The sequence below is a fragment of the Lampetra planeri genome, chromosome 31 (assembly GCF_965212315.1).
Source record: "Lampetra planeri chromosome 31, kcLamPlan1.2.h2, whole genome shotgun sequence".
Lineage (NCBI taxonomy): Eukaryota > Metazoa > Chordata > Hyperoartia > Petromyzontiformes > Petromyzontidae > Lampetra > Lampetra planeri.
Window position 1 is genome coordinate 12,540,909 of NC_136137.1, and position 144,179 is coordinate 12,685,087.

Genomic DNA, 144,179 nt, shown 5'->3' on the forward strand with positions numbered 1-144,179 from the left:
AATTTGTTGAAAGGGTGTGTGCAGTGCGCGCGGCGGAAACCGCTGTCGAAACCCTGTTGAGGTCTCCCGCAGAAAATGAACTGGTTGCTCTGGACATCCTTGGTCCATTTCCCACTACTCCTCGTGGGAATAAGCATTTGCGAGTGGGAGTCGAGTATTTTTCATGATGGCCTGGCTGCTCCCCAACCAGTCGACGGCGATGATCACTGAGGCATTCCTCAATGGCTATGTAATGGACAAGGGTGCTCCCGAGCGTCTTTTGACCGATAAGGGCAAAAAAATTTCTTCTAAATTGCTGCGAGAGGTGTGCGATTTGTTGGGAACAAAGAAAGTACGCATGTCACCATACCACCTGCAGACGGATGGCATGGTGGAGCGGCTGCACAGGACTCTGACCTCCATGCTGAGCCATCAGGTCAGCAAGTCCCAACTTGACTGGGATTTGCATGTTCCCGGAGTCCTGGCTGCACACATCCACCGACTACTCACCGTTTCTTTTAATGTACGGGAGAGAACACAACTCCCCGATTGATCTCCAGTTCCGAGGCGCGCCAAACACGGCTTAATCAAAAATTTCTGACTCCGTGCGCTTTATTCTTCAGAAGCTTTCTGAAGCGTGGGACGTTTACAAGGTAAATTTCAATTCGCGCCAATTAGCAAATGAGCGGATGAGGGGTTCCCATACTTCCACACATGAGTGGGTGCCAGGGAACAGAGCCTGGTTGTATTGTCCACAGGTACCAGTGGGTACGTCGCCCAAATTTTTAAACCCTGGAGGGGGCTGGTTGATGTGATTTGGGTCGTTAAAAAACAGTGTGTTCAGATTCGCTTGGGTCGGCGGAGTAGGTTTGTACATCCCTCACGCCTCAAGCCTTTCATCGCTCTGCCTGAATTCATTCCATCTCCATACCGCAGGGGCGGAGTATCAGATGTGTCCGGCAAGCTGAGGTGTGTACCCACTGAGGTTGGTCCTCAGCGGAGTCACGTGATTCCGTACTTAGGTGCCGCGCTTCTAACGTCCCCTCGAGCTGCCACCTGCGTCGTCCTCCCGACCGACTGCTTTTCATGAGGAGCCAGGTTCGATGGGACATTTGCATATTCCCCCCGGGACCTCCAGGGAGATTCACCTCCTCTGGGGGCCCGGCCACAAATACTCGATCAAAGACTCTTCGGTTTCCGTGATCCCCATACACACACGCTCCCACACCGTCAGTTGGTTGTGGCACTCGGCAGGCCGTATCGGTTATTGGCTGAACCTAGCCTTCATTGTGCTTGCGGGTGTTGTTACACAGTGAGGGTGGGAGATGTTGGTGATGGAGGGGGACCCGAGCATTCACGTTTTACTGCATTTTTTTCCTCTCTCTATCTCTCCTTGCTTTGTTGTTTTGTACTTCCACTCCCTTTTCCCCGTCTGTTACTGTACATGTGTAGATAGTGTATCTATTGTATATGTGGGTTGGGGTATTTATTTGTTAATTGTTATTGTTGAGGCACACATTGGGGTTTTTATTCACTCTATTAATTTTGTTCGTTGTTAAAGGGGGAGTTGACAGCTGGGGTGGCTGAGTGCTACAAAGGGGGGGGGGGGGGTGATGTAGTGACATCGCGGAATGTCACTGTGTAATGCTAGAGAGGCACGGCGTGCCATATATTGACATCGCAGTCACCACTTGGATGTGGGTGCAGCACCGGCCCTAGAGGGGCTCGGTGGGCGCTGACTGAAAGTGCTGGATGGCACCATGCTCTGCGTGCCGGCCATGGAAATGGGGGTTACTAAGGGCCATGGCACTCTGGTTGACCCCAGAGGACACATGACCGATTAAGTCTACACAGGGCCCCCAAGTGGGGGCTAGGGGTGGTTATGTGTCAGGGTCGAGATCCTGCTCGAGGATTATATAAGGTGGTCGTGGCTAAGGGCAGAGCCAGCCACGCTACAGAGGATATAAGCCAGGTCCAGCAGAGGGACCGGCTACTGTTGTTCATCCTGAAGAAATCTACATTCTTCGTCCTACAGAGTCTCCAACACGTGGACCTGGACCCAAGCTATGGTCCGGTCCGTTGTAACTAGTTACGGTTGTTTTCCTGTTAAGAGGCAGTTACCATGTGTGTTGGTGTTAATAAATGTGTTGCCTCCAAAGAGTATGTCTGCGACTCAGTTGAACTCACTACACATACATAGTTAATTATGATTATAATTCTGCACCCCAGATGTGACAGCATGATTTCCACTTATGTCGGATTTGTGCATCTGTAGTGATTCAAAGACAGAGTTTATAGGAGGCACTTTTTTATTAACAACTTCCACGGTCTCGTCCACACACTCTCCACAGTAGCTTAGTAGACTACACAACACTAGCCATCTAACACTGATAACACTGACTGAGATAGCCAACTACTATCCTTCGTAACGCAATATCTAGCGGAGACGGTAGCGACGATGGTGATGAGATGAGTACACTCATCTCATCACCACAACGAGACGAGTACACTCCCAGAACTGACAGCCTCGAGCTCCCGCTCTCGGCTCCTTTTATGCTACCAGCGTGGCCTGGCTCTGCCCTGACTGCGCCTCTCTTCTCAAACCCACTAGCAGGTTCCAGGGACCTCCAGATGGGGTCCTCCATGACCCTTTCCCTAGTTCCTCCTCTCTGCCAACACATCGTGCACACCCTCACCGGCATGTGTACTGTCTGTCCACCACAGATGCCACCACTGTCCACCAGCCGGCGCTATTACACTACAATAGTAATAACGTTTAGAAGAAGAAGAAAAACAACCAATGTCTTCAATAGAAATATATCCATTCCATGACCAATCAGATATGAGATTGTTGTGCCTCACAAATCACTGGCTTTATCTTGGATATGTTTGATATATGCCCCTTTTTCCAAATTCATATTAAGAATAATTCTGCAAAATATTTTTCTTCATACTGTAATAAATGACTGTCAGGCGATGCTGGTCTCCATTCGACTATTATTTAGGTTCTTCTCCGCACCCCCCACTGGCCTCTTTCTCTGACCAGTGCTGTCTCGCGTGCGCCCCGCGCACGCTCTCTCTCTCTCCCAGACCAGTCCTGTCTCACGTGCGCCACGCGTATGCTCTCTCTCCCTCTCCTGGACCAGTCCTGTCTCGCGTGCGCCCCGCGTATGCTCTCTATCTCTCTCTCGTGCCCCCCACACTCCCCCGTTAACTCCCCTATTCCCGCACTCCGCTGGACGACGGCGTGCAGAGGTCATTCGGCCACGTGGCCGATAGCGCGGATCCCTCTCACCACCCAACGTGGCTCAGCCTCTTAGATTCCCCGACTGCCCCGATCTCTTCCGGGCTCCCACTTATATACATTCCCCCCACGTGACCCTGACTCCTCCCCTTCCGGATCCTCAGATCCGGCCTTCCCATACTATCTCTCTCTCCCCCGCTGGCTCCGCCCCCATTCACCTCGCCCCCCATTGGAGCCGAGGTGAACGGTGGCCCCTCCCACACGCCCCGCAGACCACCCCCCAATACCCCAGGCCGCGTGATTGGACCCGAGCCCAGCAACAACCCCATTTACGCTCGCATTACATGACCCACCCCCCCCCCCCCCGATGAAAAAGCCAGCCTTTCCTGCTGCAATAGGACAAAAAATGCGAGCGACAGCATCGTAATCAGGAATCACCAGACACAACGGAGAGTATAACAACAACACAATTAACGAAAGGGAAGGGATTTGGAACGAGTGCGGGTCGCCGGCCCGTCCTTCACGAGAGGCGGCGCCCTCAAAGGTCGCAGTCCTGACAGGGTTTTAGGAGCGGCGGAACCGGAACCATCCGCCGCTGGTGGAGGCCTGTCCGTCCCAGCACCCCGTTCCCCAGAGAGGTCCGTAGTTGGGGCCCCCTGCAACTGCAACCGCGACGGGGTTGGAGGGGCAGCGGGGCCAAATGTCCCCGTCACCGTGGTAGGCCCACCCGGTGCAGGAATCCCTGTGTCCGGCAGGATCACAGCCGGCCCGTCTACAGGAGGCATGACAGGCGCGCTTGCAGGTTGAACAGGCAAAGTCAGTGGCGCATCGGACGTGACAGACACCGGCAAGGCAACGTTAGGAGATGACGCATCCACTCGCAGGGCCACGTAGGGTTTCAATCGGGACGTGTGAACGTACCAACGCCGCGATCCGACCCTAACACGCGCGGACTGCGGGTTAGGGACCTCAATAAGCACAACCGGCCCCTGCCAGGGTTTGTGCAACTTAGGGGATGTGGGCAGTGGAGCCAGGCCATGTCCCCCACTCGCCAGGGGAACCCACAATGAGAGCGCCGGGCGCAACGTTCGTTCCGGGCCTGGGTCCTGGCCGTAGCCAATCGGGCCGCCTCCCGCGCCTCTGCCACGCATCGAGCGGCATCACAAATATACTCGGGGAGGGGCTTAACAGGACCCCTCGCCCGCGTGCCAAGTTGCACTTCCGCCGGCGGCACATTCTCGTGGCCGTACATTAAAAAGAAGGGTGAGTACCCTGTTGACGCATGTGGCACCATCCGGTAAGCGGAGAGCACCCCAGGGATATTCAAATCCCAATCGGCCTGCTTCTCGCTAACCGTATGACAGAGGATGGCCGACAGGGTCCGGTTCAACCGTTCAACCATCCCATCAGTTTGTGGATGGTAGGGAGACGTCCGAACCTTCTTAGTCCCCAGTGCGTCGCACACATCCCGCAATAGGTTGGAAGAACAATTTTGCCCTTGGTCTGTAAGCAACCTTTCAGGTGCCCCTTTGTCCATTACATATCCGAACAGAAATGCCTCCGTGATAGACGCCGCCGACTGGTCGGGCAAGGGCCAGGCCATCGGCCAGCGGGAAAGATATTCAACCCCGACCAACAAAAATTTGTTCCCCCGAGCGGACGGGGGAAAGGGCCCCAGAATATCCAACGCCACCAACTCGTTAACCCGCGACACTTGTATCGACTGCACTGGGGGAACATACGGTTGCTTAGGCGGCTTCCGCCGGGCACAGTCGGAGCACGCCCGAATATGCCCGACGACATCAGTCATCATGCCGTGCCAAAAATAATCCCGCTGTAACGTCAACAAGGTTTTCTGCACCCCGAGATGTAACAACTTCTCAGCGTGCAGAATCCGAATCAACTCATATCGCAAAGACGACGGCACAACAAGACGCCAGCGATCGTGCAAGCCTTCCCTCCACATCAACAAGCCGTCACGGAGAGCCGCCATTGGACAACGGATATCCCCTCTCCTTTGCAGCCCAACTCCGTAAGGCCCCCAGCGAATCATCGAGCAATTGCTCTCGAATCCACACAGAACGCGGCAAATTCAAAACCCCGTCGGCCGGTTCCGGACACGTGGAAGCCCCGGGCATCTCCACAGCGGACACGACAGGACGCGGGGGCTGTGGAACCCGCGTGCACCTATTCGTGCCAGAGGCACAGGCGCAGGGGATCCCTGCGGCAATCGGGAGAGCGCGTCCACGTTTGCGTGACGCGACCCCTTACGATATTGAATCAGTCATCATGCCGTGCCAAAAATAATCCCGCTGTAACGTCAACAAGGTTTTCTGCACCCCGAGATGTAACAACTTCTCAGCGTGCAGAATCCGAATCAACTCATATCGCAAAGACGACGGCATAACAAGACGCCAGCGATCGTGCAAGCCTTCCCTCCACATCAACAAGCCGTCACGGAGAGCCGCCATTGGACGACGGATATCCCCTCTCCTTTGCAACCCAACTCCGTAAGGCCCCCAGCGAATCATCGAGCAATTGCTCTCGAATCCACACGGAACGCGGCAAATTCAAAACCCCGTCGGCCGGTTCCGGACACGTGGAAGCCCCGGGCATCTCCACAGTGGACACGACAGGACGCGGGGGCTGTGGAACCCGCGTGCACCTATTCGTGCCAGAGGCACAGGCGCAGGGGATCCCTGCGGCAATCGGGAGAGCGCGTCCACGTTTGCGTGACGCGACCCCTTACGATATTGAATCTCAAACGAAAATTCCTGCAAAGTTTCCAACCATCGCGCCAATTGGCCAGACGGTTGGTCAACTTTCAGGGAATATTGTAGAGCCGCGTGGTCCGTGCGCACAATAAATTTGTGGCCATACAAATACGGCCAGTATTGACGGACAAAATCCACTATAGCCAAGAGTTCCCGGTGGGTAACGCAGTAGCGGGTCTCCGCCGGAGATAAAACGCGGCTCCCGTAAGCCACCACGCGCTCGACGCCACCCTTAAACTGTGATAGGACGGCCCCAATCCCCGTGTCACTAGCGTCGGTATCCAGAATAAAAGGCAGAGTGAAATCAGGGTAGTCCAGCGTCGGCGCTGACACCAAGCGATCGCGTAGGCCCTGAAACGCCGCCTCCTCCGCCGGCCCCCAGCTGAACCTCCGGTTCTTTGCCATAAGGAGGTGCAACGGCCTAGCGATCGTGGCAAAATTTTGAACGAACCTGCGATAATAGGAAGCGAACCCAACAAAACGACGCATGTCACCCACCACCCAACGTGGCTCAGCCTCTTAACTTCCCCGACTGCCGCGATCTCTTCCGGGCTCCCACTTATATCCATTCCCCCCACGTGACCCTGACTCCTGCCTCCCGGATCGTCAGATCCGGCCTTCCCATACTACCTCGCTGGCTCCGCCACCATTCAACTCGCCTCCCATTGGAGCTGAGGTGAACGGTGGCCCCTCCCACACGCCCCGCAGACCAGGCTCTGCCCCCTAATGCCCCAGGCAGCGTGATTGGACCAGAGGCCAGCAACAACCCCATTAACGCTCGCATTACATATGTACCACCACAGCAGTATGCACTGCTGCAATCATAGCATGTACCACCACAGTAAGAATGCACTGCTGTAATCATAGAAGCTACCACCACAGTCAGTATGCACTGCTGTAATCATAGCAGGTATCATCACAACAGTATGCACTGCTGTAATCATAGCAGGTACCACCAGTCACTATGCACTGCTGTAATCATAGCAGGTACCACCAGTCACTATGCACTGCTGTAGTCATAGCAGGTACCACCAGTCAGTATGCACTGATGTAGTGATAGCAGGTGCCACCTCAGTCGGTATACACTGCTGTAGTGATAGTAGATACTGCTATCAAGTTGGTAGATACTGCTATATAGAGTTAGTAGATACTAAAACAGTCAGTATATACCACTACAGTCAGTCAATACTGCTACAGTCAGTATATACTACTATACAGTCAGTACATACTCCCACGGTGAGTAGCTACTAGAGTCAGTAGATACTATTATAGAGTGAGTAGATACTGCTATAGAGTTAGTAGTTACTACTATAGTCAGTGGATACCACTACAGAGTCAGCAGATACTATACAGTTAGTCGCTACTACTATATAGGCGGTAGATACTACTGTAGGCCCAGTAAATACTATTATGGTCAGTAGTTACTACAGTCACTAAATACTACTACACAGTCAGTAGCTACTACTGGCTCAATAGATACTACTGTACAGTCAGTAGATACTACTACAGAGTCAATAGATACTACTTCCTCTGTTGTATGTAAGGTGTGTAGGAATATATACCTACGAGGGGTAAAGATATTTTTTGAGGGGGGTCCACAATTTTCGGAAACCTTTTACATCAACTATTTACCCCACACTTTCTACAGCTTTTTGGACTTGTGCAAGCCTCTTATATATTTGTTGGTGGAGAAATGTACAAACGGCTCACCGGGCTTTGACAATACCTTAGTATCTGTGTATATATATGTAAGAGTTTTAAGAAATATATTTTTCACCCGGGCAACGCCGGGTACTTCCGCTAGTTTTACCTATAAACGTCACTTTTTGTCGTGTCTGTCTGTCTGCGTACGCTCACTTACGGGGGATTTGGCTATCGGACCGTGGGTTTCGCCGAGGTTGTAGACTCCTTTAGAATAGGCCGATTCCCGTTTACTTTAAGTTGGTTATAGAGTCAATATAAACTGCTACGAACGGGAAATATCCGGCGTTGCCTGGGGAAAAAATATATTTTAAAACTTCTGAAAACTTTAAAACATAACATAGCAATGAAAATAAAACGCTGTAATTCAAATTGTAACCCAAGCGCCAAGAAGTGATTCTTTTGAATCGTTGCGAAGGAATCGAGGGTTGTAGATTCCTGTAGAATCGGCCGATTCCCTTTCTAACAAACTGCGTGTCGCCAAGTTTGCTTAACATTTCCAACAGATACACACACATTCACACATTTAGCTTTAACATTTAACATACAAGACGTCAGCATGTACTGCTGTCATCATAGGCAAAAATATATACACCCTCACCACTCTCCCTCACCACTCTCCCTCACTCACCCTCACCACTCACCATCACCAATATCCCTCACCACTCTCTCACCACTTACCCTCACCCCTCACCCCTCTCCCTCAACACTCATGCTCACCACTCACCCTCACCAATCATCCTCACCCTCACCACCACCACCACCACTCACCCTCATCACTCAACACTCACCCTCAACACTCACCTTCACCACCACCACTCACCCTCACCACTCACCCTCACCACCACCACTCACCACTCACCCTCACCACTCACTCTCACTACTCACCCTCACCACCACTACTCACCCTCACCACTCAACCTCACCACCACCACTTACCCTCACCATTCACTCTCAACACTCACCCTCACCACTCACCCTCACCACTCACCTCTCACCACTCACCACTGACCCTCACGACTCACTCTCACTACTCACTCTCACCACTCACCCTCACCATTCACTCTCACCACTCACGCTCACCACTTACCCTCACCACTCACACTCACCACTCACACTCACCACCTCACCACTCATCGCTCACCACCTCACCACTCACACTCACCACAGACCCTCACCACTCACCACAGACCCCTCACCACTTACACTCACCCTCACCACTCACTCTCACCACTCACCCCTCTCCCTCACCACTCACCCTCACTAGTCACCACTCACCACTCACCACTCACCCCTCTCCCTCACCACTCACCCTCACCACTCACCCCTCTCCCTCACCACTCACGCTCACCACTCACGCTTACCAATCACCCTCACCACTCACCCTCACCACTCACCCCTCTCCCTCACCACTCACGCTCACCACTCACCCTTACCAATCATCCTCACTACTCACCACTCACCACTCACCCCTCTCCCTCACCACTCACCCTCATCACTCAACACTCACCCTCAACACTCACGTTCACCACCACCACTCACCCTCACCACTCACCCTCACCACCACCACTCACCACTCACCCTCACCACTCACTCTCACTACTCACCCTCACCACCACCACTCACCCTCACCACTCAACCTCACCACCACCACTCACCCTCACCATTGACTCTCAACACTCACCCTCACCACTCACCCTCACCACTCACCTCTCACCACTCACCACTGACCCTCACGACTCACTCTCACTACTCACTCTCACCACTCACCCTCACCATTCACTCTCACCACTCACGCTCACCACTTACCCTCACCACTCACACTCACCACTCACACTCACCACTTCACCACTCATCGCTCACCACCTCACCACTCACACTCACCACAGACCCTCACCACTCACACTCACCACAGACCCCTCACCACTTACACTCACCCTCACCACTCACTCTCACCACTCACCCTTACCAATCATCCTCACTACTCACCACTCACCCTCACCACTCACTCTCACCACTCACGCTCACCACTCACCCTCACCATTCACCCTCACCACTCACCCCTCTCCCTCACCACTCACCATCACCACTCACCACTCACTCTCACCACTCACGCTCACCAATCACCCTCACCACTCACCCTCACTACTCACCACTCACCACTCACCCCTCTCCCTCACCCTCACCCCTCTCAATCACCACTCACGCTCACCACTCACCCTCACCAATCATCCTCACTACTCACCACTCACCCTCACCACTCACCCTCACCACTCACTCTCACCACTCACGCTCACCCTCACAACTCACCCTCACCACTCACCCCTCTCCCTCACCAATCACCATCAGCACTCACCACTCACCCTCACCACTCATACTCACCACTCACCCTCAACACTCACCCTCACTACTCATTCTCACTACTTACCCTCACTACTCACCCTCACCACTATCCCTCACCAATCACCCTCACCACTCTCCCTCACCACTCTCCCTCACCCACGCTCACCACTCACCCTCACAATCATCCTCACTAATCACCACTCACCCTCACCATTCACCCTCACCACTCACTCTCACCACTCACGCTCACCACTCACCCTCACCCCTCTCTCTCACCACTCTCCCTCACCACTCACCACTCACGCTCACCACTCACCCTCACCACTCACGCTCACCACTCACCCTCACCACTGACCCCTCACCCTCACCACTCACCATCACCACTCACGCTCAATACTCACCCTCACCACTCACCCTTACTACTCACCCTCACCACTCACCTTCACCACTCACCCCTCTCCCTCACCACTCACGCTCACCACTCACCCTTACTAATCATCCTCACTACTCACCACTCACCCTCACCACTCACTCTCACCACTCACGCTCACCACTCACCCTCACCATTCACCCTCACCACTCACCCCTCTCCCTCACCACTCACCATCACCACTCACAACTCACTCTCACCACTCACGCTCACCAATCACCCTCACCACTCACCCTTACTACTCAGAACTCACCACTCACCCCTCTCCCTCACCACTCACCCTCACCACTCACCCCTCTCAATCACCACTCACGCTCACCACTCACCCTCACCAATCATCCTCACTACTCACCACTCACCCTCACCACTCACCCTCACCACTCACTCTCACCACTCACGCTCACCCTCACAACTCACCCTCACCACTCACCCCTCTCCCTCACCAATCACCATCAGCACTCACCACTCACCCTCACCACTCACACTCACCACTCACCCTCAACACTCACCCTCACTACTCATTCTCACTACTCACCCTCACTACTCACCCTCACCACTCTCCCTCACCAATCACCCTCACCACTCTCCCTCACCACTCTCCCTCACCCACGCTCACCACTCACCCTCACCAATCATCCTCACTACTCACCACTCACCCTCACCATTCACCCTCACCACTCACTCTCACCACTCAGGCTCACCACTCACCCTCACCACTCACCCCTCTCTCTCACCACTCTCCCTCACCACTCACCACTCACGCTCACCACTCACCCTCACCACTCACGCTCACCACTCACCCTCACCACTGACCCCTCACCACTCACCCTCACCACTCACCATCACCACTCACGCTCAATACTCACCCTCCCCACTCACCCTTACTACTCACCCTCACCACTCACCTTCACCACTCACCCCTCTCCCTCACCACTCACCACTCACCCTCACCAATCATCCTCACGACTCACCACTCACCCTCACCACTCACCACTCACGCTCACCACTCACCCTCACCACTCACGCTCACCACTCACCCTCACCACTGACCCCTCACCACTCACCCTCACCAATCACACTCACCATCACCACTTACGCTCAATACTCACCCTCACCCTTACTACTCACCCTCACCCCTCACTACTCACCACTCACCCTCACCACTCACCCTCACCACTCACACTCACCCTCAACACTCACCACTCACCCCTCACTACTCACTACTCACCCTCACCATTCACCACTATTCCTCACCCCTCACCACTAACCACTCACGCTCACCACTCACGCTCACCACTCACGCTAACCCCTCACCACTCTCCCTCACCACTCACCCTCACCACTCTTCCTCACCACTCGTCCTCACCACTCACGCTCATCACTCACGCTGACCACTCACCCTCACTACTCATTCTCACAACTCACCCTCACCACTCACGCTTACCCTCACCACTCACGCTTACCCTCACCACTCACCACTCTCGCTCACCACTCACCCTCACCACTCTTCCTCACCACTCTTCCTCACCACTCACGCTCACCACTCACCCTCACCACTCACCCTCACTACTCATTCTCACTAATCACCCTCACTACTCACCCTCACAACTCACCCTCACCACTCACGCTCACCCTCACCACTCACCACTCTCGCTCACCACTCACCCTCACCACTCACCCTCACCACTCACCCTCACCACTCTTTCTCACCACTCATTCTCACCACTCACCCTCACTACTCATTCTCACTACTCACCCTCACTACTCACCCTCACCACTCTCCCTCATCAGTCACCCTCACCACTCTCCCTCACCACTCACGCTCACCACTCACGCTGACCACTCACCCTCACTACTCATTCTCACTAATCACCCTCACAACTCACCCTCACCACTCACGCTTACCCTCACCACTCTCGTTCACCACCACTCACCCTCACCACTCACCCTCACCACTCTTCCTCACCACTCTTCCTCACCACCCACGCTCACCACTCACCCTCACCACTCACCCTCACTACTCATTCTCACTAATCACCCTCACTACTCACCCTCACAACTCACCCTCACCACTCACGCTCACCCTCACCACTCAACACTCTCGCTCACCACTCACCCTCACCACTCACCCTCACCACTCACCCTCACCACTCTTTCTCACCACTCATCCTCACCACTCACCCTCACTACTCATTCTCACTACTCACCCTCACTACTCACCCTCACCACTCTCCCTCACCAATCACCCTCACAACTCTCCCTCACCACTCACGCTCACCACTCACCCTCACCAATCATTCTCACTACTCACCACTTACCTTCACCACTCACCCACACCACTCACTCTCACCACTCACGCTCACCACTCACCCTCACCACTCACCCCTCTCTCTCACCACTCACCACTCACCCTCACCACTCACCCCTCTCCCTCACCACTCACCCTAACCACTCACCCTCACCAATCATCCTCACTACTCACCACTCACCCTCACCACTCACGCTCACCACTCACCCTCACCACTCACGCTCACCACTCACCCTCACCACTGACCCCTCACCACTCACCCTCACCACTCACACTCACCATCACCACTTACGCTCAATACTCACCCTCACCACTCACCCTTACTACTCGCCCTCACCACTCACCCTCACCACTCACCCTCACGCCTCACCCCTCACTACTCACCACTCACCCTCACCACTCACCCTCACCACACACACTCACCCTCAACACTCACCACTCTTCCTCACCACTATTCCTCACCATTCACCACTCACCCTCACAACTCACCACTATTCCTCACCACTATTCCTCACCATTCACCACTCACCCTCACAACTCACCACTCTTCCTCACCACTCTTCCTCACCCCTCACCACTAACCACTCACGCTCACCACTCATGCTCACCACTCACGCTCACCAATCATCCTCACCACTCATCCTCACCACTCACCCTCACCACTCACTCTCACCACTCACGCTCACGACTCACCCTCACCACTCACCCTCACCACTCACTCTCACCACTCACGCTCACCACTCACCCACACCACTCACCCCTCTCCCTCACCACTCACGCTCACCACTCACCCTCACCACTCACCCTCACCACTCACCACTCAACCACACCACTCACTCTCACCACTCACCCTCACCACTCACCTTCACCACTCACCCTCACCAATCATCCTCACTTGTCACCACTCTTCTTCACCTCACCCCTCTCCCTCACCACTCACCCTCACCACTCACCCCTCTCCCTAACCACTCACGCTCACCACTCACTCTCACCCTCACCACTCACCCTCACCACTCACCCTCACCACTCACCCTCACCGCTCACCACTCACCCTCACCACTCACCATCACTGTGGTGGTGGTATCTGCTATGATGACAGTAGCACAAGCTGACGTTTTGTATGTTAAATGTCAAAAGCTAAATTAGTGAATGTGTGTCTGTTCGAAATATTAAGCATACTTGGCGACACGTAAGTTTTGAAAACGGGAATAAGGTGAGTGGTGGTGGTGAGTATTGAGGGTGAGTGGTGAGCGTGAGTGGTGAGTGGTGAGCGTGACTGGTGAGTGGTGAGGGTGAGTGGTGAGGGTGAGTGGTGAGGGTGAGTTGTGAGTGGTGAGGGTGAGTACAATCAGTATGCACTGCTGTAATCATAGCAGGTACCACCACCACAGTATGTACTGCTCTCATCAGAGCAGGTACCACCACAGTATGTACTGCTCTCATCATAGCAGGTACCACCAACACAATATGTACTCCTCTCATCATAGCAGATACCACCACAATATGCACTGCTGTTATCATAGCAGGTACCACCAGTCAGTATGCACTGCTGTAATCATAGAAGCTACCACCACAGTCAATATGCACTGCTGTAATCATAGCAGGTACCACCACAGCAGTATGCACTGCTGCAATCATAGCAGGTACCACCACAGTCAGTATGCACTGCTGTAATCATAGAAGCTACCACCACAGTCAGTATGCACTGCTGTAATCATAGCAGGTACCACCACAGCAGTATGCACTGCTGTCATCATAACAGGTACCAACACAGCAGTATGCACTGCTATAATCATAACAGGTACCAACACAGCAGTATGCACTGCTGTAATCATAGCAGATACCACCAGTCAGTATGCACTGCTGTAATCATAGCAGGTACCACCAGTCAGTATGCACTGCTGTAATCATAGCAGGTACCACCAGTCATTATGCACTGCTGTAATCATAGCAGGTACCACCAGTCACTATGCACTGCTGTAATTTTAGCAGGTACCACCAGTCAGTATGCACTGCTGTAGTGATAGCAGGTACCACCTCAGTCGGTATACACTGCTGTAGTGATAGTAGATACTGTTATCGAGTTGGTAGATACTGCTATATAGAGTTAGTAGATACTAAAACAGTCAGTATATACAACTACAGTCAGTCAATACTGCTACAGTCAGTATATACTACTTTACAGTCAGTACATACTACCACGGCGAGTAGCTACTTGAGTCAGTAGATACTATTATAGAGTGAGTAGATACTGCTATAGAGTTAGTAGTTACTACTATAGTCAGTGGATACTACTATAGAGTCAGCAGATACTATACAGTTAGTCGTTACTACTATATAGTCGGTAGATACTACTGTAGGCCCAGCAAATACTACTATGGTCAGTAGTTACTACAGTCACTAAATACTACTACACAGTCAGTAGCTACTACTGGCTCAATAGATACTACGGTACAGTCAGGAGATACTACTACAGAGTCAATAGATACTACTTCCTCTGTTGTATGTAAGGTGTGTAGGAATATATACCTACGAGGGGTGAAGATATTTTTTGAGGAGGGGGGGTCCACAATTTTCGGAAACCTTTTACATCAACTATTTACCACACACTTTCTACAACTTTTTTGACTTGTGCAAGCCTCTTATATATTTGTTGGTGGAGAAATGTATTTTCACCCGGGCAACGCCGGGTACTTCCGCTAGTATTTAATAAACAAATGTGTGTGATTTAAAATTATGTAGATTGATATGACGGGAATAATAGTACTTACGTTTTTAAAATTCTTATTTAAAACTATCAAGCGTTTTTAATGTAACGACTGCATAAAAAAAATTGCACTTCTTCCTGACGAAGTATTATTCTCTATAAAAATGTGACGTAGTTTGACTTCCGGTTCTTATGTTTAACATTATAATTTCATCTATACTATACCTTAATAAATTTCAATAATCAAAAAGTTCATAATGAAAATGTATAAATAATTTGTGTTGTTATAACAATTCTATTTAATTAAGTAGAACGTGTTTATATATTTTTAAATTTGCTCATTTTTACGTGACGTCACATTTCTCAATCCCCCCCTCTCCCCCTCGTCACAAATGTCTGACCCCCCTCCTCCCCCTTAGGTGCGTGACGCCATTTATGGACGGCCCCAAACGTCCAGCAACCAGCGCTATGCCACTGCACAAGTAACGAATTGGCATGTTCTGTTTACGTGACAAACCTTACTAATTGGCAGAGGTGTGGACTCGAGTCATGTGACTTGGACTCGAGTCATACTCGAGTCATGAATTTGATGACTTGCGACTCGACTTGGACTTGCATAACAATGACTTTGTCCCACCTATGAGATGTGGACTCGAGTCATGTGACTTGGACTCGAGTCAGACTCGAGTCATGAATTTGATGACTTGCGACTCGACTTGGACTTGCATAACAATGACTTTGTCCCACCTCTGCTAATTGGCGGTCGGGCGTTGGTGGGTTTATCGACACATTTATGAACTTGATTTGAACCTTTTGTGACTGGAGGAATTACTCTTTGGTTCTTTCGGTAAAGTCACGTAGAAAGAAAAAGAAAATAAATAGAATACGAGGTTTCGATTGCAACACAAGCAACCGTCATCAGGTATGAATGAATGCAAGCTCGGAGGGAGACATATACAGAGAGAGAGAGACACATACACAGAGAGACAAAGACACAGAGAGATACATGGGGGAGAGACACAGAGACACACGCAGAGAGAACGTAATCAACCAAGAAGAACGTAATCAACCAGGTAAAGTGTTAACTGTTGTGTTAGCCGATTCTCTGTTGCATTGCATTCCAGTTCAAAATTTTACTTGGCTTGTTTTCTTATTTCTTTCTCTTTTATTATTTCTCTCTCAAACTTCCAATCTCTCTCCCCCTACCGCTCCCATTGACATGCTAATTTCCCTGCTCCCCCCCTCTTTATATAATGTCTCGTCACAGATGCGTTGTTTCTGTGTGTCTCTCTGTATATGTCTCCCTCCGAGTTTACATTCATTCATACCTGATGACGGTTGGTTGTGTTGCAATCGAAACGTCGTATTATATTATTTCATTTCTATGTGACTTTACCGACAGAACCAAAGAGACACCTTTATATTTACGCGATCTAACACAAACCTTTATTCATAATAAACCTTTATTCATAATAGTTTTGGGGTTAGATGGCGCAAGCATAAATGTGTCGTAATCCTCCACCACCCAACACAGCCAGTAAGGTTTGTCATGCAAACAGAACATACCAATTCGTTACTAGTACAGAACACCGATGTGTTGGAGAGCAAATCCACAACATTTACAATCCGAGTACAAAAAAACGGCGCAGCCCAAGGCTGCCATCTTGCTCAGGGGCCATCGCAGTGCACAAGCGGTGGGCGTCGCCCGTCGATGACGTCACGCGGTCTTGTGTCGTCCCCGGCCCGCGCCAACGCCATGGAGGCGCCGCGCGCGATACACGGCGGGGAAGGCGAGGTGGAGGAGGATGATGCGGAGGAGGCACGGGAGGTTTTACTGCAGCAGGTGTTCGCAGGTGACCATCCGCCTCCCAACGCTCATGGAGATATGTAACTCTGCTTGTCCCTTCCTCGCTGTCCGTGAGTTGGTATATTCATGTGTACGGGGAGCGGAGGCGCAGTGGTTAGCGCGCTGTGTTACAAACCTCGCCATCCGAGTTCGATTCCCGCTCATTGCCAACGTCAGTGATGATTATCTGAACCGGTCCTGGGCCTCCCCTCGGTCGACTCAGCCTCAAATGACTACCGGTGCGGTGTGTAAACATCGCAACACTGGGGAGACAAAGGCAGCGGGCGTGGTGCTGGCCACCCACCCCCTCGTGTGCCGTTCGGGCCTTCATAGGCGCTATCTAGCAGCACTCGCCCAAAGTCTGGTTAAGGCGATACGTGGCATCGATCTGTGTCATGTGTGTGGGGAGCGGTGGCGCAGTGGTTAACGCGCTGCGCTCCGAATCGAGCCCACGACCAACACCAGTGATGATTAATTATCTGAACCTCTTCGAGGGGTAAACAAAGACGGCCGGGTGTAGTGCTGGCCACCCACTCACAGCACTTTCTCTATAGGAGTCTTATTAAAGCTCTGAGGGGGGGGGGGGTTGTTCAACTCTTAACACCAGCGAACCATATACAGTTAACGTCGCACTCAATAGGGCACCTAGCCTGGCACATGCACCGTCTTGACGTCATCGTGGCAAATGGCTGTTATTGATAGTAGGGAACGGTAGTTTAGTGGTTAGGGCATTTCGCCACGAACCCGGCTAACATCTATGATGAATAGCTTGGCCCGTGGGCCTCCCGTGGGTTGACTTAACCTTAAATGGTCCGGTGCGTAAACATTAGCAGGCGGCTACGCGTGGTCCTACCCACACCGGCCCGTTGTGTTCCGTGTTGGTATTCCTTACCCTACAGCCTTTGGATTTAGGATGACTTGTGCGTGTTAGATGCTGATTACCCAAGCTAAACAAACAGTCCACTCCCTCAACTCTCCGTGATGAGCGCCATCAGACAATATCACTCCACAGTTCATCACAATCACAGTGAACACTGTGAACTAGGTTACGGACCCACAGGGATTGGCACACGACAGGTGGTGGTGCCTCTTCCAATCGACTACTTGTACATGTTCCTTGCCTACTATGAAATCACAATGTCACGTGATGTTATATTACACCTAGCATGACACAGGCACAGTCGTGAAATCGTTCCCTTTTTCTCAATGGCTGCAGTTGCAGGCGAGTGAATTAGAATATCCTAGCAGGAAGTATCCTGCTTTGCCCGGGGGAAAAATATATATTTCAAAACTTGTCTTCTCTTAAAAACATAACATATACACAAATACAGTACTAAGCTATTATAAAAGCCCAGCGTTCCGTTTGTCTATTTGTCCGTCAACAAATTAAGAAGAGCCTTACAGACGGCCTGAATAAAAAAACGTTATAGAAAGTGGGGGGTAAATAGTTGATCGAAAATGTTTCCAAAATTATCAACCCCCCCTCCACCCAGTTAGATTTATTTTGTCGACATATATACCTACACACCCTACATACAATAGAATCAGTATATACTGACTCTACAGTAGTATCTACTAACTACAGTAGTATACGGACAACCATAGTATCTACTGACGACAGTAGTATCTACTGACGACAGTAGTATCTACTGACTATAGCAAGGCGTAATCTCCATATATAAAAGGCTAAATTGTGATTATGTGTCTCTGTTCAAAATGTTTAGCATACTTCCCGACATGCAACAAACTTGAAATTTGCCATGTGGGTACTTTCCAGACTGTACACCATGGAAAAATTATAAAAAATACACTTTTTTTTTGGGGGGGGGGGGGGGTGCACAATAATGCATCTCTTTTTTGCGCGGCAAGTGAGCTGTGACGTCAAATCTGTCATGTGACCCACGCATGTGGAAGCGTAACGCATTGTAGTGTCGTGGTTAGCGCGCTGCGCTCCGAACCCGGCGACCCGAGTTCAATTCCTGCTCACGGCCACCACCGGTGACGATTATTTTAACCGCTCCTGGGCCTCCTCTAGCCTCATACGAGTAACTGGTGTGGTGTGTGAACATCACCACTGGGGAGACAAAGGCAGCCTGGTATGGTGAATCCAAGTCCTGGGCGAAGCCGGGTAGTAAAGCTAGTTATAATATATATTGGGGGACACACACGTATATTCAAATATGCTCAAAATGTCCCCCCCAATATATTGCTATATAAAAAAAAATTACTATGTAAATAAAAACAACAATTTGCTAAACCTTGGCCACAATATCTGGACTTGTCTTCATATAAATCAATGCATAGATTTCTGTTTATATGATTGTGGTTATGGTTGTACTTTATGAATCCCTAATCTGTCATTACATACAATGAAACAAGAAATGGTAAAAAAAAGTAAAAACAGAGCAATGTAATACAATACACTTAGACATTGTAAAAAATATATTTTTTAAAGTCCATCCCATGTGTTAGTGAATTTTTAAATATTTTAGACAGGAAATTAGTTTTCTAATTTAGATATTTTTCTGGGTTGGGACCCCCAGAGACACCCTGGAAGATTTGGTCCCCCCCAATGTTGACTCCATGGCTACGGCCTTGGACTATAATATTTACTGACTCTACAGCAGTATCTACTGACTATAGTCGTAACTGTACACATTGGGGTGGGGGTGGGGAAAGAGGACATCACGTTCAGGATTTTCCTCAGTCTGTGCTTCTGCAGTAAATGTGCATTCACTGGCTTGTCTTGATGCTCGCTGTTCAAGATTTTCCTCAGCCTGTGCTGCTGCAGTAACTGTGCAGCCTCTGGCTTGTCTCCATGCTCGCTGCTCTGCAGTTTCCTCAGCCTGTGCTGCTGATGTGCCTTCGCTGTTTGTTTGCTGTTGAGACAGCCGCTGCTCCTCCACTGTTTGTTTTGAGTGCCACAGACCAGCACTCTCTTTGGGTTTGTCTTGGACAAGCTTGTTTTTTTTTCTTTTTGGCATTTTTTACTTGTAAACAAAATGACCACAAAGTATTTAAGGAGAGAACCTCCAGTCATAATCCCTAAGCAACCGTGTTTGTGTTGCTAGGAGCCACCACGAGTCTGCCTTCCGTGCATGCTTGGATGCATGCTTTGGCGCAGTTCAAAGTTATCATTATGATCAGCGAACATTGTACAAAGTTTGTTTTTCTTAGATTATATTGAGCCAAGGGTAAAAACAAATAGCAAGTGTTCATCTGGGAGCTTAGTTTGTTGTATTTGTGTACTTTGTTGAAACATAAACCCAATAAATTTCGATTTAAAGCTTTCGTGACTGCAGGGATTAATCTTCTTGGTTCTTTTGGTAAAGTCACGTAGAAGGGAAATAATAAAAGAATAAAAATAAAATATCAAATAATTCTCACGACGTTTTGGCCACAACGCAAGCAGCCGTCCTCAGGTGAAGACCAGGTCTGTCGGGGAGACCCAATAGTTTGTCAGTTAAAATATTACAAGGATAGGCGTACACAGACAACAAATGACGTTTATAGGTAAGATGCATGCACGTATTTGCCTTCTTGATTACAGTGTCTATAGTATGGGTTTGATTCCTGTCCATGGCTATTGGTGACCAGCAGGAGCCATGTCATGATTTCCAGGGTGTATTATGAGCTCAGTTTTCTGCCGAGTTCCAGGATCCATCTTGAGCCCAGATGCTTTTCCTTTCCCCAGACATAGGGGCCATGTATCCAGCTGCTGCTGAAGCTGAGAGTGAGGCCCCAGGAACACCTGGTGCTGCCCACACAGGGACCCCTGCATACACAGAACCCAGCAAGGCCAAGTGCAATGGTAGGGTCAGTTGATGGATCTTCCTTAATGGCACCTCCTGCTGAAGCCCTCTACCCATGCTAAATTCCATGTGTCCCTGGACCCACATCCCTTTTCCTCTGTCCCCCCATCACCACTCTGCTCCATGTCACCACCCACACTCCACTTCCCGTGTCCCTCCACCCACACTCCACTCCCTTTGTCCCTCCACCCCGTCCCATTCCCTGTGTCCCTCCCACAAAAAATACCCTGTCTCACTCCACCCACATGCTGTTCTTGTCTCCCTCCACCTACTTTTTGTTCCCTGTGTCCTGCCACCCACACTCCATTTTGAGGTGGTGCCTCTGCCAGTCATCCACTCTGGTAATCCATGGTTCTGCCCCTTACCGGCTATGAAATCACATTGTAATGTGATGCTACGTTGCTGTTAGCCTGGCACAGCCACAGTAGTGACATCATTGTGGGGGATTTATATTTTTTATTTGCCTGTATGTGTGTGCGGAGAGCAGAAACGTTTGCATGCTTGACCGGGGAGTCAATAATATTGTATTGATTTTGTCCATGGCTATTGGTGACTTGCAGGAGACCTGTGTCATGATTGCGAGGGTGTGTTCTTCCCTCAGATATGTGCCGAGTTCCAGGATCCGTTGTGAGCTCAGGCGCTGTTTGTCTCCACAGATCTAGGGGCCACGTATACAGTTGCTTCTGACGCTGACAGCGAGGCCACCGAGAGCGAGGCGCTAGGAACACCTGGTCCTGCCCACACAGAGTCCCCTCAAGACACAAAACCCAGTAAGAGCAAGCACAAAGGTAGAGTCAGCCTTAAAATCTTCCCAAGATGGAACACTCCACTCATTGTGTCCCTCCACTCACACTTAATTCCCAGGTGGTGCCTCTGTCAGTCACCCACTCTTTTAATCCATGGTTTTATTCCTTACTGGCTATGAAAGCATTACCATGTCACATGATGTCGCATTGCACCTAGCCTGGTCAAGGAAGAGTAGTCACATCATTGTCACTTCCAGCTACTGCAGTTGTAGGGGAGTGAATGTTTAGAATGTCTTCACATGTGTGTAGAGATCAGAGTAAAAATGTTGGCACACTTGACCACAGTATCTGTAAGGCTGGGCTTGATTCATGTACAGTAAGTTCTTGGGTTGCGGAACACCCGACTTGAGGAAATCTAACTTTATGGAAATGCTCCCATAAATGATGTAATAAACATTTAATATGCGGAAATGTTTGCGTTAGTTACATGAGCGCAAATAGTGCAGCGCGGTGAGGTTGTGGATGAATATCGCGGAGTGAGGCGTAAGCCCTGCGTTACGTGAGGGGTAATCCCCAACTTACGCCTCGCTCTACCAAAATGCCGCCTTCACTGAGCTCGAGCTTCACCGTGGTTCAGGTAAATGGAATTTTTTTGTAGCTTTACATAATTATTTTCTTTTCATTCGGAATTGACTGATTTCTTTTAATATTAAAATGTTTCGTGTTATTCATGAACAATTTCATACAGTATATGTTCTATTAGTTTAATTATGGGTAGTGTTAGGGTAGATATTCTATGAAATTGGAGAATCATAGGAAGTGCAGAGCGTATACATGCACAGCGATACGATACAGGTGTAATGCGGGCGTAAACGGCTTCGCGGATATGACGTCATGGGGGGGAGGAGTTAGGTCACGTGTGAGAGAGGGGTGAGGTCTTAAGGGAGAGATACCGGAAGAGACAGGGGAGTGTGGGAGACAGAGTTAGAGTGAGGCCACGCAGGGCGGAGGTCGAGGAGTGGCGAGATCGCCACACACACGGGGGAGTAAGACTTGGCACCGTCGGCCAGCGGTGACCAAGCGCGGAGGAACGACGGGCAGCGGTGGAACTGCAGTGAGGGCAGCGGTGGAGCTGCGGTGAGGGCAGCCGGAGGACTGCACAGGGGATCTGCAGCGGAGCTGCAGAGGTGTGGAGGCTACGGGAGCGAGAGCAGCTATGGAGCTGCCAAGGGGGAGAGCTCTGAGCGAGGGCCGTGTGGGAAAAGTGTAAGAACCCGAATAAAGGACAACGGAGACAGACCCAGGATCGAGTCCTTTATTACACAGGTAGCGATAGAAAACAGACAATAGTGTGATACAATACTGAAAGAAAGCTAATTAGTGATCGGGTAGGGGATGCACAACTATTTGCGGCTATCTGATTTCATCTGGATTTTGGGGGGTAATTGTTCAGTTTCCGGCATACAAGAAATTCGGGTTACAGATCGTTCTCGGGAACCTAACCCTTCCGTAACCCGGGGACTGCATGTACATGGCCTTTGGTGAACTGGAGGAGGCCTGGGTCATGATTGCGAGGGTGTGTGCTGAGTTCCAGGTTTTGTTGTGAGCCTAGGTGCTAGATTTGAAGTTTCCATGACTGCAAGGATTCATATACTCTTTGGTTTTTTTGGTAAAGTCACGTAGATAAAAAAAACAATAAAATAAATAAAAAAACTCAATTAAATCACGACGTTTGGGAGGCAACACAAGCTTCCTTCATCAGGTGTAAAAAAGGCACAGCAAAATAACTGTAGCGAGAGTTATTTGTGATGAGACATTGTTATATAGGGTAAGAGTAGGCCTCGGCAAGGTAAGGTAAAAGTTAAAAGATAAAAACGAGCCTACCTTTACCCTACCTTTTACCTTACCACAATACAATCACTCTACCCTACCTTTTCCCCTTTAGCAGGTAAGGTAAAAGGTAAAATGCAACGAGCCTACCTTTACCCTACCTTTTACCCTTACCCCATACAAATTACCCGATTACAGGGTAATTACTAGGGAACTACTACACATGAACAAGGTTTATAACGGTACATACTAGGTAGAGCGCTTTATTCATATAGAATACTCTCAATTATTCCAATTTTACACGCTTTCTTTTAACGCACTCTGTTGTTGTCGTTATTGTTGTTGTATTCTCAAATCTTGAAACTCTATTTTTACCCACTTCCTAATGTGATATCGACTGCAAACTTGGTATACTTAGGTCATACTGATGACAATACTATATTCTATCATAAAAAATATATTTTTAAACATTATTTTGTAAATGTTATGTTTCGGCTTGGGTCTAATTGTCCACGCTCAACTGACGTTGGCTGTAAATTACCACAGTTCCTTACGTTATGGCAAGCTTCGGGGCCACTTCCTAGAGTCGTGGAGTTCTGCCATTACTCGTACATTTCATAAAAGCGTGTTTTTAATAAAGTTTGTTTTAATATTACTTATTAAATGTAGGCCACGGACTGCGCCACGGAGCTTTTAGCGGTAAACAATGTACCGTATTTACGGGGTAATACTTCGCGCTACCTTTACCTTACTGGGTAATTCTTCCGAGCTACCTTTACCCAACCCTGTACCTTACCCCTTGGCATGTCGACACCTTTACCCTTTACCTTTATTCTTTTACCCGGTAAAAAGGGTAAATTACCTTACCTTGCTGAGGCCTTGGTAAGAGGGTAAGAGGAGGAGCCAAGGAGGACGGGCGCAGGATGGGGGGGGGGATTTGGGTGTGGGTGGAGCCAGGAAGATGAAGGAGGTACTACACGACGGAGCCACGGATGGGGGAGGGAGGACGCAGAGCGGGGGAGAGTCGCGGTTGAGGTTTAACATGGTTAATCACATCTTTCCAATGATTGCTCAATTTGAATCCATCTTCTCGGTTAAACTTATGTCTATGTTTGTATATCTGTATGGCTTCATGGACAAATATTTTGGGGTATCCAGACGGCTTGCAGAGTACCTTGGTATCGGAGAAAACAATATCATGATCACCCACGGCGTTGTAACAATGATCAACAAAGGCCGAAGAATTTGTTTTGCCGTTTTTCAAGTCTGATTTTTGCTTGTGAATTCGGTCCGAAATATGTTGTTTCGTCTCCCCGATAAAGCAGTCACCACAGGTACAACTCAATTTGTAAACACCGGGGTACTGTAAGTCCGGAATGACATCCTTTACGGATGGGATCAGATCACGGATTTTGTGTACTGTATTGAACCGGACCTGGATCTTGTGTTTGTTTAGAATTTTGGAAATCTTTTTGGTAACGCCTGCTATATATGGCAGCGTGATGATTTTGATCGGAGTTTCAGGTGGTTGTATGGTTGTATGGTGGGAGAAACAACTTGGCGGATAGTACGGTCTGAGTATCCGTTCATCTTGAGGGCCAGATGTACATGTTTTAATTCATTGGCCAGGTGGTGTTGGTCACAGATGCAATGAGCCCTATGGTATAGAGTTTTGATGAGGGAATTATTTTGAGCTGGGTGGTGGTGGGAATCAGGCTTCAATTAGCAATCTGTGTGCGTGACCTTCCTATAAACAGAATGTCCCAAAGAACCATCAGGCCTCTCAAACAGAACATCCAAGAATGGCAGCTTGCCATCTTTCTCCACTTCCATGGTGAATTTAATGGATGGGTGTCTAGAATTGATGTGGTCTAGGATATGGTTCAATGCTGGGAGGCCATGTGGCCAAATGACTAAAGTATCATTCACATATCTCTTCCACAGGGAAGGACGAAGGGTAGATGTCTGGATGGCATCTGATTCAAACTTCTCCATGAAAACATTGGCTATCACTGGTGATAAGGGGGAACCCATAGGGGTACCCTCATTTTGTTTGTAGAAGGTACCATTCCAGGTAAAGTAAGTGTTGGTGAGGCAGTGCCTAACCAGTGCAGGTACATCAGGGTTCAGTCAATGTTGGACCAAGTCTTCAATTATTGATATGGTGTCAGGCACTGGGACCTTGGTGAACAGAGAGACCACATCAAAGCTGACGAGGATATCGTCAGGAGACAGTACAATGTCCTTGACCATAGAAACCAATTGGGTTGAGTCAAGTACTGCTAAGGTGGTCTTGCCAGTGAAGGGAAGCAGAGTATCCGATAAAAAACGGGCTAGCTTGTAGGTAGGAGAGTTGATCGTGGACACGATAGGCCGTAGTGGGGTACCTTCTTTATGGATCTTTGGAAGACCTCCCAGATTCTAAGCCTAGGTGCTGTTTGTTTCTCCAGATCGAGGGGCCACATGTCCAGCTGCTGCTGATGGCGAGGCATCAGGGATACCTGGTGCTGCGCATGCAGGGACCCCTCCAGACACAAAACTCAGCAAGGGCATGTGCAATGGTAGGGTCAGCCACAAGATCTTCCCACGATGGAACACTTCGCTCCCTGTGTCCCACCACCAAAACTCCACTCCCTGTGTCCCTCCATTCACAGTTCATTCCCCATGTCCCTCCACTCACATTCATTTCCCTGGGGTCCTTCCACTCACACTCCATTACCTGTGTCCCTCCACCCACACTGTTCTTTGTGTCCCTCCACCCAAACCTTGTTCCCGGTGTTTCTCCACCCACACTCGATTCTCACTGTCCCTTGCACTCAGTTCTGTGCTGAGTTGCAGGTTCCATCATGACCCCAGACGCTGTTTGTTTCTCCAAATTTAGGGGCCACTTCTGCAGCTGCTGTTGACGCTGACAGCGAGGCCTCGGGGAGCGAGGCACTAGGGACACATGGTGCAGCCCACGCGGGGACCCCCCTTGATACAAAACCCAGCAAGAGCACGAGCTACGGTAGTGAGCCTAAGCATCTTCCTAAGATGAACCACTCCACTGCCTCCGTCCCTCTTCACACACACTCTGCTCCTTGTGTGCTTCCACTCACACTCCGTTCCTTGTGTCCCTCCACCCATACTCAATTCACAGGTGGTGCCTCTGTCAGTCGCCCACTCTTTTAATCCATGATTCTGTACCTTATCGACTATGAAAGTATCACCATGTCATATGATGTCACATTGCATTTCGCCTGGTCAAAGCAGAGTGGTAACATCATTGTCACTTTCACCTACTGCAGTTGTGGGGGCGTGAATGTTTAGAATATGTCTTGACATGTAAATGGAAATCAGAGGAGAGACGTTTGCACGATTGGTCACAGTGTCTGTAAAGCTGTGTATGATTACTGTCCATGGCCCTTGGTGACCTGGGGAGGCCTGTGTCATGATTGCGAGGGTGTGTACTGCTCTCAATTCTCTGCTGGAGTTCCAGGTTCCATCATGAGCCCAGGCATTGTTTGTTTACACAGGTCTACCGGCCACTTTTGCAGCTGGTGTTGATGTTGACAGCGAGGCGTCGGGGAGCGAGGCGCTAGGGACACCTGGTGCTGCCCACGCAGAGACCCCTCCAGAAACAGAACCCATCAAAAGCACACATGAAGGTAATCAGCCTTAAGACCTTCCCAAGATGGAACACTTGGCTCCCTGTGTCCTTCCACCCACACTCCATTCCCTGTGTCTCTCCACCCACACTGTTCTCTGTGTCCCTCCACCCACACTCGATTCCCACTGTCCCTTATGCTCAGTTCTGTACTGAGTTTCAGATTCCATCATGAGCCCAAACACTCTTTGTTTTCCCAGATCTAGGGGCCACTTCTGCAGCTGCTGTTGACGCTGACCAGCGAGGTCTCGGCGCGAGGCGCTAGGGACACCTGGTGCTGCCTACACAGAGACCCCTCCAGCCACAAAACCCAGCAAGAGCACGAGCTACGATAGTCAGCCTAAACACCTTCCCAAGAAGGACCACTCTGATGCCTCTGTCCCTCTTCCCACACTCTGCTCCCTCTTCCCACACTCTGCTGCTTGTCCCTCCACTCACACTCTGTTCCCTGTGGCCCCTCCAGCCACACTCAGTTCCCAGGTGGTGCCTCTGTCAGTCGCCCACTCTTTTAATCCATGGTTCTACTTCTTATCGACTATGAAATTGTCACTATGTTAAATGATGTCACATTGCACCTAGCCTGGCACAGGCGGAGGAGTGACATCATTGTCACTTTCGGCTACTGCAGTTGTGGGGGAGTGAATGTTTAGAATGTCTTTACATGTGTTTGGACAAGACACTCTACAAATCACACTTATCTTTGACTGCAACAATGTCCACATCGGATTGGGAACATGTAGACAAAATGGCTGCCTCTTCAGCTGCCGCTATGTCGACCAAATGTAAGGACAACTTGATTTACAAATTCAACCGCCTTTCAAACAAGAGACCGGACCCACACACTGAAAAGCTAGACGTTAACAAAGTTGTAATTAATCGCAGTAACAGTTCTATTTCTGATGGTCTGTAATCCGTTTTAGCTAAAGGACTAAACTTTGCAGTCACACCTAGACACATACCAGTTAATGATATCATTGCCCGAGTAGATGTGGTTCTCAAGGGCCTGAGTCACATTGCTGCAGACGTAGCAAGATCTTAAATCTCTGCAACCCTCAAAAACGCTAAGATGCCAGCTAGCAACATCAGCAAAGATGAGCGTTTTGAGTTAGCTCAATTAAAAAAGAGGGATGACATTGTCATCCTCTCAGCCGACAAAGGCAAAGCCACTGTCATCATGGACAAAATAGAATACAACAACAAAATTCAAGAACTACTCAACGATGACAGTTATACAAAAATAAAAAGAGACCCCACCAACAGCCTCGTCATTAAAACCAACAAAATAATTTCTGATTCAACCGCATTCATTGATCCAACCAAACAGTTCTCGTTGAAACCTTCTGCAGCCAGGCCACCAAGATTATATGGCTTGCCAAAGATACATAAAGAAGATAAACCTCTTCGTCCCATTGTCTCTACTATCAACTCCCCCACCTACAAACTGGCTCGTTTTTTGTCTGAAATCCTGCGGCCTTTCACTGGAAAAACTACCTCTGCGGTACTAAACTCTACTGACTTGGTATCGACAATCAAGGGGATTTCCCTGTCCCCAGACAACCTGCTTGTCAGTTTTGATGTGGTTTCCTTATTCACCAAAGTGCCTGTACCTGACACTATCGCAATCATTGAAGACTTGGTTCATCAAGGACTGAATACTGGGGTACCCCCCCTGGTGAGACACTGCTTAACCAATACATACTTCACCTGGAATAGAACTTTCTACAAACAAACTGAGGGCACCCCAATGGGCTCCCCCTATCTCCTGTTGTAGCCAACGTTTTCATGGAGAAATTTGAGACTAACGCCATCCAGACTGCCACTCTACGCCCGACCTTATGGAAGAGGTACGTACATGACACTTTTGTCATCTGGCCACATGGCCGGCCTGCTCTAGACCAATTCCTCGACCACATCAATTCCATACACCCAGCCATCAGATTCACCATGGAAGTCGAAAAAGATGGCAAGCTACCCTTTTTGGATGTCCTAATTAAAAGGAGACCTGATGGTTCAATGAGCCATTCTGTCTACAGGAAAGCCACTCATATGGATGCTTACCTAAAACCGGATTCCCACCACCATCCATCCCAGAAGAATTACCTCATCAAGACTCTGTACCATAGAGCCCAATGCATCTCTGACCAGGAACACATTGCCAGTGAACTCAAACACGTACGCCAAGCTCTTAAGGCTAATGGTTACTCCGACTACACAATCCGCAAAGCCATCACTCCAACCATCAAGAAGGATCCTGTTGAGGAGCCTTTCAAAACCATCACATTACCCTACATTGCTGGGGTCACAAAAAATATCTCCAAAATCTTGATAAAACACAAGATCCAGGTCCGATTCAAAACAGTACGTAAAATCCGTGATCTGGTCCCGTCTGTAAAAGATGTGGTTCCAGACATACAGTACCCTGGCGTCTACAAACTAAGTTGCCTCTGTGGTAGCAGTTACATTGGAGAAACCAAACGACATGTCTCAGACCGAATCCGTGAACATAAAGCAGACTTGAAACACGGTAGGACAAACACCTCAGCCGTGGCAGATCACTGTTACAATTCATTGGGCTCACATGACATTGACTTCTCCAAGACAGAGGTTCTCTGCAAGCCATCTGGCTACCATGAGAGATTCGTTCATGAGGCAATCCACATATACAAACACAGAGACAATTTCAACCGAGAAGATGGATTCTGGCTCAGTAATCATTGGAAGGACGTAATAAACCATTTCGGATCTTAACTGATTGTGTTCACGTTTACAGTGACTTTCAGACCACATTCCACTCACTTGCATTGACTATATATCTTGTATTCTCCGCAGGGAATGGATTCTTTGCTCCGCTGCAAGTCTCCAATCACCACTCTCCCATTGACATATTTCGCTGCTTCCTCTTAGTATCTTTCACGCGACGGTCAATGGTATAGTGTATAGCGGATTGTATAATAGTAAATAGTATAAAATTGCAATGTTTAATACAATGTACAAGGTAATACATGGTGTCGTAGTTGTATGGTGAATATGCAGCAGTGTGGTGTGCAGTAGGGTGGGTAGAATAATACATAGTGTAATATTACATAAATATGCAAAAATTCCTCTTGATATGCAAATTATTTTGTCAAGGCGCTCTTCCTCCTCCCTCCCAGCTTAAATAGATGCTCCAAGCCCAGGACGTGTCATTCAGACTCTGTCTTATCGACAGACCTGTTCTTCACCTGAGGACGGCTACTTGCGTTGTGGCCGAAACGGCGTGAGAATTATTTTATTATGTTTTATTTTTATTATTTTATTATTTCCATTCTACGTGACTTTACCGAAAGAACCAAGAAGATGTGTTTGGAGATTAGAGCAGAGACGTTTGCATGCTTCACCACAGTGTCTGTAATGCTCGGTTTGACTCTGTCCATGGCCATTGGTGACCTGGATGAGGCCTGTGTCATGATTGCAAGGGTTGGTTTGTGCTGCCCTCAGTTCTGTGCTGAGTTATAGGTTCCCTCATGAGCCCTGGTACTATTTATTTCCACAGATCAACAGGCCATGTTTGCACCTGTTGCTGAGAGCGAGGTCACAGGAACACATGGTACTGCCCAGTGACCCCTCCAGAAACAGAACCCAGCCTAAAGTTCTTCCCAAGATGGAACACTCCGTTTCCTGTCTGTCGACCCACATTCTACTCCCGTGTCTCTCCACCCACATTCTGTTCATTTTATCCTTCCACTCAAACTCTGTTCCCTATGCCGCATCACCTACACTCCGTTCCCTGTCTCTCCACCCACACTCCATTCCCATGTGGTGCCTTTGTCAGTCGCCCACTCGTTTAATCTACGGTTTTGTCCCTTATTCTTAATATATTAAAATCCAGAACGCTGATGTCACGCTAACTCCTAAACACTATCATTAATAATTATGAGCAGGTGACGTCACTCCACATGGAGCACCCCCAGCTTAATAATCACGAGCAGGTGACGTCACTCCATATAGAGCACCCCACCTCCCCTATTAATAAGAATTAGTGGAACATTATTTTGGATTTAATATTTCAGATTTACTGCAATACACCCATCCTTGGATGGGCTATAGGTTAGTCGACTATGAAATCATCACCATGTCACATGATGTCACATTGCACCTAGCCTGGCACAGGCAGAGTAGTGACATTGTCACTTTCAGCTACTGCAGTTGTGGGGGGGGTGAATGTTTAGAATATAACTTCACATATGTATGGAGATTAGAGCAGAAACGTGTGCATGCTTTCACCACAGTGTCTGTAAAGCTGGGTTTGATTCCTGTTCATGGCCATTGGTGACCTGGAGGAGGCCTGTATGTTGATTGCGAGGGTGTGTGCTGCTCTCAATTCTCTGCTGAGTTCCAAGTTCACTCGTGAGCCCTGGTGCTATTTGCTTCCACAGATCCACATGCCACGTTTGCAGCTGTTGCTGATGCTGAGAGCGAGGTCACAGGAACACATGATACTGCCCTCACAGGGACCCCTCAAGACACAGAACCCATAAAAAGCATGTGCAATGGTAGGGTCAGCCGACGGATTTTCCATAAACAGAACCTCCTGCTGTACCTCTTATCTCCCGCCACCCACACTTTGCTACCTGTGTCCCTCCACCCACACTCTCTTCTATGTGTCCTCCCTCTCCAGCTGCTGAGGTAGCAGTTGCTGATTTGGCCAGGATGGCGTTTCCGCACCCCCCCTCCCCTGACCCCCCCGGCGAGCGGCATCGCAGTGGTGAGTGCGCACGCACACCGAGTAGACGTAGGCGCTGAGTAGTATTTGTCGAAGGCAGTTGGCCTGTGCCTTTGGGTTGTGGTCCCTGTACCACAGCTGCGGTCAGTGCTGACAACATTTACGAGAGATGTTGCTTCAGGTTTCCACAATGGCCGTGTGACAGTAATGAGCCAGCACCGCTGTAATTCCGGCTGTGAATGCAGGTGTAATGGGCTCAATTAGGCGCACACACGACTTCTTGGGAGGCAACACTTTATTATTTTCTTAACACTGTTAACATAGGGTGCTGTCCACCGACCTACTCTATCTAACATACACCGTCTCTCTAACACGGACTCTCGGATGCAACTGGCGTGACCCAGCCAGGTGGGCTCCTGGCTGGTCACGCTGACTGGAGGCTTGACTCTTCTCTTGGGACGTCTTCACGATGCATCTTCATTCTTGACACGAGCAGCCTCGAACCCCGTAAGGAGGCTGCTTATATGGGCCTCGGCGTGCCCGGGCCCCACCCCGGATACGCCTCTCTACGAGAACCCTCTCGAAGCTTCCCTGCTGTCCACATGCCCCCCCCAAGGTGCCGCCCGGGCCCCCAGCCCCCACTGGGATCCGGTCACGTGTCCAGCCGGAGGCACATAGAGTGCCATGTTCTCACACCACACCCGTGGCCCCTCCGAGCCCTGAACCGGCCCTAACGTCATTCCCGCCTCCGGACGGGATGACGTCATGTGTGTGTGTGTGTGCAGGCCTGTGTGTGAGTGTGTGTGTGCATCCAGTAGTGATGCCGACAGTCACTACACAGGCATACTTGCGTAGTTCTAACCCGCTCATCAGGAGTGAAATTTAAGTGTCAATTTAATGATTGATTTCATTAATGCTGCCTCGTTCAGCTGTAAAGGTATGTTTAGTAAAAAAAAACATACTTTTTGCAGGATCGAACTGTATTTCATGTTTTCATTAGTTATTAGTCATGAAATATATACATAGTGCAGTATTTCCATTGTTTAAGTTGTATTGTATAATATGCTGTATATAATATTTGACACTCAAAACAAGCATAAATACTTTTTTGTCACACACATGGTGCTGATCGCCAGACTGGTACAGCCTTTGGAGCAGTTTTCTGGTGATCGCCGGATTACATGCCGGATTACATGCCGGATTACATGCCGGTTTTGCCGGATTACATGCCGGTTTTGCCGGATTACATGCCGGACAATGTTGGAAGACGGATAATTTTGCGCTGCATATACCGTTTGTACTGTGTGTTCAATTGTCTCCCTATCTGTGCTTTTGACGGCAATTCCAGGGATGGCAGAGCGTACATTCATGTGTGATGAATGCGGGAAGGGATTCTTCTACACATCGCACCTGAAGACTCACATGCGCACGCACTCTGGAGAGAGGCCATTCGTCTGCCAAGACTGTGGGAAGGCGTTTTCCACAAACTCGAACCTGAAACACCATCAGAAGACACACACAGGTGAAAAGCCACACGTGTGCCAGAACTGTGGGAAGAGCTTTTCCACCAATTGTTTACTCAAGACCCACCAAAGGAAGCACACAGGCGAACGGCCCTTTCTCTGCAAGTTGTGTGGGACAGCGTTTGCGCACAAGTCGAGCCTGAAGAACCACCAGAACACGCATACCACCGAAAAGTCTCTAACCTGTGACAAGTGTGGCAAGTCATTTGTGAATCGCGCTAACCTCAATGCACACATTAAGAGACATGCCGCAGAGAAGGAGCATGCTTGCGAGCAGTGTGGGAAGAAGTTTATGATGATTTCCTACCTGAAAATCCACCAGAAGACGCACACACATGACGGGAAGCATGTGTGCGACGAGTGCGGAAAGAAGTTTATTTATTTGTCGTACCTCAAGACCCACCAGAGGTGGCACAGCGGGGAACGGCCATATGTGTGCGAAGTGTGCCACAAGGGCTTTGTGCAGAGCTCAGCCCTCAAGTCCCACCTCGTGATGCACTCCAACGAGCGGCCCTATGCTTGCTCCGAGTGCGGCAAAACATTCGCTCATCGCAAGCACCTGCAGGACCACGGGCGGACGCACACCGGTGAGAAGCCCTTCACCTGCCACGAGTGCGGAAAGTGCTTCTCTCTCAAGTCCAACCTTAAAGTTCACCAGAAGGGCCACAGCGGTGAGCGGGCGTACGTGTGCACGGAGTGCGCCAAGGCGTTTATATGCATGTCTCATCTGAAGGAACACCAACAAATGCATGCTGGACAGAGGGCATATGTATGTGACCAGTGTGGGAGCAGCTTTTTGAGCAACAGTCACTTGAAAAAGCATCAGAAAAAGCATAAAATATAGGCTACACTAGCCACAAATGCATGAATATAGGATGAATTGTAGTAAATATAAACATCTATATATTATTTCCCACCTGATATATGGTATATAATATGGTACCATGCTTTGTAATGTACAGTTCATCTAAAGTATACCTGATTCAACTGGTGAAGTTTTCATTGTATTTTTTATGTGTTGTATATATTAGGTCTTGAAAAATAAAAAAAATGAAATGAAAATTGAAAATGTGTAATTTTCTGAAAGTATACTAATTAATGTAATTATGCAAATTATGGACTTGTGCTAATTAGACTCGGCTTAGTTGTCTCGGAGTGTATTATCAATCATGATAATACAATGATTATTGCTTTAACTTTTACTTATTATATTTTAGTGTGTTTTACGTCAGTTCTCAGAATTCAGATCTTACTGCAGGATACAGTTCTTATAATTAAGATTATGCATAAACTTGGTAAGGGACATTTAGAATCTGTGTTAAGCAACTTTAATATCTAAAAACACTCTAATATGCAAAATCTTATGCTCGGAATTGTTAACAGTACTCCTGGAGATGTCCGACTCCTTGATCCATACAATTAACCCTCAATGGTTATGTTTGTTAAACTGGGTATCAGAACAATTGGCTAATTCCTCCGAGTAAAGCGACCATACACGGCAATAGGAAAAAGTCCTTAAAAATTAATGTGAAAATATTCATACGAACAGCAGTAAAGGAACATGTGCACAAGGCAAAAGTAGTTTTCAATGAATTCATTGGTAAGATTATGCAATTAACAAAATGGCTAATGGACTTGAATTGATTCGCGGGCAAGATTCCGTGATCAAAACAAAGAAATCTGAACACAATAGTATTCATACTCTTTGGTTCTTGCGGACGTTTCGATCGCAACACAAGCGGCCGTCATCAGGTGGAACCGATACAGCAGGACAACTTAATGTCGTGATTTATTTTATTTTATTGCTACCTACGTGACTTTACCAAAAGAACCAAAGAGTATGGATTCCTGCAGTCACGAAAGCTTCAAATCACAATAGTATTCCTGTGAGCGTGTAGATTCATAACATCGATGCTTATAAAGGTTTAGTGATGCTTATAAAGGTTTAGCGTCAATTAATTTTGAAAGCTATGCAATTAACGAACCGAATGACTAAAATACTTCTAAACGGTCATTCATGGAGCTTAATAGAGGCCGACCCAAACTGAATTTCTGATTTCGGCCCGAAAGCGAAACCAGACCAAAAGTAAAAAAGTAAAAAATGTACTTTTGGCCGAAGCCGAAACTGAAAGTTTAACGACACTTTCGGCCGAAACCGAAGCCGAAACCGAAAGTTTAACTACACTTTCGACCAAGGCTGAAACAGAAAGGTATATAACCGAAGTTACCGAACACAAGATTTATGAAATATGGCATGATGCAATGCTACTTTAATTAAAAATAAATCTAGAATTAATCATTCAGAGCCTGCAGTAAGAGTCGCTAAATATCAAATCTTTAGGTGTTACTTAGTAATTATATAGTTATGAAACAACAGTTTTTCCGCATTCAGCCAGACAGGCTGCCGTCTGTTGACCGGTCGTATATACATTAGCAGACCATGGTTGCGGCTGTAACCTCGCTCCCACGCTGCTGCTGCTGACGTGTGTGTGTTTGCAGCCTATCGCATAGGATTGCCTAGCGCCGACTGACCGGCCGATAGGCAGAGTGATAGATGTAGCACTAGTGTTATATTCTAAAAATAGATAATCGGTTGACATCTTTCGGCACCGAAACCGAATTTCGGTTGGCCTCTACAGCTCAATGGACCGAACAATGTTTTCCACGATCAGCTAATAGTTAACGAACCACCTTAAGATGGTCCTTTTCGAAACACAGATAACTTTTGGAGCAATCCTATTAGTCCTGCTATGTGTGTTATGTGTGTGTGGGTGTATTGTCTTCGTGCTCAACTCTTTGAATTAAGCGGGCGCCGAGGTGGGGCTTTCCTTTTACCGAGAATATCTCGGTTCCCTGCTGGGCGGTGTGTGTGGGCGTGTCATACACATGGCACTCTCTCGGTGGCAGATCCAGGCTTCACTGCTGGATGATTGTTGAGTCGGCACGATGATCGCCTTCGGCGGTGCCCGATAGCGCTCGCAGCTCGTCCGCTGGTCGCCAGCGCCGACACTCTTTCTCGAATACGCTGGTCACGCTCTTTTCTCCACTGCTAGGTGATTGAGTTGGCACGATGCTCGCCTTCGGCGGTGCCCGATAGTGCTCCCAGCTCGTCCGCTGGTCGCTAGCGCCGACACTCTCGGTTGTGTTGCGTCGATGTGTGTGTCGAACACCTGACACCTTCGCCAGCGCCGACACTCTTTCTTGGTTGCGCCGGTCACGCTCTCTCCCTTGCACCAGGCACGGTTGTAGATTCGACCTTTGCAGGAGTGTGCTCGGCTTTCGAGTCCGCACGCTCGTGGTTAATCGATAGCCGCTTCTGCTGGTCCTGTTCGATGCTCGCTTAGTCGATGCTTGGCGCTTTCCACCCTTTCTCCAGGTTGATTGCTTGTCGTTGCTCGTCACTCTTTCTCTCTTGCTGCAGCTGCTGGTGGGAGCTGGCACTCAATGTAGAATACAACTTTCAGCAATACTTCGTCTGTCAGCGCCGACACATCTCTGCAAGCCTTGTCATCCATGGTCGATTGCGGGGCCCACCCCTCGGAGCTTGCCGTAGCAAGACTAAATTGCGTGTTCGGTGTTGTTGCTTATATCTGAAATTCTCCCCCCTCTGCGCGTCTCTCGCAAAAACGGAATCCCTTTGATGTCGTTCTCCTGTGGTTGCAGCTGCTTGGTTGCCTCCCCTCTTCCCTCGTGGTTGGAATTTCTTCATGGTGTTTGCTATCTCAAGGGGATTTTAGGATTTCGGAAATTGGGCTGTTACTCTGATTGATAACAATCTTGTTAACATATAGCTTTTTAATGTGTGTATCTACCATTAACTCACCCACCTACAAACTGGCCCGATTTCTGTCTGAGACCCTGCTCCCATTCACGGGCAAGACCACCTCAGCTGTACTTAACTCAGCTCACCTTGTTTCTCTAATCAAGGACATCTCGATATCTCCAGATGATTTGCTTGTCAATTTCGATGTAGTCTCTCTGTTCACCAAGGTACCTGTGCCTGACACCATTGCAATCATTGAAGACTTGGTCCAACAGGGACTGAATCCTGATGTACCAACTTTGGTGAGGCACTGCCTAACCAACACTTCACCTGTAATGGTACATTCTACAAACAAAATGAAGGTACCCCTATGGGTTCTCCATTATCACCAGTGGTAGCAAATGTTTTCATGGAGAAATTTGAGACGGATGCCATCCAGACATCCACCCTACGTCCTTGTGGAAGAGATGCATAGATGACACGTTCGTCACCTGGCCACATGGCCATCCAGCACTGAACCAATTTTTCAACCACATCAATTCCATACACCCATCCATCAAATTCACCATGGAAGTGGAAAATGATGGCAAACTACCATTCCTGGATGTTTTGATTGAGAAGAGACCTGATGGCTCGTTGGGACAGTCTGTCTACAGGAAAGCCACCCACACTGATTCCTATCTAAAGCCTGATTCCCATCACCATCCAGCCCAGAAGAATTCCCTCATCAAACACTACACAATAGGGCCTGTTGCATCTAGGACCAGCACCACCTAGCCAGTGAGCTGGAGCATGTACACCAAGCCCTCAAGAGGAATGGATATTCAGACCACACAATCCGCAAAGCTGTATCCCCAACCATGGGGAGAGAACCATCTGAGGACCAAATCAAAACCATCACCTTGCCATACATAGCAGGGGTTACCAAGAAGATTTCAAAAATCTTGAGCAGGCACAAGAATCCGGGTTCGGTTCATCACAGTACACAAAATTCATGATTTGATCCCATCTGTGAAGGATGTGATTCCTGACATGCAATATCCTGGTGTCTACAATCTAAGTTGTGTCTGCGGCAGCAGTTACATTGGGGAAACGAAACGACATGTCTCGGGCCATGTTCGCGAACATAAGGCAGATTTGAAACGCGGCAGAACCAATACCTCTGCCGTAGCTGATCACTGTTTTAACGCGGTAGGCTCACACGATATTGTTTTCTCCGAGAGCAAGGTACTCTGCAAACCTTTGGGTTACCATCAAAGATTTGTCCTTGAAGCCACCCAGATATATAAACACAGACACAATTTCAACCGACAAAACGGGTACAGACTGAGCAATCATTGGAAGGACGTTATTAACCAGGTAAAGTCTTAACTGGCTGTAATGTTTCCTTTCCACCTGCTGAGTTTTAGCAGTTATTTCCGACTCTGAGTTGCATTGCCAGGTTGGATGTCTTTGCATTGGCAGGCTGGATGTCTCACCGGCACGGCCACCGCTGCTCCTTTCCCTCGATGTGGCGGTGACGCTCGTGTTGTAGCGGACTGTGACTTGCGGTGTTTCTCTGTGTCTCTCACGATCATTTGAATTGCGGCCGGTGCACTTCTCTCTCTTCCGTTCGTTTGTACGGGTTTCTGGCCCTGCCCTCTTGCCAATCAGGCAGCCCTCCCTTCCACCCGGGTCTATATTTCGTGCCGTGTCTCGCAGCCGACTTTCTCGCCTGAAGACGGTCGCTTGCGTTGCAATCGAAATGTCGTGATCTATTATTTTATCTACGTGACTTTACCGAAAGAACCAAAGGGTATGGATTCATGAGTCGCGAAAGCTTCAAATCAAGATCCACCATAATGTATCACATGAATCACAACATATATCGCACGCAAATATCTCGCACAAACGCTGATGATCATGCCCTGCCAAGCACAACACAATGCAGCCCTTATTTGTTGTATCTGCATATGTCGCAGGTATCTGTCGCTCTGGATCTCAAATATTGTGGGAGAAAAACAGGCATAAAACAAACACAATTTTTTTGCAGAGGACGTTTTAATATATTTAACATGTCCATAACATTGATATATTGAATTCACCTTCTAAAACGGGCAAATAACGTGCGTCTATTAGCCATTGCTTGTGTCCACCTCCCATTGCTCGGAAGTTTAGTTGGTATGGTCCAAATTTGGCCGGGACACATCCCATCGTGCCAGCTTCTATCGCACGTGCCGTGGTTATGGTTGCGATTATAATGTGCATATGGTTGTGGTTGGAATGTGTTTATGGTTACGCGTTAATAATGGTTGTTATATTATAGTTACGTGATTATGGTTGCAGTTAGAATGTGCTTATGGTTATGGTCATAATATAGTTATAATTATGTTTGGGTTGTGGTTATATTGCAGATGTTGCGCTTATATAGTGGTTGTAATGTGGTAGTTATGGTTCTATTTGGTGGTTATTGTTTCGGCTATCATGTGGTTATAGTTATGTGGTTGTTGTGCTTTATATGGTTCTGGTTATGTGCTTGTAGTGGTTGTACTCCTAAAGGATGCTTCTGGGAAGTTGGAGGCAGTCGCCCTCCATCAACATAGGAACGACGCTCACAACAACGAGCGGAGTGCCATGCTGCGAAAATACAGCTAGTTCGCCTCTGGTCTGTCTCATGACCTCTCAGCGAGCCTGTGGTTATTAAGGTTGTGATGTGCTTATATTGTAGCTCATTTGTGGTTGTAAAAAAGTTCACCAGATGTTGCTAATATTGTTTACACGTACTGTTTATATGAGCATTAACATTGCTGTTTTATGTCATTGTTTATTTGAACACGAATCGTATTGTTAATGTTGCGATGTTATTATTTTTAATGTTCTTTCAAATCGTTGATGTAGGCATAGTGTTAATGTTGATATTTCATATTATTGGAGTTGTAGACCAGCGAGTGTAATTAAGACATGAATAGCAAGACATAAAAAAAAACAATTCATTTAACCAATGCATATGGGCTGGCAGTGGTCGTGGGAGTAAATACGACGCGATATTCTGGTAAGGGAACGCTATCCCGTTCTCCACACGCACACTCGTAGGAAGCCGTGTCATACGAGCCCCGTGTGCACGTCACCCCTCCCCCTCTTGTTATCATCTGTTTCATCCCTAACCTCTTGTTCTCAAAAGTTTTCACTAATCCTGTTCTTTGGCCGCCCCTAACCGTTCACCAATTGATTTACCGTTGAATCACTTGGCCAATCCCGTGCTCCTCCATTAAGATCTGACCTACCACAGCATTAATTAAGTTGACCTTTGTTGACCCTTACACTACAATACATAGGCAAACATTACATCTTCGCATATATGGCCCTCCACATGTTTTCCAACACATTCCATCAGCCACACGACCTTTTGTGAGTGCATGATCAGTTTTAGAATGAGCATATTTATATTGGAGGAATCCGATGAGCTATAAAGCTTTTTTCAACGATGTCCAGTATGTAAAGATATGCTGCTGAAATTACGCCCTCCCAGAAGGCCGTGTTGTTGATGAGATGGCAGATATGTGGAGGCGAATTGTCTCGTTATTTGTGTTGCTTGTACACGCTATAACGACACGAATGAATATGTATACAGTATGTCTCTGTATTGATGCAGTAGTAATGCTCATAACGTTATTCATTTTTAATCAATCCCTGCTCATCAACACGACCGCCGGCAGTGGTGTCGTTGATAGGTGACGTCACCTTAGCAACGCGTCGTCTCCATGGCAACACTTAGCGCAGCAGCAGGTAAGGCCAATGTTCAACTTTGCTGCGTGTAAAGTTTTAAAGAGAATTGCTATATATACATATATAACGAAAATGTTCGTATTTCTTAAGATGCTACGTTACAGTATGCTGACCAGTTTAACGAACGTTTGGTATGGAAATACGGTAGCTACAGTGCAGAGCGGGAAGTTTCACAGCCCGAGTACTGTATGTACAGTGTACGGGTACACTGTGCAGTTTGTAAATTAGTACATGTTCTATCCACTGATGGATGAAGACGTATATACAATCCCACGCCATTTATCAGCCCTGCGATGCCGTGGATATAGCTCGGAGACACGAAGCCGGCACCATCGTGAGATTCCGGGTTGGCATGGGGTCATAACGCAGCCCAACCCTGGTCGGCCGAGGCCTATCACAACTGCAGCAGTTCAGTAACAGCTGCTCCGGCGTGAATTCGACCTGTTTACAATGACGAGTCGTATTTTCAGTGCAGAGCAGTTTTTTTGCGAGCTCGTTAAATATCGGAATCATTCACGCAGGCAGTGTCTTGGACTGTATAGTTTCCTAAACGTCGTAGCCCTGTTAAGAAGTGTCAGTGTGCACTGTCCATGCGTTTGTGTAGCGTAGCGGTAAGAGCGCCGTACTACGAACCCGGCGAACCAGCGTTTCATTCTCGCTAACGGCCAAGACCGGTGATGATTATCTGAATCGCCCCTGAGCCTCCCCTAAGGGGAAACAAAGGCAGCCGGGCGTGGTGGCCATCCCCTCGTGTTTTGTGTTGCTCTTCATAGGTGCTCGTTAAAATAAATATCTATGAGTGCTCAACCAGTCTCAATTGAGTACCTGGTGCGGTGTTTAAACATCGCCAGTGGGGAGACAAAGGCGACCGGGCATAATGCTGGCCTTATAAAGGTGCTCACTAACAGCATTTTCCCTAGCAATCCGTTAAGGCCAGATGGAGATCTTTAGTGGCTTTGTACATAAAGTTAAGGATGGGGAGTCGATTACAGAATAATTAATTCCCGATGCCGTTTGTTAAGTTTTGGAATCAATTACTGTCCTGGCATTTTTGGTATGAAATGGAGTTGACTCCAACCCTACGATCGATTCCAAATACAGGATTGGAATGGAGATTACACAATTGTGCTTTTTATGAATAAAAAAAACATGATTAACAGTCATTAGGTCAACGTGACGTCCTGTACTAGTATATGTAGAAGGATACATTATTGGTGAGGTGGTAAATATGAAAATCGTCATTGTGTGAATTATGATAATTAGTTACATTTTAAAGTTATAGGCGTGAATTACTATTTATTACTCTTTGGGTGTGTGTGGATTGCGTTTATTTATTGGTTAGTGTTTAAATGTGTGTGTGGATTGCGTTTATTTATTGGTTAGTATTCAAGTAGTTGTGTGTGGATTGCGTTTATTTATTGGTTATGATTTTCATAATATACTTTGTATTATTTTGTTCAATATATGTAGATATCCTAAAGTTTTGATTAACATTTAGGTAACAGCCCATTCAGAACCTTAAGTTCATTCTGTTTCTATTTATATCACTTATATCTTGAATTGTTCATGCAGTATTAATCCAGAAATAGCACATTCTAAAACAAAATAAAGGGGGGGGGGGGGGAATTGGAAATCAAAATGGATTCTGGAATTCCTAAATAACTAGTTTTTTTTTATCCTGCATTTCAACGTACAGGTAGTCCCCGATTAACACGCTCGACTTAACACGTTTTCACGCAATTTTTGGAGAATTTTCCAGAAGCGGAAAATCGCCAAGTTCCTGCGTACAATACAGTACCCTAGCGCGAGGCGTGTAAACGCGTGTAAACGGGCAGCAGCAGCGAGCCACCCCATCAGTCTTTGTTCCGCCTTGTTCGAGCTCAGACGTATGTGCGTTGTTTCTAGAAATTCTATAACTCTGCATTTACTTTAACATTTAAAATAGTGTATTCATAATGCATGGTTAGGCTGAGAAGTGTGGTGATGCTTCTAGTTGTAGTACAAGTGTAGTGAGTCCAACGGAGTCGCAGATTTCTTAGGAGCAACACATTCGCCACTAAGTGGTGGTGACGTCACCACAATGCTTGTGCCAGGCTATGTGCACCTTGAGGCCATGTGAAGTGTCGAACGCCCGCTGGCAGGAGGTCACGGGGCAAACCCAGATGGCGCAGGTCGACTGACTGAGACGACTGGGTGATGCACCACCTGTGGCCCCGACTGTGGCAACTTGCTGTGCTTTAGCCACCCGGCGCTCCGCTCGTTGTTGTGAGCGTCGCTCCTCCGCCCTCCGTTGTTGTTGGAGAGCGATTGCCTCCAACTGCCCAGTAGCGTCCTTCAGGAGCCTCCTCCACAGAGGCCGATCTTGACACCACTGGTATCAGTCATCAGCAAGTCCACTCAGCTCCACACCCTCCTGTACCACATCACTCCATATCTTCTCTAGCCTGTGCCGCGCCCGTTTAGCCCCCTCGATCCGGCCGAACAAAATCTGTTTAGGCATGCGGTGGCTGGGGATGCGGGCTTCATGACTCAGACAACGCAGCCTTGCCTGCTGGAGGAGCTCACCGATGGGACTTTGTCCACATCTTTCAAGGATTTGTGAGCTCACACAATGCAGCCTGGTTAAACCCAGGATGGATCCTAGGCAGGCCATCCTAAATGTTTATAACCGGCGAAGATCTTCCATTAGGTTCCACAATATAACCGGCGAAGATCTTCCATTAGGTTCCACAAGTTTTAGAAGCATAGAGAAGGGAGGGAATGACCGTGGCCGAGAAGACCTGAAGCTTCGTGCGGAGTGATAGAGCAGGTAGCTTCCACACAGCGTTACGCAACCGATGAAAAGATAATGCGGCTCGACTGATTAGGAGTGAGACCTCTGCTGTTAAACCGGAGCTGGTCATTAGCACACTGGCAAGGTATGGGAAACTCTCCACTATCTCCACAACCGTCCCTGACCAATTGGGAGTTGTGGGGGTGGAGTGTCCGATGGTAGAAAATACCCAGGCAGGTGCTTAGTTTTGGTGGGCCTGATGGTAAGGCTCCACCTCTTGGTGGCAAGCTCCAGGTTCAGCAGCAGCACCTCGAACTCCTCCGAGTGAGCAGCAATTAGCAGATCATTGGCATACATAACGTGGTTGAGCAATAGGGAGCCATCCCTTGACCGCACCCGGACATCGATCAGCCTCCCATTGTATCTGTACGAGATGGAAATTCTTCCGGTACAGCCATTGAAGGCTTCACTAACTACGTGGTCCAAATATATGTAAAATAAAGTGGGAGCCAGAGGACATCCCTGTTGCACCCCAAGGTGTACAGGGAATGGCTCTGACTCACGGCCACGTAGTTTGATGCGGGGCCGCTCACCATCATGAAGGTCCTTAAGGATGGTGAGCAGTGGGTCAGGAACTCGGAAAACACGAAGAACAACCCAGAGGCCAGGCCTACTGATGGTATCATAGGCCTTGAGCAGGTCAATACAGCACACACATGGACTAAGATGCACACATGGACCTACAGACACGCAAAGAAATGGACTTACAATGACTAAGATGGAAGCATGCACACACAGCGACTAACTCACACGCACATGGACTGAGACACACACAAATCGACTCACACACACACAAACACATCGACTTACACACACATATAGACTCACACACACAGACATCCACTTGAGATACAAACACATGGAGTAACACACACATATCGACGTACACACATACAACGACTCACACACAGACATACGTGGACTCACACACACATTGACGTAAACACACATGTACTTACACACACACATATGGACGAAGACACACACACACATGGACTTACACACATACATAGACTGACACACACATAGCCCTACACACATACACGTATGGACTGTGACACTCAGACATCTACTTTAGATACACAGACATAGATGAACACACACATCGACTCACACACATATGGACTGACACACATACACATGGACGTACATGCACACATCGACTGACACACATAGACACACAAACACACATTGACTTACACACTCAGATGGAGCCATGCACACACATCGACTAACACACACACATGGACTAACACACACACAGCGACTGATACGCACACAAATGGACTGACACACACACTTGGACTGACACACACACATAAACACTTTGACATACACACACAAAAAGGTGGCGTTGTCTGTTTGAAAAAGACAGACACACACATGGACTTAAAGACACGCATGGCTCTACACGCACACACATATGGACTCAAAGACACACATCGATGGGCACAGAAATCCCCGATGATGGCACAGCTATCAGTATCGCAGTACTACGTATGAGTAAATAGCGCAACGAGAGCGATGGAAACAATATAAATACATTGAAGAAATAATCAGAAATAAGTGTAAATTAAAGAGCAGCGGTACGCGCAGTTAAGTTGAGAAGCAAGCAACAGTCGAGATTATAGACTGGCAGTATGCCGACTCAATAACATAAGCATTGCTACAGTCGACATGAAAGGCTGGCAGTATATTGAGTGAGGTCAGGAAGCAGGCAACATATTATAGACTGGCATACACTGTAAATGGTGAAAAGGAAAATTAGCAGTGTAGATGATAGGTTGGCAGTGCACTGACGTTAATGAATCAGCAGGCAGCAGGCCACATCATAGACTGGCAGTAGACCGTCGCAGCATCATAAAAGCGCAGCAAAGAAAGTGAAAATTTAGCAACCAAAAATAAAAAAAGAGTTTTGTGCACACAAACATTATTATTGTAACATCTATCAACTTGTTTCATAATAGTAAGCAATGAAGCTGAGTTGTTATCTGCACGCAAACATAATAATTGTAATATGGGAAAACTTATTTGTTTAATAATAGTAAGCAATGAACGTGAGTAATTATCTGCACACAAACATTATTATAGTATGATTTGGCAACTGATTAGTTTAATAATAGTAAACAATTAAGCAGAGTTGGTATGTGCACACAAAGATAAATATTGTAATATCTGGCAATATTTGTTTCATAATAGTAAGCAATAAAGCACATTTTTTATCAGCACACAAACATTATTATAATGTTTGTCAACTAACGTGTTTAACAATAGTAAACAATGGACGTGAGTTGTTAGCATAAGAAGCAAGGAAATTTATACTTACCATAGCCGTGTCGAGGCCTTGTGCCATGCGTAGCTACCTTCCTAGCCTACATTGGCGAGGTGGCGGAGTTGGCACGTTGCCAGGCTAGGGACTGGGCCGCTACCCCCACACCCCCCCAGCATCCTCTGCCCGTGCAAGAATAATGCTATGTAAGCACTAAAAGATTATTATCTACGGAGTCTGTAGTATAAACTGGACGCATGGTGTTGGGGGCGGCAAAGAGGACATCACACTGTGAAGAAATATCCGCAGCGTTATGTGTGTATGTATTGGCTGTAAAAGACGTGAAAGGAAATGTCCCCTGTGAGGTCTAGCGAACGCGCATGACTTGGCAGGGTCTGCCCCCCACGCAATTCTCAGTTGGTACGGTCGATGTCGCGCAATAAGTAAATAATTAATAATAGAAACGGCACAAATGTGTTAATTAAACTACTTGAAAGTTTACGGATGGGAAAACGGAATAGCCTATTCCCACCGCGGGGCTTAGGGCGTGTTGCCTGGCAAAAAATGTTGTACGTGAAGGCCACCGTTCGAAAGCCAAATCCCCCGCAAGCGCGAGCGCGCGGATACTTTTATAGATAAGAAGAAAAAAGAAGACTAGCGGGAAGTACCCGGGGTCCCCCGACGGAAAAATATATTTCAAAACTTCTCAACTTACAAACATAACATATACATACACAAATACTAAGCTATTGTGAAATCTCGGCATGCGGTTTGTCTTTCTATTTGTCTGTCAACAAAATTATAAGTAAAAAAGTTATAGAAAGTGGGGGGGTAAATAGTTAATCTAAAAGGTTTCCGAAAATTGTCGACCCCCCTGCCACCCTCAAAAAATATTTTTACCCCCGCGTAGGCATATATACCTAAATACCCTACATACAATATAGTGAGTAGGATCTAGTTACTCTATAGTAGTATCTGACTCTACAGTAGTATCTGGCTCTACAGTAATAACTGTCATAGGCCTTTGTGTCTCGAGAGACAATTTCTTTTGCACTTATGAGGTCAGCTGTAGGTTTTGCAGCGCCTAGAATGACTTAGTAGGCCAATCCTTAAGTGGCAATCCTTGCCACAACAATTGCAAGTGAATGCGGTGGCAGCTCCAGAGGTGTTTGTTGCTTGTTCTTTACGTCGCTCCCTCTTGGTCTGCCAAGCAGTGTGTCTTTTCTCCTCGCCTCTCCTGAGGTCTGTTTTCACAGCTTGCTGCCAGCTGAGTCGGTCACCGGCAGTTTTCTCCCAGTCATTTGGGTTGATGTCGCAGCTCTTCATGTCCCGTTTACAGTCATCTTTAAAGCGCAGGACCGGGCGACCAGTGACCCGTGTGCCTGATGCCAGCTCGCCATACAAGATATCCTTGGGTATTCTGCCACCCTGCATGCGGCGCACATGTCCAAGCCATCTCAGGCGCATATGACTGAGTAGAGAGTACATGCTGGGAATGTTGGCCAAGTTGAGGACTGAGGTGTTTGGAATGCGATCTTGCCATCTGATACCGAGGATGCACCTGAGACATCGGAGGTGAAATGTGTTTAGTCCATGTTCTTGATGGGCGTATGTTGTCCGGGACTCTGATCCATAGAGGAGGGTGCTAAGGACGCAGGCCCGATACACCTGTACTTTGGTGTTGAGCGTTAGAGATTTGTTCTCCCACACTCTTTTGGTCAACCTGAACATAGCTGTAGACGCCTTCCCAATGCGCTTGTCAATCTCTGTAACAAGGGACAAATTGCAGGTGATGGTAGAACCCAAGTAGGTGAAGTCCTGAACGACTTCCAGGGTGTAGCTGCCAATATTTATGGAAGGGGTGTCTCTGACATCCTGGCCCATGACATTGGTCTTTTTCAGACTGATTGTCAGGCCAAAGTTGTTGCAGGCATTGGCAAGGTGGTCGATGAGTGTCTGCAGACCTTGTTCTGTGTGAGCTATCAGCGCGGCATCATCAGCAAATAGGAGTTCTCTGAAGAGGACTTTGCAGACATTGGTTTTGGATCTGAGACGGCCAAGATTGAAGAGTTTACCATCAGATCTTGTATGGACAAAGACTCCCTCTTCTGCTGTCCCAAAGGCATGAGTGAGCATAAGTGAGAAAAAGATGCCAAACAGTGTTGGGGCAAGCACGCACCCCTGCTTTACACCGCTGAGTATGGGAAATTCCTCTGAGGTGGTGCCGCTGTGTTGTATTGTTCCTTTCATGTTGTCATGGAAAGAAGAGATGACTGCCAGCAGCTTTGGTGGGAAGCCGATCACTTTGAGGAGTTTGAAAAGGCCTCCCCTACTGATGAGGTCAAAGGCTTTTGTAAGATCAATGAATGCCAAGTACAGGGGCATTCTCTGTTCTCGACATTTCTCCTGTAGCTGATGCAAGGAGAAGAGCATGTCAATTGTGGACCTTCCTGCTCTGAAGCCACACTGAGCCTCAGGATACGTCCTCTCAGCTAGTATCTGTAACCTGCTGAGGAACACACGGGCAAAGGTTTTCCCCACGATGCTCAGCAGGGAGATGCCATGGTAGTTATTGCAGTATCTAAACCAAAAAGATGGTTTTAATGTACTCGAGGCAAGTGCTCTTGTTTAAAAGTTTTCCATGTACAGATTTGCTATAGCAGGAGATAAAGGAGAGCCCATTGCTGCCCCTTCCTTTTGTTTAAAGAAATCATCACGCATTAATTCACTCATCATACACTCACTCATCATACGCTAACTCACTCATCATATGCTGACTTACACATCATACACTCACTCACACAACCACTGACCCAATCACTCATCATACACTAATTCACTCATCATACACTCACTCATCATACGCTGACTCACTGATCATACGCTGTGTCACACAACCACTGACCCATTCACTCATCATAGACTAATTCACTCATCATACACTCACTCATCATACGCTGACTCACTCACACATCATACACTCACTCACACACCCACTGACCCATTCACTCATCATACACTAATTCACTCATCATACACTTACTCATCATACTCTGACTCACTCATACGCTGACTCACACAACCACTGACCCATTCACTCATACACTAATTCGCTCATCATACACTCATTCATCATACGCTGACTCACTCATCATATGCTGACTCACACAACCACTAACCCATTCACTCATCATAGACTAATTCACTCATCATACACTCACTCATCATATGATTACTCACTCATCATACGCTGACTCACTCACACATCATACACTCACTCGCACAACCACTGACCCATTCACTCATCATAGACTAATTCACTCATCATACACTCACTCATCATACGATGACTCACAGATCATACACTCACTCACACTACCACTGACTCGCTCACACTGGGAGTGTCATGCTTCCAGCTATGGCTGCAAGTTTGGTCGTACATGTTATGTATATCGTTTATTGTTAAATGATAATCACAGTTCCTATGATTACTGTTGTTACATTGTTTTTATAGCTTCATTTTTGTGATTTAGAAAACATGGTTAATCTATGTTATGATTGTTGTTGTTTGACTTGCATCACCTTGGGATTTGAGCACACAGCGTTGTAATACGTTTTCTTTAATGATTTGCTGGTTTATCCAGGATGTTTCTGTTGCGCGACGTCACTTCAAGACGATTTTAAGATAATCTACAACCTGTGATTCCTTTGCGCGATTTAAAGCATCGATTCTTGGCATGCTTGGGTTTTATTTTAAATGAGTTTTATTTTCATTTGTATGTTATGTTTTTAAGTTTTCAGAAGTTTTAAAATCTATTTTTGCCCCGGGCAACGCTGGGTATTTCCCGCTAGTAGCAGTATATATCGACTCTAGCACAACGTCCTCACCTGACAGTGCCGTGGCGACGCCTAGTCCCGTGCAGAGCCCCCGGTCTCGCCTAGATTGCCCAGCCGGCTGAGGCTGGGGGCTGGACCGCGATGTCAACCCCACCGTCCGAGAGCCAAATTCCCCGCGAGCGAGTGTACGCAGACAGATAGACGGACAGACAGATAAAGAATGCTTTTTATAGGTTAGATTTGCACAACATACTCCAGGGCTATTAACACAACATAACCTCGAGTGGTGACCACCCAACTAACCACGCTACGGCAGAACTAGACGTGGTTCCACTATCCCGGTCCGGACCACAAGCTGGGTCCCGGACCGCGTGGCTGGAGGCTTCTTCAAGCTTGACGTGGATCTTCTGCCTCTCCAACAGTAAGAACCCCGAGCCCCTCACAGGGCCCCCCCTTATATCGCGCCGGTGTGGGGCTGGCTCTGCCACTCACCTAGCCCACCTACTCGATCTCTCTCGTTCTTGCCTGAAGGCTCTCGAGAGTTCTTCCCGGACCATGTGACCACCGAATGGCCCCCTCCACCGGTGGCCCCCCTCCAGTATCATCTGGTCACATGTGTAGTACCGTTGAGGACGCGTGCACACCCGAGTAGAGGCACACGTATTTATTTCACAACAGTCACTGGGGACATACAGTACTGGAGGGGGTATCGGCCCCCTCACCCGGATAGCTGGGAACACACGGCTAGCTACCCCTAGCCTGCCTCCTAATCCTCCAAATACTGGGCTCGGGGAGGCTGTCTGGCCCGACACTGGTCAGTCGGGCTACGGTACCCGGAGTCCCAGAGTCCTGGCTCTGGTTCACGGGACCACGCCGCTGGCTCGGTCCTGCGCGGCCCTGACAAGGGCGGCGTCCCAGGGGAGTCCAGGGCTCTAGCTAGGCAGTCTTCGGTCTTCAAGAGTTTTCTTAAACATTCTGCCCCGAGCCCTCTGACACATCCCCCTTTATACTCCACCCCCGCTGAGGGGTGGGGCCCCGGGCTGCCTGGTGCGGACGTCGTTGAGAGCACCCCCCCCGTGCACTCACGTAGCCCCGCCCACTGTGTTTGTTTCCCATAAGCTGCCATGCATAACGGCTCTCTCTCTAACACCCCTACACATACAGCTCCTCCGTAACACCCCTACATCACCCCCCCCTGTACAGCTCGCAGCCGTCCTGGCTGCAACCTTGACAATAAAAGTTTATTCACCCCTCGATCCCCCAGCGTGTGCCTCATTTTTACAACAATAACGCAACGAGAAGAACAACAGGAAGGGAAAATAACTCGACGCACCCCACCCCCGAATAAATACGAAATCCGTACAACCAACGTATATACATTTTTTTCAGGAAACCCCCCAGCACACACACAACACACAGCGAACACAACATTCGTACAATGCAATGTGCCAGGAGCACACCACCGACGCCGCACACAGTGAGCATAACATGTGAACGTACACAGGAAAAAAATATTTCAAAAAAAAAATTTCTTTTTTTCCTTTTTTTCCCATTTTCACTCCGTGCGTCACAAGAGTCTGCGCATTTTTGCGCGCGTCCTCGCCGCAGGCCCGTCACACGGGATAACCCCGGCCGGCAGGCCGTCGGGTGGCAAGTGTCCATCTCCGAGTGAGTCTGTTGTTGACGTCGCAAGACCCTCGGCATCCCCCGTGGGGGTCATCGGGCGTGAGCCCGTCACTCCCGGTGCACCTGGGGGCGGGACAGCCGGCAACGTGTCAGGCGAGAGCAGCGGAGACGAACTCTTTGAGTCGGTCGCCCCCCCACATGTTTGGCCACGCGCGTGTGTAGTGGGACCTCGCACCGCAACGAAGGGTTTGAGCCTGGAGGGGTGTACAAACCACCGGCGCTTCCCCCATTTAATGCGTACGCACTGAGGTCTCAGGACCTCAACCACCTCGACGGGGCCCCGCCACGGCCGCACCAGTTTTGAGGAGGTCGCGAGTGGTACCTGGGGACAGTGCAGCCATGCCCTGTCCCCCGGCTTCCACTGTAGCACATGCGCGCGACCCAGTCTGAGGCGCTCATTAGCCCTCTGCCGCATGTCAGAATTCTGCATGGCAGCATCCCGCGCCTCTGTCAATTTTTCCAGGTTAAATTTAACATGTTCGGCCAATTGAGTTTTTCCCTGTGGCGCTGGGATCTGCAGCTGGGCCCGAACAGGTGGGTCATGTTCGCGGCCATACATAAGGAAGAAGGGGGAAAATCCCGTCGCCGCATGGGGGGCCAATCTGTACGCTGCCAGGACCCCCTGAATTTTCAAGTCCCAATCTGTCTGTGAGTCCGAAACCTGCTGTGACAACATCGACGTGATGGTACGATGCAACCGCTCGACCATCCCGTCGGTTTGTGGGTGATATGGAGAGGTACGAATCTTTTTTGTGCCCAGGATCTCACAGACCTGTTGGAGCAATTTGCCAGAAAAATTTTTACCCTGGTCGGTCAGCAGCCACTCGGGAGCACCTTTGTCAAGGACATATCCCTGGACAAAGGCCTCCACGATGGCTGCTGCCGACTGGTTGGCCAGGGGCCAGGCCATAGGCCAGCGCGTGAAGTACTCCACCCCGGTTAACAAATATCTATTTCCCCTGGGGGTGGCGGGGAACGGTCCCAGAATATCCAGCGCGACAAGTTCGTTCACCCGGGAGACCCTGATAGACTGCAGGGGCGGGTTCGACTCCCTCGCTGGTGGTTTCCGCTGCGCACACCTAGGCCACGACCCTAACAGATCCCCGACATCCCTTGTCATGCCCGGCCAAAAAAAATCAAGTTGGAGCAAGGCCAGGGTCTTTTGGGTTCCCAGGTGGAGGAGGCGCTCGTGAGCGGCCCACATCACCCTACCCCGTAACCCCGAAGGGACCACCAGCCGGTGTCGATGGGATTTCCCGTCCCAATGCATTAACAACCCACCGAGCATTTCCCATGCGTCGGCATCACCCCTCCCCCGCCCCCGGTCCCCGACGCAGCGGCGCAACGCAAGGAGGGAGGTATCTTCCATCTGCAAACGCCCCCATTCCGTGGCAGGCAACCCCAACAGGGAATCAGATCCCTGTTGTGCGATGGAATTCGTCATTGACGCTGCGTCGTCAGCAGCCGCCAAGACCGGAACAGGCATTTCACCAGGATGCCTGCACCGACCCGACCCCAGGAGGCATGCGCATTCGGGGGTGGTTGGCATGCGCGACAGAGCGTCCGCGTTGGTGTGGCGAATGCCCTTACGGTACGTGGTCTCAAAATCAAAATCCTGGAGAACCTCCAGCCATCGAGACAATTGTCCCGATGGTTGTTGGACTCGCAGGGCGTACTGTAGCGCCGCATGGTCTGTACGGACGGTGAAACGCTGCCCGTACAGATATGGCCGGTACTGCTGGATGAAATAGACAATTGCCAGCAGTTCCCGACGGGTGACACAATATCTTTGCTCCGCTGGAGACAACACTCGACTACCGTACGCGACCACCCGTTCCACGCCCTCAACCACCTGGGAAAGCACGCCCCCAATACCTGTGTTGCTCGCGTCGGTATCGAGCACAAAGGGTTTTGAAAAATCGGGATAAACCAGGGGAGGGGCATTAACCAGAGCGTCCCGAAGGGAGCGGAACGCAGCCTCCTCCTCCTGTCCCCAATGGAAGCGGACCCCCTTTGACGTCAAAGCGTGCAGGGGCTTAGCAATGGTGGCAAAGTCCGCGACAAAGCGTTGGTAATATGACGCGAAACCAACGAAGCTCCTGACCTCTCCCACCGAGGTGGGAGTCAGCCAGGAGCTGACGCACTGCGTTTTGGCGGGATCGGTAGCAATACCCGAGCGTCCAACGATGTGCCCCAAATAACGTACCGATTCGCGCAATAAATGACACTTTTGGGGTCTAAGTTTCAAATTAGCAGCCCGCATTTTGAGGAAAATGGCCCGCAACCTCTGGAGATGCTCGTCAAATGTTCTGCTAAAGACGATAACGTCATCCAAATAGATTAAACACGAATCCCACTGCAATCCAGCCAAAACCAATTCCATCAATCGCTGGAAAGTCGCCGGCGCCGAGTGTAATCCCATCGGCAACCGGTTAAATTGGAAGAGACCATGTGGTGTACGGAATGCAGTTTTAGGCTTAGATTCATCGTCCAGAGGAAGCTGCCAGAATCCCGAAAGCAAATCCAATGTGGAGAAGAATCGCGCCCCCGCCAAGGCGTCCAGCGATTCGTCAATACGGGGAAGCGGGTATGCGTCAGCAACGGAAATTTTGTTGAGGCGGCGAAAATCGACGCAAAACCGCAACGATCCATCCTGTTTCTTAACCAGAACGATCGGCGCTCCCCACGGGCTGGTAGAGGGAGAAATGATGTCGGCGGCTAACATGTCATCAACAGCCGATTTGACATGGTCCTTCTCGGCGGGACTCAGCCGGAAGGGATTTTGGCGTATGGGCGCGCTGTCACCCGTATCAATATGGTGACGCAGCAAATGGGTACAGCCTAAATCGAATTTGTTCTGACTGAACACGTCGGCAAATTCGCGCAGGAGTGTCCTAAGTTTTTGACGCTCTACATCCGACAGGTCCGTCGATCCCGCACAAAGCGCCTCAAGCCACCCTTCATCGGTGTCCGAATGTGGAAGCGGCAGAGTGGCAGTGCCAACGTGATTGGCGACAGGTTCCTCGCAGGGCACCGGCATTGCATGAGCAAGCACGGTCCCTTGAGGAATTACCACGGCCTGCGACCCCACATTGAGGACCGCGATGAAAGGGTCCCCGTCCCCCCTTACGATGGTCTGGGCGGGAATTAAAAGCGGCCCGCTAACCCCGGCCCTAGATGGCCCCAGCAGGACACCCTGGTCCCCAACACCCTTAGCGAAGGGCCTACGAAGTTTTAGGGGCACCAACATTTGTGCCCCCGGCGGCACGCGAACCGTTTGAACGACAAACGCCGGTACCGTCGCGAATGCCGACCGAGCCGCAGTAGGGGAAGGCAAAAACGCCATCCGTCGTCCCGACGGGAGCTCAATGCAACCTTGATCAATCAAAATCCGAATTGGCATTTTGCCCAAGAAGTCCGTCCCCAGCAGGCACGGAACCGCCAGCGAGGAGGAAACAAAAATGGGGCCGGACAATTTAATATCACCGATCGAAATTTTGTGCGCGAATCTGACCCATGATACCCAATGAGCCCCCGTTAGCAGCGTAGAATGGGACATTAACCGGTAGCAAAGGACGACTCTGGATGGGGAGAATGTTGTATATGAGTTCCGAAATGATAGTCGCCGACGCTCCTGTATCGACGAGGATACGCACTTCGACCCCGTCAATGTGCCCTACTACGGCCGACGACCCCGACGACGCCGCCACAACGCGGTGGGCCAACACGGACCACTGCCTGGGTTCGATTTGGGTCCCCATAGTGGTGCGTGTTGGCCCGACGGTGCGCAATGTTGGCCCCCCGTTCGTTGCGGTGTGCTTGTGTGTAACGGGTGTGTGCTTTGGCCAAACATGTGGGGTGCCGCGACACGCCGGGTCATGTTGATGGAGCTTGGAAGGAGGAGGAGGGCCGGCGTCCCGGCGAGGCGTCGTCCCCCGCTGTCGAGGAGAGCGGCACCCCGAGGCGACGTGGCCCCGGATGCCACAGTTATAGCAGCGCGGGAGCGCAGGCGGTGATGACGGACGGTCGGAGCGGCCCGACCCATCCCGGCCCGCCCGTACTCCCACCCTCTGCTGCTGTCGGAAGTCGGCGGCGTAGACCTCCTCCGTCGGGGTGGTGACGGCAGCCACCGTACGCCCGGCCGCTGCCCTGCTGGCCTTCCGTCGCTGTGACAGGAGGTTAGCGTGGAGGAGCCGCGCCGCCTGGAGGGAACCCATTTCCGTGTCCTCCTGTGCGACGATGGCAATGTCCAGGTCGTCCGCCAGCAGAAGAATTTTCTCAGTGACCATCGCGTCCACGCCTTGGTCATCCATACGAGGGAAGGCCGTCTTTGCCAACGCCAGAAGGCTCGTACGGTAGGCGAGGGGCGACTCCTTTGCACCCCGCTGGCGATCGTAAAATCGCTGTCTGCATTCCGCCGAAGGTCCGTAGACCCCAGCCAGCAACTGCAGCGCCATCTGAAGAGTGGAGTGCTTGTCCCTCGGTGCCGACGTAAGAGCGGCGAGGGCGTCACCGTCGAGGAGCGCCGGCAGCGCGCAGAGGGCTTCGGCGTCCGACCACCCCGCCATTTCTTGGTGCGCGAGGAAGCGCCGCTGGAACCCCCCCCAGTCGCCCTCCTCAGCTACAAACTCTTTCAGCGGGGGCAGCCTTTGGTGTAGCGCAGCGATCGCCGTGGAGGCCCGCGCTTTGCTGTCCCCGCAACTCGGCTGAGCGTCGGCACGAACGACAGATGGAATCGCCTGTCGCGCTGATGGTGACGCTCCGTCTGTTGGTGGTGACGCGGCAGCCCCTGCGAGGCCGATGTCGGACCCCAGGTTGAGGCTGGCCACGCCCTCGGCAGCTGCTGCGGCGATGGCGGGAGATTCAAAGTTGTAGTCAGTAGAAATGGCGGGAAGGCGCAACGGTCGTCGGCCGTCCTCGCCCCGCGGCGGTCCAGCAGCCCCCAGCCGAGTGATGCTCTCGAGTGTGGCGGCAGCAGCATACAGCAGCTCCGCCAGCCTCGCGTGCGCCAGCCGAAGTCCGTCGGATGGCGACTCCCCTTCCTCCCGATGCCCCGGTAAGGATGCATTCGGCCCCGGCTGCTCGTTGCCTCCATCAGCCGTCTCTGGCACCGCACTTCCCGCGGTGTCCTCCGCCTCCTGCACCCCGGCCCGAGCTGTTCGGCGCGTGTCCATGTTCGTTGTTGTTCACTTCTGTCACCAGATGTAGTACCGTTGAGGACGCGTGCACACCCGAGTAGAGGCACACGTATTTATTTCACAACAGTCACTGGGGACATACAGTACTGGAGGGGGTATCGGCCCCCTCACCCGGATAGCTGGGAACACACGGCTAGCTACCCCTAGCCTGCCTCCTAATCCTCCAAATACTGGGCTCGGGGAGGCTGTCTGGCCCGACACTGGTCAGTCGGGCTACGGTACCCGGAGTCCCAGAGTCCTGGCTCTGGTTCACGGGACCACGCCGCTGGCTCGGTCCTGCGCGGCCCTGACAAGGGCGGCGTCCCAGGGGAGTCCAGGGCTCTAGCTAGGCAGTCTTCGGTCTTCAAGAGTTTTCTTAAACATTCTGCCCCGAGCCCTCTGACACATCACCCTTTATACTCCACCCCCGCTGAGGGGTGGGGCCCCGGGCTGCCTGGTGCGGACGTCGTTGAGAGCACCCCCCCCGTGCACTCACGTAGCCCCGCCCACTGTGTTTGTTTCCCATAAGCTGCCATGCATAACGGCTCTCTCTCTAACACCCCTACACATACAGCTCCTCCGTAACACCCCTACACATGTCCCCAGGTCAGCCAGAGTATAATGCCCCCAACGTAACCCTAGCTGGCTGACACTCTCTCGCTCTCTCAACAGGAGCCCGCACCGTATGCTATGCGTGGTGCCACCGCGCTTAACCAGCGCTCACCCAAGGCCCCACTAGGACTGGTACTACACCCCGTGTCCGGGGTGTACACACAACAGTATACATCCCACCGTGGCCTCACAGGCCCGGCACCACACAGTGATATTCCCAGTCACTACACCAGTACAAGGAAGAAAGTGGTAATGGCATTGGTGCACTACACCCCTGCTGCACTTATCCGTTTTCTATTCTTACGTTTTGTCTTTATCTTCCACCCAAGTCAGCTCACATACATAGACTACGGTATTCTTTACATTAGGTTACCTTCATCATTGTTTCTTTTCTTTTTTAATGTTATGCATGAAAATATACATAAAAATGCAACAATAAAAAGCATTAACCAAAATATAGTCATAATAAATCGGTAATAATGATGAATTTGTCGATCAAGTTGGGGGCTTTGAATGCAACACCCCCTATTTACATTATTTCTTATGGGAAATCAGTGATCGATTTACACGATTTCTCCTTCCACAAAGAATTTCAAGAACGCATTGTGGTTATCGGGGACTACCTGTACTGTAATTAAACTTCCAAAGACTTTGCCCAACAAGTTCGTTACAGGATGATGCTAAATTCTATAATGAATTGTGAAACTCGTGGCATGACACCTATATCACAATTGGGATACAATTAATGAAAAAAAACAAGCAGCCATAAAAAATGACTTCAATAGAATTATTGACAATGCATAGGATAAACAACGCAAGGTGCTGCTGCACTCCAACCACCCATCAACTAGTTAACCAGGTCTGTGCAGAGTACTTGCAACATTTTTCGCCAATAAGATTTGCCCGAAGATGCTGAAGAGTGAATCCACAACATTTACAATTTGAGTACGACGTTTTGCTGGTAATGGTAGGTTTATTTGAACAGTGAGATACAGAATAACAACAACAAAATCCAGAAAAACGCATGTCAAAAATGTTCTAAATTGATTTGCATTTTAATGAGGGAAATAAGTATTTGAACCCCTCTCAATCAGAAAGATTTCTGGCTCCCAGGTGTCTTTTATACAGGTAACGAGCTGAGATTAGGAGTACGCTCTTAAAGGGAGTGCTCCTAATCTCAGCTTGTTACCTGTATAAAAGACACCTGTTCACAGAAGCAATCAATCAATCAGATTCCAAATTCTCCACCATGGCCAAGACCAAAGAGCTCTCCAAGGATGTCAGGAACAAGATTGTAGACCTATAACACAAGGCTGGAATGGGCTACAAGACCATCGCCAAGCAGCTTGGTGAGAAGGTGACAACAGTTGGTGGGATTATTCGCAAATGGAAGAAACACAAAAGAACTGTCAATCTCCCTCGGCCTGGGGCTCCATGCAAGATCTCACCTCGTGGAGTTGCAATGATCATGAGAACGGTGAGGAATTAGCCCAGAACTACACGGGAGGATCTTGTCAATGATCTGAAGGCAGTTGGGACCATAGTCACCAAGAAAACAGTTGGTAACACACTACACCGTGAAGTACTGAAATCCTGCAGCGCCCGCAAGGTCCCCCTGCTCAAGAAAGCACATATACATACCCGTCTGAAGTTTGCCAATGAATATCTGAATGATTCAGAGGACAACTGGGTGAACGTGTTGTGGTCAGATGAGACCAAAATGGAGCTCTTTGGCATCAACTCAACTTGCCGTGTTTGGAGGAGGAGGAATGCTGCCTATGACCCCAAGAACACCATCCCCACCGTCAAACATGGAGGTGGAAACATTATGCTTTGGGGTTGTTTTTCTGCTAAGGGGACAGGACAACTTCACCGCATCAAAGGGACGATGGACGGGGCCATGTACCGTCAAATCTTGGGTGAGAACCTCCTTCCTTCAGCCAGGGCATTGAAAATGGGTCGTGGATGGGTATTGCAGCATGACAATGACCCAAAACACACGGCCAGGGCAACAAAGGAGTGGCTCAAGAAGAAGCACATTAAGGTCCTGGAGTAGCCTAGCCAGTCTCCAGACCTTAATCCCATAGAAAATCTGTGGAGGGAGCTGAAGGTTCGAGTTGCCAAACGTCAGCCTCGAAACCTTAATGACTTGGAGAAGATCTGCAAAGAGGAGTAGGACAAAATCCCTCCTGAGATGTGTGCAAACCTGGTGGCCAACTACAAGAAACGTCTGACCTCTGTGATTGCCAACAAGGGTTTTGTCACCAAGTACTAAGTCATGTTTTGCAGAGGGGTCAAATACTTATTTCCCCCATTAAAATGCAAATCAACTTATAACATTTTTGTAATGCGTTTTTATGGATTTTGTTGTTGTTATTCTGTCTCTCACTGTTCAAATAAACCTACGATTAAAATTATAGACTGATCATTTCTTTGTCAGTGGGCAAACGTACAAAATCAGCAGGGGATCAAATACTTTTTTCCAAATTATAAATTACATTCTGCAATTTCGATTTAAAGCTTTCGTGACTGCAGGGATTCATCTTCTTGGTTCTTTCGGTAAAGTCACGTAGAATGGAAATAATAAAATAATAAAAATAAAATAATTCTCACGACGTTTCGGCCACAACGCAAGCAGCCGTCCTCAGGTGAAGACCAGGTCTGTCGGGGAGACAGCGTCTGAATGAACAACACCACGCTTGGAGCGTATATTTAAGCTGGGTTGGAAGGGGGCGCCTTGACAAAAGAATTTGCATATCAAGAGGAATTTAGCATATTTATGGGAAATGCAGGTATGTGATTAGTACTACTTGTGAAATGCGTAGGAGGTGGGCGGGGGGGTTTCAAAGTCATATTATGCCCGTGCATTATGCAGGATTAGCAGCATCAAAGGGAGTGGGTAGGGATAGCATTAATAAAGGGAAGGAATGTAATAGTATGTAGTTGCAGTAACTAAACAACCACGTAAAAAACTACAGTATAAACTACATAGTATCATCAGTATACTAAATATACTCTCCAATAAGCTGAGCTACTAACAGTAAGTAATACATTACAATTTTATGTCGCAAAAAATATAATATGCTTCCAGCTATACTTTTTTCCCTTACATCACACGGGTCTACCCCGTACTATATGCTGCCATAGACAAACCCAACATTAAATTACATACTGTATTACTATACACCACCTTAGAATAATACATAGTGTAATATTACACTATGTATTATTCTATCTTTTTTGCGACATAAAATTGTAATGTATTACTTACTGTTAGTAGCTCAGCTTATTGGAGAGTATATTTAGTATACTGATCATACTATGTAGTTTATACTGTAGTTTTTTACGTGGTTGTTTAGTTACTGCAGCTACATACTATTACATTCCTTCCCTTTATTAATGCTACCCCTACCCACTCCCTTTGATGCTGCTAATCCTGCATAATGCACGGGCATAATATGACTTTGAAACCCCCCCGCCCACCTCCTACGCATTTCACAAGTAGTACTAATCACATACCTGCATTTCCCATAAATATGCTAAATTCCTCTTGATATGCAAATTCTTTTGTCAAGGCGCCCCCTTCCAACCCAGCTTAAATATACGCTCCAAGCGTGGTGTTGTTTCATTCAGACGCTGTCTCCCCGACAGACCTGGTCTTCACCTGAGGACGGCTGCTTGCGTTGTGGCCGAAACGTCGTGAGAATAATTTTATTATGTTTTTATTATTTTATTATTTCCATTCTAAGTGACTTTACCGAAAGAACCAAGAAGATACATTCTGCAATGTTGAGGCTTTTACTCTCTCCTTGTTCCAACCCCACCCCAGCCACCAACGGCCATGACTGACATGGACAGCACAGAGCTGCGCTGCGTTACTCTGCGTCGTGATCTCACAGAGCTGCAGGGCCTCCTCATCTCTGTCGCGTCAAGAACCGGTGTCCACGCCTGCCCGTCTTGGCGCTACCCTGACCGCCCGGCTTGGCACCTCGACCTCCCCGTGCTGCTGCAGCAGGAGTTGGAGGAACAAAATCAGGATGGCACCCGTGAGGTCACATTGCTACTGGAGCTCATTGTGGACAGGTGTGGACATTGGGTGGAGGCTGTTGTGTTAGGGTAATGGTCGCCGCTCCAGATAACATTTTCTTCTAAGAGTAATACACCCTCCAGATTTGACACTGTTAGTCAAATCTATTTTCTGGTGTTAAATGCAACTTCACAGAGAGAGTGATCCCACCAGTGTTAGACCAGAGACCACCAAAAGGTGAACAATACAAAGGTAGCGCAAGTATAAGTGCATTTATAGCTCGGGTTGAGCATTTATATCTATTAGACCTTTCTTGCCAGTATCAAAATAAGAGTAAACAAGACCGTAAAGAAGGCTATCCTTGGTGTAGCCCAATCAGTTTCAAAGACAATGCATATATTCTAATCGGAGCATGTTTGGAAGTTTTACCACAGGTATGTGTGGTTAATGCAGACCTGATGCCTTGCAAAAAGTTATTCTATTTGGTGTTTGAACATCCTAACACCTATCTTATTGCCAGAAAGGGCAAAACCTATTATTATCAGTGGATGAGTGATAACTGAACTGGAAATGAGAACCCTCATCTCCAGACCACGCTGGTTCTGGCTTAGCATCTTTGGTCAATAGTCGACTTGGCCACCTGCATATCCTCAGCAATGTCAAGTAGAAAGCAAAACATCCGGTTCAGTGTCTAGGAGCTGGAGCTGAAAGGATAGGACACAAGGCAGCTTCGTTTAACGCTTGATGGTGGTGGTGTTACATGATCTTCAGGCTGGTGCTGCTGCTACTGACAGTGGAGAGGTTTGTGTCGGGAGCATCTGAATGGTGGAGGGGCGGGGTCGCTCCCCCAGACAGAGACGTCAAGGGCTCCTCTGTGTCCGTTAGCCTGGCTGCTCGCTGGCTGTGGGAGCGTCTGATCACAAGCTACGGCCGTCAGGAAGCTCCCGAGCAGGTAACGGTGGATTACATAGGTCAGGGTCATCAAATCAACCCTAACCCCATGCCTACCATACCGCTGCCATTCTCTCGTTCACAGAGCATTCTACCCCAATTCCATTCATAACTGGTTCCTGCCCTATATTCTTAGACAACTTCTTACCAAATGATCAAATAACCATATAGAATAACTTCTTGTTATCCCTATTATTATTAGCATCTTCCATCTGCTCTGCTGGCTTCTACCAATAAGTAGTTTCGTCATGCGATAGTTTCTCTCTGATTTCCTTCCTGTGCTCCTTTAATACAGCAAAGCTAAATGTCTCTGAGGTGTGACAGAGCTAGAAGCAGAGATACTCCAGGAATGCTTTAATACAGTTGTAGTTGAGGCAGCAGCAGAATTCGAGTAAATGAAGGATATGTAGATAAGTGCTAAAACTGAAGATGCCATAGACAGGCTAGGAATTTGAAGCAGAAGTTGTTTGGTAAGGCATGGTAAGGAAGGCCAGGGGAGGATGCAGGCTAAGTTAAGGAGCACTTGGCTGGCACTGCCAACATTATTCTTTACCACCAGCAATGGATAGACAAAAGGATGTACAATTTTATATTGATTCTATCACGTTTATGATCTGTTGTTAACTCTTCTTGTAAAATGACCATCTGTAAATGCAGGATCTGCAGAAGGGTATAAAGAAAGACATGGGAGCTCAGGATGCGACAACACAGACCGGATCCTGGACTGGATCCCTCTGTTCTAGGTGTATGTCTACGCAGACCGGCATGAGAGTGGTGAGTGCGTATGTATGTTTGGTTGATTTATTCATTGGTTATATTTGTTGATGGACGTTCAGCCATAAGCTCTTTTACACAAATGACCCAAGTATGTAGTAAGTATGTGTAGTTAGTTTGCAAATACTGCATGTATGTTGTATACTTGTAGCCTTATTTAAGCAGGAGATGACTAAAGCCATTGAGACACATGAAGCTTTGCCTCGTTTGCAATGGCAACCTTGATTGCCCTGAAAAAAATCAGAACAATTTTTTTTTTTACATTTGATAAAAAATGTACAATACATTTTTAAACCTGTAAAATGTGAATAGGCTAAGTAAAAAGGTAAATTCCACTTAAATTTCAAATATACTAACACTCATTTGCAGGGGGTATGAGCTAAGTTAATTGAAAGCAATATGGATTTGTTGCTTTTCCTTTCCCAATGAGATTTGCAGGCCTACTTTCAATCAACATCAACAACAATATAATCATTCCATTGTTTAGGGCTTTTCATCAAGGATCTCAAAGCACTGTATAGGACACAGCAGCCGCAGACACTCAGCATGAAAATAATTATATTATAATCCATTTACTAAATAGACTAAAAGTTCAATAAGCGGAAGCATATAAATAGGTTTTAAGACGCATTTAAAAAATGTCCACATACTCAGAGATCCTGATATCTCGTGGAAGAGCATTCCATAGCCTGGGGACGACACAGGAAAAAGCTTATTCACCCATAGACCGAAACCTCAACCTGGGAATGCAGACAAGATCTACATCCCCAGCTATTAGGAATCTTGAGGGGACATGGGTGCAGTATGTCAATGATATAGGCTGGGGCAAGATGATTTGAAGCTTTCGTGACTGCAGGAATCCATACTCTTTGGTTCTTTCGGTAAAATCACGTAGTTAGAAATAAAATAAAACAAATCACGACGTTTCGATTGCAACAGAAGCAATCACCATCAGTGACTTTACCGAAAGAACCAAAGAGTATGGGGCAAGATGGTTCACTGCTTTGTCAGTTAACAATAGGATTTTAAACTGAATTGTATATGAAACTGGAAGCCAGTGCAGGGAGGCCAACACTGGTGTAATATGATGTGAAGTAGGTGTTCAGGTTAACACCCAAGCAGCCACATTTTGAACATGCTGCAAATTGATCAGCATCCTGATAATAGGTTTTTCCCCTATTTTCTGGCAACAAAACAGGTGTAAAGATGTTAAAACACCAAACTGAAACCTTTTACAAGGAATCATGTCTGCATTAACCACAATGCTTGTGGTCAGAATGCAAACAAAAAACATACTCTGATAATATATGCATTGTCCTTGAAACTGATCGGCACACACCAGAGACAGCTTTTTTTGAGCATCATGTCAAACGGTGTTAGACCAGAGGATGCCAAAAGGCGTACAGCCCAAAGACAATCAGAGGAATGAGAGCTTGGGGTGTGCATCCTCTGGTCTAACACCGTTTGGAACGAGGCTTAAAAGAAAGATGTCTCTGGTGTGGACCAATCAGTTTCAAGGACAATGCATATGTTATCAGAGTATGTTTTTTGTTTGCAATTTGACCACAAGTATTGTGGTTAATGCAGACATGATTTCTTGTAAAAGGTCTCAGTTTGGTGTTTGAACAGCTTAACACCTGTTTTGTTGCCAGAAAAAAGGGAAAAAACCTATTATCATATTTTGGTACTGGCAAATGAGGTCCAATGATGATCAGCATTTTCTTATCCATGCCAGGGAGTAAGACATTGCAATAGTCTATGCGTGATGAGATGAAGGCATGGACCAGCTTTTCTTCATCTGAGGCAGAGAGAAGGGATCAAATACAATAGATATTCCGAAGATGGAAAAATGAAGTCTTTTCGATCTTTTTAATATGAGCCTTGAAGAACAATGTGGGATGACAGATGACCCCTGGATTTGTGACTCTCATTGCCGAACTGATTAGATAACCGTCAATCGTAATGTTGATTGATGCAGCTTTGTGAAGTTGGTGGGGTGACCCAATGAGCATCACCTCCGTTTTAACACCGTTCAATTGGAGGAAGTTTCGTTGTAACCAACTTTTGAAGGAAGTAATCGCCAAAGTGAGCATGGAGGCAGATGAAGGGATATCGGACTCATTATGCTAAATTTAATGTCGTCCTCATAGCAATGACACTTTATGACAAGATTTCGGAGCATATGACTCAGTGGCACCATATAAATACAAAAGAGAAGAGGTCCAAGAACTGAACCCTGAGGAACCCCAAATGAAACCGGGCTGGGAGCAGATTTAAAATCTCCCATGGATATAAACTATTCCCGATTAGCTAGATACGATCTGAACTAACAGAGAGCAGTTCCTCGAACCCCCATGATGATTTCCAAGCGATCAATCAAAATATATGATCGATGGTGTCAAAGGGTGAACTCAGATCCAGCAAAGTGAGAATACTAGGTGAGCTAGAATCAGCAGCGATCAAAAGGTCGCTCACCACTTTAACCAGAGCTGTCTGAGTGCTGTGTGTACCGTGTCTGCTGTGTCTACCCCTGAACCCAGACTGGATCCTTATGGCGGTACCCCAGGGTACCAAATAATACAAAATGGTCGAGGCAATTAAATATTTTATTTCTGGGATACTATTTTTTTCAGGGGTGTACTTAACTCCGCGACTGGGGTACCAATCAATCCGAAATTAGTGCTACTCCGCGATGTCGAAACACCAAACATTAGTGGAGTGTGGTGTTTATTCACGCGGACAACTTCGTCTTTTTCTCCTGTGTCACTTTATTGACAGTATCCCACACAGATGCTGCTCTTGTTCAACACCACCTACTCCTTTCGCGAACTCTTCCTCTCTTCCTCTGCTAGCCTGCTACTTCAAGCTTACTCTCGCTCCGCTAGCCTGTTGCTCTCCGCTGTCTAGCCTGTCACGGACTCTCTCTCTTTATACTCTGCTAGCTTCTCACCCCGCTAGCCTATCACACTCAGACTAAAGAGTCCGCTCGCCTCTCCACTGCTAGCCTGTCCACACCCGCACCTCCAACCTCGCCCGTTCTTCCAGCGGGGGTTCAGCCAACACCCCTGGAGAGGACGAGGTGTGGAGGGCGTGGTCCCGGATTTCTCTTGAATCTTTTCACTGCTTCATCTCCAACCAACGCCACCCAACTGCCTCACACGTTCCCCTTATATCCCCCTCCTCATTAAGTGCCCTCAGATGACCCTCATTAAGCCGGCGTCCTTCCGGCGTCTCTTGCACGTGTTCTCCCTCTTATCACCTCTAGCCTCTATCTCTCGCCTCCGTGGCGCCTACCCCGCATTTGCATTTGCAGTCAGCCAATCACTGCCTCTTTCCCTAATTGCTGGCATCTCTCTGTCTGCTGTCACCCAGGCCACCCGCCTTCACCTACTTATCCTGAGCTGACCTCACTGTTTGCAACCCCGTACATGAATGCAACTGCTGTTTGTAAACCCTGCGCGCGTTACGGCACTATATTAGCATAAAAAATCCGTCATCGAAAAATTCAACTTTGAATAGTGCATCGTGTACAACTCGTCGAGATGAGTCGATTTCCGCATCACTGACCATCATAAGACTAAAAATGGCTGCACCACAGAGATTATGCGAAAGCCGGAGTACTATGGTACCCCGGGGTACTGCCATAAGGTTCAGATGGTGATTCAACTCCAAGCAACCAGGCATTTAGGGGCTTTGGATAGGAAGGGTAGATTAGGTGATAATTATGTGGAACCTCAGAATCAAAGCCATTCTTTTTCAGGAGAGGGGTGACAGCTGCAAGTTTGAAGGTGGAAAGGACAATACCAGAGCTGAGAAATTAATTCAAAATGTTGGTGACAAATGGACAGAGTAAATGGAAATTTCCTTGAATTTATTTGGTAGGGTAGGGATCGAGGGAACAAAAGGTTGGTCGGGACTGAGCCACCAAATCAGCAATAGTTGATGGGGCAACATCAACAATAACATCATGTCAAAATGAACAACAGTGAGTTGACTTTATCAACAACAATAACATCAACAATAATGGCATATCAACAATCATATTATTGTTCATATCAGCATCAACAATAATATTATAGCAACAATGACATATCAATGACAGAAATGTTAATATTAATATCAACAGCACATGTATAATTTTCAACAGCTGTACCAATATTTTAGAGCCATAATTAGCCCTGATATAACCACAACTAAAGTGAAGTAACCATATTAGTCACAAAATAACCACAACCATAGCTACAACTGCCTTATAACCACAACCAAATTCCAACTGCAAGCATAACCACCACATAACTACAACAGCCAGAATATAACCACAACTACATTATAAGCACAACCACATAACTACAACCTTAGCCACATAACCACAACACCCACATTAAAACCACAACCATAATAATCACATAACCCCATTATAATCACTACAATATAACCACAGCCACATAATCACAACGATTACCACATTCTCACCACAATCACCATATAACCACAACCACCACATAACCATAAAAATCAAAGATCCCCCATATACAGGTGATTAGGCATCCTGGTGAAGAAAAGGATCAACATCTCCCATAACTTACTAGTTGTGGATCCGCAGGGAAAATATGTTCTTCCCTCGGGTAAACTGCAGGATAGGGAAATCACCTTGCTAAACGTCTATAATCTCCCTTCCATTAGCTCTGCACTGATTGAGAAGAGAATGGGGAAAATCATAGTGGGTAGGAACTGTAAGTTTGGTTCTAAACCCTGTCCTCGATAAATTCCATCCTATCGCTTCAGAGCAAAATACTCTACAAAGACTCCTCCAAATATAATGTCCCAGCGTTATCTAGTCGACCCCTTCATGGTCCTTAATCAGACAGATAATGACTTTATCCACACCTCTAAAGCACACAAGACTCTGTCCAGATTTGGCTTTTCCAAGCCTCTAAGCTACTTCTGTCAAAGCTCACGAAAACCAAAATTTTGGACTTGCAGTTCTTCGACCACATTTCAATATTTATCCAAATAATTCTTGACCCAGACTAGGTAGTGGCTAACTTCTGATCCCCGGATAAGCGGCTCCTGGATGACGAGCAGATGATGAAGGAGTTGAGAAAGGAAATAGGTGAATTAATACAGATTCATTCGGCCTCTAACCCCTTTCTTCCCATATAATTTGGGACTTTCTTAAAGCATTCATTTGAGGTTCACAAACAAAAAAAGGGGGCCCACAGATGAAGAAAGGTCATCAAAAGCAACAGGAGCTAAAGGAGGATCTTGCTGTCTTGCATGAGAAGTTTAAATCCACTCCATCACTACAAATGTAATATAAATTAACACTACAAGAATAGAACTGGAAGTGGTTAATAATAAAACTAGCCTGCTATATAAATAAGAGAGTCAGATTGCCCTTTCATGACTCTTCTACTATAGTCAGGTTACTAGCTAAACTGGTCACAACCCGGCGACACCGATAGTTTATTGTCTCTATCCAGAGCGGGAAGGACTCTCCTCTAACCAAAACTAGGGAAATGAACATGAACTTTAGATAATTCAAAAAGTCCCCGTGTATCTTTGATTTCCCGACCGGCGAGGAGATAAACTCCTTTTTAACTAAGGTCACTCACCCCAATTTGGACCTTCAGCAGTTAGGCAGGCTTATTGCCTCTCAAGAACGAATCGATGCCATTGCCTCATCACCCGTGGGGAAGGCTGCTTGGCCCCAATCGTATCCCATTGGAGCTCTGTAAAAAAGTTGGTGCCCCTCTCAACTCACAGTAAATGTTGATGCTTAACACAGCGTTTAATTCCAACTCTCCCAAACGCTATGAATAAAGCCAGGATTTCGTTCTTTCATAAACTGGGTACCCTGGTGAAAGTTAAAGGTAATTCCAGATCTATTTCTGAATTTGCAAGTCCCAATCGGTTTGTGAGTCCGAAACCTGCTGCGACAACATAGACGTGATGGTTCGATGCAGACGCTCGACCATCCCGTCAGTTTGCGGGTGATAGGGAGAGGTACGAATTTTTTTCGTTCCCAGGAGCTCACAGACCTGTTGGAGGAGTTTGCCGGAAAAATGTTTTCCCTGGTCGGTCAGCAGCCGCTCCGGAGCACCTTTGTCCATGACGTAACCTTGGACAAAGGCCTCCACGATGGCTGCTGCCGACTGGTTGGCCAGGGGCCAGGCCAGGGGTCCTCAAACTTTTTAAACAGGGGGCCAGTTCACTGTCCCTCAGACCGTTGGAGGGCCGGACTATAGTTAAAACGAACTATGAACAAATTCCTATGCACACTGCATATATCTTATTTTGAAGTGAAGAAACAAAACGGGAACAAATACAATATTTAAAATGAAGAACAAGCAAAGTTAAATCAACAAACTTGCCAGTATTTCAATGGGAACTATGAGCCTGCTTTTGGCTAATGAGATGGTCAATGTCCGGTTCCATATTTGTCACTGCTAGTCGTAACAAGTGATGCAAGTGTGCATCCGTTAGTCTAGATCTGGTTGGAGATGTCAAATGTTTCATTCTGGAAAAAGTCTGTTCACAGACATAAGTGCTGCCAAAGATGGTTGCCATTTTGAGTGCATGGTTCCTGAGATGAGGATATGTCTCAGAGGGGAGAGATGCATAGAAATTATGAAGGCTGCTTGACTTGAATGCGTCTTTCAGAGAGTCACAATTCTGCAGTTCAGCCAGTTCCATTTGGTAAATTGTATCCACATTTTCAATGTCAATAGAAAATGGGTTACAGAAACGCTGTATGTCCTGTTCATGGAGATGAAGCTCTTTAAATCTAAATTGGAACTCCTTTCGCAATTTTTACAGTGAATCCACACATGTTTTGTTTGGGAATGCAACCAATGGTTTTTCCGCTAACAGATTTTGAGTTGTGGGGAGATGGCAGAAGTTTTCCTCCTTCACTTGTTTGATGAGGAGGCCTAATTTTACTTCAAATGCTTTGACATGTGATTGCATATCACAGATGAGCTTCCCCTTTCCTTGAAGTTGCACATTGAAACTGTTGAGTAGCTCTGTTACATCTGTCAGAAAGGCAAGGTGCCATTTCCATTCTGCATCATTGAGCTCTGGTACTTCTATGTTTTTTGAAAGCAGACAAGCTGTAATCTGTGGAAGTAAGTCATAGAAACGTTTCAAAACTCTCCCTCGACTCAGCCAACGGACTTCTGTGTGGTACAGAACATCTTCATAGTCAACATTTAGCTCAGACAGAAATTCCTGAAATTGTCTGTGGTTTAGTCCATGAGCTCTAATGAATTTCGATTTAAAGCTTTCATGACTGCAGGGTTTCATCTTTTTGGTTCTTTCGGTAAAGTCACGTAGAAGGGAAGTAATAAACACAACGCAAGCAGCCGTCCTCAGGTGAAAACCAGGTCTGTCGAGACGACAGCGTCTGAATGAAACAGCACACGAGCTTGGAGCATATATATAAGCTGGGTTGGAAGGGGGGGGAAAGGGCGCCTTGACAAAATAATTTGCATATCAAGAGGAATTTAGCATATTTATGGGAAATGCAGGAATGTGATTAGTACTACATATGCCCGTGCATTATGCAGGACTACTTCCCTTCTATGTAGCTCTAATGAAGTTAACATAAGATACCACAATTTTCATAACAGAGTCCTACTTCAGTGATTTACTACACAGCGCTTGTTGGTGGATGAGGCAGTGTATGGCTATTGGATGAGAATGGTTATGTTTGTCCATCTCTTGGTTAATGCGAGCAATTACTCCTTTCTTAGACCCCACCATGCTAGGAGCACCATCAGTTGTCACACTGGCAAGTTTAGCCCAGTTCAGCTCCAAACCATTCACAGTTTGGCAAATCTTTTCATAGATATCCTCTCCTGTAGTTGTTCCTTTGATGCTTTGCAGTGCAGCAAGCTTCCACGAATAAAAATTAGAAGTTGTGCAGAATCCCGAACATCATTGATTTCGTCGAGTGCCAAGGAAAATAGCAAATTTTTTTTGGGGAGTTTTGCAAATGCTGATGCAAATTGTCTCCCATTTCTTCAATTCTCCGTGTAATTGTATGTCCTTTAAGACTCACTGTACTAAATAAATCGGCCTTCTCTGGACACATCTCTTTGGCAACAGAAAGAAGGCATTCTTTAACAAATTATCCCTCCATGAATGGTCTGCCAGTGTACGCTATTAGCTTGGCAACTTGACAACTTGCTCGCAGTGATGAAATATTTAGCTGCTTCTGCTTCACAAAAGTATTTTGCTGAGTTGTTAATGTATTTTTCAGTTTTAATATTTTATCTTTTCTCACTTCTCCGACCAAACAATCATATTTATCTTAATGTTGAGTTTCATAGTGTGGACTTAAATTGTATTCTTTGAACACAGACACTATATTCTGGCATATCAGACACACAGCTCTTTCCTTGTACTGCATGAAAAAGTAATCATAAGTCCACTGTTCTTTGAATATCCTACACTCCGAGGCAATTTTTCTCTTTCTTGACATCATTGTTTCCTAGGGAGTCAAAATTGCTATTAGTAAAATGCCTATATATATACAGCGCTACAAAAACCATATACCAGCAATAACTTTGCCCACACAGAGACATACAGACTGCACTGCCCATCAATGCAGTCTGATTGGGGGAACTCCGCTTTTACCCCAGGCTCACACTGGTGCGGGTGCCATTAAAAATTAATTACACCTGCAGTTTTGTTCACAGCGCAGCCGGCCCCTCCCACATGCCCTGGCTTCCTCTGAGTCCTGGGAGGTGGAGTAGTAGTCCGGCTGCGCTGTTCGGTTCCTCCCACCGCCTGAAGCTTGATTGCGGCCGGACTACAATTCCCATGATCCAGCGCTTCAGCCGGCCAGCCAATCGGCGGCGGCCGCCCCATCTCCCTCTTCCACCAATGACCGTCCTTCTCATGAAGAAAAAAAGTAACAGACAGGCAGCGGCGGCAAAAACACCTGGCGGGCCGGATAAATGTCCTCGGCGGGCCGCATGTGGCCCGCGGGCCGTAGTTTGAGGACCCCTGGGCCAGGCCATAGGCCAGCGCGTAAAGTATTCCACCCCGGTCAACAAATATCTATTGCCCCTAGGGGTGGCGGGAAATGGCCCCAGAATATCCAGCGCGACAAGTTCGTTCACTCTGGAGACTCTGATAGACTGCAAAGGCGGGTTTGACTCCCGTGCTGGTGGTTTTCGCTGCGCACACCGAGGGCATGATGCCAACAGATCTGCGACATCCCTCGTCATGCCTGGCCAAAAAAAATCAAGCTGGAGCAAGGCGAGGGTCTTTTGGGTATCCAGGTGGAGGAGGTGCTCATGAGCAGCCCACACCACCCTACCCCGTAACCCAGAAGGGACCACCAGCCGGTGTCGATGGGATTTCCCGTCCCAATGCATCAGCAACCCCGCGTGCATTTCCCATGCGTCGGCATCACCCGTCCCCCGCCCCGCCTCCCCGGCGCGACGACGCGACGCGAGGAGGGAGGTATCCTCCATCTGGAGGCGCCCCCATTCATTAACAGGCAAACGCAGCAGTGAATCTTTTCCCTGTTGTGCGATAGAATTTGGAAGCAATGTTTCGTCGTCGGCGGTTGCCGCCAGGACCGGAACCGGCATGTCCCCTGCAGGCTTGCAACGTCCCGACCCCAGGAGGCATGCACATTCGGAGGTGGTTGGCATGCGCGACAGAGCGTCCGCGTTGGTGTGGCGAACGCCCTTACGGTAGGTGGTTTCGAAATCAAAATCCTGGAGGATCTCCAACCATCGGGACAATTGTCCCGATGGCTGTTGAACTCGCAGGGCGTACTGCAGTGCCGCATGATCTGTGCAAACGGTGAAATGCCGACCGTACAGATATGGGCGATACTGTTGGATGAAATAGACAATTGCCAACAGTTCCCTACGGGTGACACAATATCTTTGCTCCGCTGGAGACAACACCCGACTGCCGTACGCAACCACCCGTTCCACGCCGTCAACCACCTGGGAAAGCACGCCCCCAATACCCGTGTTGCTCGCATCGGTGTCGAGCAAAAATGGTTCCGAAAAATCGGGGTAAATCAAGGGAGGAGCTTTTACCAGGGCGTCCTGAAGGGAGCAGAAAGCAGCCTCCTCCTCCTGACCCCAGTGGAACCGAACCCCTTTTGATGTTAAAGCGTGTAGGGGTTTGGCAATCGTCGCAAAATCAGCGACGAACCGTCGGTAATACGACGCGAAGCCAATGAAACTCCTGACCTCTCCCACCGAGGTGGGAGTCGGCCAGGAGCTGACACACTGCGTTTTGGCGGGATCGGTAGCAATACCTGAGCGCCCCACGATGTGCCCCAAATAACGCACCGAATCGCGTAACAAATGACATTTTTGGGGTTTGAATTTCAAATTAGCAGCCCGCATCTTTAGGAAAACCGCCCGCAACCTCTGGAGATGTTCGTCAAAAGTTTTACTAAAGACGATAACGTCATCCAAATAAATCAGGCACGACTCCCATTGCAATCCAGCCAAAACCAATTCCATCAAACGCTGGAAAGTTGCCGGCGCTGAGTGTAAGCCCATCGGCAACCGGTTGAATTGGAACAGGCCGTGCGGTGTACGGAAAGCAGTTTTAGGCTTTGAATCATCGTCCAGAGGAAGCTGCCAGAATCCCGAAAGTAATCCAGTGTGGAGAAGAATCGCGCTCCCGCCAAGGCGTCCAGCGATTCGTCCATCCGTGGGAGCGGGTATGCGTCGGCAACCGAAATTTTGTTAAGGCGCCGAAAATCAACGCAAAACCGCAACGAGCCGTCCTGCTTTTTAACCAGGACGATCGGCGCTCCCCAAGGGCTGGTGGAAGGAGAAATTATGTCGGCGGCTAACATGTCATCAATAGCCGATTTGACATGGTCCTTTTCGGCGGGACTTAACCGAAACGGATTCTGGCGTATTGGCGCGCTGTCACCCGTGTCAATATGGTGACGCAGCAGATGAGTGCAACCCAAATCGTATTTGTCCCGACTGAAAACGTCGGAAAATTCCCGCAGTAGCGTTCTAAGCTGTTGGCGCTCTGAATTTGACAGGTCCGTCGATCCCGCACAAAGCGCATCGAGCCACCTTCCATCGCTGTCCGAATGTGGGTGCGGCCGGGGAGCAGTGCCGACGTGATTCGCAACAGGTTCCTCGCAGGGCACCGGCGTCGCGTGAGCAAGCACCGTCCCTTGAGGAACTACCACTGTCTGCGACCCCACATTGAGGACCGCGATGAAAGGGTCCCCGTCCCCTCTTATGACGGTCTGGGCCGGAATCAAATGAGGTCCACTAACCCCGGCCCTAGATGGTCCCAGCAGAATTCCCTGGTCCCCAATGCCCTCAGCGAAGGGCCGACGAAGTTTTAGAGGCACCAACATTTGAGCTCCCGGCGGCACACGAACTGTTTTAACGACGAACGCTGGTACTGTTACGAACGCCGTCCGAGCCGCAGTAGGGGAAGGCAGGAACGCCATGCGTCGTCCCGACGGGAGCTCAATGCATCCCTGGTCTATTAAAATACGAATCGGCATTTTGCCCAAGAAGTCCGTCCCCAGCAGGCACGGAACCGCCAGCGAGGAGTAAACAAAAATCGGGCCCGACAATTTGATATCCCCGATACAAATTTGCGCTCGAATCTGTCCAATGATGCCAAGAGAGCCCCCGTTAGCAGCATAGAATGGGACGTTAACCGGCAGTAAAGGACGGCTCTGGACAGGTAGAATATTGTAAATGAGTTCGGAAATGATGGTCGCCGATGCCCCCGTATCGACCAGGATGCGTACCTCCACCCCGTCAATGTGTCCCACCACGGCCGACGACCCCGACGACGCGGCCACAACGCGATGGGCCAACATGGACCACTGCCTGGGTTCGATTTGAGTCCCCATAGTGGTGCGTGTTGGCCCGTCGCAGCGCAATGTCGGCCCCCCGTTCGTTGCGGTGTGCGAGTGTGTGACGAGTGTGTGCTTGGGCCAAACATGAGGGGTGCCGCGACTCGCCGGATTATGTTGATGGAGCTTGGGAGGAGGAGGGCCGGCGTCCTGTCGAGGCGTCGTCCCGCGCTGCCGAGGAGAGCAGCACCCCGAGGCGAAATGGCCCCGGACGCCGCAGTTGAAGCAACGCGGGAGCGCCGGCGGCGATGACGGACGGTCGAAGCGGCTCGACCCATCCCGGCCCGACCGTGCTCCCGTCCCCTGCTGCCGTCGACGGTCGACGGCGTAAACCTCCTCCGCCGGGAGGGTGGCTGCAGCCACCGCACGCCCGGCCGCTGCCCTGCTGGCTTTCCGACGCTGTGACAGCAGGTTGGCGTGGAGGAGCCGCGCAGCCTGGAGGGAACTCATCTCCGTGTCCTCCTGTGCAACGACGGCGATGTCCAGGTCGTCTGCCAGCAGGAGGATTTTTTCTGTGACCATGGCGTCCACGCCGTCGTCGTCCATTCGAGGGAAGGCCGTCTTCGCCAGTGCCAGGAGACTCGTCCTGTACGCCAGGGGCGACTCCTTTGCACCCCGCTGGCGATCGTAAAACTGCTGCCTGCATTCCGCTGAAGGTCCGTAGACCCCGGTCAGCAACTGCAGCGCCATCTGTAGCGTGGAGCGCTTCTCCCTCGGCGCCGATGTAAGGGCGGCGAGTGCGTCGCTGTCGAGGAGCGCCGGCAGCGCGCAGAGAGCCTCAGCATCCGACCACCGTGCCATTTCTTGGTGGGCGAGGAAGCGTCGCTGGAAGCCGCCCCAGTCGCCCTCCGCGCCAACAAACTCTTTGAGCGGAGGCAGCCGTTGGTGCAGCGCAGCGGTCGCCATGGAAGCTCGCAGGCTGCTGTCCCCGTAACTCGGCTGTGCTTCGGCGCGAACGGCAGATGGTATCGCCTGTCGCAGCCGTGATGACGCTCCCTCCGCTGGCGGTGACGCGGCAGCCCCAGCAAGAGCGATGTTGGACCCGAGGTTCAGGCCGGCCACGCCCTCAGCAGCTGCTGCGGCGATGGCGGGAGATTCAAAGTTTGAATCCGTTGAGATGGCGGGAAGGCGCATCGGACGTCGGTTCTCCTCGCCCCGTGGTGGTCCACCAGCCCCCAGCCGCGTGATGTGTTCGAGTGTGGCGGCAGCGGCGTAAAGCAGCTCCGCCAGCCTCGCGTGAGCCAGCCTCAGCCCTTCTGATGGCGGCTCCTCTTCATCCTGATGCCCCGGTAAGAATGCGTCCGGCCCCGGCTGCACGATGTCTTGTTGAGCCGTCTCGGGCTCGACAATTTCAGCGGTGTCCTCCACCTGCGGTACTCCGGCTCGAGCTGTCCGGCGCGTGTCCATGTTCGTAGTTGTTCTGACACCAGATGAAGTACCGTTGGTGACTCTTGGACACCGTTGGTGAGGCACACGTATTTATTCCGTACAAGTAGTCACAACTGTGGACATACAATACTAGAGGGGGTATCGGCCCCCTCACCCGGCTAGCTGGGAATACACTGCTAGCTATCTCTGACCTACCTCCTAGTCCTCCACTAACGGGCTAGGGGAGGCTGTCTGGCCCGACACTGGTAAGTCGGGCTACGGTACCCGGAGTCCCAGAGCACTGGCTCTGGTTCTCGGGACCACGCCGCTGGCTCGGTCCTGCGCGGCCCTGACAAGGGCGGCGTCCCAGGGGAGTCCAGGGCTCTAGCTAGACGATCTTCGGTCTTCACTGGTTTAGCTTTAACATTCTGCCCCGAGCCCTCTGACACATCCCCCTTTATACTCCACCCCCGCTGAGGGGTGGGGCCCCGGGCTGCCTGGTGCGGACGTCGTTGAGAGCACCCCCCCGTGCACTCACGTAGCCCCGCCCACTGTGTTTGTTTCCCATAAGCTGCCATGCATAACGGCTCTCTCTCTAACACCCCTACAATAGGGTGGAGTGGCCCTTCCTATTCAGGGTTATGGATACATTTAGTATCCCTCCCTCATTCACTAACAAATGTAGACTCCTGTATGTGAGCCCATCGGCTACGCTGGCTACAAATGGCTTGGCATCCCCAAATTGTACATGAAGTAGAGGCACAAGGCAGGGTTGCACTCTTTCTCCACTACTATGGAGCCCTTCACTGACGGTTATCTGGAGCAGTCAACAGATCTCAGGAGTAAGTTTTGGAGCAGTGGAAAATAAAATTAACTTATACGCCGATGATGTTCTCATTACCTTTACTGACCTAGAAACCTCAATTCTTGCCATTTCGACTCTAGTGAGGGAATATGGGGGAGCGTCGGGGTTAAAACTCAATGTAACTAAATGAGAACTGATGTGCCTGTCCCCTACCTCCCCCAAACCCCCAGAGGGTTTGTTATCCTTTAAGTGGTGCCCAACCCATATCAGATTACCTGGGTGTGACAATCCCCGCTTTTCTAATGTCGCTCTTTCGGAAGAATTCCCCCCCCACCCCCCTCCTTGCTCCAGGATATTGTTACTTCAGTCGCAGAGTGGACAGATTTCCCCATTTCTTTCCACAACAGAGCCCATCTGGTCAAGATGATGGTCCTCTACATCATGGGACCTCCTTTGCCAGTACCAAAATATGATAATAGGTTTTTCCCCTTTTTTCTGGCAACAAAACAGGTGATAAGATGTTAAAACACCAAAATGAAACCTTTTACAAGGAATCATGTCTGCATTAACCACAATGCTTGTGATCAGAATGCAAACAAAAAACATACTCTGATAATAGATCATGATGTTTCGATCGCAACACAAGCAATCGTCATCAGCTGGGACAACCACACCAATAAAAAACTCCTAAAGTAGGCGAGAGATCTACCGTGGCACGAGGTTAGAGGGGGAGAAAGGAGGTGGGGGGAGAGAGGGGGCGGGGCAGAAAGTGGACCCCGCCGCAGCACTTGGAGAGATCTGAGAGATCGGCTGCAGGGGGGGAGAGAGAAGGGGGGGGGGGACAGAAAGGGGACCCCACGGCAGCACCCGGGTCACTGGAGTACTGGAGTAGAGATCGGAGAGAGATGCGCAGAGAGAGAGAAAGACAGAGAGTCAGAAATAACAGCTGACATAGGCAGGTAGGATGGAAACATCACAGTCAGTTTAGACTTTACCTGGTTAATAACGTCCTTCCAATGATTGCTCAGTTTGTACCCATCTTCTCGGTTGAAGTTGCGTTTGTGTTTATATATCTGGATGGCTTCATGAACAAATCTCTGAAGGTAGCCGGTGGGTTTGCAGAGTACCTTCGTCTTGGAAAAGTCAATTTTGTGTGAGCCCACAGCTTTAAAACAATGATCAGCAACGACAGAGGTATTGGTCCTACCGTGTTTCATATCTGCCTTGTGTTCGCGAACGCGGTCCGAGACATGTCGTTTCATTTCCCCAATGTAACTGCTGCTGCACCCACAACTCAATTTGTCGACACCCGGGTAATTGCATAACAACCTCGTGCCACGGCAAATCTCTCGCCTACTTCAGCAGTTTTTTTCTTGCTGTGGTTGTCCCACCTGAGGATGATTGCTTGTGTTGCGATCGAAACGTTGTCATATATTTTTCTACCTACGTGACTTTACCGAAAGAACCAAAGAGTATGGATTCCTGCAGTCACGAAAGCTTCAAATCAAGATTGATACTCTGATAATATATGCATTGTCCTGAAACTAATTGATCCACACCAGAGGCAGCTTTCTTTTGAGCCTCGTCTGAAACGGCGTTAGACCAAAGGACGTCAAAAGGCGTAGACCCTAAAGACAATGCACTATCGGAGTATTGAGAGCTCGGGGTGAGAATCTACATCATGGACCTCTTTTGCCAGTACCAAAATTTGATACTTTTTTCTGGCAACAAAACAGGTGTTAAGATGTTAAAACACCAAACTGAAACCCTTTACGAGGAATCATGTCTGCTTTAACCACAATGCTCGTGGTCAGAGGACGCCAAAAGGCGATCAGCCCAATGCCAATGCACTATCAGAGTAATGAGAGCTTGGGGTGTGCATCCTCTGGTCTAACACCGATTAAGACCAGGCTCAAAAGAAAGCTGTCTCTGGTGTGGTCCAATCAGTTTCAAGGACAATCCATATATTATCAGAGTATCTTTTTTGTTTGCATTCTGACCGCAAGCATTGTGGTTAATGCAGACATGATTCCTTGTAAAAGGTTTCAGTTTGGTGTTTTAACATCTTAACACCTGTTTTGTTGCCAGAAAAAAGGGAAAAAACCTATTATGATGGTTCTCCTTAAAATGTTATATCACTCATGAATGGTTCCTTCCCAGATCCCAAGGCCCTTCTTCAAAGTATTCCACTCACATAACTCATCCTTCATCTGCAACCATAAACTCACTCGCGCGGATAGGTGGCCACAAGAGAACATAGAAACCTGCACATTATTATAGAGACTCATTTTTTTAAATCACAAACCTACACTGAAAAGTGTATTCATTATCATGAAAAAATCCCCGTGACCGAAACATCACCATTGGACCTTCCAAGCCATGGATCAACAAACGGTCTGCATATTGTTATTATGAGGATGACTTAGACACTCTGAGAAGTGTCTAAATAATAATAATAAATCACGTGATCAGAGGTTGTGCTGCTTTCATTTGTGGTGTCCGCCCTGTGAACCGCAGGTCTGTGATGCCGTCATGAAGCTCTGCCAGAGTCAGCAATTGCCATCCTGCCTCTCTCAGCTGCGGCGCGATGTGGGCCAGGGGCCCGGCCACCCAACAGACACCTCTCGCTGGGCGGCCAACATGGCCAGAGACCTTACCCGTGTGATGCGACACATGGAGCGCTTGGAAGGGGAGGTGGTGCCACTCAAGGTGGGGAACTATGTCGGCTGGTCACCATTGTATTGCCATGGTCTGTGCGCTGCTATATGTTAGCTGGTGATACAAATAATTTGTTTCCCTCTGGGGGAACAACTATTCTGGGGAAACCAATATTTGTTTACTTTAAAAAATGCGGGTGGGATTGTATTTACATGAGAAGAAATGGGCAAATCGGGGTGGTCACCTTCCTTGCAGGCGGAGTTGGAGCAAGAGAAGCAACAGGCTGCTGACATTGCTGCCTCCCTGAGAAACGCAAAGGCCGAATTGAATTTCACAGTGGGGCGACTGCAGAGCGATCATGAGAGAACAGTGCAGGCGATGGACAAGGAGAGGCTGGAAGTCATCCGAGGTGAGATGATGGTTGTATCTTCATCATCATCTGCCATGTTCTGTCCAGTACTAGATGAAGGCCTCATCACGCAGTCGCCATCCTTAACGGTCTTGCAATGTAAGAATCATCTAGCACCTACACATGAGCTTATTTCATCACTCGATATCTGCAGTGGACCGATACCCAACTGTAGTAAAACTATAATTTGGTTTGTCATTAAAGTTGGTTAATCAATGTAGTGGTTTGGTTGTGTAGTCATATGAGAACCCAGATTAATCATGGGTGAGTGAAACCTGGTTTTAATCACAGGTCAACTAAGTTTCTATGACCTCTGAAGTACCCGGCTACTTCCGGTCAGTATTTTTTAAGATTCTTAACATATGATGACCTTTATGCAATGGGTGAACATAGGTATTCCTATCTGAAGGTGTTTGAGGTGACACCGTAGGGAAGGGTCATGGTGTGTAATATATATAAGCGGTGTCCAGTTTAGTTATCATCATCAGCCAGGGTCTATTACGCCCTGCATTATCAGTGTTATTGTATATCACAATCCACATTACTATCATTGGCCGTGATTTTCACTGAAAACACAGGGGTATAGAATATCAAATTGTCAGAGCTTGGTAGTACTCTGCGATTATTCTTGCTTCAGCTCTATCTCCATCTCCGAGGCCACAGCACGCCTCACTCTCTCACCACCGTACACAGGAAGTCTACAGAGGATATGATGAATGACAATGGCGCCCATTTATTCGCACACCAACAGGGCCCTGTAATGTTATTACACTAGGTCATGACTCGGCCCGCAGATATAGCACACCTATTTCCCCGCTCCCTCTCAGGGCACCATGTGACTACATGTGTAATGCGAGCATAAACAGGGTGGTTGTTGGCCTCCGTGCCAATCACGCGGGCCGGAGCATTGGGGGGCGTAGCCGGGTCGACGGAGCGTGTGGGAGGAGCCACTGCTCATCTCGGCTCCAATAGGAGACGGGGGCAGTACGGGAAGGAGGGGTCAGGGGTCACGTGATGGGAAGGATATAAGGGGAGAGCCGGAAGAGATCGGGAGTGGGAACGGAGTGAGAATAGGGGGGAGCCACGCTGAGCGGAACGGGAGCAGCGACGCCATCTGCCACGTGGTGGAGCGGCGCCATCTGCCACGTGGTGTGCGTGGGGTAAACGGGGCTAGCGGAGTGTGAGGGGCACACGTGGCTAGTGAGTGACTAGCGGAGTGTGCGGGCACACGTGGCTAGTGAGTGACTAGCGGGGTGTGCGGGGCACACGTAGCTAGTGAGTGACTAGCGGAGTGTGCGGGGCACACGGAGCAAGCGGTGTGGCTGGCGGCGTGTGCGGGGCACACGGAGAGAGCGGAGCGGCCACCAGCGAGTGCGGTCCACACGGAGCGTGCACGGAGGGGTGCGGTACGAAGAACCTAATAAATGACACAACGGAGACCAAGAAAGCCTGACCGAGTCGTTTATTACACTGGGGTCAGAAGTGGAACGTGATGTCTAAACACCTCAAGAAAAAGAATATACTGGCACCATCTTCAGAAGACGAAGAGGATCTTCCTCCGGCGGTGGCAGTCCCGACCATGGAAGGCGTGGGCGAAGCGGCGGCGAGCGACACGCCAGGAGTACAGGATGTCGTTGGGGCGGCCGGAACGCCTGCGCCGACGGGCGTCGAGGACGGCTGGCGACACGTCGCAGTCCAGCTGGATTCGCTGCGGGCCGTTCTGCTGCAATTACTCACCCTGGTGGCGCCAGCGACGATGTCGGATCGCCTAAGCGGGGAGCCTTCGAGTGGGGCCGAGCCGTCCGCCATTGGGGCCTGTGCGACGCTTCCCGCCCTCTCCGACACGCAGCACGACGCCGCCATCTTGGGCGTGGTCAGGGACGAACGGCGGGAAGCTGCCATCTTGTCGCCTCCACCGCGGCAAGCCGCCATTTTGTTGCCTTCACCGCGGGAAGCCGCCATCTTGCCCCCGCCGCATGGAGACGCCATCTTATCGCCACCGCGTGGAACACCTGCAGCGGGAAACGGCGACTCGGGGACCCGCAGCCATCGTCTGACGACGGTTAAGGAATTCTCAATCGGTGGGGATTGGAGTGCATTCGCCTGCCGTTTTGAGGTGGCGGTCCGATCCGCCAAGTGGACGGATGCGGAAGCCCTGGAGGTCCTGCCGACGCTCCTGGACGACGAGTCTGTCAGATTATTCCGTTCCATCAAGACCGCGAAGAAGACGATGCTGAAGGGAGTGTTCGAGGAAATGGTGGAGGCTTATGAGCCCCCGGACGACGCACATCGCAGATTCGTGCAGCGGCAACGGGCACCAGAAGAATCGCCAGTGGCTTTCCGGGGCGCTGTGTTGGAGCTGGCTATGGCCGCATATCCGGACACGGAGCCCGACTTGCTGGAGCCTTTAATATTGGGCAAGATGTTGGAGCTGTCCAGGGATTTGGGCATCCCCATGCCGGTGTGCGGCCATGAGCAGCTGACCTCCCGGATAGCGGCTAAGTGCTTGGACGTGCAATTCAACCTACGCTGGTGGAAGCAGGTGACGCCTGGACGGGAGCCCCAAAGTCGAAGGTGGTGCCACCGGGTGGGATCCGTCCAAAGCCGTCTACGTACAGGACGAGAAGGGGCCTGAGGAGCTGGCGGTAGCATCGACCCAGTGGCCTGCTCGAGGGGGAGCGGAGTTGCACTCGGGCCCACCGTTGCGGGATCGGCAAGATAGAGGGGGTGCCGGACGACGAGCTGACTCGTCGTGCTTCCGCTGCGGCCGTCGGGGGCACTTCGCCAGGGAGTGTTGGGGTCGCTCTCGGCCGCCACTCCAGCTGGAGGCCCCTGCCGGGAACGCGACGTGGGAAAATCCACCACGACAGGCAAGTCGGTACGCATCAGACACCCGGCAAGGCCTGTCATTTCATGCATCACCGTCACTACGCGGTCCGGGAGACATTCCTAACGGGGGGGCGCTAAGAGACCCGCGTCGTTCGCTCACGCAGTGGCGGAAATTGGCACGGAGGGTGGTTGCGGCCGCTACTGGGTCGTCGACTGTGCCTGGCTCGATCCAAGGGGTCGACGTGCGCATTTTGGTTGACTCGGGTGCGTCCGTGACCATTATCTCCTATGTGATATTCCATCTCCTGTCCATTCCACCGGGGCAGGCACGACCGGTTTACGACTCGTGCATAGCGGCGAACGGAGGGAGTATGGGCATCGTGGGTGAGGTGGACGCGAGTATATCGGTTGGGGGTGTTTTGGCTTCAGGGACAGTGTTGATCTCCAGGTCCCTCGCGGTGCCATGCCTTTTGGGGACCGATTTTCTGGCAAAGATGCCCATTCAGATAAGAGTGGATCAGAATTGTATCGAATTGCTCCTGACTGCCAGGTGCAGGCGCTGTCCGAGGTTTTGGTTGACGTTCCACCTGGCTCGCAGATGCTTATTCCGTTGCGGTATCGGAAGCCAGTGCCGGGAATCGAGGGCGCGGCAGGCGTGTTGTCGCCGTCCAAAGCGATTACGGGTGGCTTGACGCTGGTCGCAGCACAGACGATTGTTCGGCCGGGTCAGCCTCCGTTTTTGCAAGTTTTGAATGGGAGCGGGGAAAATGTCATCGTGCCGGCCGGAACGGTTTTGGCACATGCCACGACTGCTTTCACGGCCCATGACGATCGGTGCCACCGGGGCCTCATAGGGGCGGTCTCTGCCTCGACGGCACAGGATAATTGATGGATTGCCGAGTTGTGCCAGGGAAATGTGTCTTTGACTGTGGACCAACGGTCCGCGCTTCGCGCGCTGTTGGGGAAGTATTCAGATGTTTTTAGTTCGGACGATTTCGATCTGGGACGTACCTCGTTGCTCTCCCACCATATTGATACAGGGGATGCTGCTCCGATTCGGATGAACCCACACCGGTTGAGTCCAGCGGAGCGGGACCACGTATGCGGCGCAGTGGAGGATATGCTGGCCGCTGACATTATTTCCCCGTCCAACAGTCCGTGGGGCGCTCCGGTGGTCCTTGTGAAGAAAAAGGATGGGAAATTGCGATTCTGTGTCGATTACCGCAAGGTTAAATAAGGTGTCGGTTGCGGACGCGTACCCCCTGCCGCGTATGGATGATTCCCTCGATGCCTTGTCTGGGGCGCAATTTTTTTCTACTCTTGATCTCTCGTCGGGATTCTGGCAGCTTCCCCTGGACGAGTCCTCGAGGGAAAAGACGGCTTTCCGTACGCCGCAGGGCTTGTTTCAGTTTAATTGTCTTCCCATGGGCTGGAACGCCGCCCCCGCGATGTTCCAGCGATTGATGGAGCTTGTGTTGACCGGTCTGCAGTGGGACACGTGTTTGATATATTTGGATGGCGTTACCGTCTTCAGCCGCACGTTTGAGGAACATCTTCGGAGATTGGACGCGGTATTTGCTAGGATGCGTTCCGCCAATTTTAAATTTAAGCTTAAAAAGTGTCACTTGTTCCAACGATCCGTGCGCTATTTGGGCCACATAGTCAGTTCGGACGGCGTGGCCATGGACCCAGAGAAGACGGCGTGCGTCCGAAACTGGCCGACTCCGGCCACGGTGGGGGACTTGCGCCGGTTCGTTGGGTTCGCTTCCTATTACCGCAGGTTCGTTCCAAACTTTGCCACGATCGCTAGGCCGTTGCACCTCCTTACGGCAAAGGGACGGAGGTTCAGCTGGGGGCCGACGGAGGAGGCGGCGTTTCAGGGCCTACGCGATCGTTTGGCGTCGGCGCCGACGCTGGACTATCCTGATTTTGCTCGGCCTTTTATTCTGGATACTGACGCTAGTGACACCGGGATTGGGGCCATCTTGTCCCAGTCTAAGGGCGGCGTTGAACGCGTCGTGGCTTACGGTAGCTGCGTGCTATCTCCGGTGGAGACCCGCTACTGCGTTACTCGTCGGGAACTCTTGGCAATAGTGCATTTTCTTCGTCAATATCGCCCGTATTTATACGGCCGTAAGTTTATTGTGCGCACGGATCATGCGGCTTTGCAATATTCCCTGAGGGTTGAACAACCGTCTGGCCAATTGGCACGATGGTTGGAAACCTTGCAGGAATTTTCGTTTGAGATTCAGTATCGTAAAGGATCGTGTCACACAAACGCGGACGCGCTCTCCAGATTGCCGCAGGGGCCTCCTTGCGCCTGTGCTTCGGGCACAAATAGATGCACGCGGGTTCCGCAGCCCCCGCGGCCTGTTATGTCCGCAGTGGAGGTGCCTGAGGCTCCCGCATGTCCGGAACCAGCTGATGGGGTTTTGAATTTGCCGCGTTTTGTATGGGTTCGCGAGCAATTGCTCGATGAGTCACTGGGGGCCTTGCGTGGTCGGGCCGCGAAGGAGAGAGGTGGGCCACTGTCCGATGGGACGCCGGGAGCTGCTCTCCGTGATGGCTTGTTGTTGTGGAGGGAAGGCTTGCACGATCGCTGGCGTCTTGTTGTGCCGTCGTCGTTGCGATATGAGTTGATTCGGACTCTGCACTCTGAGAAGTTGTTACATCTCGGGGTGCAGAAAACTTTGTTGACGTTACAGCGGGATTATTTTTGGCACGGCATGACGACTGATGTCGTCGGGCACATTAGGGCGTGCTCCGACTGTGCCCGTCGGAAGCCGCCTAAACACCCATATGTCCCACCAGTGCAGTCTATACAGGTGTCGCGGATTAACGAGTTGGTGGCGTTGGATATTTTGGGGCCCTTTCCGCCGTCCGCTCGGGGGAATACATTTTTGTTGTTCGGGGTGGAATATCTTTCCCGCTGGCCGATGGCCTGGCCCTTGGCCGACCAGTCAGCGGCGTCTATCACGGAGGCCTTTCTGTTCAGATACGTAATGGACAAAGGGGCACCGGAGAGGTTGCTCACGGACCAAGGGCGAAATTTTTCTTCCAAATTGTTGAGCGACGTGTGTGCTGCACTGGGGACCAAGAAGGTTCGGACGTCTCCCTACCATCCGCATACGGATGGGATGGTTGAACGGCTGAATCGGACCCTGTCGACCATGCTCTGTAAAACGGTTAGCGAAAAGCAGGCTGATTGGGATTTGCATATCCCTGGGGTGCTCTCCGCATACCGGATGATGCCACATGCGTCGACGGGGTACTCACCGTTCTTTTTGATGTACGGCCGCGAGAACGTGCCGCCGGTGGAAGTGCAACTGGGCGAAGGGTCCTGTCAAGCCTCTCCCTGAGTATATTCGGGACACCGTTCATCGCGTGGCAGAGGCGCGGGAGGCGGCCCGATTGGCTACGGCCAAGACCCAGGCCCGGAACGAACGTTGTGCACGGCGCTCGTATGGTGAGTCCCCCTGGCGGGTGGGGGAGATGGCCTGGTTGCACTGCCCACAGGTACCGGTGGGGACCTCCCCTAAGTTGCACAAACCGTGGCAGGGGCCGGTTGTGCTTATTGAGGTTCCTAGTCCGCAGTCCGCGCGTGTTCGGTTCGGATCACGGCGCTGGTTCGTTCATACGTCTCGTTTGAAACCCTACGTGGCCCCGCGGGTGGATGCGTCATCTCCTAATGTTGCCTTGCCGGTGTCTGTCGCGGCCGACGTGCCACTGACCTTGCCTGTTCAACTTGCAGGCGCGCCTGTCGTGCCTCCTGTAGACGGACCGGCTGTGATCCTGCCGGACACAGGGATTCCTGCACCGGGTGGGCCTACCACGGCGACGGGGACACTTGACCCCGCTGCCCTTCCAACCCCACCGCGGGTGCAGTTGCAGGAGGCCCCGATGACGGGCCTCTCTGGGGAACGAGACGCTGGGATTGACAGGCCTCCACCAGCGGCGGACGGTTCTGGTTCCGCCGCTCCTAAAACCCTGTCCAAATCACGGTCGGTGCGCGGGCCGGGCCCCGTGCAGGACGGGCCGGCGACCCGCACTCGTTCGAAGTCCCTTCCCTTTTGTTAATTGTTGTTGTTCTAATCTCCGTTGTGTCTTGTGAGTCTTGACTTATGTTTTGCTCACATTATTATTGTTCTGTTGCAGCCGGGGACGGCTGGCTTATTCATCAGGGGGGGGGGTCATGTAATGCGAGCATAAACAGGGTGGTTGTTGGCCTCCGCGCCAATCACGCGGGCCGGAGCATTGGGGGGCGTAGCCGGGTCGACGGAGCGTGTGGGAGGAGCCACTGCTCATCTCGGCTCCAATGGGAGACGGGGGCAGTACGGGAAGGAGGAGTCAGGGGTCACGTGATGGGAAGGATATAATGGAAGAGCCGGAAGAGATCGGGAGTGGGAATGGAGTGAGAATAGGGGGGAGCCACGCTGAGCGGAACGGGAACAGCGACGCCATCTGCCACATAGTCGAACGGCGCCATCTGCCACGTGGTGTGCGTGGGGTAGACGGGGCTAGCGGGGTGTGCGGGGCACATGTATTACAACATTTAACAAAACACGTAACAGTTAAAAAATATGATCCATTAATGTATACGTTAATTAATTGCACTTCCCTAGTTATCCATATAATCATTCGTCACGGATCGTTAGCCAAAGCACCACACCCCATTTTGTGAATGTTATGCTCTTCTACATGCTGTAAAGCATCACATTTAGCAAATTACCATTTTATATTTAACAACTCTAGATTTATGCTATAGACATAGGTGACTTGTATTACTCTATCATTGCAGATGGCGATAGATTACAATTCAAATATTGGAGCTCCATGCCGACATGCCTTCACTTCTCAGCACACATGACTGACCTGTGAGCCACGTGTCCACCTACGTTTGCCTGGTGGAAGGGGCAGGGTCTAAAGTACCACCCATCTGCCCTTAGCCAAATGAGACCCAGTGCTCTACACGCAACTATTGCTCAATATCCTTGCGATATTTACTGCAGACATTCAATTTCCATAAACTTGTCATGATGTATCGTGATTATAAGCACGATTTATCACACACACATAACTACATGTCACATCTAGACTGATCTAAACTAATATGCTTTAGCTCTTTTTGATTGATATTGAAATTGAAATTTACATGACAGAAAAAGCCAAGTGTGAAGAAGTCATCCAACAACATCAAGAAACAGTCAGATGCCACATGTCCACAGTGTCAAACCTTGGTGAGTCAACTGCTTCTACTCCGGTCATTGTATTTATTAAGTATGCTTGTTCACTGGGAAAAGCCTCACCGTGTCCTAAGATTCTGTGTTGGGATGGTTCTGCCAAGTTTTCACAGTTTTGACGATGTTGCAATGTATAATCCCAATTGAGTAATTTGCAGGTAATGTTTCAGCATTGGGATGTTTGCAATACCAGTTACATTGTATAGTTATTTTTTCGTTATGCCAGGAAATCAGAGAACCCAGAGAAAACCCATGTAGAGTAGGGGGTTAATATGCAAACTCCACAGAAAGTTTGCCTAAGTTGGGAATCTAACCCAGGCACTTCTTACTCTCATGCACAAACAAGTGTTAACCATTGCACGACTCTGCTGGGATTTTAACATGTTTGTAGATTTGTTGGTAATGACGCCCACATTTTCCTATGCGTGTCCGTGCCACAAATGTAGAGTTGAAACTAAGGGCTTCTGAGGCTCAGAGCAGAGCCCGCATTCAGGAAATGGAGAAAGCGCTCGAAGGGGAAATTTTACGAGCGAGGGAGGCAAAGAAGGATCTGGAGGGGGCGTGGGAGAGAGTGCGAGACACAAAAGCTCAGGCCGCGAGCCAGACTGCTTTGGCAAACAACTTGCAGAAGCATGTACAGGTGATAAAACAAATACTTTACCACACCACTGTGTTGGACACATACTTACAGCAGCAGGTTAATAATTTAAGTATAATATTTTTAATGTACTGAAAAAATGTAATGGAAAAGTTTAAAAGCACGCAAAGAGGCATGGAGAGGTTAATGGTACATGTGAGATTATTCTGACAACACCCACAATTTTATTAACCAACCATGTGTCAACCAATTTTCAAACATTTATTCTATATGTGACAACTAGTATTCTCAAAAAAGAATATAAGGATAATAAAAATTTGGGTGGGGGTAGAGCTGAAGCATACATTCTCTGACAGAGGGTTGTCCTTACCTGCTTGCCACAGGCAGTACTGGGGAAGCAGGCATCACTGTGCGATCGAGTTGCACAGCTCGACGCGGAGTGTGAGCATCTAAGGGAGAATCTGGGAATGAGCGAGGAGAAGAGCGAGGGGCTCATCAGCGAGGCTGCCTTCTCCGCCAAGTCCTGCGCAAACCTTAGGGAGCAGCTCCACTCTGCCATCGTAAGTCGGGCTCAGATAGTGACTATATCACTGGACATTGCTCAGTGGTAGCACGTTCACCACTTTTTGCAGAGTTTCGCACTTCAAACATGGTGGCCACCCTGGTTATTGCTGCATGCGTATTAACCATAGAATATGCACTTTTCTTGGCAGCAGACGTTAAAGATTCCCTGACATTATTTGAAGCGAGGAGGCCATTGTGTGCCAGTGTTATGATCCACATTAACCGGATTCACAAATTACTCGATTGGAATTACACAAAGCAGACTTTTGCTTGCTTTGTAGCAGGTGCTCAATGAATTGGACAGCTGCAACTAGGGGTGCCCTTTAAAAAATTTGGAATTATGTAAGTCGCTTATCTAACCTATAAAAGGCATTTTTTGTCTGTCCGTCTGTCTGTCTGCTCACGCGCGCTTGCGAGGGATTTGGCTCTCAAATGGTGGGGTTCACGTGGAAATTTTTTTTTCCAGGCAACACACCGTAAGCCCCACGGTGGGCAAGCGCTATTCTGTTTTGCCATCTGTCAACTTTAAAGTAGTTTAATGAACAATTTAGTGCAATTAAACATTATTTAATTATTTCATCGAGCCGCGACAGCTGGCCAGGGGTTGCCTCCCCCCCCTTCGCGTTCAAAAAAAAAATACACGCAACACAGGTAAACTCATCAAAGTGTCATGTCCTCTTCTCTCCCCCCCCCCACCCCAATGTGTGCACTTACTACTATAGGGTCGGTATATACTAATATTATAGCGCTTAGATGGTATTATTGTAGCATGGGCAGGGGGATGGTGGGGGGGGGGGGGTAGCGGCCAGCCTGCGCCGGCTGGGCAATCTAGGCGAGGCCAGGGGCTCTGCACGGGACTAGGCCTCACCATGCCACTCTGTCAGGTTAGTAGTTTGTGCTATAGATTCGATATATACTGCTATGGAGTCAGCATGTACTACTGGAGTAATAGCAGGTACCACCACAGTCAGTATGTACTGCTGTAATCATACAGGTACCACCACAGTCAGTATGCACTACAGTAATCATAGCAGGTACCACCACAGTCAGTATGCACTGCTGTAGTGAAAGCAGATCCCACCACAGTCAGTATGCACTGCTGTAGTCATAGCAGCTACCACCACAGTCATTTTGCACTGCTATAGTGGAAGCAGGTTCCACCAGTCGGTATGCACTGCTGTAGTTATAGCACGTCCCACCACAGTCGGTATGCGCTGCTGTAATGAAAGCAGGTAACCATTACAGTCGGTATGCACTGCTGTAGTCATAGCAGCGACCACCAGTCAGTATGCACTGCTGTTGTGAAAGCAGGAACCACCACAGTATGCACTGCTGTAATCATATGTACCAGCACAGTCAGTATTCACTGCTTTAATTATAGCAGGTACCACCACAGTCAGTATGCGCTGCTGGCGAATTGCCCGATGATGCTGGATGGAATTACCAGCGAAACGTCGTACTCAAAAATTGTAAATGTTGTGGATTCACTCTTCAACACACCGGTGGGCTAAAGTAGTGAATTATTTGTCTTTTGTCAACGTGACACTTTTTTGCTGATTAGCTGTGTCGGGTGGTGGAGGGTTACGACACATTTATATATAACGCGATCTAACCCAAAAACTTTATTATGAACAGTCAGTATGCACTGCTGTAGTGAAAACAGGTGCCACCACAGCAGTATGCACTGCTGTAATCATAGCAGCTACCGCCACAGTCGGTATGCACTGCTGTAATCATAGCAGGTACCACCACAGTCAGTATGCACTGCTGTAATAGCAGGTACCACCACAGTCGGTATGCACTGCTGTAGTGATAGCAGGAACTACCACATTCGGTATGCACTGCTGTAGTGAAAGCAAGTACCACCACAGTCGGTATGCACTGCTGTAGTGAAAGCAGGTACCGCCACAGTCGGTATGCACTGCTGTAATCATAGCAGGTACCACCACAGTCAGTATGCACTGCTGTAATAGCAGGTACCACCACAGTCAGTATGCACTGCTGTAGTGAAAGCAGGTGCCACCACAGTATGCACTGCTGTAATCCTAGCAGGTACTACCACAGCAGTGTACACTGCTGTAATCATAGCAGCTACCACCAGTCAGTATGCACTGCTGTAATCATAGCAGGATACCACCACAGTCAGTATGCACTGTTGTAGTGAAAGCAGCTACCACCACAGTCGGTATGCACTGCTGTAGTTAAAGCAGGTACCACCACTGTTGGTATGGACTGCTGTAGTGAAAGCAGGTGCCAACACAGTATACACTGCTGTAATCATAGCAGGTACCACCACAGTAGTATGCACTGCTTTAATCATAGCAGCTACCACCACAGTCTGTATGCACTGCTGTAGTTAAAGCAGATACCACCACAGTCGGTATGCACTGCTGTAGTGAAAGCAGGTACCACCACAGTCGGTATGCACTGCTGTCGTGATAGCAGGTACCACCACAGTCGGTATGCACTGCTGTAGTGAAAGCAGGTACCACCACAGTCGGTATGCACTGCTGTCGTGATGGCAGGTACCACCACAGTCGGTATGCACTGCTGTAGTGAAAGCAGGTGCCACCACAGTATGCGCTGCTGTAATCCTAGCAGGTACACCACAGCAGGGTGCACTGTTGTAATCATAGAAGCTACCACCACAGTCACTATGCACTGCTGTAATAATAGCAGCTACCACCACAGTCCGTATGCAATGCCGTAGTGAAAGCAGCTACCACCACAGTCTGTATGCACTGCTGTAGTTAAAGCAGGTACCACCACTGTTGGTATGGACTGCTGTAGTGAAAGCAGGTGCCAACACAGTATACACTGCTGTAATCATAGCAGGTACCACCACAGTAGTATGCACTGCTTTAATCATAGCAGCTACCACCACAGTCTGTATGCACTGCTGTAGTCATAACAGGATACCACCACAGTCAGTATGCACTGCTGTAGTGAAAGCAGGAACCACCACAGTCGGCATGCAATGCTGTAGTTAAAGCAGGTAACCACCACAGTCGGTAAGCACTGCTGTAGCAAGATCAGGATACCACCACAGTCAGTATGCACTTCTGGAGTGATAGCAGGTTCCACCACAGTCAGTATACACTGCTGCAGTGATAGCAGGTAACCACCACAGTAGCTATGCACTGATGTAGTGATAAATAACAAAATAGATAAAGCAGACAATGTCTCTCCATGTAAAAAAAAATGTTTTTCTAAACCCATCAGCCACATGACAGCATTGATTTCATTCAAGCAAATTTTGGACATGTTTTGACACTGTCTCATTAGCAGTCAGGCTTATATGCTGCTGAAATTATGCACTCCCAGAAGGCTAAACAGCTGATAGGTTTATGTAAGATACACTTTTATATTTTAGGTGGAGAGACATATTTGAAGGAAACCTATTGTGGGCATATCTATTTTGTAATGATCGTGTATGATTATTAGGAACTTGCAAGGCAGGAGGAGAAGCGGAGGAAGGAGGCGGAAGAGGCTATTATGGACCGGGAGCGTGCGCTGAGTGCCCTGCAGGAGCAACAGCATCTACTCATCTGCCACCCAGAGCTGCATACGCCCACAGAGCTGATACCCGAGTGTACACAGCACCGACATTCACACTCTATTACATGAAGAATAGTTTGTAATGAAGAATGCATCGACTATTAATTATAACTAGCCTTTTGCCAGTCCTAGGACGGAAGCTGGAATATTTACGAAAAAATTTAACAGAGTATAATTGTGTCTTGTGTAAATTTAATGGCAGTACATCTTGCACAAAAGTATGTCATCAAACACTTCACTGCATTTCACTGTAACACTGTATTAATGGCAGTGATTCTTGCACAAAACTACGTCATAAAACACCTGACTTCATGTCACTGTAGCACTGGATATAACTGACCTTCAATTTGTTCAAATTCACTTCTCTGATACTTTATTCTCTTCTGCTTTCGGTCGCTGGGGTTGAAATTATCTGGTAATCGATACAATATCTGGAAAATCACCGAGAAATGTCTATTTTACCATAATGTAGAAGCATAAATTAGACTTACTTTTTGTCTCAAATGCTGAAGAAATAAATACACCAAATCCACTTTGTTGCCGTGTAGAATTATTAATTAGATTCACTTTCAATAAAGAAATGTGAAACTTAAAGCGAATTTGCGAAGAAAAATGTCTTTCTGCTCGACCTTCTTCTGCGCGAGTGTAAAAATCCACCCGCTCATGAATATTAATGATGGGGGGGAGGGGTGCGGCATGTGGAGTGACGTCACGTGTGTTACACACAAACAGATATTCTTGGCTCATTATAGTAGTAATTAGCCCAGTTCAACATAATACAATTAGAATATATTTTAATGGTTACTATAGAGTTCAAATCTGATTGGTTCTTGTAAGGTCATGAAAACTATATTTAAGAATATGGATCAGGTGACACAGTGATCATGACTTCCTGGATCTTGTTTTGAAGATGCTTGTTGTTACAAGTGAAATATTGTTAATAGAATTGCAAAATGTTGTCGTGAGAATTGTTCTGTAACTTACCGGTGTGAGCTAAAACAATAATCATTGGCGCATTGTTAAATACTCATGCCTCATGTGACAATTTGTTTTAGCTTAGTCGGGTGGTGGGGGTCTTCATGATATAAATTTGGTCAGATTTTGTGGCCAAACTCAAAAATCGATTTTGCATTGCTACATGTGAAATCAAGATTATCTATGGCCTTACCCCTGCGTACCTCTCATCTTCCTGCTCCAAGGTTTTCTGTAGAAGCCCCCAGTCAACCTTTGCTCAGTGGGATGTTACCCATTTTCTTCTGCCGCCTCCAACGTCTCTGCCTACCGAACTGTGCTGTTGACTGCCTATATTCTAGACCACGAGGTCATGTTGTTGAGTGCATTGTTGTTGTTGTGTGTGACATGCAGACTCTGGGGATGTGCTGGGTGACATGGAGAGGCACATCCAAGCGAATACCACACGGGTTCGGATTCTACAGAGCGAGAATTCCCGCCTCTCCGCTGCCATTCACAAGCTCCGACAGAGACTCCCAAAGCCCACCGGCAGAGTAGGAGGCACATAAAGGGTGGCTCTGTGGGATAATTGTGGTGTCAGAGAAATCAAAAGGCATTTCTGACATGCTAGTTACAAATCCTAGATCTGGCTGTCTCTTTTAGAGGGGGTATAATGGCTCTGTGAGAGACATGGAGCCAGAACCATTCAAAACTTGGGTTTGAATCTGAGTTTCAGGCATTAATAATATAATCGGATTCTCAAGTGTACAAAGTGTTTGGTCTCAGCTTGGTCACCAATGACTGTACAATATTCCAGTTCTGAGGACTAAACATTTATATTATATTGACCTGAGATGGACGCTCCTAAGAAGTGTATATACAAGGTGTAACCCTTGTGTGGATAACAGCCTACTGAAATAAATTTACTCATGGATGATAGGAAGCCGTCGCATAAAGCAGAATGGGAAAAACCACGGATAATCATGGATAGCAGGAAGAATATGGCCACAGACCCTGTAGGTCATGCGGATATTAGCAGTCGTGGGTAATAAGAGTCGTGGATCAATGAGGTAGAGTTCAGGATGTATTCAAGTAGGGCTAAGGGTAGGTTCGGGCTAGGGAAAAGTTAGGGCTTTTGTTAATAAGTTACGTCACCTGTGCAATAGCAGTGTCTGGCAGGAAGCGCTCAAAGGTGAGGTGTGGTTCCATTGGCCATTATGACCCTGTGAAAATTATTTTCAGCAATTGCATTTTGTGATCTTTTTTTATGGGGAAGCGGTGGTGCAATATTAACGTACTACACTATGAACCTGACCACTGAGTTGGTTCCTGGCCATAGCTAACATCAGTGGCTAGTGATATCTGGACCGGTCCTGGCCCCCTCCATCCCCTTCAACAATTCACTTCGACCATGCTTCATCACGCTTGTCAAACAATACCTCCGACCGACACAGCGTGAGGAGACCCTTATGCAACAGTGGAAATGGGAAAGGGTTGTAAATAATGAATCGTAATTGGTTTACATATGTTATTCAATAGGCTTAGCATGAGTGTTAATGCTACGATTGCATGGGACTTTTTTTCCGACTTCATCTTGTCATATATTAATGTTTTATTTATATGCTAGCGGGAAGTACCCAGCGTTGCTCGGGGGAAAAATATATTTCAAAACTTGTCTTCTCTTAAAAACATAACATGTACAAATACAAAGCTATTGTGGAAGCCCGGCATTCCGTTTGTCCATTTTTCTGTCAACAAAATTATAAGAGGCTTGCAGAAGTCCTAAAAGTAATAGAAAGTGGGGGGTAAATAGTTGATCTAAAATGATTCCAAAAATTGTCGACTCCCCCCCCTAAAAAACATGTTTTACCCCCCGTAGGCATATATACTACATATCCTACATACAATAGAGTGAGTAGTATCTAGTGACTATAATAGTGTTGCGGCGCAATGTACGACTCCGAGACGGGTTCCTTTAGGGGCTCACACCAAGTTTATTAAGGGCTTACGCCGAACCCAAACCATCCTAGCCTATAACTCCCCAGGGGACAGGGTACTGTGATCCCTACAACCCCGGCTAACTCGGCTCTCCTCCCTGCCCCGGGCCGGGACTACCCCAACCTCGGCCGGTCGGGCGGAGTAGCCTCCCCTAGCCTCGTGTGAGGATCACTTACCCCGAGTCCCTACTCCTACCCCTGACGACCCCGGATACATCCTGGCTCCCCCTTTAAATACCCCCCCGGGGGCATAACGTCACCATCCCCCAAGATCCGCCTGACGTCACGTTCTGCAACGCCACTCTCTCCGAGGGCGAGCGTGACGTGACATCACCCACTACTTCCCTACAATAGTGTCTGGCTCTACATGAGTATCTATTGACACTACAGTAGTATCTATTGACTCTATAGTGTAGTGACATGACGGCACTACCATGTCGGGTCTGTACACACATGACATCACTACCATGTCGGGTCGGTTCGGATGACTTCACTGCCGGGTCGGGCAGGGTGGAGGCCGTTGACAAGTGCCACGGGAGTCGTGGCAGGCCATGGCACTCTGAGTGACCCTGGCTGGACACGTGACCGGATCAAGGTGGGGGCCAGGGGCCCAGGGGGGACCTTGAGGTCACGTGGTTGGGGTCTGGAGCCTTCTCGAGAGTTTGAGAAGGGGGGCGTGGCCGGGGTGTGGCCGGCCACGCCGGGGAGCTCATAAGCGGGCGCCTTTGAGGGAGCGGGGTTGTTCGTGCCTGGGATGAAAACGCCTCATGATGACTGAAGCCCCAAGTCGTGACCAAACAGAAGTCCTCCTGGCTTGGCCACACCAAGTAGTACCCGAGTGTTAGTGAGACTAGGACGGTGGTCACCACCCTATGTATAGTGTGTGTAACAGTTGTGTGTTAAATCAATAGTGTTGCCTCCACACAAGTGTGCGACTATCGTAGTATATGATGACTATAGTAGTATCTGCTAACTATAGTAGTGTATGCTGACTCTAGTATCTACTGACAGTAGTAGTAACTACTGACTCTACAGTAGTATCTACCGACTCTATAGTATCTACTGAACATAGTTACTACTAACTCTATAGTAGTATATGCCGACTCTATAGTAGTATCTGCTGACTATAGCAGTATCTACTGAATCTATAGCAGTATCTGCTGGCTCTATGGCAGTATCTACTGACTATAGTAGTAACTACTAACTCTATAGTAGTATCTGCTGACTATAGCAGTATCTGCTGACTATAGTAGTATCTACTGACTATAGCAGTATCTGCTGCCTCTATGGCAGTATCTACTGACTCTATAGTATCTACTGACTCTGCAGCAGTATATACTGACTGCAGTGGTGTCTACTAATGGTAGTAGTATCTAATGACGACATAGTATATACTAACTCTAAAGTAGTAGTATCTACCGAATCTACACTAGTATCTAATGATTATAGTAGTGCCTACTGAATCTATAGTAGTATCTATTGACTCTATAGTAGTATCTACTGACTATAGTAGTAATTACTAACTATAGTAGCATCTGTTGACTCTATAGTAGTATCTGCAGACTGAATAGCAGTATCTGCTGGCTATAGCATTATCTACTGACTCTATAGTCATATTTACTGACTCTACAGCAGTATATACTGACTATAGTGGTATCTACTGAGTGTAGTAGTATGTACCGACTCTATAGTAGTAACTACTGACTCTATAGTAGTGTAATAAAGGACTCGGTCACAAGATGTCGCTCTCCGTTGGTCCTTTATTTAGATTCTTCTCCTCCGCACCCCGCTGGCCTCCTCCTCTGACCAGCGTCTCCTCTCGCGTGCCACGCACGCCCTGCTAGCCCCTCCGCTAGCCCCGTGCACCCCGCACGCTCCGCTAGCCACTCCGCTAGCCCCGTGCACCCCGCACGCTCCGCTAGCCACTCCGCTAGCTCGTGCACTCCCCATGCTCCGCTAGCCACTCAGCTAGCCCCGTGCACCCCGCAGGCTCCACTAGCCACTCCGCTAGCCCCGTGCGCCTGGCTGACGGTGTCCCAAGCCCCATCAGCCACGTGGCTGATGGCGCGGCGGCCACCCAACGTGGTCCCGCCTCTTCACTCCATCGACTGGCCCTGATCTCTTCCGGGCTCCCTCCTATAACCTCTCTCCCACGTGACCCTGACTCCTCCCTCTCGGATCGTCACATCCGGCCTTCCCATTTACGCTCGCATTACAGTAGTTTCCACTGACTATTGTATCTGTTAACTCTACAGTGTAATCTACTGACTGTATAGTAGTATCTTCTGACTAGTAGTATCCACTAACTCTACAGTAGTATCTATTGACTGTATTTACTGACCGTAGTGGCAATCTACTGACTTTAGTAGTATCTACTGACTCAGTAGTATCTACTGGCGCCTTGGCCAGCTGGGGCTAGGCTGCTACCCCCCCCCTCACCATCACCCCGCCTGCTCTACAGTCGTAGTACCTACGGCCTATAGTAATATCTACCGATTCTATAGTAGTAACTGCAGGCTCGCAGCGTGTGAGTGTTGCGCGGGGCTGTGTGTACGTGCGCTCGCAGCGTGTGAGTGCTGCGCGGTGCTGTGTGTACGTGCGCTCGCAGCGTGTGAGTGCTGCGCGGGGCTGTGTGTACGTGCGCTCGCAGCGTGTGAGTGCTGCGCAGGGCTGTGTGTACGTGCGCTCGCAGCGTTTGAGTGCTGCGCAGGGCTGTGTGTACGTCCGCTCACAGCGTGTGAGTGCTGCGCGTTGCTGTGCTTACGTGCGCTCGCAGCGTGTGAGTGCTGTGCGGGGGTGTGTGTACATCCGCTCGCAGCGTGTGAGTGCTGCGCGGTGCTGTGTGTACGTGCGCTCGCAGCGTGTGAGTGCTGCGCAGTGCAGTGTGTACGTGCGCTCGCAGCGTGTGAGTGCTGCGCGGTTCTGGGTGTGCGTGCGCTCCCAGCGTGTGAGTGCTGCGCGGTGCTGTGTGTACGTGCGCTCGCAGCGTGTGAGTGCTGCACGGTGCTGTGTGTACGTGCGCTCGCAGCGTGTGAGTGCTGCGCAGGGCTGTGTGTACGTGCGCTCGCAGCGAGTGCTGCGCAGGGTTGTGTGTACATGCGCTCGCAGCGTGTGAGTGCTGCGCGGGGCTGTGTGTACGTGCGCTCGCAGCGTGTGAGTGCTGCACGGGGTTGTGTGTACGTGCGCTCGCAGTGTGTGAGTGCTGCGCAGTGCTGTGTGTACGTGCGCTCGCAGCGTGTGAGTGCTGTGCGGTGCTGTGTGTACGTGCGCTCGCAGCGTGTGAGTGCTGCGCGGGGCTGTGTGTACATGCGCTCGCAGCGTGTGAGTGCTGCGCGGGGTTGTGTGTACGTGCGCTCGCAGCGTGTGAGTGCTGCGCAGTGCAGTGTGTACGTGCGCTCGCAGCGTGTGAGTGCTGCGCGGTTCTGGGTGTGCGTGCGCTCCCAGCGTGTGAGTGCTGCGCGGTGCTGTGTGTACGTGCGCTCGCAGCGTGTGAGTGCTGCACGGTGCTGTGTGTACGTGCGCTCGCAGCGTGTGAGTGCTGCGCAGGGCTGTGTGTACGTGCGCTCGCAGCGAGTGCTGCGCAGGGTTGTGTGTACATGCGCTCGCAGCGTGTGAGTGCTGCGCGGGGCTGTGTGTACGTGCGCTCGCAGCGTGTGAGTGCTGCACGGGGTTGTGTGTACGTGCGCTCGCAGTGTGTGAGTGCTGCGCAGTGCTGTGTGTACGTGCGCTCGCAGCGTGTGAGTGCTGTGCGGTGCTGTGTGTACGTGCGCTCGCAGCGTGTGAGTGCTGCGCGGGGCTGTGTGTACATGCGCTCGCAGCGTGTGAGTGCTGCGCGGGGTTGTGTGTACGTGCGCTCGCAGCGTGTGAGTGCTGCGCGGGGCTGTGTGTACGTCCGCTCACAGCGTGTGAGTGCTGCACAGGGCGGTGCGGTAACGCAAATGAGCCCGGAGATGCCGGCGGGGACCCCGGGGAGAGTTCTCTTTTCTTGGTGAAGGGCAGGGCGGTGCGGTAACGCAAACGAGCCTGGAGATGGAGGCGGGGGAGACCCCGGGGGCCAACGGCCCCTACAGCTTCACTTCCAGCAGCATATCTGCAGAGGGCCGCCGTCTTCGAGCCGCCGTCCAGTGCACGGCTTAAGTTCTTACTAAGACAGCGGGAGGAGGGGGATCTGCCACTGGCATTATGCTGCTCCCTCCTGGCATTGGCGCAGGCCGCATACCCTGACCTGGAGGGCAGGGCATCAGATTCATTGGCCCTCGAAAGCCTGCTTGACCTGGCGCAGGAGCTGGGGATCGTTTTGTCAATTGCCAACGATCTCCAGATTATGTCATTAGCGGTGGCTGAGAACATTCAAGCGCACCTCTCTCTACGGCAACAGCCCCGGATGGCGGCGTGCACGGGGGCCCTGGCACCGGAGGGGATGGCCACCCCTCAGGAGTTGGACACCCTCGCGGCCCTGGCGGTGCCCGACCGCCGCGGGAGGGGTGCTGGTGGTCGCCGGCCGGAGCAGCGGTGGCGGGCGGGACCTTCCCGTCCGCAGGACGCTGCTGCAGTGGCCTGCTTCCGCTGTGGTCAGCAGGGCCACATAGAGCGGGGCTGCCGGAATGCTCTGGGGGCCTTCAGCAAGTCCTCTCTGGCTCCCTCCGGACCCTCGTCAGCATCGGCCCCCGGGACCCAGGCGAGTCGCGATGCATCACTCGCACAGCCGCTCCCCTCAACTCATGCATCTAGCAGGGCTAGGGTCCCTCATCATGGGGTTGTCTCTGGGGGGTCGGATGCACCCTCGGCACGCTCGTCATCCGCTGGGTGGCCCAGACGGATCCGCCATTGGAATGCGCTTGCGCATCGGGTGGTGGCGGCAGCTGCTGGCTCCTCGGCGGTGGCAGGATGCGTGCAGGGGGTCGAAGTACGAATCTTGGTAGATACGTAGGCATCTGCCACCATCATTTCGGAGGCCAACTTCCATTTGTTACCTGGCAGCATGGGTCCCTTACAGCCGGTTCACGGGGCAAATGGCGGCAGTTTGGGCATCTTGGGCCACATTGTTGCGTCGGTTTGGGTCGACGAGATTGAGTTGGTCTGGGCCTATTTTAGTCTCCAAGGCATTGGCGGTGCCATGCCTTTTGGGGACTGACTTTTTGTTCAGAATGCCCAGTCGAATCCTCGTCGACCAGGGCTGTGTGGAAATGCCATCAGGAAGGCAGTTGCACTTTCTGCAATTGCCGACCGTACTGTCCCCCTTGGTCACCAGTGTACGGGCTTTGAATAGGGCGGCTGTGACCGTTCCACTGGGTTCATAAATTCTGCTACCCCTCAGGCTGCGCAGACCACTCAAATTGGGCTCTCCGGAGACGGGTATTCTTCTATCCCCCTCCAGTTACTTTTCAAAGACGGACGGGTTAGTGGGCGCTTTGACGGCCGTGTCGGGAGGCCAGGACATTTTTTTACAGGTCCTCAATTCGGGGCCCTCACCGATCATAGTTCCGGCCGGCGCCGTCCTAGCACATGCGACCCCAGCTCCTCCATCCGAGTGTACTTCACCGGATGGAGGGGTGGTGGCGCACGTGATGTGCACAGGGGAATCCGACGCGTCGTGGATCGACGCGTTGTGCGACGAGAACACCTCGTTGTTCCCCGAGAAGCGCCAGCGACTCCGCAACCTCATCGAGAGATTCACCGATGTGTTTAGCCAAAGTAAATTTGATCTAGGTCGCACTGCCCTTCTGGAACACCACATTGACATGGGCGATTCGGCCCCTATTCGATTGAATTCCCACCGCTTTAGCCCGGCAGAAAAAGAACATGTCCGCTCGGCTGTCGACGAAATGTTGGTGGCGGACATTATCTCTCCATTCACTAGCCCTTGGGGTGCCCCCATTGTGCTAGTCAAGAAACGGGACGGGAGTCTCCGTTTCTGCATCAAATCTCCGTAAATTGTACAAGATCTCGGTGGCTGATGCATATCCATTGCCTCGCATGGATGATTCCCTGGACGCCCTCTCGGGTGCACGGTTCTTTTCGACTATAGATTGCTCTCCGGCTTCTGGAAATTTCCACTAGACGAAGCCTCTAGACCCAAGACAGCGTTCCGCACACCCCAAGGGTTGTTCCAATTCAATCGGCTTCCTATGGGTCTTCATTCGGCCCCAGCCACCTTCCAGCATCTCATGGAGATGGTCTTGGCGGGGCTGCAGTGGGAGTCTTGTTTAATTTACTTGGATGACGTTATTGTTTTTGGCCGTATGTTTGACGAGCACTTGCAACGCCTTGAGTCAGTGTTCGTCAAAGTGCGTGCTGCGGGTTTGAAATTTAAACCCCAGAAATGCCATTTGTTACAACCATCGGTGAAGTATTTGGGACACATTGTTAGTGCGTCAGGTGTCACCACGGATCCGGAGAAAACGGCTTGTATCCGGACGTGGCCGACTCCCACATTTGTCAGGGAGGTGCGTAGCTTCGTCGGCTTCGCATCTTACTATCGTCGGTTTTTCCGCGGTTTTGCAACAATTGCGAAGCCACTGCAGGCGCTCTCCACCAAAGGCCAGAAGTTTAGCTGGGGTGCGGAGGAGGAGGCCGCTTTTGCGGCGCTTCCTACGGCCTTGGCGGATGTGCCACCCTTGGGGTACCCAAATTTTTCAAAACCGTTCCTCCTCGACACCGATACCAATAACATGGGCATTGGGGCGGTCCTGGCCCAGGTGGTCGACGGGGTTGAGAGGGTGGTGGCCTAAGGTAGTCGCGTTCTGTCCCCGACGGAACAGCAATATTGTGTGACCCAAAGGGAACTGCTTGCCATAGTGTTTTTTGTGCAGTTGTATAAGCCCTACTTGTACGGCAGACTGTTTACGGTCTGAACCGACCATGCGGCCCTGCAATACTCGCTGCGGATTGGCCAGCCCTCGGGTCAGCTGTCCCGCTGGCTCGAGGTGTTCGAGGAATACCCCTTTGACGTAATCCACAGAAAGGGGGCACATCATGGAAATGCGGACGGTCTCTGCAGATTGCCGGCAGGCGGCAGGTGCGCTTGTGCCCTGGGCTCTAGCCATTGCAAGACTCCAGGGGACTCTGCGGCCCAGTTGGTTGCTTTGGCCGAAGCGGATTTCGGCCTGGGACTCCCCCGAGAGGTATGGTCCAGGTTGCAGATGTAGGATTCCTCTCTGCTGAGGCTACGACGCCGCATTGGGCGTAAGGCCCGGAGCTCAGCTCCGTCAGCTGCCCCGGCGATCGCCGTGCATGACGGCCTCCTCATGCGTTGGGATGCCCAATTGAAACGCTATTGCGTGGTTGTGCCCACTAGCCTGCGAGGTAAATTAACCCGAGCCATTCACGAAAAGCTTATGCACCTTGGCTACCACAAGACCTTGTTGACCCTTAAACGGGACTATTACTGGCCGGGTGTAGAGGGTGACCTGGCGCTGATTTTGAAGGGGTGTCACGACTATGCGCGGAGGAAGGCCTCAGTTGGCCAGGACCGGGCCCCGCTGCAGTCCGTCCGGGTTTCTCGCGTTAATGAGCTCAACGGGGACATAAATACCTCTTGGTAGGCATCGAATACCTCACACGTTGGCCTGTGGCATGGCCTTTGTTGGACCAGTCGGCCTCTTCTATCACCGAGGCGTTCGTCCAGGGGAATGTGTTGGACAAGGGCGTGCCGGAACAATTGCTAACCGACCAGGGGCGGAATTTCTCGTCTAGGTTGCTCAAGGAGGTGTGTGACCTTGGCACCAAGAAAATCTGCACCTCGTCTTACCACCCCCAATCGGACGGGATGGTAGAGCGGATGAACCGCACCCTCACGTCCATGCTGTGCCACCACATGAACACGTCCCAGTCAGACTGGGACCTGTTCATCCCGGGGGTCTTGGCGGCATATCGGTTGGCTCCTCATGCTTCAACCGGATTTTTGCCTTTTTATTTGATGTATGGTAGGGAACCGGAGCCCCCGATGCACGTCCAGATGGACGTCGAGTCCTCCAGGAAGGGGTCGGTGGTGTCGGTCCCCTTGAAGGTCACGCTCGACCGGTTGCGCGAGGCACGGAAGGCCCGCTGTCGAAAATTCCACCAACCGGCAGGCGGCCAACGAGCGCCTGCCCAAACACCAGGCAGCTGGCCTCCCGTGGGTAGCGGGCCAGAAGGCGTGTCTGCATTGCCCCAGGTTCCCGTTGGCACATCTCCAAAATGACATCGCCCTTCGCAGGGCCCCGTTGAGGTTGTGGAAGTCCGACGGCCGCAGTGCGTTCGGATTCGGTTTGGTCGCCGGCAGTGGATAGTGCACCCGTCCCAGCTCAAATGTTATGTGCCATCTACCCCTGTGGATCCATCCCCACTTCCGGAGCGGCCAGCGGGTGATGCGTCCGACGTGCCTGATCGCCCGGGTCATGACGGAGGCGACGTCCGCCCTGCATGTGTGCCCCCAGAGCCCTCGCAAGTGACACCTGCAAAGGCTCTTCGGCCACCAGAGGCCCTGACGGGGGAGCTGTCGTCCGCTAACGAGCCACCTGCACTGTCGCCCGACGCCACACGGGGGAGTGGGCCGGCAGCGCATACCCGCTCGAGGGGGATGTGGCTCCGGTGATGGACTGGCCTGCCGTTCATCGGACCCCGGCCCCCGGCGCTGGTTCGGCGCTGCTGTGGGCGAGGGGGGCTTTCTGTCTCTTTTTCTTCTTCTTGGTTCTTTCGGTAAAGTCACGTAGAAGGGAAGTAATAAAAGAATAAAAATAAAACATAATAAAACAATTCTCACGACGTTTCGGCCACAACGCAAGCAGCCGTCCTCAGGTGAAAACCAGGTCTGCGGAAGCGACAGCGTCTGAAGGTTTACACCTGAGGACGGCTGCTTGCGTTGTGGCCGAAACGTCGTGAGAATTGTTTTATTATGCTTTATTTTTATTATTTTATTACTTCCCTTCTACGTGACTTTACAGAAAGAACCAAGAAGACGAATCCCTGCAGTCACGAAAGCTTTAAATCGAAATTCTCTTTTTCTTATTAGTTGTGTTGGTTGTTGTTGTGCCGTGCTTCCCTTATGTTGGGGTTCCGTTCTGGCAGCCGGTTCGGCCTTTATGCACATGTCCCCTTGGGTTGTCAGCCTTACGTCCGGAATGGGGCCCCGCTTTCGTCATGGTTGCAGCCGGATCGTTTTTTTTTCACAGGGGGGGATAATGTAGAGGATTAGTGGTGGGCGTGACGTCAGGCTTGCTCTCAGGTGCGGTGACATCACAGGAGGTGGCGTCATGCGCGCCTGCGGGCGGGGTGACATCATGTCCCGCGAGAGTACTTAAAGAGGGGAACGTGACGTCAACGGGGTCGTGGCTAGAACCAGGGAACGAGGAAGGGTGGAATCTAGAGTCAAGGGTAAAGGGATAGGAGTTTTCCAGCGTAAGAGCTAGGTGTGGCTGCGCTCCTGGGTCGGCCGAGTTGGATGAACCCTCGGCCGGCACACAGGAGGCAGCCCGGGCAGCCCGCTGTGTTAAGGGGCAGACAGAGTCAGGGGTCCAAGTGTAGGACCCCTTACCCCTGGGGGAAGTGTTATACCCCGTGTTATTGGCATAAGCCCTTAAATAAACACCGGCGGAAGCCCTTACCTGTACCTCCGTCTCCGAGTCTTCAAGAGCCTCTCAACACGAGCATAGATGGACTCGTCCGTCTGAACAACGCTAGTCGCTGTCCGTGGTGCTAACGTTAAGAAAAAAACGCCACTTTTTTCGAGATAGAAGTGTAATGCATAATGACTTATTGTTAGTAGCTCAACTTATTGGAGAGTATATTGATTATAATGATGTAGTTTATATTTTCGTTTTTTTCTCGGTTTACTATATGACAGTCATTACATAGTGTAGTGTTACTTAATGTTAATAGCTCAGCTTATTGGAGAGTATATTGAGTACATTGATTATATTGATGTAGTTTATGATTCGTTTTTTCACATCGGTTTATTATATGGTAGTAGGGTATTTGCAGTTCTTTAGAAACTCCTTTTTTTCCACATAATGCACTAGCCTGATACGCGGTGGTTTGGCTGTTGCAGTTCTTCATTATAAAAATTTCCATTCCTTTATTACAGCTAATCCTGCATAATACACGAGCAAAATATGACTTTGAGACCCCCCACCACCTACACATTCTACAAGGAGTGACTAACCCCATATCTGCATTGTCATCAACATGCTAAATTCCTTTGTTGATATGTAAACTCCTTTGTCAAGGCGCTCTCCTCCTCCCACACAGCTTAAAAATACGTTGCCAAGCCTAGCAGTGTTCATTGGGACGCTATCTTTCCGACAGCTCTGTTCTTCACCTGAGGACGGCTGCTTCCCTTCTACGTGACTTTACCGAAAGAACCAAGAAATACTTGGAGGCACCTCTTTATTCTTTACTGACAGTGGGGACTATACACCCTCTACGTGGGTGTAGACTATTATATAAATTTCTACACACACAACCATCTATTGTCGGCGGCAATAACTAAACAGTTTGCAGGCTATACTAATAGGTTTTTACCCTTTTATCTGGCAACAAAACTGACACCTTTATACAAGGGATCATGTTTGCATTAACCACAACACTTGCGGTCAAAATGCAAACAAAAAGACAACTCTGATAATATATGCACTGTCCTTGAAATTGATTGGTCTACACCGAGAAAGTTGGCAGGCTGTCGAACTAACGGCGCCCAGTGATGGTGAAGACGGCGGTGACGGTAGTGACAAACAGCAACTCACGGCGAGGATCCACTTACAGCAACAGCTCCGAGCTCTCGCTCAGGGCCCCTTCTTATCCTCCTGGCGTGGCCTTGCTCCGCCCTCACCACGCCCTCCTTCTAGAACCTATTAGCAGGTTCCCAAGGCTTCCAGTTGGCCCCCTCCATGAACTTTGCCTAGATGTTTTATTCCCCCTATATACTGTCGTAGCCTGACGTGTGTATTGCCGCACCGTGCGCGGCACGCGAGAGGAGCGTGCGCAGCACGCGAGAGGAGCGTGCGCGGCACGCGAGAGTAGCGTGCGGGGCACGCGAGAGGAGACATTGGTCCCTTGTCAGGACCAGCGGGGTGTGAGGACGAGTGGAGGAGCTGAGGAGAAGCGCGTGTGAGGCGCACGCGAGACGACGCTGGTCCGCGGAGGAGACCAGCGGGGTGCGGAGAAAGAACTTGAATAAAAGACCAACGGAGACCAGCAGTGCCTGACGGAGTCTTTTATTACACATGCTTGAAATTAAATATATAAATTATTTACAAAAAGGCCGAAGTGATGGTATTAATCATGCGATTAGATGTTTAATAGGTGGCCCACGCAAAGGCTATGGCTACATACATTCAAAACGACTGTCTCAATCCACTTTCAATCACCATGACATAAGCGCCCAGTTGGAAGTGACTTTATGTGGTAACCCAGTAAAAACCGAACTGTACGCTAAAAAATTGGGTCATAACGTTAGAAGCCTCATTCAAAAAGCGCGTTAAAAGATATTCGTGGGTCTTTCGGTAAAGTCACGTATAGATAGGTTTAAAAAAATAACAAAAAACTTTTGATCGCAACACAAGCGGTCGTCTTCCCCCCCCCCCCTTTTCCTGAAGACGACTGCTTGTGTTGCAATCGAAACGTCGTAGTTTTTTGTTATTTTATTTGAACCTATCTACGTTAATTTATGGAAAGACCCAAGAATATGAATTCCTGCAGTCACGAAAGCTTTGAGTAAAAAAATTTAAATAGTTAGAAAAAAAATCTAAGTAGCTCCTATTTCAAAATTGGCCAGTACAACATGGGGAGCTGCCATCAAAATTATGTATGGCCGCCTCGCACTTGTAGACTCCAGTGCTGAGTATTACGCGCCTGTCTGGGCATCAAGTGCCCACAAATAAATTGGACATCCAGACCAACAGTGTCCTCCGAACAATAACATGCATGCTTAAATGCACTCACACTGAGTGGCTACCCATTCTGGCCAACATGCCAGAAAACCTCCACTGGCATGCCGTGACATCAAACCAACTGGGGAAAATCCGAATAAGCATAGAAATTCCATCACACAACGATCTGGTCGTCCACTTCCAAGAACTTGTCCGAGATCGCAGAAACCAATCTCTGATCGCGCGAGACAATTGGTTGAAGCAGGGTCAACTGAAGATATCTGGTGAACTTTATAGAGTTCCGCAAGATTCCTAATAAAAGCCTCATTAATGCCCCACCACTGCCCCACATAGCTTTCATCTGCCAAGAAAACTCTAGTGTTTCAGCAACTGTTTCAGAACATCAACTAGTTGCTGCACATACCTCTTTTACAAGTAGAAAATTAAAGGTGACTCAGTGTGACTGCGGCCATCCGAACAAAACAATGGACCATATCCCGAACAACTGCATTCTATTTCCGTTGTCCAACGGAATAGATAGCATGAGTAGCGCTACTCCTGAAGGTATCAAATGGCTCACAAACCTGTATGTATAATTTACACATACTTGCCATATAGTAGGAGTTGTATAAAGGTGTAGTGTTGATAAAGTAGGCAGAGACTTCCCTTTGTAGGCAACACCGTTTATTCGCTTTAACGACTAAGAACGTCCCTAACATGGAGAGGTAACGGCCTCTCCCACCCAATAGCCTAGAGGATACGTCCTCACACTTAGTGTGCCCTCACACTACAGTGAGGAAAAAAGTATTTGATCCCCTGCTGATTTTGTACGTTTGCCCACTGACAAAAAAATGATCAGTCTATAATTTTAATGGTAGGTTTATTTGAACAGTGAGAGAGAATAACAAAATCCAGAAAAACGCATGTACAAAATGTTATAAATTGATTTGCATTTTAATGAGGGAAATAAGTATTTGACCCCTCTGCAAAACATGACTTAGTACTTGGTGGCAAAATCCTTGTTGGCAATCACAGAGGTCAGACGTTTCTTGTAGTTGGCCACCAGGTTTGCACACATCTCAGGAGTGATTTTGTCCCACTCAGAACAGGCCCCAGGTGCAAGGGATCATGTATGGTGCCACAGCAACGGAGCCACTCTGCCAGCGCTGCTGTCCCCTCGCAACCCCCCCACACGAATGCACGCACACCCCCCTCTAAACACACACATATCCCCACGTAGGGCCTCATGGGGGGGTCACCTAGCACCCTGGGTTTTTACCCGAGGGCCCCCTCGTGGGGATGTCCCACGGTTTCCCAGTGCTTGGAGATTGGCCGCCCCCACCCCCAGGCCAAGTTACATCACGGTCACCCTAAATTGGCTTAAGATTGTATGGGCGCAGAACAAAAAGGTTCACTGGGCCAACCGCAATGAGTTACTCACGACACTGGGAGAGGCAGAGGGTGGAATATTAGGCCAGAAGGGCAGACCAATGGGTTAGAATTAATGAGCGCGGGGGGACAATAGGTGAGGCGCCGCAGCAGCAGACCCCGTAGTCCTCCATGTAGACGGCGCAGGTGAGCACGCGATTGGCTGCGCCGTACAATGCCATCCTGTGCCTTTGAAAGGAGGGGATTAGGCCACGGTAGAGACGGTGGAGGGGGACAATGAGGGGGAGCAAGGGTAAGCGCCTGATTGGCTGCGCGGTATGACGTCACCCTGGGCGATTCAGACCCTTCCCTGCCGTCCTGCCTCCTTGAGCCACTTGCAGCATCCGTGTGATGCCCGCGAGTGCTGCTACGAGGGAATGATAAGCAAGAGTTTCGCTCGTCCTTCTCCCTCCGACTCTCACAGCATCCGTGCGACACCGTGAGTACTGCTACGAGGTACGTGGTAGAACGTTCGTGTAACTGGGGTCATAGGTAGAGTTAGGCGCCATTAATAAACTTTCGCACAAAGGATCCGTGTGGTGTGACTTCTGTGGGTGTTGGGAAAGTGTCGGTGTAGTGTGTAATTCGAGCGTGTGTGTGAGGCAGCGCGGGTTGTAATTCTTAACGGCTTCCGTGTCTGTGCAGCCGCGTGATTAATAGGGCGAGGGAGGGGTGAGTTTAAAACCCGTTCGAGTGCGTGTTTACACAGCGTGTTTTTGGTTTACGCGGAGGCGATCGAATTAAGTGCATGAGGCAGCGCGGGTAGTAATTCATTAACTGCGCCCGTGTGCTTGCGTTCGCCGTGCCTGTTTGCACCGCGGATTAAAGCCGATCCCACGGCAGGGGGGAGGGGCGCGCGCATATTCCTACGGCTATTTTTAGCGCGAGTCGTGGCAAGCAACCTGAGCGGGCGCGCTAAAGTTAAAAGTTTCCAAGTTTAACTTATTAGGTATCGCCCTGTGAGCCATGCGGCTCTTAAGTCGGGTGCAACCGCAACAAACAAAATATGAACAAAGAACATCCCAAAGCGACGACGCGCAACAGAAACATCCTGGAATAAACCAGCAAATATAGAAAAAAAACGTATTAAAACGCCGTGTGCAAAAATCACAATGTGGTGCAAGCCAACAACAACAACCATAAGACAATTTAGATTAACCATATGTTTTCGAATCACCAAAATAAAGCTATAAAAACAATGTAACAACAGTAATCATAGGAACTGTGATTTAAATTTAACAATAAACGATATACATAACAGGTACGACAAAACCTGCAGCCATAGCTGGCAGCATGACAATCCCAGTATATGATGTGCGAGTGAGTGAGTCAGTGATAGTGTGAGTGTATGATGTGCGAGTCAGTGTATGATGTGTGAGCGAGCCAGTGGCAGTGTGAGTGTATGATGTGCGAGTGAGCCGGCGCACGATGAGTGAATCTGTGTATGATGAGTGAATGGGTCAGTGGTTGTGCGAGTGTATGATGTGAGTGAATAAGTGCATGATGAGCGAGTCAGTGTATGATGTGTGAGAAAGTCAGTGTCGGCTACCTCTGCTCGCGCCGTCGGCCCCCCTCCGGCTCCGTCGGCCCCCCCCCCCCGGCTCCGTCAGCCCCCCCCCAGCTCCGTCCGCCCCCCCCCCCCGGCTCCATTGCCTCCCCCCAGCTCCGTCGGCCCCCCCCGGCCCCGTCGGCCCCCCCCGGCCCCGTCGGCCCCCCCCGGCCCCGTCGGCCCCCTCTGCTCCATCGGCTCCCTCCGTCGGCTCCCTTGGACCCTCGGCTCCCTCACAAACGGCCCCGCCAGCCGCTGCTGTGAGCGCGGCCCGGGAGCGAGTGCCTCAGGCGGCCATCTTGCTCAGCGTGCACGCAGCCACCGCAGCAGGTACGGATGGCTGCGCATGCACGTGGTGAGCAGCGGGTACGGTGGTGCGCATGCACGCAGCCACCACAGCGTGAGTGGTGGGGTAGGTGGGGAGTGTGTTGGGATAACCCGAGGTGGTGGAGAGCCACCCATGAGTCATGCCCCATAGAGAGGACACGGGGGCGGGGAGGCCGATGACGCGATTGGCGGCAGCCCGGCGGGAAGGAGGGGAGGAGAAAGGGGGAGAGGAGGGAGCAGCAGCCTCCACACATGTGTAATATTGTAAATTACGGCGGGAGACCACTTGACGGGTAGCACACTTTATTAACACTTGTCCTTGCCACAATAACACGTGTGGTCACTACAGCTCACACTACACGTTCCACCCGACACGTGTGGTCACTACAGCTCACGCTACACGTTCCACCCGGCTATACACACACGGGCTCTCCAGCCCCGTAACATCCAGGGGAACCTACAGACCCACCCCAGCTTGGGTATGGGTCACGACCACTGGGTCCCGCGGCCCGGCCCTCACACGGACGTCCGGCCCCGGGTCCCAAGGTCCCGCCTCTGAGCCACACAGGGTCCCGGTCTTTACAAGGACAGCGGGACTAGGGGTCTCAGGGCCCTATCTCTTCCTCCTCCGTCTTCTGTCTTCACTGGTCACCAACTCCCCGAGCGCCCGCGCGCACCGCCTTTTATAGTCCTCCGCTCCCGAGGAGACGGAGCCTATGCGGACTGCGATGTGAGCACCCACCCTAGTTGACCAATCACCACGCGCTGCCACACGATCCCTTTTCCCAGCTTGTGGCAGCGCACACAACCAATCACCACGCGCTGCCACACGATCCATCACTGTCAGCGCGCGTCACCACTACACAGCCAATCACCACGCGCTGCCCCACGATCCCTACTGCCAGCGCGTATCACCCCTACACATGCATAACACGTCCTAGGTGCATGCTACTATTGTTTTACTATTTCTATTTTACCAGGTAAAGCCCACTGAGCTATTGGCTGTGTTTCAGAAGCGACCTGGCCACAAATGATAGCTCAACAAAGTGGCTTATCACGTGGAAATGAATAGCCAAATACTCTAAATGCATGTCTACATGTGGAGGGAAAAACCGGAGGACCCCGAGAGAAATCCATGTGGTCACAGGGAGAACATGCAAACTTGACATACAGAAGCGTCAGGGTCGGGACCGAACCCATGACCTGCATACCGTGGCACCTCAAATTGATGTGAACACCACACCAGGGCAGATCACGGACGCGTGGAAATAACGGGAAGATGGACTCCGCCAAGGTGAGTCGTGTTATCACCAGTACATAATACTGAACGTCACTAGGAGCATGCAGTGGATAAGAGCGCTTGACATATCCCCAGCCTAGGGTCTACTGTTACATCGAAATTATGACTAAGCCATGAACTGCTTTGTATTTATATTCCTCATTCACTGGTCCCTGTAACAATTGATCATGGTTGCAAGGTAAACATGGTTAAAACGGATAATCCTAGGACATTGGTACTGCTTCGATCTCAAAGTCGAGTTCAACTTGAAATCCTGCTGCTCACTGATCACTCTGCTGTTACTCCTGCATCTTTGTTACCTTGATCATACTGCCACCGTGCCTTCATGTCCCTGTTTGTTTCTGTGCATCCCTGTGCGACTCTGCCTCCCTGTCTGCGTCTCCTTGTTTCTGTATCACTTCGCCTGCATATCTGCATCACTTGGTTTATATGCCTCTGTATCATTGTGTAGCGTCGGAAATACGTATGCACACACCGCCTGATGCTCACTTACCTGCAGTTATGGCCAGGGGTCTGTAGGGGGTGCCAACCTGTACAAGGGGATAGAGAGAGCCGGACCATAGAGAGGCCGAGTTCTCCTCCCCAACCCAAGGTCAGGGGTTGGGGGGCCTTTCCAGGGCCCCCTGGAAGATTCCAGAAAGGGGGCGGTACCGGGGGCGGAGAGTCCCCGGGATGTGTATAAAAGGCGGCTCTCAGGTCGGCTCGAGACAGTGCTCCGAAGACGAAGACCAGCTAGGCTAGTACCCGGGGACCCGATGTCCTTGTAAGGGCCGGGGCTGAGCACGGACCAGTGGTCAGGACCCACATCTTGGCTGGGTCGGGTCAGCCTAGCCTCCCTAGCTAGGACCCTGGGACTTCGGGACCCGATGTCCTTGTAAGGGCCAGGACCGAGTATGAACCAGTGGTCGGGACCCGCACCTTGGCTGGGTCGGGGTCAGTCAGCCTCTCCCAGGTCACCCTTAGCCGGAGGGCTCTGAGTAGTCCCAGTGATAGGGCACGTTAACCCGGAGGCTGTACCTCCCTAGAGAGCGGGGTAAGGGTTGTTGGGTTACTGTGTTTTAAATAAAAGTGTTGCCTCTAAGTAAACGTCTCAAGTCTCCTGGAACCCACTAAAATTGTCTCAACGTTTTTCACTTTATCTCGGTCTCACATGCTGTGTATCTCTCTCTCCGAGTGTGTGTCTCAGTTTTTCACTCCTCGCCCCTCCCCGAAACGTTGGGGACTCCGGGGAGTGGAGATGGAAGGGGAGAAATGGGGGGAGTGGGAGGACGTGTTTCCACTACAGAGACGACAGAGACAAGTTTATCTAACACATTTTACAACAGAGAACGGTAACTACAGGATGTATTGTTTACCTGGTAGTAAAGTACATTTAAAAGATCAGGGGAATGCATGGAGGATTCACGTTTGGTGCTGAGGACTGTGCATTTGAAAGCATTATGAATTCGCTGGAAATGCTGAAAATTTTATAAACGTGATGAAGTTTAACACGTAGGCTTTCGCGACCAATATTATTCATAATCAACGTTTTTGGGTTTAGATCGCGTTATTTATAAATGTGTCGTAACCCTCCACCACCCGACGGCCAATCAGTAAAAAAGTGTCCCGTTGACAAAAGACAAATAGTTCACTGCTTTAGCCCACCGATGTGTTGAAGTTGAAGCGTGAAACCACAACATTTACAATTTGAGTACGACGTTTCGCTGGTAATTGCGATTAAAAAGTTTTATTAACTTTTTAGCAGGTACAAAAAAACCAAAAAGAGTACTGAAAAACACTCTTTCCCGGGCGCCTCGATCGGCCCCTTCGAGTCTCCGTCACATCCGCGGGCTCCACTCACGTACAATTCAGCAGAAAAAGCTCGCCGCCATAACGCACACCGTCCCATGCCCCTTATGTACATTAATTACCACCATACACCCGTGCGCTGTTCCATCGCATCGCCTTCCCCGGATCGAACACGTATATTCCTCGCCCATATGATTTAGCAGGCCGGTTAACATGTGCATGGCCCTCCTTCTCTATCCCTTACCTATACCCGCCAGTCCCCTCGCTACTCTACGCTGGGTAGAGGCCATTTCCACGTCACACTTGCAGCTTTGTATCCCAGCCTAACCCGATCTACTTCGATCACCCTTTCTAGCAACCTCCTCGCCCAGTAGCACACCCCCAAAGGTGATATAGGGGACCCATCCAATTATTTTCTGCGGGCTCCCCATAAGGCTTCCTTTGTCGCGCCTATTATGGCCCACGTTCGATCTCTGTTATCTCCCCGCACCTCCCTTAAGACTCCCCACATAATGTCCCGACTTGTCACCTGCGACAGGTAAAACCAGGACAACAGCAGACTGCTCAGTCTCCACACCTCCTGTGCGAAGGGACACTTCACCATGACGTGCACCGCGTCCTCGTCTGTGCTGCAGCCCCTCGGGCGTTTGAACGAATGTGTCATTCGGCGGGAAAACATGAAGCCCCTCGTCGCTAATCTATCCCATACCGCCAACCAGGACAGATCTCTCTGTTCTTTTGTGAGTGCAGTTGAAGAGATGTTCTTCCACACTTGGCAGTACATAGTCCTCTTTGCGCCCATCACCCCCTCGCAAGCCTCCCCTTCGTTTATTTCGGCCAGTACCTCCTTGGAGTTCCACGGTCCCCCTCTCTGACTCAAATTGTACTCTTTTATGTAGTCACCCACCGCCGCATTCAGCCAACCTTGTGGCCAGGCCAAGGGCGTGCCCGCCGGTAATTGGGTCATCACAAGCCCCCTCAGGAGCCACGTCAGGCGATACCTTCGGAAAAGAATAACCTCAAGGTGTTGCACACAAAAATTGAGGACAGCACACGTGCAATATTTGGGGCGCCCTTCCCCCCGTTCTCGACGCGTTTACACATCACCACCCTCTTCACTCTATCCATCCCGCCTCCCCAAATGAATCTAAACAACAGCGATTCCAGGATTCTTGCCTCCCTCCTACCTGGCGGGTACACATATGCGAGGTAGTTGAGTGTTGGTAAAACCACCACCCTCACTACCAGAATCCTCCCTTCCATCGTGAGCCGTCTCCCGGCCCACTTGCCTAACTGTCCCATTACCTGCTTTATTCTCCCGTCCCAGTTTCATTCCGCCGACCTCTCTCGGCAAAAGGACACTCCCAAGACCTTGACTTCCTCCATCTTTATCCCCAACTCAGGCGGCCGGCCCTCAAATAGTCTCGGGTCCCCGAAGGCCATCAATTCGCTCTTTCTCGCGTTCACCTTCAAGCCAGGCCGAAGCGGTTTGTCTCCTTCATGGCCCCCACACTGATGCCACGTCCCTACAGAGCACGACTACGTCATCCATATATAGCGCCACCTTCCCCTGTTCCTTATTCCCGGGGATGGTCACTCCCTTAATCTCCTCATTGTTTCTCATTGCCTGTGCAAGGGGTTCCATACACATTACAAATAGAACCGTGGACATCGGGCACCCCTGTCTCACCCCTGACTCTACTGGAATTGTCCCCGAGAGCTCCCCATTTATCAGTAGTCTGGTCTTGAGCCCTTGGTAAAGACGCCTCACCCAATCGACCAGGGGTCCCCTCACCCCTATTTTTTCCAACACTGCGAACATGTACTCGTGCGAGAGGCGGTCGAAAGCCTTCTCAAGATCCAGGCTAAGAAGCCCTAGGGGGCATCCCCTCTCTCCTTCTACCTCTATTGCCTCCCTTAATAAAATCAGGGAGTCCGAAATCCTCCTTCCTGGCACCGCACACGTCTGGTTGGGTTCGACTACTCCCTCCACCACCTTCCCCAGGCGCGTCGCAGCTATTTTTGCCATGATCTTGTAATCCGAGTTCAGGAGCGTAACTGGACGCCAGTTTCCCAACTCTCTCCGGTCCCCCTTCTTCTTATACATCAGCGTGATGAGCCCCTCGCACATTGCTTCTGGCACCAGTCCGCCCTCCAGCATTTCCCTATACATCTGCAGCATGTCCCCTTTAATTAAATCCCAGAATGTAATATAGAATTCTGCTGGAATTCCATCCAGTCCTGGCGTCCTATTCCTATTCTGCCTCCTCACTGCCTCCTCCACTTCCTCCATCTGGATCCTCCTGCCCAGTACCTCTGGGTTCTTAACCTCATGTCTTAGCTCCCCTAGTAGTGCCTCCCTTATTCCCTTATCTGTTCCCTTCCTCCCATACAACTCCCCATAGTACTCCTCCGCTATCTCTATCATACCCTCTGTCGTTGCTTGCCTGCCTCTGACCGGACTCACCAATTCCCTAAGTGTGTTGTCTCCTGCCTTGCATTTCTTAAAGAAGAAACTCGTACATTTCTCTCCCTGTTCCGTTACCCTGACCCTTGCCCTGTATGCCATTTGTTTAACTCTTTTCTCCAATACCGAGGATAACCTTCCCTTTAATCTCCGTATATCCTCACCCACCGAGAATCCCAGCTCAAGTAACCTGTGCTTCTTCTCGATTCTAGCGTTCCACAGCTGCAGTTCCTGGTTTACACTCCTCCTCCTACTATGTGTCTGGAAGAGGGCCTTTATCCGGCCCTTCACCATTCTCCACCACTCCACCCTCGTGGCGAAACATTCCTGCAGGGTCGTCCAGTCTTCGTACTTCCTTACAAAGTCTTCCACGACCGGTATGTCTTCCAACAGGCTTACATTCATTTTCCAGGTTCCCTTCCCCATCTTCAGGCCACCTGGAATACCGAGCCTTGCCTTCACCAAATTGTGATCTGACAAGGGGAAGGGTTCCAGGTCTGCTCCATCCACCTTCACATTGGCAGACACAAAGATGAAATCTATTCGTGATTGCGTTCTACCGCCTTTATCCGACCACGTGTATCCCGGTCTCACCGACAGTACCTTTCTGAAGGTGTCGGTCATTTTAAAATCCTCTATCAACTCCTTCAACTTCCTAGAGGAAGGGTCGAGCCTCCTCCCAGCCACCGATAATAGGTCTGCCAGGCACAACGGGCAGTTAAAATCACCCCCCATTATGACTTGCCGTCTCGTCACGAGCAGGGTCGCTACATTATTCCATAGGTCCACTCTTTCTGTGCACGTCGTGGGGGCGTACACATTTATTAGTCTCAGGTCTGCCTCTCCATAAGACACGTCCACATAATGGAGGCGGCCCGGGATGACCTCTTGGGACCCGACTATCTGTATACCTTTCCGACTAGGAGGGTAACCACCCCCGTGCATCGATTTTCATTACTCCCGGACCAAAAGTAGTAGCCATCCCAGCTCTCCAACAGCTCCTCCCGGCCCAGGGTGTATGGTAGGTGGCATTCCTGGAGGAAGACCACCTCGCACTTAGAAGCCTGTAGTAGTTGTATTATTGCTCCTCTCCTTCCCTTACCCTTCAAGCCTCTCACATTTACGGACGCCACGGAAAGATCCATGTTGGGATGTGTCTCAGTCCAAAACGGCCTTCTCCGCTCGCCCTCCGTAGCAGTCTTCATTCGCCAGTTCCCGTAATTTCATTTTGCCCCTTGCTCTCAAGGGTTTCCCCCTGCGCCGGCTCCCCACCATTTCCTTCATCCCCTCCCTCGAGGCCTCCGTGTCCAGCGAGGAGTCCGAGGGTCCCGAGCTGTCTGAAGGGGTGATTCTTTTTAGCGCTCTCTGTATCCTCCTTTTTCTTCAAATTGGTCCCTCCCATTTCTCGCTATCGCTCTCACCTTCCTCCTGTTGTCGTTCCCCTTTTTCTTCATCCTCCTCCACTACCTCCGCCCAATCTTCCACGGTCTTCTTGGTGATGCTTTCCGTGCCGTCGCTCCCCTCCCCCGTCAGCCCCGCTTCCTGCTCGCTCGATGTTGATTCTGCTCTTTCTGCATGCCTCTCCCCTTCTCCCCCTCCGTTCGTCGCTGGTAGCTGCTGCTCGGCCACCTCCCCTCGTTCTTCCCTCACCGGTTCCTTATCCGGGTCCAGTTTGGTCCCACCCCCTTCCTCATCCCGCACTCCTCCCGCCCTGTACGCCCTAACCTTGTTGGCGTACGACTCCGGACAATTTTTGTACAGATGTTCTCGGCTACCGCAGAGGTTACATCGTGCCGGAACACTGCATTCTTCTACCTCGTGGTCCAGTGCCTTGCATCTATAGCAGACTTTTGTCTTGCACGCTGCGGCCAGGTGACCACTTCCCCCACACCTCCTACACAGTTTAGGTTGTCCGGCATACACAACATATCCTCGGTTGCCTCCTATGTTCAGAGCACTTGGGATGTGTCTCAAGGTCCCTCCCTCTGTTTTCAACTGCACCCTCCATTGTCTTGCCCCTGTCCATATCCCCATTGAGTCCCTCACCTTTTTACAGCCTGACAGTACCGAGCAGTGCTGTCTTAGCCAGACCTCCACGTCGTGGTCATGTAGGGCTTCATTGTATAGGAAAATAGTCACTACCTTCGTGTCTAGCTCTGATAAGTTGTAGCTTCATTGATGTCAATGGCTTCTCCTCCACTTTTTCCTCGAAGCGGGTCATAAATCTTTGTAGCAGGGGGCTTGAGTTAAAGCTTACATCAAACGCCCTCCCTCCCGGCAGAGTTATCAAACAGTACAAGTCTGTCGGCTCTATATGTAGCAAGCCCATCATTATAGACCGTACAAAGGTCGCACGGTCGATGGTCACTTCTTCTGCTACCTCATCCTTCATCACTACTCGGACGCAATTATATCGCTTGACATGAGGTGGTGTCAGACTCACTCCTGCCCCGCCTCGCCATTTCCCGGCTCGTTCCCGGGGCCTCCCAGCTCCCACTGGTCCAGCGTCCACTGTCGCGTTCTCCCTCCGGGCCTCCCCCTGCCCCAGGGTTGCTGGCGTCTCCCTGGCTTCGTTCCCCATCCTCCACTCGGGGGCACCTGCCTCTCTGCTTCCAGACGCCATACCTTCTTCTCCTCGGCCTCCCTCACCCACTCCATCAGCTCCCACCCTCCCATCCATTTCCTCCATCCTCTCCTTCTGCCGTGCCTCCGCCGCGTTCCTCTCCATCCATCTCCGTGCCTCCTCCACGCATCCCCCTGCTGTCGGCGGGTCGGTCTGGTTGCGCCAGTCCCCTCCAGCAGCGTAGGTGGTGTTGGTGGCCCGCTGCTTTCGCCGCGTCTTCTTCTTGTCTCCTGCAGTCACCGTCTGGCCGATTCTGTCGTCCCAGGCTCCCTCAGCAGTGCAGGTGGCATTCATTTCTCTTGACGCACTCCCTGCTTCCTTTTCATCTGCTGCGAGCATAAGCTGGGCAGCTCGGTCATCCCGGTCTCCTTCAGCAACTCGGGTGGCCCTCGTGGTCCTTGACTCTCGCCATTTCCCTTCTTCGTCTGTTGCGATTTCTGTCTCCATTCTCCAGCAGTCCCCGCTTCTTGGCAGCGTGGTCATCCCTGACCACACGGTCAGGGCCCTCGCAGGCCTCGGGGCTGGTGGCTAGGTCTCACTTGAGATCCGGACGGGCTGGAAGGATCACCTCGGTGCTCCTGGTGTCTCCTCTGGCAAGCCAGGGCAGTTTCCCCCTCCTCATCGGGCAATTCGCCAGAATGGTGAGGCTCTGCTGTGTCTCCCGTTCTTATATAGAGCAGCAGCAGGGTGACGTCATCATTAACTCATTAACTCATCAGGTGCAAAGATTTGAGGGGGGGTTATTGTAATTATATACTTGATTAGTAATCAGGCTATTGTTACGATGCGAGTTGTAGATTAGTAATCATTTGGAATGTGTTTTATTGTGATTATGCTACATTAGTAATCAGTTAGTTTTTGTTTTCCTTATAAGGAATTGTAATGTATCTTATTTAATAATACGCTTCCAGGCCGCACTAAGCCTGTAGCTGTCTGAGCGATTAAAGTTATTTCTGTTTCTCTCAATTTCAATGGATTCTCTAATTAGTCTTTACCAGTAGTAACTAGTTTTACACAACACTTCAACGTTGTCAAAATCAATTGAGTGTCCCTGTTGGCATGCATGTTCTGCCACTGCCGACAGTTGTGTTTGCGATAGTTTAATATTTCTCTGGTGTTCTTTTAGTCTTACACTAACGTTACGCCCTGTCTGTCCAATATAGCATCTGCCACATACACAATTAATCCGATATACACCTTCTGTTAATAATTTAGGTAATTCGTCTTTAGTGCACATTACTAGTTGTTGAATTTGTGTACTGTACCAAATCTTACTGTAATGTTTTGCTTTTGCAAAACATGGGCTAATTTGTCAGTTACTCCTGAGATAAATGGTATTTTTATTGTTTTAATAATCTGATCGCTTTCAGCAGTGTTGCTTTGCGATCGTGATTTGGCATTTAGTGCTCTGTTAATTTGAGCATTATTGTAGCCATTCTGTCTTAGTGCTTCTTTAACATGTTTAATCTTTCTCACTAGACTTTCACCATCTGACACTGTTTTAGCCCGATGTATGAGCGTCTTGATAAGAGAGGATTTCTGAGCTGGGTGATGATGCGAATCTGCATTCAGATAGGCATCAGTGTGCGTTTGCTTTCTGTAAACGCTGTGTTATTTTACCATTTAGGCCAAGCCCAAGTAAAATATCCAGGAACGGGAGTGTGTTATTCACCTCCATTTCCATGGTGAACTGAATGGCCGGGTTTTGTGCATTGAGATGATTTAGAAAATCGTTAAGTGTGTAATAAAGGACTCGATCCTGGGTCTGTCTCCGTTGTCCTTTATTCGGGTTCTTACACTTTTCCCACACGGCCCTCGCTCAGAGCTTTCCCCTTGGCAGCTCCATAGCTGCCCTCGCTCCCGTAGCCTCCACACCTCTGCAGCTCCGCTGCAGATCCCCTGTCCAGTCCTCCGGCTGCCATCACTGCAGCTCCACCGCTGCCCTCACTGCAGCTCCACCGCTGCCCGTCGTTCCTCCGTGTTTGGTCACCGCTGGCCGACGGTGCCAAGTCTTACTCTCCGTGTGTGTGGCGATCTCGCCACTCCTCGACCTCCGCCCTGCGTGGCCTCACTCTAACTCTATCTCCCACACTCTCTCTTCCACCCCGCTGGCTGGCGCCGTCATGAGCCCCTCAGCCACCAGGCTGAGGCACGGCAACATCTCCCCCCACGTGACCCTGACTCCTCCCTCTCGGATCGTCACATCCGACCCACCCATTTACGCCCGCATTACACCACCCTCCCCCGTAGAGAAAATTCCAGCCGTCCTCGGCTGAACCAGAACAAAATAATGCGGGCGAAGACATCACAATCAGGAGTCCCCCAGACACAACGGAGATTATAACAACAACACAAGTAACGAAAGGGGAGGGATCAGGAACCGGAACAGAACAACAAGAATAATAATAGCACAAAGCACAACAACGGCAACCGACACGCAAGAATAGCACACGCGCACAACCCAGAAATGTGGTGTCTTAGAGCGTGTCCATGTTGTTGTTCCATCCGCTCGGCTCAAGTCCAACATCAAAGAGCAAGTGGTAGAGCAGAATGACGAACGGGCGCTCAATTTCTCCTTTAAGTCCTCATCCAGTTAGCACACCAGGTAACACCCAGTGTGGCAGGCGCCGAAGATCTGTGACGAGAAGGAGAATCCAATCCCCTGAGGCACAGCACAACAACGCACATCCGCATGTCGTACACGACAGCCACCCGGCCCCAGGGTAGTGGAGATGATGTAAATCCTGCCCGCTTAAGAAACCCCCAATAATTACCCAAAATAACCGCGATGGATGCCCCAGTATTTACATTTTAACAACAATAGTATTTACACGTGACAACAACAACAACAAAAAATTCCTGCTCTTGCCCACCAGCAGTCCTCCCTTGAGGACCAGCACAGACATCACACGTACACAGCATGTACCCATGGTCACTCTCAACAAAACCCCCAGTCGCACACCCTCGCGTGGAGAGAGCCACGCTCCCCAGCGGTAACGTTTAACTCGCCCTAACCCTCACCGTGGTCGTCAAACCACAGCAACATCCACTGATCATACTCTCGGCTAGTGCTATTTCGGGGATGAGCAGCAACTCGGCCATGCTCCTCCCTTACTATCCCATCAGCGATGGACACACACCAGCATCTTATAGTCTAACGCTGTATAGCCAAGGGAAGATCAATCCCTCGACAAGGCCAGACACCAACGACCCCCCCCACGGGGTAATGTTCTCTTATAGAGACAATAACACCCTAACCCAGATCCCGTGAGCCCCTGGCACACCAGGTTCAGTCTGCCACCGCACAACTGAACTATGACTCCCCGAGCCATATGAGCACACGACCCATTAGTTTGAGACATACCACGGAGGTTTCGCCTCCGGGCTGTCAGGTCAGTCATCAGCCATAGGCCGATGTGACCACAACTCGTGCATCACTCAATCAACAATGGCAGGCATAACAGATGGAATATTTGCCCCACCGAGGTTTTTCCCGCGCGCTCAAAATGGCGGCCCCCTTCGCCAAGCGCGTTCTCGCAATATCTCGCGCGCACTCAAAATGGCGGCCCTTTGCGCAAAGCGCATCGTCGCCATACCCCGCGTGCGCGCAAAATGGCGGCCCAACGTGCGAACACGTGGCCAGTTTTCTCCGTGCGTGCACCCCAGCTTCCCTTTGCTGGGGGTCACAAGATGCATCCCCCGTCACGTTGTAACAACCCCACCAATGATAGACGCACAGCCCCAGCTTGCTGCGCACAGCAGTCATATCGGGGAAATTTTAACCACTATTTTACCAAAACACATTGGTTACACACACCAACTCGCAAAGCAACCCCTGGCTGCATGCAATCAACCGAATGAGCGACGCCACTTGGCGCCAATTTACGGTCCCATCACCCTTAACATCTGAGCCACCCACAACGGCGTCATCGCGCACCCTCATCGCGCGCTCTCTCTCTCAAAAAGCGCAATTACCTATAATATACACGCAATATCGTGTGCATAAACACCCATACAACCAAATTTTTGGATCCCCCTCGAATTTGTTACCAATTTCCAAACAGGTACGCACAATTAATAACAATCCCAACCCCAATAGTCAACCAATGCATCGCACCCCGTAACCGTACAGAACGGTGTAAACAGCACATGCAGTCAGCATATCGCGATCACACGCGTACATTTAAGCACAATAGCAAGCAGATCTGCAGGCAACCAACACACCATTAATCCTGTCATAACTTTGCAGCAACAACACAAATATTCTCTCTCTTGCAAACAACCACATCGCACACAGCACTTCAGCACAATACACCAAAAAAAAAAATATTTTTCAATTAAGCCCGTCGCACACGGTAACCCACGCGATGGTACAGCGCAGGATACCCGACGCTCCCGAGTTAATAAGTAACTTCGCCATCAAGATAACAAGTGCACGCCGCAGCGCACACACACTATTTGACACTCAGCAAGCACAGCAGACTCTCCGTCCATCCTCAACACACACACACACTAATTGACACCGAGCAACAAGCAGATAGCGCGTTCATTCTGAACACACACACACACAGCCCGAACCACGCTCCGCACGCTCGAGACGTGACAAAAATCGCCCCCCGGCACACGAAAGATGGGTGAGGTGTGTGTTAAGGCCGGGTGCGTATCGTTACGACTCGCCCGGGGCTGCAGCAAGCAGAGGACAGCAGGGTGGTAACTTGAGACGCCTCGCAGAACTCGAACGATGACTTGACTGCTCCGTTGTCTCGCACCCGAGCCAGGACGGGAGAGCTTCCGCCCCAGCAGCTGCAGCGTCGGCGTCCTCTCCTCGCAGCTCCTCCTCGCAAAACAGCAGCTCACAGCAGGCTGCTCACCCCGCGGCACCTCCAGATGGCAGCGCAAGGCCGCCTCTCCGCCGCGATGTTGAAGATGGCGGCGTGTTCCCGCCGCGGTGAAGACAAGATGGCGGCTTCCCGCCGTTTCTCCCCTGCCACGCCCAAGATGGCGTCTTCGTGCCGCGTGGCAGATGGCGCTGGCAGCGCAGGCAAGGCGGAGGCCTGCGGATCACCACCGGGCCTCCCCGACGCCGTCCTTGGCGTGGTGAGCTCACACAGTTGCGCCAGCACGATTTTCAAGGTTTCCAGCTGCGCCGCCATCTGTCTCCGTCGTAAGTCGGATGATGTAGCAGATGATGGCGCAGGAATATTCTTTCTTCTGAGCTGTTTTGACATGCCGTTTCACTTCTGACACCAGTGTAATAAAGGACTCGATCCTGGGTCTGTCTCCGTTGTCCTTTATTCGGGTTCTTGCACTTTTCCCACACGGCCCTCGCTCAGAGCTCTCCCCTTGGCAGCTCCATAGCTGCCAAGAGGAGAGCAGCTCCATAGCTGCCCTCGCTCCCGTAGCCTCCACACCTCTGCAGCTCCGCTGCAGATCCCGTGCAGTCCTCTGGCTGCCCTCACTGCAGCTCCACCGCTGCCCTCACTGCAGCTCCATCCGCTGCCCGTCGTTCCTCCGTGCTTGGTCACCGCTGGCCGACGGTGCCAAGTCTTACTCTTCGTGTGTGTGGCGATCTCGCCACTCGACCTCCGCCCTGCGTGGCCTCACTCTAACTCTATCTCCCACACTCTCTCTTCCACCCCGCTGGCTGGCGCCGTCATGAGCCCCTCAGCCACGAGGCTGAGGCACGGCGACCACCCAACGTGTTCTCCACTCTTCACTCCCCCGACTGACCCAGATGTCTTCCTGTCTCCCCGCTATAACATCTCCCCCCACGTGACCCTGACTCCTCCCTCTCGGATCGTCACATCCGACCCGCCCATTTACGCCCGCATTACAAGTGTATCTTTACCATGTGGCCAGACAACCAAAGTGTCATCCACATATCTAAACCAAAAGGATGGTTTTAATGTGCTCAAGGCAAGTGCTCTGGTTTCAAAGTTTTCCATGTACAAATTTGCTATAGCAGGAGATAAAGGAGAGCCCATTGCTGCTCCCTCCCTTTGTTTAAAGAATTCGCCTCTCCATAAGAAGTAAGTGTTATTTAAACAATGGTCAGCGAGTTTCGGAATATCTTTTGGCAAACCTGTATTCTTTACCAGTGCATCAAGTAATTTAAGCGACTCGCTCACTGGAACCTTAGTGAATAGCGAAATCACATCAAAACTCACCAAAATATCATTAGGGTTAAGTTTAATATCTTTTTATCATATTCACAAGATGTTCTGAATTTCTTATGAATGATGATGTCCTACCGATGTAGGGCTGTATTTGTTTAGTTACATATTTTGCTAATTTATATGTGGCAGAGCCAATTGTACTGACTATGGGTCGTAAAGGGATGCCGATTTTATGGATCTTTGGTAGCCCATACAGTCTAGGTGGGTTTGAAGCCCTTGGCTTAATTAGCAATTGCTAATTTTTTGGGATTAATGAATTTGCAATGATTGCAGTAGTCTTAGGTTCCAAAGTATTAGTTGGATCTCGTTCAATTTTAATGTAGGTACTTTTCTCTAATAAATCTTTAATTTTATTATCATAATCGGCTTGTGACATCACTACAGTAGTGCGGCCCTTATCAGCTGCTAGGATTTGAATATCTTTATTTAGACGAAGCTCTCTTAAGGCTTTTGCCTCGTTCGAGCTAATATTTACTTTTGGTACTTTACTATTCTCAATTATTTTGGCAACCTCGTGTCTAGTCATCTCTGCCTCATTATGTGGAAGGAGTCTTACTGCTGATTCTACCTCAGCAATTATCTCATCCACTGGAATTGTGCGTGGGGTAACGGCAAAGTTAAGGCCTTTAGAAAGGACAGAAATCATGTCAGTGGTTAAATCAGTGTTAGTCAAGTTCATTACGGTTTTTCTTTTTAAATTGTTCGTTTTTAATAGGGATTTGTTTATTGTAAAGTCTAGAAAATTTGTTAATTTGGTTAGCATTTGTTAGATTAAACACATTATCAGCCGATTGTTGTGTTATAGTATCGATTATATTCCAATCATGCATGGACACACTATTGCTTATATTTAAATGTAAATGCTTTAGCAATTCAGAAATGTTGGATAATTCACTCCTGTTGTGTTGTATTCTCTCTATTAATAATAATTCGCTAACTTTGTGTAGTATTTTGTTAGCTTTAGAAGACTTTATGTGATGTGTTATTTTAACTGCGTTTGGTATTACCTTCGAATCTCTGCACCTTTTGAGAAACGCCAATGAAGATATCAATTTCATCCGCTTAATGCGGAGCTTCTCCAATTTTCTGGTTTTAAGAAAAGTATCCTCCCCATAGAGGTTAGTCAGTTTAACACGTAGGCTTTTGCGACCAATATTATTCATAATCAACGTTTTTGGGTTTAGATCGCGTTATTTATAAATGTGTCGTAACCCTCCACCACCCGACACGGCCAATCAGTAAAAAAGTGTCACGTTGACAAAAGACAAATAGGCGAATTGCCCGATGATGCTGGATGCAATTACCAGCGAAACGTCGTACTCAAATTGTAAATGTTGTGGTTTCACGCTTCAACACACCGGTGGGCTAAAGCAGTGAACTATTTGATATCTTCATTGGCGTTCCTCAAAAGGTGCAGAGATTCGAAGGTAATACCAAACGCAGTTAAAATAACACATCACATAAAGTCTTCTAAAGCTAACAAAATACTACACAAAGCTAGCGAATTATTATTAATAGAGAGAATACAACACAACAGGATTTACACTATGAGATCTCTTTTACCAGTGGCAAAATATAGTAGTAGGTTTTTACCCTTTTAAACTGGTACAAAACTGACACCTTTATTCAAGGCATCATGTTTGCAATAACCACAACACAAGTAGTCAAAAAAGCAAACAAAAAGAAGCAACTCTGATAATGATAATAATATGCACTGTCCTTGAAGTTGATTGGTCCACACCCGAGACGGCTTTCTTTAGAGCCTAGTCCCCATTGGTGTTGGACCAGATGACACCAGAAGGCGTACAACTCAAACACAGTGCAATATCAGAGTCTTGAGAGCTCGGGGTAAGCATTTACACTACTATATTTTGCCACTGGTAAAAGAGAAATCTTCACGTCTACTTAGTGAGACCGGGGGGGTCTCACTAAGTCCTGTAGCGATGGGAAAGGGGCGAACTCGGCAGGTGTAAGATGACACTGGCAGCCGCAGTCTCAATCCTGCATGCAGGTGGCTCAGGCGCTAGTGGTCGTCTGATGATGACCTGGAGACGACGTCATCACCCGGCAGCACCCTGAGCGACCAAGCAGCCTTTTCTAGGGACAGCACTGCTTGCTCCTCACGGAGAGGGGCCTAGAAAAGGTGACCTAAACAAAGCTCGTCTCCTCCTCCCTTAGTTGGCTTACCGTGGTCAATGGGCATCTTCATATGCGGTCGAACTATATCAAAGAATCAACGGCTTATCCCACTTGCCTTAAAAGGTGGGAAAGGACTCAAACTCGCATGCTAGAACATCAGAACCATGCTAGACTCAGCTGACAGCACTCGACCTGAGCGACTATCTGCTTTAATTGCACACAAACTCGCTAGGCTGGATGTTGACATCGCCGCCTTCAGCGAAATCCGCTTTTCAGAGGAAGGCAGTCTGAGGGAGCATGGCGCAGGTTACACTCTCTACTGGTCAGGCAAACCAGCGACAGAGAGACGCCGTTCAGGTGTCAGCTTCATGATCAGGGACTCAATCGCTACCAAGCTTGCAAGCCTGCCAACTGGCCACTCTGACCGCGTCATCTCAATGCGTCTACCACTTCATGACTAGCAACACGCAACACTGATCAGTGTGTACGCTCCAACTCTCCAGGCAGATCCCGCTGACAAAGACAAGTTTTACTCCGACCTACGCAGCCTTCTGCAGGATGTCCCAGCTGACGACAAGATTGTCATCCTTGGCGACTTCAACGCCAGAGTGGGCAGAGACTCGGAAACCTGGAAAGGCGTACTTGGAAGGCAGTGTGGGCAGCTGCAACGATAATGGACGCTTGTTACTTGAACTCTGCGCGGAACAGCAGCTTTCCATTACCAACACCATCTTCCAGCAGAAAGACAGTCTGAAGACAACCTGGATGCACCCTCGGTCAAAACATTGGCATCTCATAGACTACATTCTAGTGCGCCAGCGTGACCTAAAATATGTCTTTCACACCAGGGTAATGCCCAGCGCCGAGTGTCACACAGACCACCGTCTTGTCCGCTGCAAACTCAGCTTCCACTTTAAGCCCAGACCAAGGAAAGGAGGCGCCCCGAGAAAGAAGCTCAAAGTCTGCAGCCTTCAGTCTGCCGTGCTCAAAGCAGCTTCCCAGAAAAGCCTACAATCTAGGCTAGAGGAACCGAGCTGCCTAGCAGACTCGCCTCCGGTTCCTGAAGTGCTGTGGGACCGCATCAAAACTGTTGTTCTGCAAACATATGAAGATACCCTCGGATTCTCCACGAAGAAAAACAGAGATTGGTTCCATGAGAACAACTTAGAAATCCAGGAGCTGCTGTCAAAGAAGAAATCAGCACACCAGGCCCACCTGGCCCAACCATCCTGCCCGCACAAAAAAGCAGCCTTCTGCCTGGAATGCAGCACCCTCCAGTGCAAGCTTCGAGAGATTCAAAACGAGTGGTGGACCAACCTCACAGTAAGAACTCAGGTGTGCGCTGATACTGACTACAGGGGATTCTATGAAGCTCTAAAAGCAGTATATGGCCCCTCGTACCAAATCCTGAGCCCCCTGTGGATTGCAGACGGGAAAGAACTGCTCACCGAAAAGGACTCAATCCTGAACCGCTGGTCTGCACTTCTACATGCTCTTCAATGCTAGCCGCTCAGTCCAAGAACCAGCGATTGACCGCATCCCACAACAACCAGTGAAAACCGAACTGGATGTGGCACCAACATTACAAGAGACTGAGGAAGCCATTAAACAGCTGAAGAGTGGTAAAACTGCAGGAGTTGATGGCATCCCTCCTGAAGTATGGAAGAACGGAGGCCCAGCACTGCACACCAAACTCCATGAATTCTTCGTCTGCTGCTGGGAGCAGGGTAAACTCCCTCAATACCTCAAAGATGCAGTCATCATCACCCTGTACAAGAACAAAGGGGATAAATCAGACCGTTCCAATTATCGTGGCATAACACTTCTGTCCGTCGGCAGCAAAATCCTCGCAAGAGTACTGCTGAATAGACTGGTACCCGCAATAGCTGAAGATCACCTCCCAGAGACCCAGTGTGGCTTCAGAGCCAACCGGGGAACCACAGACATGGTGTTTGTCCTGAGGCAGATTCAGGAGAAGTGCCGGGAGCAAAACAAAGCACTGTACGTCACCTTTGTGGACCTGACAAAAGCGTTTGACACCATGAGCAGGCAGGGACTTTGGAAAATCCTGGAAAAGCTAGGCTGCCCACCGAAGTTCCTCACCATGATCGTCCAGCTTCATGAAGACCAGCTTGGACAAGTCAGACATAGCAACGATCTCTCGCAGCCCTTCCCAATTGCAAACGGCGTGAAACAGGGCTGTGTTCTTGCTCCCACGCTGTTCACCATTTTGTTCAGCATGAGGCTCCAGCAGGCCACAGAGGACCTCGACGACGCTGATGGTGTATACATCCGTTTTCGTCTCGACGGGAGCGTGTTTAACCTGAGGCGTTTGCAGGCCCACACAAAGACTATGGAGCAACTGATCAGGGAGCTGCTGTTTGCTGACGATGCCGCCCTCCTTGCTCACACAGAGGTAGCTATGCAGCGAATTTAGGTCCTGTTTCACGAAAACTGCTCAGATCTTCGGTCTTGAAGTCAGCCTGAGGAAGACTGAAGTTCTTCATCATGAGGAGCACCATCCACCAAGCATCTTCATTGAACAAACAGAACTGAAAACTGTCCACCAGTTCAGCTACTTGGGGTGCGTGATCTCGTCTGACGCCAAGATCGACAACGAAGTTGACAACAGGCTGGCCAAGGCAAACAGTGCATTCGGCAGACTATACAAACGTGTCTCGAACAACAGCAACCTTAAAGGAGACACAAAGGTCAACGTCTACAAAGCTGTTGTGCTGACCACTCTCGTGTATGGCGCTGAGTCCTAGGTCACGTACCGTCGTCACCTGAGTCTCCTCGAGCGTTTTCATCAGTGCTGCCTCTGCACAATCTTCAATATTCACTGGAGTGACTTCCTCGCCAACATTGAAGTCCTCGAGTCAGCGGAGGTCACCAGCATCGAGGCCATGGTCCTCAAGATGCAGCTTCACTGGGCAGGGCAGATCGCCAGGATGGAGAACCACCGCTTACCTAAGATTGTGCTGTATGGGGAACTGTCCTCTGGCCATCGCAACATAGGGGCACCACGAAAGCAATACAAAGACTCCCTGAAGAAGTCCCTCACTGCTTGCTGCATTGATCACCGTCAGTGGGAAACACAAGCAGCTGATCGCAACTCCTGGCGGCACACAGTCCACCAGGCCACCTCCTTCTTCGAAGATACCCGCAGGGCCCGTATGGAGGACAAAAGGAGGAAGAACCGTGATCCCTCTGCACCCATCCCAGATCAGACCTATACTTGCAGCCGTTGTGGCAGGACCTGCCTGTCCCGCATAGGCCTCGTCAGCCACCAGCGTGCCTGTGTAGTGAGTTCCAGGGAGACTGACGACGGAGTCGAGGCACACTCTTTTATTCAACTCAAGGGCAGTAACAATACTTGGTGGGGTAACGGCCCCTTCACCCGTACTAGATGGGAAAACACCCCTAGCACTATTTCCCCTGTCCTATTCCCAGTCCTCCTCTAATAGTGCTATGGGAGGCTATCTGATCCGGCCCTGGTAAAGCACGGATCCCGGCACCCAGCTAACCCGGCCTTGCTCTTACAAGAGCAGAGGTCCAGAAGCTCTTGGGGCCGCGTCACTGGCTTGCCCTGCTCGGCCCTGACAAGGGCAGCGAGACAGGGGAGTCCCAGGGCCTATTCTGCCGGTCTTCAGACTTCACTGGTAAGCTTCTTCCACACTGGCCCCGAGCTCTCTGGCTCCCCACCTTTTATAGGAATCCCCTCCGAGGGGTGGAGTTATGGGGGATCACAGCGCCCCCATGGCCTCCCAGGGTTAACGGATGCGGACATAGATGTAAACACCCGTGTGTGGGTGCAGACACCCTTGTGTTTTCTGTCTGCCCTTCTCCCCGTAATAACCCCTACATCACCCCCCCCCCCCCCCCTGTACAGCCCGCAGCCATCCCGGCTGCAACAAAACCCCTCAAAAGCCAACAACAATAAAGACTTAACACAGTCAACATGTGTGTGTCCCGTAACAATAACAAGGGTAACAAACAACCGACGGTCCCCTATAAATACCCCAGCCCCAACATGCAAACATATGTACAGAGTGTGATTCCCCACCCCCTCCCAAAAATAAAATAAAAAGGTGAGCGAGCCCCATGGCAGCGGGGGGCCAAGCCATAGGCCATCGCGTGAAATATTCCACGCCAACCAGTAGGTACTTATTACCCCTAGGCGTGGAAGGAAACGGCCCCAAAATATCAAGAGCGACAAGCTCATTAACCCGGGTGACCAAAATAGACTGGAGCGGTGGGCTGGCTCCCCTTGTTGGCGGCTTCCGTTGAGCACACTGTGTACAAGACTGCAAGAGATCGTCCACATCCCTTGCCATGCCTGGCCAAAAGAAATTAAGCTGGAGCATGGCAAGGGTTTTGTGGGTGCCCAGGTGCAAGAGCCGCTCATGAGCAGCCTATACAGCCCTACCCCTCAATGTGGAAGGCACCACCAGCCTGTGGCGGCGGATCGTCCCGTCCCAATGCATGAGGCCCTGGCACAACCCCCATGAGTCAACACCTGACCTCCCCTGACCGGATCCTCCCGCGCGACGCCGTAGCGCCAGGAGGGAAGTATCCTCCATTTGGAGGCGCCCCCACTCCGCACCTGACAACCCCAGTAAGGAATCCTTCCCTCCCATTTCAATAGGGCCAACACTCGAAGGAGCCTCAACGGCGGCCACAAGGACCCGATCCTGGCCGTCGCTCGCAGATTTGCAACGCCCCGAGCCCAAGAAACAAGTGCAATCCGAAGTGGCCGGAAGGCGCGACAGGGCATCGGCATTAGTGTGGCGAATCCTCTTGCGATATGTTGTTTTGAAATCGAAATCCTGAATGATCTCCAGCCATCGGGATAATTGCCCCGATGGCTGGTGAATACGCAGGGCATACTGCAATGCCGCATGATCTGTACGGACGGTGAAATGCCGGCCGTACAGATATGGCCGGTACTGTTGAATAAAGAAAACAATAGCCAACAGTTCACGGCGGGTGACGCAGTATCTTTGCTCGGCAGGAGACAATACTCTACTACCGTAAGCCACTATGCGCTCCACGCCACCAACAACTTGGGAAAGCACGCCCCCAATCCCCGTATTGCTCGCATCCGTGTCGAGCACGAAAGGTACAGAAAAGTCGGGGTAACTCAACGGCGGGGCCCCCACCAAGGCGTCATAAAGAGAGTTAAAGGCGGCCTCCTCTTCCGGCCCCCAATGAAACTTCACTCCCCTTTGCCGTTAAGGCATGTAACGGCTTAGCGATGGAAGCGAACTCCGCGACAAACCGCCGGTAATATGAAGCAAAACCGATGAAGCTCCTAACCTCCCCCACCGAGGTGGGAGTCGGCTAGGAGCCGACACAACGCGTTTTGGCGGGATCGGTTGAGATACCTGACCATCTGACGATGTGACCCAAATATCTCACAGATTCGCGGAGCAAATGGCACTTTTGTGGTTTAAACTTCAAATTAGCTGCGCGCATTTTGAGAAAGACGGCCCAAAGCCTATCAAGATGTTCCTTGAATGTCCTACTAAATACGATCACGTCATCTAGGTAAATCAAACAGACCTCCCATTGCAAGCCAGCGAGAACCAATTCCATTAGGCGCTGGAACGTTGCGGGAGCTGAGTGGAGCCCCATAGGCAAACGATTAAATTGGAAGAGGCCGTGCGGCGTTCGAAAAGCCGTTTTGGGCTTCGATTCGTCATCCAAAGAAAGTTGCCAAAAGCCTGACAGCAAATCCAAGTTGGAGAAGAATCGTGATCCAGCCAGGGCATCCAGAGATTCGTCCATTCGAGGAAGCGGGTAAGCATCGGCCACCGAGATTTTATTCAAACGCCGAAAATCAACGCAGAACCTTAGCGACCCATCCTGCTTTTTAACCAACACTATGGGTGCATCCCAAGGGCTGGTTGAGGGAGAAATAATGTCAGAAGCCAGAGTGTCATCTACAGCCGATTTGACATGATCCTTTTCGGCGGGACTTATCCGAAAAGGATTTTGGCGGATAGGAGCGTTGTCACCGGTGTCAATATGGTGGCGCAACAGTTTTGTACACCTGATATCATATTTGTGCTTACTAAAGACGTCGGAAAATTCGCGCAAAAGGGTACGCAATTTAGCACGTTGTGAGTCAGATAGGTCAGGTGTCTCAGCACAAAGCGCCTCCAGCCAACCCTCGTCATGGTCTGACTGCAGTTGCGGCTGAGAAGCGGTGGCCACCTGGCCAATGATCGGCATTTCCGCAGGTACCGGAATTGCGTGTGCGAACACGGTTCCTTGGGAAACCACAGCCGTCCGTGTCCCGATATTGAGGACCGTGATGAACGGGTCCTCATCCACTTTAACAATTGTCTGGGCCGTCACCAAATCTGGCCCATTCACCCCGGCCCTAGACGGCCCCAGCAAAATGCCCTGGTCCAAAACCCCTTTAGCGAACGGTCGACGCAACCGCAGGGACACGAGCATCTGTGCCCCCGGGGGTACGCGCACCATTCGCGCAACGAGCGCCTGTACCGTTGCACAGGCTGTACGCAAGGCAGGGGTGGAGGGCAAGAACGTCATACGTCGGCCTGATGGAAGTTCGATGCATCTCTGGTCAATACAAATTTTGACAGGCATTTTGGCCAAAAAGTATGTCCCCAACAGCCACGGAATTGCCAGAGAGGAGACCAACACCGGCCCAGATAATTTAATATCCCCGATAGAAATTTGCGCTCCAATTTGGCCGATGATACCTAACGAGCCCCCGTTTGCAGCGTAACACGGTATGTCGACGGGGAGCAAAGGGCGACTTTGAACGGGCAGGATATTATAAATTAAATCAGAAACGATAGTCACCGATGCTCCCGTGTCGATCAATACCCGTACTTCCACCCCATGAATGTGCCCCGTGACAACGGACAACCCCGCCGACGCAGCCACAACACGGTGAGCCAACTCGGACCATTGGCCCGGTTGGAGCGCCCATCCCATCAAGCCGCGACCCGACGCACCAGCACCCGAACCCTGAGAATCGTGTGTCGGGGCATGTGAGAAAGAAGTGGGTGTGCGTGCAGGCCGAACATGTGGGGTGCCACGACTTGCCCGAGGATGTTGTGGAGGCTTTTGAAGAGGGCCGTCCTCAGCCCCAGTTCTTGCCCCCGCGCTGTCGAGGAGCCCGGCATCCCGAAGCCACGTGGCCCCGGAGGCCACAGTTGTAGCACACGACGAGTGCTCCAGAAGACTTGGGCTGCTCTCGGTGGCTCGGTGCGTCCCGAGCCGGTCGCCCGCCAGACCGCCATCCCGCAGAACGGCCCGCAGCGAAGACCCCCTCAGATTCGGAGGTGGTTGCCGCCACGGTGTGTCCCGCAGCTGCCTTGTTGGCCTTCCTCCGTTGGGAAATCAGGTTGGCATGGATGTGCCTTGCAGCCCGCAATGAAGACATGTCCGCATCATCCTGCGCCAGGATGACGAAGTTCAAGTCGTCGGCCAAAAGCAGATTTTTTTCGGCCACCATCGCGTCCACCCCATCCTCGTCCATGTGCGGGAAGGCCGCCTTCGCCAATGCCAACAGGGCCATGCGGTACGCGAGTCGTGACTCCTTGTCGCCCCTCTGCCGCTCGTAGAAAAGCTGGCAACAATCGGAAGGCGGCCCATAAACCGTGGCCAGCACTTGAAGCGCCGACCGCAGTGTGGAGCGTGCCGACCTGGGTGCAGCAGTGAGGGTGCCAAGGGCGTCGCTATCCAGCATCGCCGGAAGAGCACGCAGCGCCTCGTTGTCCGTCCACCCAGCCATCTCTTGGTGGGTGAGGAAACGGCGCTGAAACCCACCCCAATCGCCGCCACTTGATACGAACTCCTGCAGGGCCGGCAGGCGTTGCTGAAATGTCGGCTCCGTCTCCGACGATCGCCCAGAACCCGTACCGTCTCCATGGACAGTATGGAGAGCAATGGCAGACCCCAATGGAGGTCGCGCCATCGGTGACGCGCTGGTTTCGGCTTGGTCGGTGCTGTTGTCCGCTGTTGATGACCTGGCGACCGCTGATAGGTAGCCACTGCGACCCGCCCCCGCCGATGACGTGGTGCTTGCTGGTTGGGCCCCATCGCCCGCGTGACGTGCTGGGGCCCTTCCCTCGGCTCCTACTGTACCCGTGGCGGGAAGTTCAAGCCTCCGGCCCATCGCAAAGGCGGGAGTTTCGAGTGGGCGCTGTCCGTCTTCACGCCGCGCCACTCCCCCCGGCCCCAGGCGGGTTATCTGCTCCAGCGTGGCGGCCACTGCATATAGGAGCTCCACCAATCGGGAGTGGGCCAATACCAACTCATCAGCCGACGTCCCGGCTCTCTCCGACTGCCCTGCTGGTGGTGGAGCCGGCAGCGGTTGGCCAGGTATGTCGGCCGCGATATCTTGCACCGCCTCTCCCAAGCTGTCGTCCTCTCTGGGGTCTTGGGTACGAGTTGTCCGTCTCGTATCCATTCTTTCGACCACTTCTGACGCCAGATGTAGTGAGTTCCAGGGAGACTGACGACGGAGTCGAGGCACACACTTTTATTCAACTCAAGGGCAGTAACAATACTTGAAGGGGTAATGGCCCCTTCACTCGTACTAGATGGGAAAACACCCCTAGCACTATTTCCCCTGTCCTATTCCCAGTCCTCCTCTAATAGTGCTATGAGAGGCTATCTGATCCGGCCCTGGTAAAGCACGGATCCCGGCACCCAGCTAACCTGGCCTTGCTCTTACAAGTGCAGAGGTCCAGAAGCTCTTGGGGCCACGCCACTGGCTTGCCCTGCTCGGCCCTGACAAGGGCAGCGAGACAGGGGAGTCCCAGTGCCTATTCTGCCGGTCTTCAGACTTCACTGGTAAGCTTCTTCCACACTGGCCCCGAGCTCTCTGGCTCCCCGCCTTTTATAGGAATCCCCTCCGAGGGGTGGAGTTATGGGGGACCACAGCGCCCCCATGGCCCCCCAGGGTTAACGGATGCGGACGTGGATGTAAACACCCGTGTGTAGGTGCAGACACCCTTGTGTTTTCTGTCCGCCCTTCTCCCCGTAATAACCCCTACACCTGCAGAAGACGTGGATGGATGTCCTTCCTAGATCTTTGTTCGAAGCCAAGCCATGATGATGATGACATCAGCCGTATGAAAAAAGAACACCACGACAACATGGGAGATCATGGGACCTCCTTTGCCAGTGTTGCGCCATACCAAGGTGCTGTATGTCTTCTTACTGTCACCACACTCACAGGCCGATAGGGGACGGCCGGGAGAGTGAGCGGGAGGTGTAATGGTTAACCTGGGGTAAACCCCCCCCCCCCCCCGGGTGCCCCGTGACCGGAGGTAGAGACCCTAGACCCCCAAGGGGTAGGGCTTGGAGGCCAACGGTCCATTCCCGACCCTTCCAGATGCTTCTGGAAGGTTCGGAGGAAGGTGTGGTTAGGGGCGGGGTAAGCCCCAACTTGTGTATAAAAGCCGGTCCTCTCAACGGGACTGGCAGTGTTCGTCCACTCAAGACCCGAAAACATCTGAAGACTAGACCAGCACCCTGGGACCCTCAACCGAGGCTCTTGTGAAAGCCAGGTTGCAGCGGACCAGCGGTGAGACCCGTACCCTGGCTAGGTCAGGTCAGTCTAGCCTCCCCTAGCTCCAGTAGCAGAGAACCCGTGAGAGCGTAGCCCGGAGTCTGTAGGGCCCGCTAGAAGAGAGGTTGTACCTCCCTTAGGTTATCGGGTGATGGGGCCGTACCCTGAGGTGTTACAGCGGCCATAGCCCTTAGTGTTACGGCTATTGTTATTGTTATCGTTTATCTAAATAAACGCATTGCCTCCAAGCGAGAAGTCTCCCTCGAAGATTATACCCACAACATTTGGTGCCAGAAGTGGTCAAGATAACTGCCTAAGCTCGACATGGAGATGAGGAGCAAAGCCGTACGTACCGGGTCTCCAGAAGATGCCGCCACCGACGCATCAACTCTGGGTCTGCGTGGCCTGGAGGGAGGAGAGGGACAGACGCCACTGGCCGTGCAGCACGCTGCCCGGCCGCTCAGCGGGCCACCGCCGCCGGGAAGAACGCGCTGGGCGGTGCATTTCTGGCTCGCTGAGCTGCTCCATGCCGTGGCATCTCTGCTGGACAAAATAAACCAGGGGGAGTCGGCGGCGGCGGCGGAGGACGAACAGGCGGAGCCGCTCGTAGCCGCGGCATCCACCATCGCTGCCGGGGTTCCCGCCGAAAATTCAAATACTTCCGCCATTGGCCCCGACCAATCAGGGGGTGGCGAGTCATCAACGCCGCGACTGGACAGTGGAGCCACCATTAGTACTGTACGCGACGTCGTGGCCTCCTCGACGCTGCTCCTGCCGGGGAAGAAGTCTACAGTGCAGCAGCGCCTGCCCGTTCTGAGATAATTCTCTGTGGCGGGCAGCGATTGGGCTGCTTTTGAGCGCCGCTTCATGTTCAACGTGGCCATGGCGGGCTGGTCAGACGAGGAGGTGCTCTAGACTCTCCCTGCGGCTCTCGACGACAATGCATTTGCGGCGCTCATCTCCATTCCGCCGGCGGACCGCGCTATGCTCCAGCAAGCGCTGCAACAGATGGCCGCTATTTTCGGACCACCGTCACACACACGCGAACTCTTTGACGACAGGAAGAGTCGAAGACTCCCCTCGCCTATCGCTGCTCGTTGTTGGCATTGGCAAGGGCGGCGTATCCTAGAATGGATGAACAGGGCATCGATGCGCTGGTGATCCACAAGCTGCTGGGGCTCACACGAGAACTCCGAGTTGTCGTGCATGCCGTCGAGGACTCCGACCTCAGCTCCCTTCAAGTCGCCAGGTGCATCCAGGCAAATGTGCTCCTCCGGCGTGACACACCCACTCCAATGTGTGCTGCTACCACCGGCGAGGCACGCGACGCTCCTGAGGATTCGAGCTCACCACAGGTCGTCGCCTCCATTCCTGGCAAGGGGTGGATGTCGGGAGATTGGCCGCGACGGGACACGGATCTCAGCCGGAAGAGGACATCACCGCGGCGGGAGCAGGGCAGGATGACCTGCTTCAACTGCGGACTGCAGGGCCATGTTGCTTCGGGCTGCCGGGCTCCACGACAGTGCTAATCCGGGCCCTCATCGTCGTCCACCAGGCCACCCTCCTCGCCGCATCAACCGGAGACAAGTCGCGGCACCTCACACACATGGCTCATAGTTTCACCTCATGCATCCCGCCGCGACCGTTCGGATTGTGCTTATGATCGCGCGGCTTCAGATCACGTTCGTGAAAGCTGGCCGCTCCGACCGGGTCAGTGGTCGGAGCTGGCCAATAGGGTGATTGCCGCGACCGCCAGATAGCTGTCATTCTCTGCGCCCTTTCGAGGTGTCGTGTGTTGCGGCAAACGGGCGTTCGCTCGGTATAATAGGCCAGATTCACGCTCAAATTGCCATTGGGGATATTAAATTGTCGGGGCCGATCCTGGTCTCATCGTCCCTGGTTGTTCCGTGTTTAATGGGCACTGATATCCTGGTCAAAATGCCCATCAAAATACTCATTGACCGTGGTTGCATTGAGTTACCCTTGGGTCGCCATTTGGCATTTCTTCCCCTCGCCTCCCATTTACTACGGTGCAGGTGCTCGCAGCCATAACCATCTGGATCCCGCTGGGCGTGCAGATATTAGTGCCACTCCGTTTCCGAAAACCTCTCGACCCAGCTGCAACTTCAGCTGGGATACTGTTGGGCCCGTCTAATACAGCAGTACGAGGCTTGGAACTCGTGGGCGGCGCAGACCCTGGTGTCCACAGACAGAGAACCGTTTTTACAAGTTCTTAACGCTGGGTTAACGACATCCGTTGTACCCCAGGGCACAGTTCTTGCCCATGAGTTGCCAGCACTTCGCGACATGTGTCATCAGTAGCGTTGCGGCTAGGCCTAGTCCGATGCCACGTTCCAGACCGGATATCCGATGGGTCGAATCCCTGTGCGCGGAATCGACTGAGCTCCTCCGAGTCACAGTGCCGAAAATTGCAGTCTCTCATCCTGGAATTTTCGGACATTTTTAGCAACGGCAAATTTGACCTTGGCCGCACAAACCTGCTCAGTCACCACGTTGACACGGGGAATGCTGCCCCCATTCGCCCTACAGGCTCAGTCCTGCGGAGAAGGAACACGTTCGGCTGGCCGTTGATGACATTCTGGGAGCCAACATTATTTCAACATCCACTAGCCCATGTGGTGCGCCCATAGTTCTCGTTAAAAAACACGACAGAAGCTTGCGCTTCTGCTTCGATTTTCGTAAGCTCAATAAAGTCACTGATGCATACCCATTGCCAAGGATGGACGACTCACTTAACACCTTGGCCGGTGCTCGGTACTTCTCCAAACTTGACCTCCTGTCGGGATTCAGTCAATTGCCATTGGACGAGACGTCTCGACCCAAAACGGCTTTCCACATGCCGCAGGGTCTGTTTGAGTTCAATCGGCTTCCGACGGGCCTCCATTCCGCACCAGCAACATTCCAAGGTTAATGGAACTAGTTCTGGCTGGTTTGCAGTGGGACTCCTGTTTGATCTACCTGGATGACATCATCTTCTTCAACCGCATCTTCGACGAACACCTCGAACGGTTGCGTCCTGTTTTTGGGAACATGCGGGTTGCCAATCTGAAATTCAAGCCACAAAAATGCCATCTCCTGCAAAAATTTGTATGTTATCTTGGGCATATCGTTAGCGAATCCGGCATTGCAATGGATCCCGAAAAAAATAAATGTGTCAGCACATTAACTACCCCCACGTCGGTTGGAGAGGTGTGAAGCTTCATTGGTTTTGCTTCATACTACCACCGCTTCGTCGCGAAATTTGCCATTGGGGTGACGCTGAGGAGGCCTCGTTCCGGGCACTTTGAGAGGCTCTGGTCGACGCGCCTCCTCTCCGCTATCCCAATTTTTGTTCCTTTTATCCTTGATATGGATGCGAGCGACACCAGTATCAGCGCCGTCCTGTCACAGGTCGTTGACGGGGTTGAGCGTGTTATCGCGTACGGTAGCTCTTGACATCTTGGGGCCCTTTCCCGCCACCCCTCGCGGAAATCTTTTTTGTTGGTTGGGGCAGAATACTTCACACTTTCGCCCATGGCCTGGCCTCTCCCCAACCAATTACTCAATGGATACGTGATGGATAAGGGAGCACCTGAAAGGCTACTTACAGATCAAAGGAAAAATGTATCTTTTAAATTGCTCCGTGACATGTGCTTCCTGCTTGGCACTCAAAAGGTACGCAACGTCTCCATACCATCTGCAAACAGATGGCATGGTGGAGTGGTTGATCCGGACACTTACGACAATGCTTAGCCACCAAGTGAGTGAGTCCCAGTAGGTTTGGGACTTGTGCATTCCTGGCAGCTGGCCGCTTACCGGATGGCCCCCCACGCTTCGACCGGCTACTCGCCCTTTAATCTTATTTATGGCAGGGAGCACGACCCCCCAGTTGACGTCCAACTCGGCGTGACTCCACCTAAACAACCTGCTAAATTGTCCGACTCGCTTCGCTTTAACATCGAGAGGCTGACCGAAGCACGAGAAGCTGCTAGAATTAATTCAGAGGCGTGGCAAAACGCTAGCGAACGCCTGCAGGCCTCCTGCGTATCTGATCACGGGTGGCAGTCGGGTGACAAAACCTGGCTTCACTGCCTTCAGGTCCCTGTGAGGACGTCCCCCAAGTTGGCTAAACTATGGCGGGGGCCCGTTGTCGTGGTATGTGTGGTTTCGGTGGGGTTGCCGCTGCTGGCACGTGCATCCGTCGCGTTTTTAAGCCATTCTTTGTTTCACACCCTCCCGATTCATCCCCACTTAGTCCGGGCCGTTTGTGTGAGGTGTCCGACGAGCCGGGTTGTGCGCCTACTGATGCGGAGCAACAGCGGAAGTCCTTGCCCCCCTCTCCAGGCGCCGCACAACTGACGCCTGCACCGGTACCGCTGACATTTGCTCTGCTGAGCCCTGCCAAGAGGAGCTCTCCCGTCCCCCCGGACACTCTACCCAAAAGGCCCTCTGTCACGCCGCCGTCACTGACACCCCTGAATCCTGCCAGCTTGGGGGAGGCCACGTTTGTCGGCGGCCCGGCCATGAGGACTTGGTCCAGGACTCAAAGATTTTCTTGACCCCCCCCCCCCCGACACACATGCAAGCCCCACACACTTCATAATGAGTACAGCCCACTTTGTTCGTTCTTGTTGACTTTTATTTTACTCTTTGGGATACTTTGTACAGTAAACTCAGAGGGGAAGGGGTCGCTTATTCACACACCATGAACTTACCTTGTCGTTTTTCTTTATCGGTTGCATATAGTTTAAATTTGTGCAGGTGGGCTAGGGTATTTATATCGGGTCACTTACCTTCCCCGCCGTTGTTGTTATTGATGTTGTTGTTATGGTTTAGGCTCGCGTACCTTGTTCATTGTTGTACCCTTCAGGATTATTGACAGCCAGGACGGCTGGGTGCTACGGAGAGGGGGGTGATGTTGCGCCATACCAAGGCGCTGTATGTCTTCTTACTGTCACCACACTCACAGGCAGATAGGGGGCGGCCGGGAGAGTGAGCGGGAGGTGTAGTGACGAATTGGCATGTTATGTTTATGTAACAGCCCTTACATATGAATCGGCAAAAGAATTAATTACATTTTCATACCATATATGGGTGTGGCAATTGCTCAAATACGGGTTTTTGATGTGTGCAATCTATCATTCGCTCTGTCGCGGATTCATCGTGTTCTGTTACAGCACCATAAATCTCCTAGTCAAGCAATCACCAACCCCCACTCTCTGGGGCTACAATTAGTCCCTCTCGCGAAGGATTGCTCCTCTGAACAAAATAGTTATATTCAGTATACAAGTGCGAGTTCACGTTTTAAGTCAATGAGGTTTCAAAAAAAATTCATGGAAGCTGTTTCAAAAGTACGAGTGTTCGGAGGCCAATGACTTAATTTTTCAGGCCACCTGGTGTTGTTCCACTTTGCACTTGTTAAAAATTAGTTTTCTTTCGCATACCCATCTACGTTCGGTTTACACAGCCCTTTAATCATGCCTATTCAACGCCACTCAATGTGTAGTGGGTTCGATTTAGGCGCACACTAGAACTGGAGGCAACACATTTATTAACTAACAGTCTAACACAACAGCAAAAGCACCATACACAATGCCCCCAATAATCGACGATATCAATCAATGCGGTATATGCAGTCCGCACATCGTCAACACTCTCGTATAATGCTCTATACAGTCCGCACATCGTCAACACTATCGAGCAAAGCTCCATACAGTCCGCACATCGTCAACACTCCCGAGCAATGGTCTATACCAGGGGTCTGCAACCTTTAAGACATAAAGAGCCACTTGGACCCGTTTCCGAAGGAAAAAATAAACTGGGAGCCGCAAAACCATTGCAACATTTAAAACAAATATAACACTGCATATATTGTTTCTTACCTTATTGCTATATACAGGATCGTGCAGTCAGCTGTCAATCTGAATAAAAAAAGGACTTTTTCACTTAACAATGTAAAATATATTTTTGCAAATTAATAGCTAAATTACCTGGTTAATGGGATTTTTGCTCCTGAACCTCAGTGCACAGTGTCTGCACATCAGGGCTGTAAGACGTCACCTTCATTTTCACACAGGCTTGCAAGCTGTCATCTGTGAGGAATGATCGATGTTTGTTTTTAATATAGTTCATGTTGGAGAAGACCTGCTCACATACATATGTGGAGCCGAAGATCGACAGGACTCCAAATGCATACTTTTTCATGTTTATATAAGTGTTGGGGATGGCATTCCATGTTTCGAATACAAGTTTGTCCTGTTTGGGAAGGTTTTCAATATCACTCCATTTATGATTCTGAGCCAGAATGGCCTTCTGACGGGCAACATCCTCAAGAGTAGCGGTCAAGCATTTGAACTTGGACACCCATATATCTTTGTCGGCTATATCGGCCAGTTCCATCTCAAGATCAGGTTGACTTACACCTGCAAATGCAGTCATATTCAATAGGGATGGATCGATCGCCAGGGGAGTGACAGGGAAGGATAATGTCGTTTTTTCCTCTCTGAACTCACAGAATCGTTTCCCAAACGAACTTTGCATTGTGGTGATTGCAGACTTGAAATATTCCAAATTTATCGTATCATGATTTTGTTTGAACTCTCTCAAAGAGGGAAAGTGAGACAGTGTACCTCTCTGTAAATCTTTGACAAACACTGTCAACTTGCGCTCGAATGCCAAAACCTCCTCCAGCATGTGCAGGGCTGTGCCTCCTTTCCCCTGAAGGGTTGTATTTAGCGTGTTTAGATGTGCTGTCATGTCTACCATAAAATGTAATTTTTCCAGCCACTCTGGCTGTTCCAGCTCAGCAAAGGTGAGCTCTTTGCTGCCCAGGAA

At 50.3% G+C, this 144,179-nt stretch overlaps 1 protein-coding gene across 18 annotated transcripts; it reads left to right on the plus strand.

Annotated features, from left to right (window-relative positions):
- The first annotated feature begins 17,182 nt into the window (after positions 1–17,182).
- On the plus strand, positions 17,183–105,488 carry LOC144729239 (coiled-coil domain-containing protein 157-like). 18 transcript variants are annotated; one of them, XM_078609339.1, is made up of 12 exons: positions 27,233–27,367; positions 61,363–61,616; positions 62,332–62,512; positions 63,169–63,285; positions 79,857–80,048; positions 80,253–80,406; positions 88,395–88,472; positions 88,922–89,115; positions 89,457–89,633; positions 93,082–93,229; positions 94,561–94,700; positions 100,522–105,488. In XM_078609339.1, the coding sequence occupies exons 1-12, from the start codon at positions 27,362–27,364 to the stop codon at positions 101,071–101,073; spliced, it is 2,193 nt and encodes a 730-aa protein (XP_078465465.1). In that variant the 5' UTR covers positions 27,233–27,361; the 3' UTR covers positions 101,074–105,488. The 18 variants fall into 18 exon arrangements, with proteins under 18 accessions (XP_078465463.1, XP_078465466.1, XP_078465469.1 ...); XM_078609341.1 differs by lacking the exon at positions 27,233–27,367 and adding an exon at positions 34,431–41,119; XM_078609355.1 differs by lacking the exon at positions 100,522–105,488 and having other exon boundaries at positions 94,561–95,868.
- Positions 105,489–144,179: the final 38,691 nt, after the last annotated feature.

Excerpts from the sequence above, each read along its gene's own strand:
- LOC144729239 (XM_078609339.1), top strand. Across the intron at positions 89,634-93,081 it reads AGCAGCTCCACTCTGCCATC|GAACTTGCAAGGCAGGAGGA; the intron begins GTAAGTCGGGCT and ends TATGATTATTAG. Across the intron at positions 93,230-94,560 it reads CACAGAGCTGATACCCGAGT|ACTCTGGGGATGTGCTGGGT; the intron begins GTACACAGCACC and ends TGTGACATGCAG.